Source organism: Typopeltis vanoorti, chromosome 10 (assembly GCF_054136105.1).
Source record: "Typopeltis vanoorti isolate ZY-2024b chromosome 10, IOZ_Tvanoo_1.0, whole genome shotgun sequence".
Classification (NCBI taxonomy): domain Eukaryota; kingdom Metazoa; phylum Arthropoda; class Arachnida; order Uropygi; family Thelyphonidae; genus Typopeltis; species Typopeltis vanoorti.
In genome coordinates this window covers 89497498-89636702 of record NC_143558.1, presented here as the reverse complement: position 1 = coordinate 89636702, position 139205 = coordinate 89497498, and the positions used below count along the sequence as shown (strand labels likewise).

The 139205-nt window shown below is 36.4% G+C and overlaps 2 protein-coding genes across 2 annotated transcripts; both read left to right on the top strand.

Annotated features, from left to right (window-relative positions):
• Window positions 1–37317: 37317 nt before the first annotated feature.
• On the top strand, window positions 37318–112095 carry LOC150102578 (B9 domain-containing protein 2-like). Its single transcript, XM_090398939.1, has 4 exons — window positions 37318–37426; window positions 61335–61425; window positions 73106–73231; window positions 111782–112095. Exons 2-4 carry the CDS (start codon window positions 61338–61340, stop codon window positions 112093–112095), a joined length of 528 nt encoding a protein of 175 aa, XP_090255065.1. The 5' UTR covers window positions 37318–37426; window positions 61335–61337.
• A 69-nt stretch (window positions 112096–112164) lies between these two features.
• LOC150102577 (tectonic-1-like) lies at window positions 112165–136244 on the top strand. Its single transcript, XM_090398938.1, has 2 exons — window positions 112165–112960; window positions 133975–136244. Exons 1-2 carry the CDS (start codon window positions 112165–112167, stop codon window positions 135312–135314), a joined length of 2136 nt encoding a protein of 711 aa, XP_090255064.1. The 3' UTR covers window positions 135315–136244.
• The last annotated feature ends 2961 nt before the right edge of the window (window positions 136245–139205 follow it).

Below are 139205 nucleotides of genomic sequence, written 5' to 3'. Positions count from 1 at the left end.
TAAGTAAGTTTGAGCGCGGTTAGTAGTTAGAAGGGGCCCAATCGTTCAAAGCTGTTGGCACACTCTCCCTCGATGAGTCTTTGGACTCCCTGGAGGTGTTAAATAATAATAATAATAATAATAATAATGTCGCCACTGCGTTTCCCAAAACCTTCAGGGACGAAGGAGAACTTTTCAGGAGCAATGGGTGTTATTTTCAATTGAACTCCTGGATACCATATAAACAATATAAAATATCATTGTGGGTGATATTTTGCGTGAGTGCTGACCATATTACTTACTGAGGAAATTCGACAATCTGATTTTCACTTCTATTACCATTGTCTCATATACTGATTCGATACTGAATTAAAACGTTTATTTACAATTGTTGTGTGTTGATTTCATATCTCATATTATATGGCTTTAAGGAAATAAGTGTAGTTGCCAACCAGCAAAACTTCTTATACACCTTTATCACCATGTTCTCGAGAAATCAGATATTTGACAGAAATAAGTAGTTTTAAAAGATCGACCATAAATCAGCCTCTAGTTAAGATAACAATAGGAGTCAAGCAGTAGCATAGCTAGAGCTTTTGCCGCGCGGGAGGGTTCCTGAGTTTGCCGCCCTTCTCAATACACACCAAAAATACTACGAAAAAAAGTCAAAAAGACGTATAGGGAAATTAATTAATATATATTAATTTTTTATTAATAAATTTATTAATATTAATATATTAATATTAATAATAGGCGTTAGCTGTTTTTTTTAATATTAATATAAATTAAGTTTACAAGCCCACACAATGTCATACATTTCTTTAAAACATATTTGTCAATTAGTCAAAAAGAGATTTATCTCATCCTGCCATTCAACAAATCGTTTCAGAACAAGACCTCGATTAAGCCAACGAACATTGTTGTGCATTATTAGTCCTTTGTACATCGAATCCACCTTATTCAATAGATTCTGAAAGTCTTTCATCCAAAGCACGTGCAGAAATGTAATTAATAGCCTTGGTTACTGTTTGCATCACTTCTTGAAGTTCCTTTAGGCCAGCTTTTGCACATAAATTCTCCTCATATATGATGCAATCAAACCTATCAGTGGATGATCTATTTGCAGATTTACAAATCCTGCTTTCTTACCAATCATGCTGTACGGCGTGAACACTATCTGTTGTGATGGATAACACTTTTGAAATATCAATTTGCCGAATAGATAATTCGTTCATAACTGCTTTACATATTTCAACCCTACTGGTACGCTCAGGTAGTGTTACAAGGTTAATCATCCTTTCGCATACTTCGTCATCCCTACAAAATCGGGCAAAGATTGCCAGCCTAGCTGCTGTAATATCATGCTCTCATTAACACAAATAGAAAAGAACTTACATGAAGCCAAATCTTTTGTTAATTTTTCTGTTGGATTCCTTTCCAATTTAAGTATCCTATCCTTAACTGTTTTTCTAGTCACAGACAAATCTTTAATGCATACAATAATTTTTACCTCTTCTGAAAGATTGTCAAAAAGGAAAGGAGCACATTCTAGCCATGCTTATTTAATATAATCCCCATCACTAAGTAGTTTTCCGTGTCGGGCAATAACATTCGAAATCTCAAAACTAGCAGCAACTAAGTTATGGGACAAGGCCTACCTGAAAAAAAAAGTTCATCCAAGTATCATACGGACTCTTTTTTTTTTTTTTTGTCTTGCTCAGTTCATGAGAAATTAACTCTCTTTGTTCTTGCTCTCTTTATTACTTAATTTCTTATGAACAGTTTCAAAATGTCTCTTTATAGAAGACGTCTTACAAACAACAGATTTGGAACATAAAATGCATAATTCTTTATTATATTTCCTAATATTGCCAAATTTTTCAGTCCAGTATTATTTAAATTGTCTAATATCCTTTTCATTTGAATGTCAATTTTCTTTGCTGGTGGTTGCTCAATTTGTAAAGAGCAAGAAGCAAATAAATAAATATATATATATATAAGAAATCAAATAAATAATTGCTTTCTTCATGAAGCTTTCAACTTTAATGAAAATAGGATTATGGGGTGAAAAAATGTGGACAGAGATATATAGTCACTGATAAAAATTATAATTTGGACTCGGAAAATCTCGCCACAATCACTCGGCATATACCAACCAACCAAGTTTATGCAAGCCAAAAAGTACAACACTTATAAGCCGACCTACACACATGCAAATGAAAAAGAAGGGCATGCATGCAATCTAATCATGCAGATAACACTTCATAATTCTGAATACTGATAAAACATTTCACATAGTTTTAAAAATAACTTACTGTATTTATTCGAATATAACTCTTGCCCCTGATATTACTTTGCAAAAAACGAAATTGAAAAGTTTTGCCTATACCTGGCACAGGAAAAAAAGAAAGAGTTTAAACATGTTTCAGGGCAATAGTAACTCACTTCTCATGGTAAACCACATGCACTCCCCAGTAGCCAATAGTGACTGCAGATGCAAGTAAACACAGGTCGTTTTATTGTATCACTGAATAAGGTACAGAGACATTTGCAGTCTGTGTACGATATTTCTCAACAAATAGTGAATTAGAGACAACTGGGATAAAAATGGCACTAACTAATGAATCACATGAAACTATGCTATTTAAGACTCAAGCAAATTATCTAACTAAAAACTAGATGTGGGAGTCTGTCCCCCTAGCTCAAACACAAAGCAGCAATAAAAATCAACGATAAGTGTTAAAATTCGTAAACGTGTTAAAACTAAGAAACATATATAGTGAATATTGTTATGGCAGTTTCAAGTATTGAATTTGGATGAAGGGAATTAGAATATCAATTCAAAAATTGTCGGCTTGCTTTTAATTTTGACTCGTGCGATCTTTTGTTAATACTGCACCAATCGTATGTACCTCTTCATAGTTGCTCTATTTTTACTGGCCTAGTATCATAGCAGTCTGTTTATTAGTCATTCGTGAAGGATTGTTCATTAAGTATCTCAAGTCTTGTAAATTACTAGTAATTTTTGCTTAAAATAATAGGAAAGAAGATGGCACTATTTGGGTAGGATGCACACAAGGAAACTGCTCTCTAGGCAGGAAATAGCAATAGCGGTGCGAGATATATGCGGGGATTTTACGAAAAAAACTGAAAACTTTAGTTACCGAAAATGCCCACATATATCTCTCACCACGATTTTTAGCATTAATATTTGGGGGTGAAAAAGTGTGAGTTATATTCCAATAAATATGGTATGTTTATGGCAATGTAAAGGAAATTTGCTTTTATATGTAATACGTTAAACATACTAGTTGACAATAAATACTTCCAATACAGATTTTAATGAATTATGATTTAAGAAAATCCAAATCCACATATATACACTTTAGAAAATGGATACGTTCTTTGCGAAACATGAAAGATACATCAAATGATGGTAAAGGAGACATGCCACATCTATCTGCCTAACGAAAATGATGCAACAACTGAACTGATCGAAACTTGTACATCAGTATATCGCAGAGGTAGATGACTTTGAAATAGGATCTTTGTTTTTTATTTTATTTTCACTTATTATTACTAAAACAGTTGGTAGAATTTGATTCTTTATTGCATTTTTATTTGGTGTTGCTGAATTTAATAAAATTGTATTATATTAAGTTAAAATATACAAGCCAGCAAAGATGTTTGAAATGTATTTATTTATTTAATTATTTTTTAAGGTGAGCCCTGGGTTGCATACCAAAAAAAAGTCCTGGCATGCCATGTTTGGCACACATACCAAGGGTTTCCCACCCCCTGCCCTAGACCGACGATACATAAAGAATACAATAAATATTTTTTCAACGGTTTCGATAACGACCAAAATTATATAAATGTGTAACAGACTAAAAAAAAAACTAATCAAGAATCAGGCATTTTAGCATTTTTTTGGATAAAAACGGAATCATGCTTGTTAATTTTTATGCACTACATAAACGCATCAAGCGGATTAAACAAAAACTCTAATATAATATGGAACCACAGAAAGATTATTATTACCGGGGCATTAAAATCCTGTCCATGGCCTTATTTATACGAAAAATTAGAAGAAGGAAAAAAAGTTTTTGCAAATGTTTACTGACTGTGCTGTGCCTGCCTGCTGCTGAGATGCAGCAGCCATTGTTTAAGCAATAACCAATCCAGTAATCGCTGTGTCATGCATTTCATTGTTTTATTTTTAAGAATTTGAATTATAGTATGATAGGGAAATGTAATGGTTTTGTTATATTTATATTTTATTTATTTTACTTGTAACTATAGTTGTTAAAAACTAATTATGAATTAAGTAATAAAATTTACTGATTAACATAGATAAATGAATCGTCGACAAATAAAATTGTCTCAAGTGAATCCCCAAAAAAAGTGCTGCCCGGGGTGAATCTCCCTTTCCATGCCCTCCTGAACTGCCACTGGAGTCAGGGGTTAATATCAAAAAATGTCCGTAATTGTTGCCTGTATCATTTACATGAAATGATACAGGCCTTCCAAATCATCCCTTCCAAATCATCAGAAATAATGCGCCAGCTTTCAGCGATGGATAAGGCTAAATACCAGCTGACACTGCATTAAAATTTTTATGGATAAAAATCTACGAGTCCTATTTGGTAAATAAAAATCCGTTGTAAGATGATATTCGTAAGCCTTAAAAGACTAGCCAGAGCAAGCATTTATTTGTTGGTTTATTTCTCATTTATAAAATTAATTAATTAATAATAATAATAATTAAAGCCTGTGTATCTCAGTGGAAGTAACGTTTGCATCCTCGTGCTTAGCTGCCTAATGATAGAATTATGCTCATGTCTAGTCGCTCACTGGAGTTACCATCTCTAACCCTATATTCAACAGGTTCTCGAATTAGTCAATCTCTGGCACATACAAGTGGGGATTTTTCTTAGAAACTCGGGTTTTTCCTCCCATAAACACCAGAAAATGGAGTAAAAACAAATTTCAGACAATAACATATTCTGTTAGGGTTTCATACCAAGAGATGACAAAACTTTATGCTAGTTTCTGCATTAGTTCCCGCTTATAATTAGTGGTAATCTTTGGCAAATTATCTCTGATTCGCTACCGTTGGAGATTTAACTTAGTTTACAAACGCTAGATTAGGTTAAAATGGGTCGCCTACTCCAGTGCTTCCCAAACTTGTGGATGTCAGGGGATCCCCCCCCCCCTTTGCAAAAATTAAAATATTTCACGGCCCCCTCGAAAAAAAAATCGTAATAGAGAGATATATTATTATAATATTTATTTATATATTGCAATTATTGTATTTATATTCAATACAAAACATACACAGCGAATATTGCAAAAATCAAATGCATATATTACATTTTCTGTCTCTTACCGTTTGGTTCTGAAGACGATGCGGGCTGTTCTGGTAAAATATGAAATACTGTCCTTTTGTTTTTAGTCTGTTTCTGCTTCTTCTGATTGTTCGCGGGAATTTTTTTTAATTTTTTATCAGCCACTTATCCATCTCAAGGTTAAATTTTTTAACGCAGAATAGATCAAATAATATCACCACTTACCGATACTGGCACACCGCAGACTGATAACATGAAATTAATGAATATTACCTGAATAAGGGAATCCCCGGACCAGGAACATTTTTCTCTTTTGTGACTTTTCTCCCTTTAAGGTAATTAAGCCTAACGCGAAACAGGCAGCAAATACAGGTTATTAAAATGTGCATATGATTGGTGCGGTATTAACAAAAGATCGCGCAACCGAAAGATAGAAGCATAGCTGACAATTGAGTTGAAACGCTAACTCTCTTCAACCGAATTCCATATGTGAAACTGTCATAACATTCATTATATATATATATTACTTAGTTTTAACACTTTTACGAATTTTAACACGTTCGGTTGAATGTTATTGCTGCCTTGGAAAATCGAACTCTCACACATCTAATTAATAACAATAGTTTTTAGTTAGATACTGTGTTTGCCCATGCAACATATGGTTTTGTTTCAGTCTATACAGCATAATTTCTGTATGAGGGGACATGTGATTCATTAATTAGTGTGTTTTTATCCCAGTTTTCTCAAATTGCACTATTTGTTGAGAAATATATTACACAGACTCCTCATACCTTATTCACTGGCATAATAAAAGTACTTTTTTTTATTGCCTCTGCAGTATAGTGGCTGTTAGGGTGGGCATGTTGTTTACCAGTGCAAGCGAGTTAATATCTCCCAACATGAACTTGTGTAAGCTTTTTTCATGTGTGAAGTATATGCGAAACTTTTATTGGTAACAGAAAACTAGCTTGGATGACAGTGATAATATAAAACGAGTTATGATATGTATATAAAGTCAATATCAACAGTTCCTGATTACGAACACGTGATGAAAGGGACAGGAAGATTTGGAGCTGCCCTGGAGAGCATTCGAAGTAAATACAATTAACCACTGCTATGAAATGAAACATATGAATAAGCAATATTCACTAATATTCATTAAGCGCCAAAATCGCAGGAAGGAAAGTTTGTGAACCAAGACCAATGTGTGAATTTTTCCACTAAAATATAAAAAATGACAAAAAAGAAATAATAAATAATAAAAGTTAAATACGTTTCTTTTAAAATAAAAAAAATCTACTTAGTCTTAAAACATTTTAAATTTGTTTTCATTATTTCACGGCCCCCCTCAACAAAACCTATGGCCCCAAGGGGGCCGTGGCCCACAGTTTGGGAAGCGCTGGCCTACTCCCTCTAAGGAAATAAAAGGAAATAGCTAATTTTTTAAAATAATCATTAAGTAATTAATTCGTACTTAAATAGTAATAATAACAGTAAACAGTAATTAAATAATAAATACATCATTCCTGGACCGAGTTTTCTCACGGAAATTCGTTTTTTTTCCCTCCTGTAAACTTTAGAAAACAGACCATAGAACTCATACTATTTTAGATATTAAAAATATTGTGTTAGGTTTATGGATCTGGAGATGTCGTTGAGCCGTATTTTCACTGTGGGCTGCTTAATTACGGATAGCCTTGGGCCAGCTATCTCTGGTTGGCTATTAGTGGAGATTGATCTGCCCACTCAGTCTACAAAAGTTAAATAGGACTAAAACGGCCTCAATTACTCCCTCCTATATAGGAATAAAAAAGCGTTAGCAGATTTTTTTTGTTATTACTGTATTGTTTGAGTTCTTAGATTAATTTTTCCAGGTGGCGTAATTTAATAAACCGAGATTTTACAGGATTAAATACTTGACTTAATTAACCAAAGATCGACTCATCCAGGAAATAAAAGCAAGACAGAAGAAAAACCGTCTTGTCTCTGACTAGAAAATTGAATGGGCTTTCAAGATTACAAGAAGAAAGACCTTCTATGTTCAGTTCCAATTATTATGAGATTTTTTGTAAAAACAAGGGCCCACATTAGTCAATCGTTGATGTAACGAAACAGGATTCATGTTCTCCTGAAATAAACTCGGTTTTCACCTTAAAACACTCGATCTACAGAACTCCTAATATATAAAGTTTAATACTAACTAACGTGTTTGAAGACAAAACAGCAGTGGCTACTTCCATGTAAAACGTTGGTCTATGTACGCTTACTGACCAAATAAATCTTTCTGTGATGATAAGTAAGAAACTTGGCTTACAGATTATTTGGGGGAGCGAGAGTTTGATTCTGTTTTTCATCCTGTAAACAAAGGTCACTCTGTCTTTGGTCAATTATAATAAATCAACAATTAACCATGTCGCCGTTAATATGGATAAAATACATCACTCCTCTACAATTCGTATCCATCACATATTTCAATTTAATATCGGCATTACAATTTTAATATGCACTTCGCATCCATGGTAACTTGGAAATCCTGGCCGGTTGGGCGGTTAAATATAGAATGTGTAGCTCAATGGAATTGGCAAATTTGCACTCCACTCCACAACGCTTGACAGCAAGAATGAAGACTTGGATTCAAATCTAGTCACCGACTACAGCAACATTTTTCTAAGCCTTTGTTCAACTTAGTCTAATTGACTAAGTCAAATTGACTAATTTCCCGAATTAGTCAATCTGGCATGGGCAAGGATTTTTCCTCCGGGAAACTCGGGTTTTTCATCCTGTAAACTCAGGAAAATCGACCGTCGAACCCACACTATTTTCAAACATTAAAAATAATATTGTATTAGGCTTACGTACCGGGAGATGTCGGTACTTGTTAGCCGTCTCTTCACTGCATGGAGATTTACTTAGTGATAGCGTTGGACCAGCTATCTCTGTTTGGCTGCCAGTGGAGATTGAACTTCCCACTCAGTCTTCAAAAGTTAGATATGGCTTAAACGGCAATGCCTACTCTCTATATGGGAAATAAATGGCATTAGCTGATTTTTTTATTTTATTTGTTAATTAAGACTAAAATGTGTTTACTTGAACATAATTCACAAAAATAACAGTACATATTTACATATCACCATGGTTCGTGATAACTTGAATTCACTATCATGATGGCTAAAGGAGGATACACTGGCTGCCATCTATCTTGAAATAGTTAGGGATAATGGAGCTCCACCTACTTACTTTCAGGTATAAAAGGCAGTGAAGGATTTCTTTACTCGATTCATATTTATTTTCTGAAATTGGTAGGCCCTACAGAACAGATTATCAGAGCAATAAAAAAACAGATAATACGTTTCATTCTGTTATAGGGAGTAGGCGAGGCCTGTTAATCCTGTATAACTTCCCGTGATTGAGTGGGCAGCTCGATCGCCACTGGTAGCCAATAAGAGATAACTGGTCCATGAAAAACATTAATTATAAGCGGCAACTGATAAAGAGACTGACAAGCAATTGCAGTCATCTCTTGGTCATCATTACCCATGGGCCCAATACCCGACGGAATCCATTGCCACTTCTCGCTGTCCACTGCTAGATGACTCAAATACTGTAAACTCTTCCCACACCACTATTTCGCAGCATCTACCCACTCTCGCCATGGCTGTCTTCTATTTATGCCATCTATTGTACCAAAAATCAAGGATTTGATCTTTCTAAAGTTATCCATTCTGCAGATATGTCCAAAAAACTTTGGTTTCCTTTCAAACTTCAATCTTTGACCATTACCAGTGATTCACAACCATATAGAGCACCTGAGAATATGTACATTTCCAGCATACTTAGCTTTATGATTTACTTTTCGATATGATATCAAATGCTTGCAGTCCAATGCCCTTATCTTATATTAACTGGGATCTTATTTCTTTCTTACAATCTAAATCATGTTTCATCTGGCTCCCTAATCTATATAAAGTTCCTAACCTCTTCCAGCATTGCACTTCGATTGCCTTTCATTTTCTTCTCTCTCCGAATAGCATTCCTTTTTGTTCTTTTTTTCATTATCAGCCCATATCTCTTTCCTTCTTCACTTACCTTCAGGCTGTTCTTTCTAGTTCCTCTTCATCCTATTCAATAATGACTCTGCCATCTGCAAATCGTATGTTGTCTAATCGTATGTTTATATTATCCTTTATGACATCCATTGTTAATTCTAAAAGCAGAAAAAGATGAGTGGTGACATTGTGTCTCCTTGTTTCATGCCTTTCATTGTACAGAACCATCTCATTTCTTCACATTTTCTTACAGCAGCTTCTGAATTGTCATTGATGATCTTCAAGAAACATATGACGTTCCAGTCCATTCCATAAGATTCGAATACAGGCCACGCAATTTCTGATCTAAACTGTCAAATGCTTTCTGAAAGTTAACAAATCAGGTATAATTTTAAGTTTGAGGGGATAATAAATCCCTCATTATTTCAAAGCCGAATAAGAAACTCGAAATCTATCTAAGACAGATCGAAATCTATCTAAGTGTTTCATGCCGAAGAACTTCCGGCGAGACCAAGTGTAAGTCAACATTTGGTAGTACAACAGCAGGGCAACTCAGAGCAAAGGTGGAGCAAGTTTCGATCACTCTCCTTAATATTTTCTAATAATGTAAAACGCAGCTCCTAGGAGATGTATTACTGTTTTATATTGTGAGGGAAGGTCACTATCCAGACCGGTTTCGATCTTTGTATAGGTGAAACAGGCTCTAAATATAATACGATCCCGAAAGATCGCTCAACTCAGCGTTGTTCCATTCAGTGACAGACTCACCCCCCATCACCGAGACGGACTTCTCAGTATTGGCTCTACCCAGTGGCAGGCTCATTCCCACCACAAAGCAGAGCCATAATCTCAGAGACAGGCAAAAAACCTACCCCCAAGCAGAGCCTTTCAGAGCCCAAACCATTCATCACCAGTTTCAAGCCTTTTTTATAGGTGAAGAGGGCTCTAAAAATTAGGCGATCCTGAAAGATCGCCCATCTCAGCGTTGTTCCACTCAGTGACAGGCTCACTCCATCACCAAGAAGAACATCTCAGTATTGGCTCTACCCGGCGTCAGGCTCGCCCCCACCACCAAGCAGGGCCATAATCTCAGTGGTTGCCCCACTCAGAGACAGGCAAAAATCTACCCCCAAGCAGAGCCTCTCGAAGCCAACCCACACCAGTTTCAAACCTCCTTGGAGTCTCATCAGTGAGTAGGTAGACCTGGATAATACCATGGTGTAAGTGAACCGAACTTATATACTTTACTATAGGAATTGCCAGAAAGGTGTACCCATATATTATTACTACAATAAAGAAACAAAGAGGCTATTTTTTTTCGATGACTTAAATTAAGTTTAAGGGGATAATAAATTCCTCATTATTTCAAAGCCGAATAAGAAACTCGAAATCTATCTAAGAGTTTCATGCCAAAGAAGACCTTTATTGAGGTCTCTGAGACCTCAATAAAGGTCGAAACCGGTCTGGGTAGTGATCTTCCCTCATAATGTGAAACAGTAATACAGCTTTTGGAGATGTATTACATTATGAGACAATATTAAGGACAGTGATCGAAACTTGCTCCACGTTTGCTCCGAGTTTCCTTGGTGTTGTACTACCAAGTGTTGATTTACGCTTGGACTCGCTGGAAGTTCTTTGGCATGAAACTCTTAGATAGAGTTCGATCTTCGAGATTCTTATTTGGCTTTGATATAATGAGGGATTTATTATCCCCTTAAACTTAATTTACGTCGCCAAAATAAAATAGCCTCTTTTGGCTTTGTATTGTAGTAACAGGCACACATATGTATATACTGTATATATATATATATATATATTAATGTAGAGATTACCCACAATTAATCTTATCGATAGTATTTTGGTGCACGGTACTTCTATGTTATCTAAAACAAATGAATAAATAATCTAAACCCTCCATGCTCATCTCTCAGATTTTCTTCCATAAGTTTCCTTATTCTTTTCGCATTATAATCATAAGTACTTTTTCCACATAACTCGCTAAGGCTATTGCTCTATAATTTTGCAGTCTTTTTTCCTTCCTTTTTTTGTGAATTGCATTTAAGATTCACCTTGTCCATTATTTTGGTATTTTGTCTTATTCCCAAGCCATATTAGATAACAGCTGGAGTTCGTCATGATGACCTCATCTCAACATATTTCCAGTGATTTCAATATATCCAGTCCTTGAAGAGTTTTACAGATTTTTAGTCGCTTTACAACCTCATCCCTCATTATATGTTCTCTATCTGTGCTTGCTGGTGAAATTTTCATCGATTCATCAATTAACTTCTTTTGGATCTCAACATCTCACCGTGTCTTATTATAACTATGAGCAGTATCTTTTCCATCTTTCCCCTATTTCTTCTGTGTTCATCAAAATTTGACCATGTTAAATATCTTATTTATATGATTTATTGATTTATACTTAGTTCGTTTCTTGATTAAATCCTTTCTCATTTAAAACCTTATTAAATTAAAATCCTACCGGCTGCTCTATTGTTATGTCGTTTATTTCTCTATATATCCTGTTTTATATATATCTATTCTATCTTCCTATCGCTATTTTACTTCTTCAGATATCGGGCCTAATATACTTACATCTAGGATTGTTTCCTCTTCGGATACTGGCATAATTTATTTTATACTGCACCAGCCAGTATCCTATTGTAGAAAAGATCCTTACTCAGAGAGACAATGCTAGATTCTGAGGCGTTCTTACACAATGATCTACTTTAACACTGTCGTATAGATTCAGATTATTGCAGTCTATAATCATCATCATCATCATCATACGTATCAAGGATTTAGGCCTAGCATGGCCTGTTCCAGCCTTAGAAGTCATCGTTGAATCGTTTAAGAGGACGTCCTGGTTTTCGTTTTCCTAATGGCTTGTACTTTAAGGCTTGTTTTGATAATCTTTCTATTTTCATTCTTTGAACGTGTTCCATCCATTTATGTTTATATTTTTTAATTTTTTCTATTACTGGTTCTTGGTTTAATTCTTTCATAATATCTTCGTTTCTTTTGTGATCAAATAGGGTATACTTTGCAGTTTTTCTCATAAACTTCATTTCTGCTGTTGATAATTTTTGTCTTTTTGTTTTATTGTCCAGATTTCACTTCCATACATTAAGACTGGTAAGGCTAATATATTGTATACTTTTAGCCTGGTTTGTTTTTGAACTAGGTTTGGTTTAAATATAGAGTTAATTACACCTGTTATTTTTAAATATTTTGCAATTTTTACGTTCATATCTTTTTCATTTTCATATGTGATCGGATGTGGCGTTTGCATACCACCGCGCTAGGCCGCACGAAGGAAGTCTTGGTTTCGAGTCTAGTCGGCGACTAGAGGAAATTTTTCTAAGCCTTTTTTCGACCGGTTCCCGAGTTAGTCGACCTCTGGCACGGGCAAGCAGGTTTTTCCTCCCGGAAACTCGGGTTGTTCGTCCTGTAAACTCAAGAAAATCGACCGTAGAACCCACATTATTTCAGACATTAAATATATTGTGTTAGGGTTAGAGACCATGAGATGGCGGCACATTTGAGCCGTCTCTCTTCACTGCGTAACGCTTAATTAGTGATAGCCTTGGGCCATCTGTCTCTGATTGGGTACCAGTGGAGATTGAACTGCCCACTCAGTCTCCAAAATTTAGTTAGGGCTAAATGGCCTCGCCTACTCCCGTATATACGGGAATAAAAAGGCGTTAGCTGATTTTTTTTTTCATACATTATAGATAGTTAAATGAATTCACCTGTTCTAAGATCTTGTTATCTATTACTATTTTAGTTCTTGTTGGATCTTGTCCTTTAATGGCCATAGTTTTTGATTTTTCTGTTGATATTATCATACCATAATCTTTGGATATCTCATTTAGATTTAAGATAGCTTTCTGTAAGTTATCTTCAGAATTTGTAATTTATATTTGGTCATCTTCAAAGAGGAGAGTGTTTAAGTTAACTGTAGGTGAAAGTTTAATTCCTTGATGTAAATTTTTACTCCATTTTATTATTATTTCATTTAAGTAGATATTAAAAAGAGTTGCTGAGAGGGGACATCCCTGTCGGACCCCTTGGTTTATCTCTCTTGTATATGATAGCTCGTGATTTAATGTTATTTGTATTTGATTATTTTCATATATACTTGTGATACCTTTTAGGATATTATTTGGTATTTGGCTTTCTTTTAACATGTTAAATAATGTTTCTTTTAACTTTGTCAAACGCTTTTTCAAAGTCAATAAATGCAATATGTGTTTCCAAATTATATTCTCTTCTTTTCTCTACTATTAATTTTAGGCAAAAGGCTAGGTCTATACATGATATTCCTTTTCTAAATCCATTCTGTACCTCTAGAATAAAGTTTTCGGAATATTTCATTAGTTTGCTATTTAAGATTCTGCTATATATTTTGTAACATGAATTTAGTATACTGATACCTCTATAGTTTTTAGGACCATCTCTATTACCTTTCTTAAAGATAGGAACCACAATTGCTTTTTTCCATTCTATTGGGGGGATACCAGTTGAGTATATTTTATTTAAAAATAATAAGAGTCTTCCTTTGAATCTTGTTCCTGCGTATTTATATAGTTCTGAACCTAGCTTATCTTCTCCAGGTGATTTTCCGTTTCTTGTTTCTTTCAGGCTGATTTCTAATTCTTCTTTAGTTATTTCCTTTTCATTTTCGTTAATTGTTTGCCAGTTGTCTTTTTTAAAATATTTCTGTCCACAGTTATGTGTAGTAATTTAGAAATTCTTCTAATTTCAATTCAGTGTTTAATTTTATGTTTTCTTTGGTATCTGCATTTAGGTGTTTGAAAATCTTATATACATTGGGTCTTATTTTATATAAATCATGTTCTAAATTAGAAAAAAATTATTACATGATACTCTATGTCTTTTTCTGACTTCTCTTTTAGCTATGGCTCTTATTCTTTTATATTCTATTTCATCTTCTAATCTTTTACTGCTTAACCATTTGTGATAGGCTTCTTTTTTCTTTTTAATTATTTCTTTGATTGTATCATCCCAGATCTTCAGTTTTTTTCTTTTAATGAATTTTTTGGTCTTTGATAAGCTTTCATTTGCTGCTGCATTTAGTATCGTTTTTATATTAAGCCATTCTATTCTATTTCATCATTTTGTTTTATTTTATCTACATACTGGTTAATTCTTTATTCATATAGCCATTGTTCATTTGTGTCATTCAATAGTCTAGTTTTATAAACAAATGTTTCAATTTTTCTTTCTGTTCTTGTTACTTGTAGCCATTTAGGTGGTAATCTTAATTTTATTTTAACAAGGAAGTAGTCACAGCTTATTTCATATCCTCTGTGAACTCTGACATCTAGTGAAAATGTTGATGTCTTCATTTAATATGAAGTAATCTAATATTGATTTCCATCCTCTTGCTGCCCAAGTATATTTATGTATGTCTTTATGTCTATAGAAGGAATTCATTATTTTTAGATTATTATAAACTACAAAGTCAATAAATTGTTTACCATTTCTGTTTAGAGTGTGTTCTCCATGTATTCCTATATTATTATTAATTTTCGTGTTTCCGATTCTTGCATTTAAGTCTCCTGCTAAAATTACGTATTCATTTTTATTTATTTTATTATATATGTCTTGTAGCTGATTATAAAAATCAATATTATCCTGTTCTCTTCCTTCTTCTGGGGCATATAAATCAATAATTGTTAAATAGCCTCTATCTATTCTTATTCTAGCTTCTATTATTCTTTCATTCCATAATTTATAATGTTTTAACTGTTTTGAAAGGGAGTTATGAATCCAAATCATGACTTCTGCTTGTGCTCTTTCGACTCCACTGTATATTACATTAAAATTTTCAGTTCTCATAGTTCCTTTTAATTTCTTTTTTGTTTCAGTGATTACTGCTATTTTAAAATTTCTTGCATTTAGTAACTGGTTTAATTCTATTTCTTTTTATGCTATTCCTCTTACATTCCAGTTTGGTGTGTGTGTATTATATTTTGTTGTTTCCATTTTCGTTTTCCCTTTTCCATAGATTCAATCCGATTATCTTTTTCTGTCAGCTTACAAGTAGAATTATGTTCTCCATGTCAGAGGACTAGCCTAACGATGGAATAGTTCAGTGGTAAGGCTGCTACCTTAAGGTTTCTGAACTAGGCTTCTTCCGAATTTAAACCCATAGGAGGAATAGGGTATATTGAAGGGGAAAGAGTAGATTATAGAAGAAATATAGTAAGGTTTATAGAGAGGACATAGTTGTAAGGCCAGAAATGAAAAGTTCTATAATTATATACTATAATTATATACACTTTCTAATTCCTTCCCGCCAAAGTAGGTTCTATTTTTATAAGTGGTAGTTTGGAATCGTAATCAGGCATGACTCAGGTTTAAGTAAATATGACATGTTTATTGGAATATCTAAACAGAATACACAAAAAATTCATACACTTAATTTGACTCATTACTAAATGAAAAGACTCGCGTTAAGATTATAACATACTCTAAATTAAATCAAAGGTTAAGAAACATCATAAAATACAGTAATTGAAAATTGGGATAGATAGCAAATGATATGAAGTTAAGTTAAATGTCCTTTCTGCAATGCTATTCATAAGATAATATAAACAAACATTGTTATGTTACTCCCTTAATATAAATCCACTATTCTAAACTTGTTAAGTTAATCCTATCACAAATAACACAAAAGATCTCTTCCAAACAATTCTTCTTACTCTCAAAGGAGGTTAACTTTCTAATTAAAGACTGTCCACACAAAGTTCTTTAGAAAATTTTCTTAATTTACATACACATATAATCTTCTCTCTTCTAAGGAATATTATACACAAAATAGAATAATTTTACTTTACCGAACTTTTTCCCGCATCTTTCAGCACCACAAGTACGTCTGGTTACTTCTTGTCTATTGTCTGTCCTTACACCAGTGTAGGGGTTACGCTATCTTCATGATTTCTGCCGAAAACGGACTCGAATCTCTTTGTTTCAGGATACATTTCGATGGGACTTTTTCAGCGACGGCTTGATTCTGCTAGGACTGGAAATTTTACCTTCAGCTCTGCGTTGAATCCTACTCCATTCTCAAGAAAGCTCGCTGTCCGACATCTTATTTTAACACAGACTTCATCCCCCACCACGCGAAACTACCCGTTAAATTCCGCACTACCAAGCAGGAAAACGATACGACAAGACAGAGAGCTCCGATACGGCGCTCGTTCCCTTATATTCCGTTAGACCGCCCCCTTTTTCGGAGTCCCTTTTGCCCACGACCTATATCTTTTCACCCCTTGGGTTCATTCCTTGCCGGAGAGAGGCCCAAGGCGACTAGATGAGTTAGTGTTTTCTTCAGGCAGCAGTTTTAAGGTGTTTTGAAGTGCTGAGCTTTTGATCAGATATAGTATATAGTATATGTTATAGCTGAATAGGATATAGTATACAGATTGTGTGAACCAAATTCGTGATCAGTGCATCTACAAGTGGATTAGGATCGTCTTCAACGAAACAACTAAAGAAAGTGCATGGAAAAAAATCCGGACATTGTAAGTAAATTTTCTATTTACTATTACCCATCCACTACCAACTAACAGTAGCACACCGGCAGAACAGGATTGCAAACAAAAGCTGCAACATCCTACACAATTTCATCGCTAACAAGAACATTGTAGTGGCAGGACCGATCGAACCCACACACTACGGCACGATCGGGCGACCAGACGTATTAGACATAGTTATCCTGAAAAACGTGAACCATCAATACCAGCTAATAACAATAAACGATCTAAGCTCAGACGATAACCCAGTCCTACTCCAGCTGGGCGCTACACCAGACGAAACAACAACAAACCCTACAACCACAAACTGGACACAACTACCCACAAAAATCAAGGACACTATAGGAGCCATACCTATCATCTCCACGAAACAAGATATCGAAACAGCAGTCTCCTACATAGAAAAACAAATAACGCTAAGCCTAGCAGCAGTAACCTCGATTACATCCAGCACAAAACCAAACCAACTCCCAGAAGACATCAGAAAACTCATTCGGCACAAAAACAAAATACGCAGACAATATCACAAAACACTAGCGCCACAAGACCGACAAGAACTCAACAAAGCTACTCAACTAATCCGCTATGCAATCAAAGCCTTCCACAACCAACACTGGGAAAACACACTCCGATCTATACAACCAAATGACCAAGCACTATGGAAACTCCTCAAAAGCCTTCGCAACACGTCAAGCTACGAACCACCAATTCATGGAGAACACGGTCTACCGCGATGACGAAAAAGCGGAAGCTTTCGCGGACAGCCTAGAACTACAATTCAGCCCCAACTACAAGAACGTAGACCTAACATTTATCACAAAAATACACCGACAGACGCGGCATGCACTAAGGCACCACAACCAGCAACCGAATATCCGCCCAACATCTCCAAAAGAAATACGCGAAATAATTAAACACCTTAAAAATAAAAAAGCGCGGGGTACAGACAAAATCACGAACAAAATAATCAAACATCTACCACACAAAGCACTCATGCACATAGTTGCCATCACAAACGCAATGCTCAGGCTTAGCTATTTCCCAAACCGTTGGAAGACTGCAGACATAATACTGATCCCCAAACCAGGAAAAGACCCGAAATTCCCACAAAATTACCGACCAATCAGTCTCTTCTCCTGCCTCGGAAAAATATCCGAAAAAGTAATCCTGACCAGACTACAAGAAATAGCCACCAAGAAAAACATCATCCCAGACGAACAATTCGGGTTCAGACCACACCACAGCACAGTACAAGTACAAAGAATCACAGAATACATCACACATGGTTTCAATTGGAAACAACAAACCGGTGCCATTTTTCTCGACATAGCCAAAGCTTTCGACAAAGTGTGGTACATCGGCCTCCTACATAAACTACTAACAGCAAAAGTACCAATACATCTAGTCCTCCTGATCAGCTCATACTTAAAAAACAGAAAATTCCGAGTAAAAATACAAGGAATAATATCCATTGAACGCAAAGACACAGCGAGAGTCCCACAAGGCTCATTACTCTCTCCCCTACTATTTGCCATCTACATGGCTAATATCCCACAGAACAAGACAACGTTTTCTGCCTACTACGCAGACGACACAGCCATTTTAACCAGATCACTATGCCTAAAACTAATAACAAATCGACTACAAACCGTAGCAAATGAACTTGAACTCATTTGCAGTTATGTCTGGTTCAAAAACTAGAGGGTCGACGTAAACGGAGACAAAAGCGCAGCAATACTGTTCACAAGAAGGAAAAAATCCCCCACAACTCAGTACACATATTCAGTAAAACAATCCCATGGGTAACAACAACGAAATACCTAGGAATACAACTTGACAAAAAATTACACTTCAATACCCACATTGCACACATATGCGCCAAAGCAAACAGAATCATAGCCCAAACATACCCACTAACAAACAGACGCAGCTGCTTAAGCACAGACAACAAACTACTCATCTACAAATCAATAATAAGACCCATAATAACATACAGATCACCTGCGTGGAGTCACACAGCACCTTACAACATCAAAAAACTCCAAACAATACAAAACAAATGCCTAAGAATGTCATTTGACTCCCCGTGGTTCATACAAAACACACAACTCCATCGAGAAGCAAAAATACTGATCATTCTCAAATTCCTCCAACAAACGGCCACAAATTAATTCACACAAGCAGCCACCCACCCAAGCCAACTAATAAGGACAGCAATAGACTATAATGAACAAGATAAAATGAAACACAAACGCCCCAAAACATTCCTGCTATTCCAAAGCTAACTATAAACCACACAGCCCGAATAGGGCGAGCACGTGCTCAATAATTACCCCCCTCCCTCCCTCAAGAGACAGACACACAAGACAAAGGGAGTAAAAGCCAAGGGCTTGGTTCTCCATCACACCAGTTTAAGTCACAAGTCATCCTTGCCTTCCCGACGCTGTTATGCTTTTGGATTCACGGAATACGCGTCAAGGTACGTTCCGTGTAACTACTGCCACCGGCGTTACGCTGGACATGTGTACTTGTATGCTTTCTAAGAATTATTATTTAGTAACTATCTGGTGACTCAAAGTTAATCTATGCAGCTTAAATGAGGCTTAAAATTAATATTAACAAAATTCTTCCTTTAAGACATTCTCTAATTTAATTCTAGTAGTGATCAAGAGATTAAAGTACATAGAACATAAAATAAAAATTGCAAATTTATACATTAAGTGAAGAAGTTTCACTTTTGATTTCAGCTGATGTGCAGGTATTTCTCTTTGTTCCTTAGTTTAGTATGTTAGACTCTGAATGAGTGATTTCTTTGCAAGATTCCTTCATTCAGGATCTAATGACGACTTTCATTCTTTGTGGTTATCTGATAGTAATACATTTCTTGTTGATGTTTCTGATCATTTTACATATTTCGCTTCTTCTATATTTACCAAAATATTTATTGATACTCGCACTGTTCCTGTAGTCATTTCGATTAGTCTCTCCTAACCCCCTTCTTCACTTCATTGCATTTTGCACGCTACTATTTTTCAATTTCTAGAAATTTCTCTTGTAATCTATAAAGTCTCCTGTAAGATCCACCTCTTCTTTGGATTTTCAGTGTCTGGACTGTTTGTTCCACTACCTTCTAGATTGCAGACACCACTTTGTTTCTATACTCCAATTACTTTTCCATAAAGGATTTCAGTTCTTCATTTAGCATTTTTCTATACACTTTTCCTGTAATTTTCTCACTCAGTGTCTACATCGATTTTGAAATTGTGTCTATACTTGTCACTTGGGTTTCCACTCAATAGTGACATTCATTAAGCTGTGATTGGATTTCATGTTTGCTCCTTGAAACGATTGACACTGGGGAACTGAGTTGGCCCATCTCTTGTTTATAAGTATCATGTCTAGCATATTCTTAATTCTTCCATCTGGTGAGCGTCATGTGTACTTCCTGCAGTCTGTTTGCTGGACATGTATGCCTGCCACAAATTACCTTATTATGCTTCAACGCAAATTCGAGTATTCTTTCTCCTCATTCATTGCTTTCTCCATATCAATATTTGCCCATTATTCTTTCCCAAACTCCATTCTCCTTTCCCATTTTTGCATTCCAATCTCCTCCAATAATTAGTATATACTACTTTGGTACTGATTTCAAATGATATATCTAAGTTGCTATAGAATAACGGTATTTCTTCAATACTTTCTGATGTGAGTGAGCAGACCTGAACTGCTGTGATCTTAAATGGTCTTGCTGAAAATCTTGCCAGTATTATATGCTAATAATGCTTCTTTTCCTCTTTTCCTTAGTAGGAATATAACTCCTGCCTCTGCCAAACCAGATGATTCTTCCATTACTCATTTATTCTGCCTCTGTCCAGAGGAACCACTAATCCAAGGATATCACACTTCGCTTGCAAAGCAAATCTAACTTTCCCGGAACATATAAAGTGTGAACATTCTATGTTTCTACTGATAACTTTTCTCACGTTGATTATAATATTATTATACTTCTTTCGGTAGATAACTTGTTGAAACAACCCCGATCGCTCAATTGGGTATGCAGACCTTGTTTAACTTGGCGACGTTCGAGCCGAAATGTTATAATTTTACTTTGCACTTCCATATTACAGCAGCCTTTCAATCATGTTTTGTTTTTACAGTCAGTACATCGACACTTATCTGACCAACCTTATTATTCATTCAGCTGAAATTAACGTGGGAACAGAGGCTGTTTGCAGCAGCGCACTATGGATTAGACACTGCACTTACCTGTTGTTCCACTGGAGGTATTTTATTTCCCACCTATCATTCATACTTGAGAGGCATACCCCTATCCGTAACCCGCGAACGTGCATTATAGGGATTCCAGACACTCTCCTGGGCATCTCTTGGTACGTAACTGTAACAGGATATGTCATTTATAAGTGGATGTTTCTGTGGTTTAGAGGTTCATTCCGTTAATTTGATGATATTTTATTATTATTTTTTTATTAAGCTAAAAGCGCAATAAAGAAATAAAATGAAACCCGATAAGTTTCGTAAGCCGTTTGAATTACATCTTCAGGGGTAAAAGGTAACTGAAAGTTAAAACAACAAAAAAGAAAAATTAATAGTTCATACTATATAGTTGTAGCCGTCTGACTGTTTATAAAATTAAAAAATCAGAATGCAGTTTCAAAGCAGTGCTAAGTTTATACAATGCTGGATGATGCCACATTCTGTTGTTCACGATCATAATGTCCGAGGTCTGAATGAGGTACCTCAGTCAGACCTGTTTCTCCGTAAAGGGAACACCGACAATCTTGTGGTCTATGAGACATCTGCTGAACCACTGTTCAAATTTCTGAGATAACGGTCTGCAGCTTTTCACTTACCAATCTCGGCCTTAGGGTGTTGTGTGGTAGTCTGGATAAAGAGCTACTGTTGTACTGGACATACAGTTGATGTATGTCCAGTACAACAGTAGCTCTTTATCCAGACAGTAGGGAGCCCCGAGGAACTCCAGCTGTAATCCTACGTTCGGGTGTTCTGCTTTCCTGTAGTTTCACAGGAAACTTCCGATCCTCAAGATAGGAACTTAGAATGCTGGTCAGGCGTAGGAGAAGTTTGACGTCGATTACTATATAGACTAGCTCGCTTTGCCAGACTTTTCACAACACTGATGATTTGTTGTACTGTCAAGTGATTCTCTGCAAAGGCCAACTGCTCATTGCATATGAGGGATTTGTTTTGTGAATTTTTGCAGTTTTGTCAGCAGGAAAGAATCTGCTAATATGATTGCAAAAACTGCAGTATTTCTGAGGGAATTGTTTTTCATTCCCCAGTTAGGTATTAAGATTATGTGAGTTTCTTGCCAGCCTTGTGGAAGATAGTGAAATCTTAGCATTGCATTAATGATTGCTTCAAGATGCATAATGGTTTTGTTGAATAATTGTTTGGTGACTTGTTGTGCATGATACTTTCCTTTAGTTTCGTGACTACTTATCGCATTTCAGTGAGTCTCGTTGGTTGGTGTCATTTGGAATGTTATGCGTTACAAATTGTGGTGTACACTGGCGTGAACTTACATAGGAAATCTAGGTGTGTATGGTTATAGTTTGGTCTTAACCTTTTTCCCTAAACTGTTAGCGAATGCATCTGCTTTCTCGCATCATGACGTATAGGGCTAAACATGTTCCACTATGGATTCGTGGCACACGTTTTCCGCACTCTTTGAGATCCTCTTCCATAGTGAATGCTTTTCGGATTTTACTGACAGCAGTTTCCTTTCCCGCTGTTGATTCCAGTTGTCTCTCGGTTTGCGTCGGACTCAATAGCTGGCTTTGATGACGGTTTGTCTGTCGATAGGGGTCAGCGTCCTCTGATGCTGGCGTCTGTCTCTGTTCTTTTCAAGGATGAGTTTCTCGATTTCTTCTAGGAAGTAGTCCGTTTGAGCGAGGCATTTCGGAACTAGCAGTTTAGTGTGCTGCTTTCTTTTCATGGTTATGTATTGAAGTGTGTTTAGATCAGTCGAAGTGGCGTTTGTACTCCATGGCGCTTGAACGCCCGAAGGAAGGAAGACCTAGATTTTAATCTAGTCGCCGACTAGAGGAACATTTTCTAAACCTTTCTTAGACCGGATCCAGAGTTAGTTGATCTCTGTCACTGGCCAGCGGGGTTCTTTGTCCAGAAACTTCAGAAAATCGACCATAGACCTACACTATCTCAGATAATAAATATATACTGTTAGCATTAGGGACGACGAGATGGCAGCATTTGCCAGCCGTCGCCCTTCACCGAAAGCAGTATACTGATTATCTAGTTGGTAGCTATCTATAATAGGCCACAGGTGGAGATTGAACAGTCCGAAAGTTATAGGGCTAAAACGGCCTCAGCTACTACTTGTAAGGGAATCGAAGGCGTTAGTAGTTTTGTTTAGCAGTATTATTATTATTATTATTATTATTATTATTATTATTATTATTATTATTATTATTATTATTATTATTATTATTATTATTATTATTATTATTGTTTCGTGACATCTCCAAAGAGTTCGAAGATTAATCGAGGGAGGACACGTACACTACAACTATCCGTTACCACCGCTGCATCGAACCTCTACTACCATCATCATCATCTTTTTCAACGCCATCTACTGCCCACCACCACGACTAGTATCTTGTCTGTAAATTGCGTGTATACGGAAGGGCCGATTTGTCTGTATTGAAGTATTAATCAACTCTTTAGAATTGACTGTTTGGGCAGGGAATACGAACTCGAGGAATGTGTTAAGTAGTTTTTCCCCGGTTGATTACTGATGCATGGTTAGGAGTATTTTTCTGGTCTAAGCCTGAATGAAGGAGTCGGAGTTTTCATCGGAACTGAGGTCATCACCGCATCTGAGTATATTGATGAGTGACGTTTCGGAATAATGCGATATATAAAACGAGGAGACGCCCTATTGTGCAATAGTCTATGGCAACAGTCGGAAAACTGCGGCTCCAAAAGTTTTCAAAATTAGTTTCCAAAATGAAAGTAAATTTGGCTGGAGCTATGCAGGCCATCAAATGCCGAAACACTTTTTATCAACCAAATACGATAATAAAATCCACATGAACAACCCTTTTAACTGGTACCATTTAAAAGCTAAAAATGTAAAGTTTCAAAATATCTTTTTTTACTAATCTTTAAAGTATTTATGAAATAAAATATTCTAATATTGGTACATACTATACTACCGGTTGGCCATAAAATAACTTCCCTTCTTTGGAGGCATCTGTAGCTAAAACCAATAAACGGAATGAGACCAAATTTTATATTGAGGCTTTTTAAAGGTATGGGGAGATGATTTCCGCGAGAAAAAGATTTAGTACCATAAGTAGACGATAGAGGAAATTTCCTGCATTACAACAAAGACAATGTTTGTACGCCATAATTTTTATGCATGATGGAGCACAGCCACATATTGAACATTCAGTACAACGCCTTTTACGCCAGCATTTCAGTAATGAGAGAGTTATCAGTCAGTTCTTTCCGACAGGATGGCCGCCTCGATCTCTGGATATCACTCCATGTGACTTTTGGCTGTGGGGGTAATTGACATCCGTTGTGTTTGTTGGTGCCGTTCTCAACTTGCATGTCTTGAAAGATAACATAACACCGGCTGTTATGAACATGCAATCCGACTCCTTACGCTCAGCTGTAGAGCATGTCGCACACCGGATGCAATTTGTTGTACACAAGAATGGTCAGCACATTGAAAATCGTGTGTGTGTGTGTGTGTGTGTGTGTGTGTGTGTGTGTGTGTGTGTGTGTGTGTGTGTGTGTGTGTGTGTGTGTGTGTGTGTGTGTGTGTGTGTGTGTGTGTGTGTGTGTGTGTGTGTGTGGTCCAGGGGACCCTGATTCTGATGAATAAAACATTATTTCCTGTGTGTTCAATCACTACATTAATTTCCGTCTCTCTCGCAAGTTGTTGTTTTAGTTTAACTATTATTATTTTTATTATCATTGTAACGCGCCACATATCCAGCTGGAATGAATGATGTGGCTGTCGTTACACCGTCGAAATGTTATTATTCCATTTTATCTACGTTTAATGTAATTATCCGCTTGTTTTCGGCCCCGACAGCCTAATATATCCGCGGGGACTCAGGGTGGGGCAACTCGTATAGAAGCTTATGACTTCACTTGAACTATTTTCAGGACTGGGGCAATGGTATATAGAAGCTTAAGACCTCACTTCCAGTCCTGGAAATAATTCAAGTGAAGTCATAAGCTTCTATATCTGAGTTGTTCCAGCTCTGAAAGTTCAAGTGAATTCATAAGCTACTGTATACGAGTTGTCCCAGTTCTGAAATTAGTTCAGGCGCAAACGCGTTTTTTACACTTGGATAAAGTATTAAACCAAGTATATAATTTCTTGGTATCGTTAATTTATGTTTAAATACAAGAGTATTGTTTAGTTCATGTTGGAATATATCTTTTTTAACGCAGAGTTTATGTACATCTATGTTTTGCTTTGATCTTCGAAACAACTTTCGTCTTTTTTTTTTTTTTCACTTTATTTGGATTTTATTGCGTATCATACGATGGTCATTTCCAATGTTGAAAGTGTTTATAATAGAGCAATCTTAAAAGTCGTTTTTCTTATTGCTGAGGATAAAGTCAATTTCACTAGTTTTTCCATTTGGACTTTTCCATGCACACTTCAAATGTGTTTTTTTCGTGGAAAAGGAATTCATGATGTACAGATTTTTCTTTTTCTGCAAATTCTGTTGACCTTGCTCCTCTATCGTTTCTCATGTCATATCCAAAATTTCCCATTGAGCTTTCATCTGATTGTTTTATACCAATTCTAGAATTGAAGTGTCCCATTACAATTCTATTATTATTATTATTATTATTATTATTATTATTATTATTATTATTATTATTATTATTATTATTATTATTATTATTATTATTATTTGTCATCACCAGGGAGTACAAAGACTTATCGTGGGAGGGCATCATCTACAACTCTGCTTCCACCACTCACAATCCACCAAATGACCGCAACTACACCACCGCCATCTGCCAACTGTTGTTTTAATAAATCAAGGAATAAAGGAAATAAAGCAAATATAACAATAAATAAAACAGACAAATAAAAAAAGAAATAAAGCAATAAAGGAACACATCGTCTACGATGATGTGTTCCTTTATTGTAGAGTTGGGATAAATCATGATAGAAAGATTAGGTTTCTTCATCAGTGTGACTTATTGTTGGTGCTTAGACTTGTATGATCTTAAGAGTGTATCTTTTTGGGATTTGAACAATAATACTTGATAATCCATCCTCATATCAAGTATTATTGTTACCGTCAAATTGTATTATGCTGTTCTTCAATTTTTTGTTCATCATGAATCGCACTTCACTGATTCTTTCCTTATCTTAGCCTCTATAATATAGTATATCTTCATTTTTCAATTGAAAAGTTTTTTCAATATTACATCTATCTTCACACAGTCCAAGAATGTCTCATTTTAGTCGCTCAGCTCTTCAGTTAGTTCAGTTAGCCGTGGTTCACTGTTCAGAGTCCTACAGTTTAAATTTCCAAGGTTTAGTTTCCAATGGTAGCGTGATCTGGTTACCGAGGGATTCTTAGAACTCCCTGCCTTCATGTTTAACTGCCTGCTGCCGTAGGTGGTAACAATCTGTCCTCCAGGGAATGAAGACAATTTTATTTCTTATATATATATATATATATATATATATTTCTCTCTCTCTCTCTCTCTCTCTCTCTCTCTCTCTCTATATATATATATATATATATATATATTTTTTTTTTTTTAAGAATAAATTTTAAATGACTTTAAACCGAGAAAAAATATAAAATTTTAATGATAATGATACAACTAGTTTCAGCATTTTACAGCCTTCTTCAGGTATCCACTAAAGGTAGAACACAGTAATAAAAAATTAAAGTTACCAAAAACTGAGAATTACAGGCAAAAAATGCAATACATAATTGACACAAAAACATTGCATTTTTCAAGTCGTTCTATCTAACGAGCTATTGTTTGTTGTATGCAAGCTTGCAGGTTCTCGTGAGTGCCAGTATTGAAGTTGTTCACTGCAAGCACGCATACAACAAACAATAGCACGTTAGATAGAACAACATGAAAAATAAAACGTTTTTGTGTCAATTATGTATTGCATTTTTTGCCTGTAATTCTCAGTTTTTTGTAACTTCAATTTTTTATTACTGTGTTCTATCTTTAGTTGATACTTCTTGAAGAATGTTGTAAAAGGCTGAAACTAGTTGTATCATTATCATTAAAAATTAATATTTTATCTCGGTTTAAAGTCATTTAAAATTTATTCTTTAAACCGAGATAAAATATTAATTTTTAATTTTATTTTATTTTAAATATATATATATATATATATATATATATATATATATATATATATATAGTAACCCTAATATACATTACCCAAGGTAAAAAAACGTATGCTTCTTGATATATATATATATATATATTTGGTGGTGCAACACCAGGGCAACTTTACAATGAGTTGCCCTGGTGTTGCACCACCTTTAGACTTGAACTACGTTCAGGCGCAAACTTAACTGATTGCTTACTTGGGATTAGGAGTAAAATAACCACGTTTATAAAATTACTTAGTAACCCTAATATACATTACCCAAGGTAAAAAAACGTATTCTTCTTGATATATATATATGTAGAAAGTATTTTACCTTGGGTATAATAAATGTTAAAAATACCAAGCTATTTTAAACCTGGTTTTACTCCATTTCCCAAGTAAGCAAACAGACAAACAAGTCAAGTTTGCACCTGCAAGTGTCGCAAGTCTAGCTGATCCTGCACGTAGTGCAAGACCAAGGCAACGTATGGTAAAAGTAGAATAAGCTCTGATCACTAAACTTAATATTTACCCTTAATGCAAAGCACATCTGCTTGAGGAGATGTATGATTCTTTGTATTAAAGGCAAGTGGACCAATACCCAGACTGGTTTCGACCTTTATTGAGGCTCATCAGTGGAAGCCAGGCTAGAAATACCAAGATTTTAGTAATACAGAGCTTATAAGTATTTTACCAGAATGTGCTTTGCATTAAGGGTAAATATTAAGATTAGTGATCAAAGCTTATTCTACTTTTACAATGAGCTGCCTTGGTCTTGCACTATGTGCAGGATCAGCTAGACTTGCGACACTTGCAGGTGCAAACTTGACTTGTTTGTCTGTTTGCTTACTTGGGAAATGGAGTAAAACCAGGTTTAAAATAGCTTAGTTTAAAATATATATTAAAGTACCCCTGTTTAAATCTTGTAGAGCGCCAATCAGTGATCTAAATGCTCTAAAACGTGACGAGAATACATTGTGCTTCATTCGGAAGCGATATTTGGGAAAAAAGTTGTTCCAAAATTCACCACCAAGCCGTCGTAAACACTAAATACATGGAATTTAAATTTCACGGACTCGTAGATGGAGACTGGATTTTTTCCTTCATTTTAGTTGTCACTACTCTCCTGAGTGATGGTACTAACCTCGCCCCAACGTGGTTTGCTCATGAAGCTGTACTACGTATACAACTTCAATGCTGTTGCTGCACTTTGAGAACTTCATCGCATTTACAAATGTCAGCGAGGTCCATTATCTTCTTATGCTGCGTGAAGAAAGATTACTCGTTTTGAAGAAGCAGGATTGTTGGAAGTTAGACCTCGTTGAGGTCACAAACCAATCAGATCACCACAAGTGAATTAAATTGCTAATGCCGTTGTGGAGCAGGTTATGAATGTGCACTACAGGCATTAGTTCCTGCAGTGCATATGCTGTAACAAAACACACTTTCAAAGTTCTCCTGATGCAACTTGGGTCTCAGTTATCTTGGATGGGTGGAAATAGTCGGTAGAATTTTCCAGACAGTTACCACCCATCCAAGATAACTGAGACCCAAGTTGCATCAGGAGAACTTTGAAAGTCGACTGACATTTGCTTTACATTCCTTCGGCGAGTGGAATTGGATGATCGGTGGCCGTCAATGATTTTGTGGGGATATGGGGACCATTTTCACCTGAACGGAGCTGTGGACACTCTCAAATGCCGGGTATTGGCTATGCTAAACTGCAAACAAGCTAACAACTTCCTTGTATTTACCGAAAGTTACTCTCTGGTACGGGTGTTCAAATTCGTTTATCATTGGACCATCCAGTGAAGAGATGCAGTTGACAATTGCCGCCTTCTCGTGATCACTAATGCTACCTATATATATAAAAATAAATAAATAAATCAGCTAACGCGGTTTATTCCCGTTTAGGAAGTAGGCGAGGCGTTTTAGCCATATCTAACTTCTGGAGACTGAGTGGGCAGTTCAATCTCCACTGGCAGCCAATCGAAGATAGCTGGCCTAAGGCTATCACTAAGTAAATCGCACGCAGTGAAGAAGGCGGCTAGAGAGTGCAGCCTTAGGGGACCATATGGTCCCTAATCCTAATGCAATATATTTAATGTCGGAAATAGTGTGGGGTTCTAAGGTCGATTTCCTTGAGTTTACGGGACGAAAAACCCGAGTTTCCGGGAAAAAAGACCTGCTTGCCAGTGCCAGATAGTGCGGGTTCAACAGTCGATTCCTTCAGCTTAGCGAACAAAAAACCCAACTTTCCCAGAAATGAAATTCGCTTCCCCTGCCAAAGATAGGTTTCTTCTAGTGTAGGCGACTAGATAAAACAGAATTCTCTTTCTTCGGGCATCCTTATGCTCTGGACGCACATATAACTTCCATTGAGTTACACAATCTCATATAAATGAACTTGTGTCATATATGAAAAATCAAAAACGTTCCTTAAGTGAGAACGGAACCTAGACATATTACCGAGCTTTATAGCATAGCTGTTAGAAAATTTCATTATTCAGTGCGATAATACCTATACAAGATTGTGAAAACTGAGGGACCAAAAAACAGTGTCAGCCCATAATCTTATATGTTTTCAAGCAAGACGAAATCAAGTCTCGACTTCTTTTATGTAATAATTTTCCAATTATTCAAACATTGTCTTCTTTTCAACCCACAAAATGACTACAATATCAAATACAGCAAAAGAAAGTCAACTCAGGCTGTTGGTGTGCAAAGGGTTGATCACCTAAGCGCCATGTATTTATGCCATCTAAGATCATTTCTGAGGTGTTTCGTTTTGAAAGAGGAATGGAGGTGTTGGCTATAAAGATGAGGACATTCTCTGATTACAAGTTGCTGGGGGCCTTATATTTCTTTCTCCTGCTGTTCCTGTAGTACTCTAGTACTAAAGGGTTCTCTGGAACCCTGTTATTTAAATCCCATGCCAAGGTTTAATCTTAAGGCTTAAGCACAAGAGACTCCAGCCTAGGGGAACAATGGCTTTGGCTCGCCAACATCGTTAAAAAGGTAATTGTATTAGTCGAAGTAATAGTACAAATAGTTGCCACTTTTTTGGCAATAAATATAAACTGCTTTTAACAATAAAGAATTTTATGATGCTTGTGTGTCTTACAATGCGTTGATGAAACTGGCTCAGCGGCGCCATATACCCTCGAGCCGGCAGTGCCCAGGCCTATGATGAATATTCCCCTCACACTTTCAGAGCCTCTTCTGTGATGAATTTGGTCTTCACGAAGGTGACAGGTAATGATAATAATAACTTTATTAATATGGTTATGTCACTTCCAAAGAGGCAAAGGACTCATTCACGGAGGATGCGCTACTTCAGCACTTTCCAAACTATGGGCAGTTAATTTTTGTTGAGGGGACCATGACATAATGAAAACAAATTTGAAATGTTTTAAGACTAACTGTCCCATGTCAAATATGTATGTAAGATGTTAAAAATGTAATATTTGCATTTGAGCCTGTGTAGCTCAGTGGATGTGGCGTTTGCCAACCACGGCGCTTGGCCGCACGAAGGAAGACTTCGTTTCGAGTCTAGTCGGCGACTAGAGGAAATTTTTCTAAGCCTTTTTTCGACCGGTTCCCGAGTTAGTCGATCTCTGGCACGGGCAAGCAGGTTTTTCCTCCCGGAAACTCGGGGTTTTCGTCCTGTAAACTCAAGAAAATCGACCGTAGAACCCACATTATTTTAGACATTAAATATATTCTGTTAGGGTTAGAGACCACGAGATGGCGGCACATTTGAGCCGTCTCTCTTCACTGCGTACCGCTTAATTAGTGATAGCCTTGGGCCATCTGTCTCTGATTGGTACCAGTGGAGATTGAACTGCCCACTCATTCTCCAAAATTTAGTTAGGGCTAAATGGCCTCGCCTACTCCCCGTATACGGGAATAAAAAGGCGTTAGCTGGTTTATTTGCATTTGTTTTTTGCGAAATTCGCTGTATATTTGTATTTGTATTGAATATAAATACAATAAATATTATAATAATATATGTGTGTATTACGATTTTTTTTTCGATGGGGGCTGTGAAATATTTTAATTCTTCTAAGGGGGCCCTTTACATCCATACGTTTGGGAAGCACTGCTGTACTCAGGAACTCTTGAGTACCATCATCATCTATACACAACACCACGTACTGCACACCACAAACCCTAGTATTTTTTGTCTCTAAATTGCGTGTGTTCTGAAGACAGATTTGCCTGTATGCAGGATTACAAACCGAAGTTTCTGTGGAAAGAACCTGCTACAACTTTATGAGATCACCTAACTCACCTTTCGTTACAAAGCTCAGATCTTCAACCGGTTCTGATTTTTAACTGATATTATATAATAAAAAATCTGCTAACGCCTTTTATTCTCCTTATAGGAAGTAGACGAGGCCTTTTTAAAGACTACATTGCTTTTGTAAACTGAGTGGACAGTTCAATCTCTACCAGTAACCGGTCGTAGATAACCTTCGGAAGACTATTATTAACCAATGAAGAGACTGCCAGACAAGCAGTATCATCTCTTGGTACCTAGCTCTAACAGGATATGTTCTTGTCTGAAATAGCGCGGGTTTTACGTTCGATTTTCTTGAGTTTATGGAACGAAACCCTGAGCCTCCGTGAGAGAAAAAAACCACTTGCCCATGCCTAACTCCGGAACCCGTGGAACAAAGGTTTAGAAAAAATTCCACCAGCCCGTTGATGAACTTAAGTTTATCATCGAGCGGTTTATCAGACGCAAACGATATACAATATAATATAATAGAGCCTATGTATCGCAGTGGAAGTGGCGTTTGAACACCATGTCGATTCACCGCACGAAGGAAGACTTGGTTTGAAATCTGGTTAGCGACTAGAGAAAAATTTTCTAAGCTTTTCTTTTACCGTTACCGATTTAGTCGATCTCTCGTACGGGCAAGTGGGCTTTTTCTCTGGCAACCAGGGTTTTCGTTCTGTAAATTCAAGGAAATCGACCGCAAAACCCACCTTATTCAGACAATAAATATATTGTGTTAGGGTAAGGACCACTTGATGGCGGCACTTATTGAGCCATCTCTTCACTGAGTGCCACTTAATTAGTGTTAGACTTGGGCCAGCTATCTCTGATTTGGCACTAGTAGAGATTGAACTGCCCACTCAGTCAGCAAACGTTAGATATGGCTAAACGGTCTAGCCTACTCCCTATAGTATAAAGGATTGGGGGAGAGGTGGTTTGTCTTTCTTTCCTAGGTAAAGTAGAATTGGGTTCTGATCTGATGGTAATTCGTTCAGTGCTTGGAGGCTGTATTGGTGATGTTGTGTAGGATAACGATGACTAGGATGTCGGCTGTGCCCATTGGGCTGTGGTGGGTTGGTTCGATAGATCTTGTTATGAGGGCGTTGTTTAGTCCTGTGTAGCTGAAGAGGATACACGCTGTTTTTTATGGTTCTGCTGTTCAAGGAGGGATGTATTGAGTTTAGATCCCTAGCGACGATGATGGATTCATTTACGCCCAGGACAACATCCAAATCGGAAAATGGCAGGGTTTTTATTTTTTTGGGGGGGGGAGGGTTGTAGGCAGTGTAGGTTTTAACATGTTCATTGCCAATCACGCGATATCGTGCGATGCGAGTTCTCACCAAACGGCCGATGACGTGTTTTCGCGTTGACGTCGTAACTAAATAAAAAAAATTTAAAAATTTGGCCACCACACGAAATTCCAATTTTTCAGCTTGGCAATGAAAGTGTTAAATCTTGCAGTTGAGTTTGTGTAGACTTCGATGTCGGTCAGCTCTAGATTGGTGGTTGGAGGGGGTTTGGGTATTCCGTTGTGCCTAATGTAGTTTTTGATGAATGTGGCTGTGATGACACCTGTGTAGTCCAGTCGTCGTTACTCTTCAGTGTGTAGCCTCTCGGTTTTCTTTTATCCAAGGGACTTAGATGAGTTTTTGTTGATTAGAATGATGTCTTGTGTTTGTGAGAGAATTCTTGAAGCTCCAGTGTCTTGTTTTTTTGGCCGTTGGCGTTCCAAGCGACGGTCTGTATTGAATCTTGAAGGAATCTAGTTTTGTTCATTAACAAGCGCTGATAAGATGGTCTGTATTTCTTGTGGGAATCTCTTTGTGGAGTTTGGTGAAGGGTTTGTCTTACTGAAGTCTTGGAGCATGTTTGCCAATGAGGCTGTGATGATTGCCGTCATGTTTAGAAGAGGTTGGTCCTGTTGGACATCTTTTGATGGACGGGCTACTTCGGCATATGTCCTGCTTCGACGGTAGCTTCCCGGCTTTTGGTGTTTTCCGTTTGTTTGCAGAGGTTTGTGTTTTGTTGCCGTTTGTTGGGTGTCATTCAAATGGGGGAGCAGTCGTCTCTGGTGCCTGTGGAAAGGGTTGAGAGGTGATCTGCTTCCTTTTGTTTTCTGTTTTGTTTTTGGGGTAGTGGCTGCAACCTCTGTAGTTTGCCGGGTGGGGCCATCGCAGTTCGCGCGTTTTGGCTGCTGAGGTCCTTGGTTTTGAACAGGTGGCTGTGGGGTTGTTTTGTTTACATTTGAGGCATTTGTAATCCGCGCTGCAGAGCTTCTGCATGTGTCCGTATTTTTGACATCTGTGGCACTGTCCAGACGAGTCCCTTTTCCTCAGTGGTTCGGGTGTAATTTTCAGACCGCAGATCGTTGTTATGTTGTATATATTCTTGTGGGTGCTGTGTATCTCCACGAGAACTAGGGGCATTGGGCTCTTGTCGTCCCGCAACATTCTGCTGACCTTGACTGGTGGGAGATCGTGGAGGCTGTGGTGTTCAGTGATTTCAGGTACGGTGATGTTTTCTGTTAGTCCCCTGAGCAAAATATTTAGGTTTTTCTCTGACATAAGTGAGAAAGTATGATACTTAATGCCTAAGTCGTCCATGGTTTTTGTGAGGTGTCTGTAGTCCCCCACTGTGGTAGGCTGAATTTTGACTCTGTCTTCCATATTCTTTTCCCATGTATAGGCTATTTGATGTTTTTGCATCATGGGACTTAGGGCCGTCCATCTTTCTTTTTCCCGTAGTACAGCTGGTGGGACTTTTTCGTTGTTGGGGTGGGGGATCAGTGTTGAGGTTGTCTTTTTCTATCCCCTCGTTTGCCTATATCTCCGCTGTTTTAGTTTTTTTTTTGCGCTGGGGTTTCTTTTGGTTCTGTTGGTGTAGGAGCAGAGCCAATCAGGTCGAACTTCCCTCTTCCCCTGGTGTTGTGTCGTCCCCTTCTGTGGTGTCTTCTGCCGTTGAATAAAAGTTTAGGAACCCTGGCCACTCAACCTCAAATTTCTTCAACAGTTTTTTGAGGAGGTCGAACGCCATCTTCCTATCTAAAGACTGGATAAAGTCGGTGGGACTTAAGCGGTTCATTCTTAATTAAATTCAAACTTGCTTACCTGAGATATGTATATATGGCGTACTCCGCGTAATCCCACTGGTAGTTTACCTTAGAAGCACCCATGAGTAAAAGATTTTAGTTGAGCATGTTGGAAGGCATTTATAGAATTCTTTGACTCCCTTCTTGATATTGTTCATCGCTATTTTTCAATAAGCACAAAGCTCTGTTCACTGTACACACTGTCACTGTACATCCAGGGTCAATCGATACTACAACACTCACTTTATAGATCAATAAAACACTCACCCTCGTCACACTCACCCACTTCACTATCTCGCTACCAACAGCTCTTTTATTAAAGAAAAGCAGAATTAATCCTGGGAAAAAATTAGGAAAGTGCTACCAGAACATATCGGTCCAGTTCCCTGGATAAAATCCAAGGAAGAAATAGACACGGCAATAAATAACCTCACCAACCAAATCACGAAAGCCATAATGGCAGCTACAGTAACCATGACCACCCATAAACAAAATCGTCTACCAGAAGAAATCATGAAGTTGATAAAAGAAAAAACAGACGAAGGAAAAGATACCACAACACACGTGCTCCTCAAGACAAAACAATCCTCAAGAAACTAAACAAGTCAGTTCTTGAAGCTCTCCAGAAACACAGGAATCAACAATGGGAAAACAAGCTCACATCCATTTCAACAGCTGATCATTCCATCTGGAAATTCCTATATAACCTTAGAAACAAGTACAAATCCCTCCCTCTTCAAGAAGAACAACACCTAGTGTACCCAGACGCTGACAAAGCAGAAGCCATAGCAAGAAACCTAGAAAAACAATGCAGCCGTGCATACGAAACCTAAATGTCAGCCACATATACAAGATTCATCATAAAGTCAGGCTCACAATAAATCGTCCCGACGACAATCCAAGCCCTATACACCTACCTCACCCACCGAAATAATCGGCGTCATCAACCACCTCAAGAACAAAAAAGCCCCAGGACCCGAATGCATCACGAACAAAGTCATCAAGGTACTACCATGCAAAGTCATAGTACATCTGACAAACATCATGAACTCAATCCTCAAATGGCAGCACTTCTCCAAGTCATGGAATAATAGCTGACATCATCCCAATTCACAAGCCAGGCAAAGATCCACACCTACCACAAAATTACCCTCCCATCAGCCTGCTATCTAACTTGGGAAAAATAGCAGAGAAAATCATCATCATCAGACTAATAGAACATGTAAGCAAACTACAAATCATTCCACAAGAACAATTTGGCTTCTGTTCAAACCAGAGCACCACCCAACAGATCTACAGGCTGGTAGAACACATCACCACAGGATTCAATTGGAATCAGCACAACGGAACCGTCTTCCTAGACATCTCAAAAGCCTTCAACAAGATCTGGCACCACGTCCTGCTCTACAAACTTATCATCTCAAACTTTCTACTAAACATTATACATCTGATCAAATCATACCTCACAAACTGGAAGATGCAAGTTAAAATAAACGAAGCATTCTCTATCCAACGACAAATTCTGGCCGGAGTTCCTCAAGGATCACTGTTGGCTCCGATTCTGCTCGATATCTACATGGCAGACATCCCTCAAAATCCTGTCACGTCCACCATCACCCTCTATGCAGACGACACGACAATACTAGCCGGATCCCGCCAACCGCATCTCGTAACGAAAAAACTACAAGATATCATCCAGAATCTAGAAAAATGGTTTGCAGCCTGGCTACTGCAAGTTAATTCCGAGAAAAGGGCAATCATACGCTTCACAAGAAGACGCGCATTCCCTACAGGAGACGTCACCCTTTTCAACTCAAAAATTCCCTGGATAACCGAAACTAAATACCTCGGAATAATCCCCGACAAACGATTATGCTTCAACAGCCACATCAAGAACACATGCACCAAAACATCCAAAGTTATCGCCCAGCTGTACCTTTTGATCAACAGACACAGCAAACTAAACACAAGAAACAAAATTCTACTCTACAAGACAGTGATCTGTCCCACAATTAAATATGCCTCCCCCAAACTGGAGTCATACCTCCAAGACAAATATCCTCAAGTTACAAAGACTACAAAATAAGTGCTTACGGATGATCCTGAAACCCGCCCCCCGTGGTTCGTCAGGAACGTCCAAAATCACCGGGACATAACCCCCACATCTCTACTACGCTGCCTAGCAGAGAAATTCTTCACGAAGACGTCCACGCACCATAACCAAGTAATACACGAAGCCGGAAACTACGACGGTAATGACCACTGGTAACATAAAAGACCAAAAGCCATCCTAACATCCAACCACGACACATAACCACCTCTACTCCCTCAGGGCGAGCTAATATCGCTCACAAACCTCTCCCATCACTTATTCCGAAACAGACAACAGGGAAAATAAAAAGGGTCCACCTTCACCCTTTGCGCCATTAATGTCCTGCGTCCTACTCCCTATACGAGAATAAAATGCGTTAGCTGATTTTGATTTTTTTTTTTTGGTTAATATAATTAGTTGATAATTAGATAATTAGTTGTACATAGTGGATTGTGTTGTGTTGTCTAATATTAGGAATGAAACTTGAGTTATTCTGTTTGCACCTAAAGAAATATATTTTTCCGGTAGGGTGAAAAGCTATTGTATCTGTAACTTTTAGTGATATGGGAAAGAAAGATTTATGGTTTGGAAAATTTATATGAAAGGGAGAATTTCTGCATTAAGTGAGTAAGTTTATATAACGACAAAAAATGAAGAAAAGATGAGTAAGAATGTCTTTATAAATATTGACATTCGAGATTAAAACTTAATAAAATGCGCAGACGCCACTGTTTTTGTTCAAGGTGAATTTCATGTGCGACAAAGGAATGCTGTTATTCTTTGAGGAGTATCAAATGTATCTTTGCATTTTAAAGCACCCTATTCCTATTTTGTTTTTTGAACCTCCGCCGCTTAAACTAATCACGTGATTATTTCTATAAGTGTTTCAGGACTTCTGGTTTCTTGCTTGATGCTTAAATATCATGAGATTTATTTTTTATTTTATTTTATTTATTTTTTTATTTGCTTGGATGCGACAAACTGGCCTACAATTTTCTACTTCTGTCTCGAAGTCTCCTTTATGCAGTGGGATTTTTTGCACTTGAGAGCTTAACCTATACAATCCTTGGATTTTCCGAGTTTGTGCTACTTAGCTCTACCTTTTGGCGCTTTCCTTAATAATTACTTTTATCCACCGACCGAGAGTTCACTTACGAAAAATACATTTCTCCTACATTTTCTACAAACATTCGGTTTTGAAATAATGTTGGGTTTAGTATCCACTTTGCGTATGTAATTTTACATCGCCAAAACTGAAACCTCTTATCTGTCTCTCTTTTTTTTTTTTTGCTCTCTTTCTGCTCCATTGGAACCTTACCAGAACTGAGGCTTAAATTAAACAGCTTGGTCAGAGGAGGTGCTAATTCTCGTAACACATTGGATACCACCTAATACTATTGCCATATTCCCATTAAGGTACTGCAAGTCATCCATCCATAGTCATTTCTCCTTTTTACTTGTCACATAACACAAAATAACTTCTTAGAATTTCTTTTGGACTCGTCAGCTGTTCTTAGCAAAAGAACATCTTAGGATTTCATTTGGACTCATCATTTAGCATCCTCCCATAATCAGCTTTGGCCTTCCTTAACATATAGGTCACCCTTCTTGCCTGTGCCTTGTACTGTTCCTGTGCATGTTGATCTCCTTTTTCTTTTGTATGTTAATTTGGTTATGTAATAATTTTCAGCACTTCATTCTTATTTGTTGCTGTTATATTTTTTCTCATTCAAAGTGAAAATATATCCATTGGAATTGAGTACAATACATTTCTTATCACTTAACAAACATCATTCATTGTGAGCCCACTACTGGACAGCTTTTTGAAAATGACCCATGATGTTTGATCAGTGGCATCCTTCTTCATGTTGTGCCTGCAAATTTCTGATTTCATCAATCCATCGTTTTGTGTTTATTTTTACTTGGATTCCAGTTCAGAGGACTTCATTTGTCCATCATTGACCTTGTTTTCAAGCAGCATGCCCAAGCCACGGCCACTTCGGATGTTTCATTCTTGTTATAAGGTATGACTAAGGAATCAAATCAAACCCTTTTAGGATTTGGTCTTGTGATACCAGACAATAATTTTGTCAATAAATTCTCTTACTGGTATTTGATTTTTCTTTATTATCATTAATCTCCATGTTTAAAAGCTATATGTCAATATAAGGTGAATGTACCATTTAAAAGCTTTCATTTTTCAGACATGGTGGTAATCGTTTTTTTCTCTAGCAATTTGAAAGTCATAGAAATGAGTGTGGTAAATGCAAAGTGTAAATGATAAATATATCCTGTTGATCTTCAGACCTTTTTCTTTCCCAGTCATTAAGTTTGAATATTTCTTCTAAACATACTTTTATGAAAAAAAAGTAATGTCTCTGCTTGATCAGTAGAATAGAAGAAAGGCAGATATTTGGAGGTTATGGATGCTAATTCATCAAGATATCATTGGTAGGTAGTTGAACTGCAGGAAATCAATCTTCAATGAAAAATTAGGCAAAGAGACTAGAATGATTGTGAAAATAGGAGAGTGGTTAAAGATAGTAGATGAATGATATGGAAATTTGGTAAGGAGACCTTAAATCACAGAAGGGCAACAAAGAGGTGATTCACATATTGCTTCCTTTTTTATGGAATATCAGTTCTTGAAATGCACACCGATTATTATATCGCACCTCCAGGGAGTCCAAAGACTCATCGAAGGAGGGCATCAACTCTACAACTCTTCGTCTCCCTACTCCACCAACCTTCATCATCTGACACCAACACCATCTACCGCTGACTACCACCACTAGTGCTTTCACAGACAATCATGAACATCCATGCCCACGGTGGGATTTGAACCCGCAGCCTTTTGGCTGGAGAGCGGATACGCTAACCACTCGGCCAACCAGGCAAACTAAATGTGCCAGTTAAACAGAAAGAATCATACAGAATGTAATTTGGATAAGATGCACTCTTTTGTTATTTTTGGCACTGTTATTTGGTCAAAAGGAGAAAAGGAGATCAGTTCTGGATGGATGCAAGTAGGAGTTGCATACCATTTAAGTGATTATTAGCAAAGTAGATGTTTAAGTAATTATTTTTGGTAAGGTTTTTTGGACTTGATTTTAAGAGAGGTTTTTTTTTTTTGTGACATGTTACAATCATGGAGAGTAGAAAGCACATACCACACTATTCAGTCTCCCTCCAGGCACAGTCTACTTGTGAATTGCATGTCAGCTAATTGGGAATATTCTTACTGCCAATTTGCTGGAACCACTTTACTGCTCTAGCCTCATTTCAAATCTCTACAGTACATTTAGCATATCCTAGCATACTCTTGAAAGGTTTTTGGAGGTAGAAACTAAAATCTGTGCTCTGGAAATCAAACCAGCTATTTCAGGTCTCTAATAAGATTGATGGTAGTGTTATTTCACTGGATGATGATGAAGCCATCTAGTTATTCTAAAACACTACATTTGCATTCATTAATTTGTGCAGTGAATCATTGCTCTGAATTGAAAATAGTAACTTTTAATTGAAAATACTATTCCCAGTGATTTAGTAAAGGTAATAAACACCACATTGATTAACCTAGACATACATCTGCTCACCACCAAAGGAGATATACCATTCTTTCCTCCAATTCTTTTTGTCAAATCATTTATGATAGTTTTTCTCTCCTGTACTCATTGCTCCCAAGCAGCTTATAACTATCCAGTGTTCAGGTTTTCATCATGAAACTTTCATAGAGCCAAAAGAAAGACTCATCTAGAGGTCTCCTGATTATTCCTCAAAACCCACATTTTAAACTGTTCTCTTGCCTGCACTATGTTGTATACTTCCAGAAATAGACTCTTTTTCTCCTCAAACTTGGTGAGGAATCTCTCCATTAATTTGGTATACACCTACACAAACTTATTTATCTTAATTACATCATCTTTCTATCTCTTCCTGTTCATCAGGATCTGTAATGGCATTTCCTCAGTCTGTTTTCATATCCAGTGTTTTGAAAACCTGGCACATTACCTTAGCCACTCTTCTCAGTACCCTTTTCAAGATCTTTTCATCTCCTCAAAAGCCAGGCGATCAAATTTGCATTCAGGTTTTTGTCAGCCATTATCTCCAGGTTTCTAATCTCTTGTTACTTTATTATATTCTACTTACTGAATAAGCTGCTTGACAAGAGCTAATTAATAGGCCCATTCATGTCTATATAAAAGATCTATTCAAATCCTCCTGTAGAAAAACCATCAGTTTTGCTTCTTATAGTTCTGAACTTTACTTCATCAGCAAACAACTGCTTGTTCTTATTTAAATCTCTGTCATATCATTAACATCCATGTTAACAGTAGTGGTCCTTTAACTGACATCACATGTGACTTCTTTTTTTTTTTTTAATATTGCTTCCCATACTCAACTTGCTGACCTATCATAAGACTGCCATTCTCTTATTCATTTTATTAATTATTTATCCATTTCAGTTTAAATACCAACTTATAAGGAAATCTAACTATCTTTTGTTAAGACAAATTTTGTAAATTTGCTGTAGATTAATTTTAGCATTCCTAGTTAGCCATAATTTAGATTTTATTATTATTATTATTATTACGGGCAACTCCAGGGAGTCATTAGACTCATCGAGAGAGGCCCCAAATCATATTCATCACAACTATTCGACATTCATACAGTATCTATCATACCTCGCCTTAAACTCTTTCACTGTCACAGCATCCACCACAGACTCTGGCAGCCCATTCCACTCATTCACCACTCTAAAAGTAAAGAACCCAGCTCTAACACCTTTACTAATAACACTTTTACCCAGTTTCCATGGATGTCCCCTAGTCCTCCCACAACCAGCCCTGTTCTCAAAAAATCTTCTGAATTAATTTTATAGAAACCCTTCAGTAATTTGAATGTCTGAATCATATCTCCCCCTCCTCTGTCTATCAACTGATTTTTGCAACCCACAAATCCTCAACCTTTTCTCATAAGGTTCATTCCACAGACCTGCTATTATCTTGGTCACTCGCCTCTGGATCCTCTCCACCTCCTCCCCATCAAGAAGAAACCTAGGTGACCAAATCTGGGCACATTAGTCAAGATGGGGTCTTATCAAGGCTCGATACAGAGGAACAATAACCTGCTTGTCAACGTATTCTTCAGCAACCAAGTGATTTGATGAGCTGATTTGGCCACTTTTGCAATGTGCCCTCTAAACTTCAACTCCTTATCCACCAGCACGCCTAAATCTCATGCCTCATCAATTTCCTGGAGTACAGTTCCACCAATGTAGTAAACTGCTGCTAATCTTTTCACCCCAAAATGCATAACCTTACATTTTACCACATTAAATTGACATCCATTCTCCTTAGCCCAGACTGCCAATCTATCCAAATCATCTTGCAAAATTTTGACATCATCTGCATTCACTATTGCCCTACCCAACTTCGCATCATCCGCAAACAAATGAACTGTTCCTCTCAGATCCTTTCCTATATCATTAATGAACAAATTAAACAACAGTGGTCCAAGAACAGATCCTTGTTGCACACCACTAGTCACAGGCCGTCCTTGTGGACTCTACTCCTGAATAAACCACTCTCTGATATCTCTCCGTCAACCACCCTCCTATCCATCTCACCAACCCTATATCCATACCCATATGCTGCAATTTACTGATAGAATTCCATGTGGTATCCTATCAAAGGCCTTATCAAGGTCCAGTAGAATCACTGCAAACCCATTACCCTTATCCAGTTCAGCCATCACTGTGTTATAATACGTGAGCAAGTTACTGAGGCATGACCTACCCTTCACAAAACCATGCTGTCCCTGATACAGTATCCCATTTTCATCTATCCAATCTTGTATTTTCCTCTTGACTATTTTCTCCAAGACCTTGATAATGATTCCTGATTGGCCGGTAATTTTCAACAGCAGCCTTGGAACCACCTTTATGCAGCGGAACTATTTTCCCCTCTTTCAACCCCCTTGGGACTGACCCAGACCCGAGGCTCAAATTAAACAAAATGGTCAAGGGCACTAACAATTCTTTAGCTGCTTCACGTACGACACGAGCTGGTATACCATCCAATCCCACAGATGTATTGACATTGAGGTTCTGTAATAGACTGGTTACCTCTACTTCGTTCATCACAATTCCAGTATAAGCTGTTGGTTCTTCCATTCCTGCAATGTCACCACCTGAATGATATACTTTTGCAAAGTGCTCGCTCAGTAATTACACTATATCGACTGATTCGGTTACCTCCCTACCCTCAGCATTTTTTAAGATCATTCTGCCATGAACATTTTTCCTTTTATTTGCAACATATTGAAAAAACTGTTTGGGATTCTCTTTAGCCTGCATGGCCAATTTTCTTTTGTAAACCGCTTTTGCTTTTCTTACCACGCTTGTTAACATCCTGGTCTGAGCTTTATACTGTTCCTGCGCCTGCTAGTCACCTTTCTCCTTAAATTCCCTCCACAATTGTTTCTTATTTTGCAGCTCATGCTTAATAGTGTTATTCATCCATTTAACTCCTACTTGATTTATTATTCGGACTCTTGGTATACAGTCAACCATTGCCACCTGCAAACACTTCTTAACCACCTCCCATGCACTATCAATATCCAGTCCTTGCAGTTTTACATGCCATGGCACTGAGCCAAGCACATGCCTAAACTTGTCATACTTACCACCCCGGTAATTCCACATGTACCCTGTCTTAATTATAAATTCCACTCCTTTAGCCACCACCCAAGTCATGATCTTATGGTCACTCTCACCAATTGGTGGCAACATGGTCATGTTCGTTTCAGCCACATTCTCAGTTGTAATTACTAGGTCAAGCACTCTCTGCCCCCTGCTATTTTCCACTACATGCTGTCGCAGATAGTTGTCCCTTAATAACCGCATAAAATCCAATTCCTTCCTCCCATGTGCCCTCTCCCCTTTCTAGTCAATGTTACCATAATTGAAATCACTCATAATAATTACCCTCCTTCCACTCATTTCTTCTATTTGCCTATGCATACTATCCCCACCATCTATTCCATCACCTGGTCTATAGCAGCACCCAATTGTATATTTTGTTCTGCTAGATTCTATCTCATACCAAACAGCCTCAGATGTGCTCTTTTCTCTGTCCTGCAGTTCAACTTCTATACTCCTTGGCTGCAACTCATCAGCTATCATCAATAACACTCCTCCCCCCCTTTTTATTCTCCCTGTCACTCCTGCTTTACAGTTTTTAATTAATGGTTTAGTTAATGTTGTTGCTTTTGTCTATCATACATAATAGATGATTTATCAAATCTTTATCCTTTCCATAGTTTTTTTTTTTTTGTATTTTATTGAGAATGTGATTATTCACCAAATCGAGTCTAGATTTATTACAGAATTCACTTCTCAGAATAACCTTATACATTCATTGTTAACCATATTTCAAAAGTGTCACTTCTACTAAATACTGGCATCGTTGTGTGAGTGATTAGTGTATCCACTCTCCATCCAGTAGGCTGTAGTTTCTAATTCTGCCAAAGGCATGGCATGAATGTTTGTGATTATCTTTAGGTGGGAGATGAATTTTGTCTTATGTGAGAGCACTGTGCCACATATTAGAGGTCTGAAGTAGCTTGAAAAAGTTGCATGTTTGGTTTCTAGAGCACGATCTTCTGAATTATTAAAGAACATTATATAAAAGTAATAAAAAATGGGGTATTCCTTAAAATATCCTTAGCTATTTATGATACTAATGTACTGTAAGCTTACACTTTTTGCAATAGGAGTCATGTAAGAAAATGTTATGGTTTTAATATTTCTTTATTAACTTATTATATCCTCAAGTACTGTATTCTAGAAATTCCAATCTAGAATGTTTCCTAATTATCACATATTTGATTACTTATTATCACTATGTGATGCCTCCAAGGAGTTCAAGGATTCATCATGGGAGGGCACTATTCTCTACTCCATTACATATATCTCACTATCTTAACTGCTGCTTAACAGCACACAATGCTCTAGCTCTGCTACTTAATTGTCCAACTATACATGATGCTATCTCTGCCCACCATCACCACCAACGACAGTATTTTTTGTCTGTAAATTGCACACTTTCTCATGGCCAATTTGCCTGTATGCAGGATGAAAAATCTAAGTCTCTGGGAGGAAAAAAACACTGCAACCTCTGTATGTAATCAGCTAACTCAACTTCAGCTGAAAAAGTTCATATAAGGATTCGTCTCATCAGGATGAGAAGAGAATCTAGGTTTTTTCCAAACAAAGTGTGCAATATGCCATTGTTCTTCCAGTTGCAATACAGAGGTGCTAAAGGTATAAGATTGGTTTCACATATTGACTATAGGTAATTATTATATTCCATCACTAATTCTGTTGTTATTATTATAATATAGGTATCTCCGTGGAGTCAAAAGACTTGTGGACAATCCATTATTTGCACACTAGCCATTATTCACACATTACCTATCATACCTGTCTTTAGACTCATTCACTGATGAAGTACTCACAACCACCTCTGGCAACCCATTCACCACCCTCCACAAAATAAATCCAGTCCTAACATCCTTGCTAAACACCCTCTTAGACAATTTCCATGAATGACCTCTCATTCTATCCCTTACTGCCATTTCTGAAAGTCTTCAGTGTCAGTCCCATAAAACCACTTTCATAACATATAATGGCAAATTCTTGTTGAATTTCAGCTCAGGACACGGACTGGTTATTACCAACACACTGTTCCAACATAAAAATGTGAACATAATGATTATACAGATATATATGCCCACAAGTGACCATGATGAAAATGAAGTAGAAGAGATGTATAATCAAATAGAAGAGATAATGGAAGAAGACAGAACTAAAAGGTGTACTATCTGGATGGGAGACTGGAATGCGGTGGTAGGTGAAAAGGTAGAGAAGGGAATAACAGGAAGATATGGCCTTGGAAAAAGGAATGAGAGAGGTGAAAGACTTATAGAGTTTCGTAAAAGACAAACTAATCATTGGTAATACTTGGTTTAAACTTCCAAAGAGAAGAAGATATACACGGAAAATGCCAGGTGATATCGACCAGATTGATTATATGTTAATACAAAACAAGTACAGAAACAGTGTAAAAAGGATATCAACACACCCAGGAGCTGATATTGACTCAGACCATAATTTTCTTGTTATGGAATTACGAATACGATATAAGAAAATAAACAAAGGTAAAATCAAGACAAGGTGGAACCTAGAAAAACTCAAAGGAGATGCAGGTAGGAAATTCACAGAAGAACTGGAAAATAAAATAAGGAGCAAAGAGAATATATCTGAAGAAACTATGGATGTTAATGCAAAATGGAATCAACTGAAAAACTTATTTATGAAACAGCTGCTGAAGAGATAGTTTTGTGGAAGGGAAAAGAATTAAAAAGCCATGGATTACAAATGAAATGATAAGAAAAATGGAAGAAAGAAGATGGAAAAATATAAACACTGAAGAGGTAAGAAGAAAATACAAAGTACTAAATAATGAACTGAGAAGAGAAACTGATAAAGCAAGAGAGGAATGGTTAAAAACAGAATGTAAAGAAATTGAAGAAATGGAAAAAAGGGGATGATATGATAAAATGTTTGAAAAAGCAAAAGAAATGACAAATATTAAAAAAAGCATAAGAAATCTGCCATTAGAAGATAAGCAAGGAAAACTGATTTATGATACTGAAATACAGGGTGAAAGATGGAAGGAATACATCAAAGAACTTTACACAAAAAATGAAAGACCAACAGAAATTGAATTGGAAGAGCAAAATGAAATCTCAACAGAAGAAAGAGGTCCTGAAATACTAAAGAGAGAAGTAGAAACAGCAATTAAGGAATTAAAAAGTGGAAAGATGGAAGGAGTGGATGGAATACCTAGTGAAATCCTAAAACAACTGGAGAACAAAGGTATAACAGAAACATGGAAACTCTGCAACTTCATTTGTAAATGTACAAAACAGGAGTATGGCCTAAAGATTTCACAGAGAGTATTCTTATACCAATTGAAAAGAAAAGCAATCCGGCTAAGTGCAGTGACTACAGAACTATAAGCATACTCTCACATGCCTCCAAAGTACTGCTAAGAATATTAAATCAAAGATTGTATAATAGAGTGGAGTATTTTCTGGGGGATGATCAATTTTGATTTAGAAAAGACAGAGGAACCAGAGATGCAATTGGAGTAATGAGGACCATGTGCGAAAGGAATATAGAAGTAAATAAAGAAGTTTATATTTGTTTCATCGACCTTGAAAAAGCATTTGACATGGTGAAATGGGAAAATCTGATGGAAATATTACACAAAATAGGTTTAGATTGGAGTGACCGAAGGTTAATAGCTGAATTATATATGAACCAGACAGCCATAATAAAGACAAAAGTAGGAAAAACTAAAATATGTGTGATTGGGAGAGATGTAAGACAGGGATGCTGCCTGTCACTGATGCTCTTCAATATATTTGTAGAAGATATGATAAAAGAATAATTTTATGAAGAGGAAAGAAGAATCACTATTGAAGGAAGAACAATACAAAATATTAGATTTGCAGATGATCAAGCAATATTAGCTAATACCGAAGATAAACTACAGCACCTAATGCAAAAATTTGAAAATATATGGAAGGAATATGATATGAAAATTAACGCATAGAAAACAAAAGTGATGAGTCTCCAGGAAACCAGGAAGTATCAAGGTGATGATGAATGGAGAAAGTGTAGAGCGAGTGAGACAATACAAATACCTTGGTAGTATAATACAAGAAAATGGAAAATGTGACATGGAAATAAAAGAAAGAATTAACAAAGGAAAATATGCCTTTTATAGCAAGAAAAATTTGTTTATTAATAAAATGAATAAAAATCTAAAGAAAAGGCGTATTAAGTGCCATATTTGGAGTATGACCTTATATGGGTCAGAAACATGGACAATTAGGAAGAAAGAAGCTAAAGTGTTGGAGGCATTTGAAATGTGGTTACGAAGAAGAATGGAGAAAATAAAGTGGACTGAAAAAATCACCAATGAAGAAGTATTACAACGAGTTGAAGGAGAAAGGAATTTACTAAAGACCAGAAGAAGAAGAAAGCATAACTGGATAGGACATGTATTAAGAGGCGACAGCCTACTGAAAAGAATGATAGAAGGGAAAATTGAAGGAAAGCGACCACGAGGGAGAAGATGACAAACGATGCTTGATGATATAATGGGAACAAGAAGATATCAGGAAATGAAGGAGGAAGCAAGAGACAGAGGAAATTGGGGGAAGAGAATCTTCTGAGTTATACCATTGGACCTGTCAAGAGACAGAACACTAATGATGATAATGAGACTAAAATACACAAACATGATTGAATAAAAAATGAAAGAGTTCGAGAACAGGAACCAAACCTTGGAGATTCAGTGGCAAGCCCTGAAGAAAACACTGATTGATTCAGCCAGAGGGGCATTGTGGTGAGGTTGTCTGCAAGAATAGAAACATCAGAACTCCATGGTGGACACAGGAAGTTAAAGAGGCAGTGAAAGGAAAGAAGAAAGCATATCAAAAGTTCCTGGCAAATAAGTCAGCTTGTGTTCTTAGAGAATACAGAGACAAATGTAAGAAAGCAGATCACTGTGTAAAACTAGCTAAACAAAAGGCATGGGAGGACTTTGATAAGAACATAGAAAAGAAATATCAAGAAGGTGGCAAGATATTCTGGAGGTTGTTGAATAAGCACTCTTTCCTCCATTGTTCAAAAATGGAGGAAAGAGTGCTGTAAAAGGAATTAGAGATGATAAAGGTGATATGAAAACAGGAGAAAAAAAGATATCCTTGAAGTATGGAGTAATTACTTTGAAAAATTGCTAACTGAAACAAGCAGTGATGACATGCAGTCAGAAATACATATCCATAAAGTTGGAAAAAGCCATTAAAAAAAAAAGCCTGAAACATGGAAAGGCAGCAGGAGTAGATGATATTCTACCAGAAATGCTCAAGTATGGAGGTATAAGGGTCTTACAGTGGCTGCACTGCGTAGTTCAGAAGGCCTGAACAGAGGACGAATTCCATATGATTGGAGTAGAGCTCTCATAGTACCCATGTATAAAAAGGGAAATAAAACTGAATGTGAGAATTACAGAGGTATTTCTCTACTGAGTGTTCCTGGTAAAATTTACACAAGTATACTTGAGAAATGGTTGAGAAGGATTGTGGAAGAAAAGCTTGGTGTAGAGCACACTGATTCAGGCCAAATAGAGGTTCTCAGGGTCAGATTTTAGCATTTTGACAGATAGTTGAAAAATCATGGGAATATAACAAAGATCTGTATTTATGTTTTGTAAATCATCTGGAAAAGGCATATGACAAGGTGCCAAGAGAGAAGCTACTCGAAATGCTACAGTTATATGGTGTCAATGGAGCATTATATCAAGCAATACTTAATCTGTATTTGAGTTGCAAGTCAGCAGTTAGAATTGAAGGATGTACAAGGTAGGTGGTTTAATGATAAATCTGGTGTCAGACAAGGATGTACATTATCCCCTGTCTTATTCATTATCTATATGGATCACATTATGAAGGAAAGTGGTATTAAACATGATATCAAAATTGGAGATGTTATTGTCAGCTCTTTGCTTTATGCGGATGATGTTATACTTCTAAATAAATCCGCTACAAGTCTGCAAGATTCCCTGACTAAAGTGAATAACTGTGGTAATACATATGGTATGAAGGTCAGCATTAAAACGACAAAGACAATGATAATAGGCAGATGCATTGAAAATATCAACTGCATTGTGAATGGAGAACCTATAGAACAAGTAAAACATTTCAACTACTTAGGCATGATTTTTAGTGAAAATGGTAAATTAAATATGGAAATAGACAACAGAATCAACAAAGCTGGTATGGTAGGAAGGCAATTGAATAAATTCATATGGAATAAGAGAGAAATTAGTCGGAACACTAAATTAGCTGTATACAAGAGTATTCAAGCCAATTTTGACTTATGGGTCTGAGAGCTGGGTCAGGAGTAAAAAACACTTGATCAAAGACTAGAGACTGCAGATATGAGAGTCCTGAGAAAGAATTTAATATGATATTACCATTGATGCATGAACAGATGCATCAATGGTAATATCATTAAAAACGAGGATATTAGTAAAGAACTTGACATTGTCAGCATCCAGGAATGCATTAGCAGAGCTAATCTCAGGTGGTATGGTCACTTAAATAGAATGGGAGAGGAAAGATTAGCAAAACAAGTGTTTTCTGCAGGTTGGCAGGAAAAAGACCCAGAGAAGACCAAGATATAGGTGGATTGATACAGTAAAAAGTGCCTTAGAAGATAGAAATATAAGATCTGATAATGTTGGAGTCTTGACAGATAACAGACTGATGTAGAGAAAAATTGTAGATAGGAAGTTAGTAATGATGTAATTTTTCATGTAGTACTACCATATCCTGTACACCCACTTGAGGGTATATTATTATTACCCAAGACCCCATGGAGTCAAAGACTCATCTAGGAGGTCCTTTTATCAAACACACACACAGCTCATCATACCGTGCTTTAAACACACTCAAATTCTCTGTGGACACCACACTCTCAGGCAAGACATTCCAATCATTCACAACTCTGCATTAAAAAAAACCTGCTTCTCACTCCCCTACTCACACCCTCCTTATACAGCTTCCAGGGATGACCTCTGGTTCTCCCCTGATCTCCAACTATTTTCTGTAGAACCTCTCCAGTTGATCCTATAACAGCACCTTAATAACTTGTAGGTCTCTATCATATCTCCCCTCCTCCTCCTGTCCACCAGACTCTGCAAGTTGCATCTTCTCAATCTTTCCTCATACTTGACATTCCAGAGGTTAGAAACTACCTTAGTCAGTCGACTCTGGACCCTTTCCAACATCTCCTCATCCTTCTGAAGACCAGGTGACCAAATCTGGGCACAGTAGTCCATGTGTGGCCTAATCAAAGACTTATACAGTGGAACAAGAATCTCCCTACTTCTACAAGTCAGTGTCCTCTGCATCATTCCCAGAAGCCTTTGTGTTGTCTTCACAATTTTGGCTATGTGTCCCCTAAATTTCAGATCCTTATCCACTATCACTCCCAGATCTCTTATTTCCTCCACCTTCCACAATATATCCTCACCAAGCATAAATTCTGCATTCCATTTTTGTTTTCCAAATTTTAAAACCTTACATTTTGCAACATTGAACTCCCATTCCCATGTCCAATCATTCAATTTATTCAAGTCTTCTTGTAAGGCCACAACATCTTCTCTACTCTTCATGGTTTGTCCCAACTTTGCATCATCTACAAACAACTGAATATCTCCATCTAAAACTTCATTAATATACAAGTTAAACAGCAGTGACCCTAAAACAGACACCTGAGGCACACTAGTAACTTTCATTTTCCTGGATCTCTACCCCATACACAACTTGTTGATGCCTTTCAGATAGCCAGTCTCCAATTCAAAGCACCAATCTAATATCCAACCCATCCACTCCAGTTTGACTATCAACTTATGATGCGGTAATCTATCAAAAGCCTTTGCAAAAGCTAAGTATGTTATGGTGAATCCTTCTCCTCTGTCCATGGAAGCAGTCACCTTATTGTAATAAGTAAGTAGATAACTAAAACATGACCTCCCTTTAACAAATCCATGCTGTCCATCAAAGATAATACCATTGTTGACAACCCAATTCTGAATCCTAGTTCTCACAAAATTCTCCAACAACTTAACTACAACACCTGACCTGACACACAGATAGGCCTATAGTTTGATGCTTGAGTTCTATCATCTTTATGAAGTGACACAATCTTGCCCTCCTTCCGCTCCTTAGGAACTTAACCGAGTGCAAGACTTGTGTTAAAAAAATATGTCAAGGCCGGCGTCAACTCCCTGGCACATTCCTTCAGAATATGTGGTGATATATTATCAAGTCCCATGGCCTTATTTACGTCTAGTTTGCTCAACTCCCCCTACACCTCTTGCTCACTTTCAGTCAGTCTCACTTCCCTACATCAACTGCTTTCAATCTCTCCATGAAGTCACATTCACAAGATTGAAAGATCTTTATGAACTGCTGATTAAGTATCTCTACCACACCTTCTGCAACAGCTTTCTTTATACCATTTTCTCCAGTCAATGTCATCCTTCCATATTTTTTCTTTTGCTGGCTACATATCGAAAGAATGCCTTAGGATTCTTTTTGGCTTCATTAGCTAACTGCTGTTTATACCTCTCTTTAGCTACCCTCACCAACCCACTCATCCGCCTTGTCTGGTCTTTGTAGTCCTCATGGAATTGGTCATTTCCACTTCTCTTGTGTTGCCTCCATAATACCCTTTTCTCTGTATTGCATGCTTTATCTCTTTATTCATCCATTTCACGCCTACCTTATTTAATCTTCTCACCCTTGGAATACATTTAGACATTGCATCTACTAGATAGTTTTTGAAACCCCCACCCCCAGCTTCATTGATCTCTTTTCCAGCTAACTCCTCATTCCATGCTACACCTGCAAGCTGTCTCCTGAGCTCTTCTTAATCACCCTCCCCTTGTAGTTCCACATATACCCCTTTTCTTACAGAGGTCGTCATACCGCTGGCAACCGCCCAGGTAATCACCACATGGTCACTTTCACCAATTAGTCGGTGATTTGACACTTCATTTATAATTTCATCCTCTGATGAGATGACGAAATCCAAGACCCTCAATCCTCGTGTGCCCTTTGTTACACACTTTTGAGGTAGTTATCCCTCATGGACTCAAGAAACTCAATTTTCTTTACTTCCAGTTGCTATCTTATTATTCTAGTCTATATTGCCAAAATCTCCCATAATGATCACTCTTTTCTTATTTGCTTGGCTAATTTGATTATGTATTTCATAGTCACTACCATCCGCATTTCCTGGTCTATAACAACATCCAACCAAGTATTTGATTCCATTCATGTCTATCTCACACCATACAGCCTCAAAACTGCTGGCACTATTTCCCTCTTGCATCTCTACTTTGTATATAATTCTTTCTCTATCATCAATAGCACTCCCCGCCCCTCCCTTTTTACCCCTTCCATCCTCACGAAACATATCATATCCTTCCATCTCTATTCCTGTTAGGATGTTGTACTCATCTAACCATGTCTCACTTATTCCAACAATTTTTGGGTGAACAGACTCGATTAGTGCAACCATTTCATCTGCCTTGTTTTTTACACTTCTAGCATTTGTATTTAAACACAACAGCTCATTCTTGGATCTACAGCTAGTTCCACTGATAACACTCATTTGATGATCTCTCCATGCTCGACTGGGGCCATTTTCCTTTCTGCTTATTCATTTTAGAACCCTCTTCAATTCCAACTGTGTCCTCTTGATCCCAGGTCATCCCATTCCTTTCCCATCTACACATGCTCTCACATCCTCTTGGGGCATCCACCTTTCCCACACTGTGTATCCCTGTCCACCCTTAGCCTCCCCGTTTCCCTGCTCCTCTTTCACACCCATTCTCTCATTTTCAATACTCATACCACTCACTTCCCCATTCATAACCACCTCTTCAATCTCTCCTGTCGTACTCTCTTGCTCTTCAGCATCATTTCCCACTTGATCTGATTCATTGTCTGTACTCACTTCTCTACCTTCCAGCAACAGTCTCTCCAAATGACTCACACCATAACCACTCCAATGCAGTCCATCGCTCCCATACAGTTCACTTCTTCCTTCAAACTCATTCCACACATTAACAAATTGTACCCCCTTCTCCTCACACATTTCAGCCAACATACCATTCATAATCCTTGCTCTCCGCCTTATCTCACCACAGTCATATCTAGGCAACACATTTACTACCTTTCCTGTCACACTATTCTCTTTTATCCGTCTAAGCAGCGTCCCGATATCCATTCTGACGTGCCCTTTGTCTTCTGTCAAGTCATTTGTACCTATTAAACCATCAACTCCTTCACTCGCTCCCTCCTCATATCCAATGCCTCAATCACTCTACTCATTTTGCTGCCTGGGAAACATACCGTGTGCATTCTCTCATCCAGCACACCTTTAATAATGGAGTCACCATACAAAGTGACTCGCTTGTCGTTCGTTAAAACGATTCGAGTGAAAACGATTAAAACAAATCAAGTAGGTACAAGCTTTTGTACCTACTTGATTTGTTTTAATCGTTTTCACCTGAATTTTCTTAATTTCACTCTGCATCCATTTCATCTCTTGCATCATCCAACCGAATTCAACTTTCGAATCTCACGTCACATTCTCTCTATCATTTAATCTTTCTAATTTTCAAACTCTTGACTCTCTCTTCACACTTTCACTCTCATTCATCCTTTTGAGGAGATAGATACTTCTATCTCCTCTCTTTTTGCCTGTCTGCTAGTTTTTGAAGTCCATAGATGGTCAGTCTATTCTCAGAGGAAGCATTCCATAGACCTGTCAATCTTTGTCACTCACCTCTGGATTTGATTCTCTTCACCACTTCATCCCTACAGAATCCAGCAGTTCAGATCTGTGGACAGTAGTCCAGATGTGGCCTTATTGAAACCTTGCATATAGGAGTAATAACTTCTTTCCCTGCTTATTAGCGTGTTCGACCATGTAATCTTTATTAAAATAACTTTCACAGCTTACGTATGTAACAAAAATTGCCAGCAAAGGTTGATCGATTGGTAGAGCCTCTGCTACTAATGACCAAAAAGTTAAGCAAGTCTGAGTGCTGTTAGTAGTTGGAAGGGATCAATCGTTCGATGCTGTTGGCACATTCTCTTCAATGAGTCTTTGGACTCCCTGGAGGTGTCACATAATAATAATAAATTATAGAATTTATTGAAAAACTTCCAATATATTTCATCCAACATTATGTGGACATCGTAAGAGAGATAGACTGTTAACTATATTCAAAAGATGGATCATAATAATGAGTCATAAATCATGTGTATAATTGCAGTAAGTTGCATAGATAAAAAATTATTTAAAATAATTATTAATAAAAAATGTATGAACAATTAATAGTTATCACTTCTCAAAACTTGGATACTGGCATACAGTCTGATCAATTCAGGTTCAGTCAATTTCTTATCATTTCACGTTTCAAGGAAAAGGCAATCAAATTTGAATTGGCTGGAATGAAGTTTTGTCTGGTTCCAAAGATTTCTGTGCTTAGTGTCAGTATTGTGAGAATCTGTTGACATCTATCTGATATGTGATGATAGAAATTGATAATTATCATCCTTTACTAAACTACAATCCGATGTGAAAAGAATTTAAATAGTCTACCTTAAAAGAACCTTGGAACAAATAGCAAGGATTCTTCGTGAATTCAATCTATATGCTCCCTTCAAACCAGCTAGGAAACTTGTCTTTCTTTCAAATTAATAATTACTTTAAACTTATGAGTGCCCATTTTGCTAAAAGCTATCGACCCAGTGTATGCAACATTGAGTTCACTGCTACCTCTTCACTGGATGAAGAAACTCAGGTGTATAAAGAGGAGGTATTAGAGCTGTTCCACAAACTGAATAAGAATTCAGCAGTAGAGACTGATGGGATATGAGCATAGGTGCTAAAAGATTGTTCAGCTGAATTGGCTATTCCTTTGACCAGGCTATATAATTTGAGTCTCAGAACAGGGAGGATTTCACAGGAGTGGAAAGAATGTATGGTAATCCTATTGCACAAGGGTGGTGCAAAGACTGATGTATCCAACTATTGGCCAATCACTATCTCAGGAGTGGTGGTGAAAATTTTGGTAAAATTGGTTAGGGCTTGCATTCGGAAATGGATTGACAGTGAATCTGTACTTTTCAATGAATAGCATGGTTTACTAAGGGAAAGTAATGTTTTAGCAACTTATATTCTATAACAAGGGTGGCCACAACGTGGCTCGCTAGCTGCATACAGCTCGCGTCCATGCATCATGCATGCTCTTTACGATCTAACAGGAAAAAGTAAACAAAAAAGAGAAGGGGAGATAACAAAAAAGAGGAACAAAATAAAAAAAAAGAGAGAAAAACAGGTTTTTACTTCAATAAAAAAAGTTTAATTCGAAACACATTAAATAATGTTTACTTTTAACAATTAGAATGATTTCAAAGCCGAAATACGATAATTTTAGTTACTTATTTATTAGTAGAGGCCTTCCTTGTATCCATTTTCTTAGTAAGCTCCTTAAAATTAGGTGTGTAATTAGTCAAAGCAGTTCTTACAGTTTTGTTACACCACGCCATGCGTACACTCACTTCCGTACCATTGCATTGATCAAAGGCTGTGGTTCTTCTAAGTCTTACTGGAATTATTTTGGCTCCAAAAGGATGCGTAGTTGGTCACCCCTGTTCTGTAATATTGTTACCATTTAGCTAGACAAGGGGAATGGATGCACCATGATACTTTTGGATTTTGCTGAGGCTTTTGACAGAATACACCATGGAAGACTGTTGCAGAAATTGGAGAATATGGGTTTGGACTACAAAATATTAGCATGGATAAGAGGATGGCTGACTGACAGATATCAAAAAGTAATATGTGGGGGGTGTGTCTGCAAGATTAAAGTAGCCAATGGTGTACTACAAGGATTTGTCTTTGGGCCACTGTTATTCAATCTATATGTTAATGACATTGGGACACCTTTGACAGGTGACATACAGCTATTTGCTGATGATGCAAAGATAGGCAGGATAATCAGGAATGTGGGTGATATGCAGTACACCTCCGAATCAAAAAATGAGAATAATCAAATAAAATGTGTTGCATGATTTGCAATTCTAATACCACTGTTGTCGTGAATACCTCTGAGTATAATCATAAAATTAATATCTTAAGAGATAAATCAACCTACAGTGTTATCAGCAGGGATCCAACAAAAGTCAAATCAGTAAATTAAATATTAGACAACAATGTACAGTTGTTGGATGCCACTACTGTTGAGAAGTTACATTGTGCTGATCTACCTCATCACTTGGTCTTCCTAAAATACATAAGGATGACAACCCAGTAGTGGACTGTATTGGCTCTCCCACTTACTACTTTGTAAAACATCTCTCTCTTGTCACCTACAGACTGGCCTTACTAGCTTTTATATCAAAAACAGTCTTCAAAGAGAAAATAAGAGATCTACATTTGTCTAATGACATGATTATGATTTCTTGTGATATATAGTCTTCCTATTCATCAATATACCATGACAAGAAACTCTTCAGTTTTTACAATCGGATTTCCCAGAAAACATTGTCAGCCTATTTAAATTTACCTTCAGTTCAGGCTATTTTATATGGCGTAATAATTGTTCACACAAATAGAGGAACAGCAGTGGGCAGTCCTATCTCACCAACCTTAGCTGATTTTTTCATGGAACATCTAGAAAAAGAATTCTTTGACACTATATTTCCTTATTCTCGTATATACGTAGGCTGTTCAATAAGTAATAAGACTATATTTATACAGAAAACAGATTACCTTTAATCATCATCATTTACATGGTCTTTTTCGAAGTAACTACTGTGAGACGCGATGCATTTGTCCCAACGTTGCGTCCACTTCTTAAACACATGTGAGAGTCCGTTTTTTGAGAGTTGTTTCAAAACCGCCTCTGCAGCTTTTACACGTGCTTTGTTGCTTTCGAAATGGCGGCCTCTTAGTGGTTTCTTTAGCTGAGGAAACAGCCAGAAATCGCACATTGCGAGATCAGGACTGTATGGAGGGTGTGGTAGGGTGTTGTTCTTCTGCAAAACGTCCACTACACAACCAGCAATATGTGACCTTGCATTATCGTGGTGCAGTAAGAAGCCATTCTTCAGCAATGGATGCTTCCTTTTGACGTGCTTGATGATAATCACTGCTGTGTTGATCATTGTCTCTTTGATGGACGTTGAAGGTCTTCCCTCACGTTCAAGATCTTCCACATTTTGCCTTCCTTCCTTAAAAGTTTTATACCAACGAAAAACACTTGCCCTCGACACTGCTTCATTGTGGAAAGCTTCACGTATCATGTTAAAAGTGTCCGATGCCAATTTTTGCAAACGCACACAAAATTTAATTGCATAATGCTGTTCCAAGGACGCTTCCATTTCAAAGACTGGTCGCACCGCGTAGGTGTGCCGATGAGCACTTGCGTTTAGTCACGTGACACTCTGGCACATCAGCCCGTATACGCCATCTATCAACCTCTTTTGTTAATACATACAGCAACATTTCTTTATTCCACAGAAATTAATATTGTGATGAGTGGTTTCGCCACAGTAAAATTAGTCTTATTACTTATTGAACAGTCCACGTAGTTATGTTTTATTGATGATATATTTGCAGCTTAGGCCCGCACTAAGTCAGAATTGCTTCAGTTCCTAGAGAAAATAAACTCCTAATACTCCCATATAAAGTTTACTATTGAATGTGTATCCAATAACCGGCTGTCCTTTTTCTCTACCGTAATAATTCTTAATCCCACAGGCTGTGTTGAATTTTCAATTTATCGGAAGCTGACCTTTACTGGCAGATACATTCAATCATCCTCTCATCATTATTTATCACACAAAATGGGTATTATCAAGAGTCTTGTACATAGAGTTCATACGATCTGCTTCTCTGATCCCCTTTAGCTAGATGAACTGAATAAAATTGAAAGCAGTTTATGTAATGGATATTAACAAAACTATCATTCAAAAAATTATTGATAATTGTCATCCTTCTACCAGACTACAATCCAATGTGAAAAGAATTTTAATATCCTACCTTAAAGTAACCGCAGAACATAGCAAGGATTCTTCATAAATTCATCTGTATGCTTCCTTCAAACCAGCTCAGAAATTGTCTTCCTACATCAACAAAGGATACATTACCACCTCTTTCCTTATCAGGTGTCTGTCAAGTACCTGGCTGACTGACTGGCTTTCTGCCTCGATTAGAATTTCCTCGATTAGAATTGCAGAACATCAAGAATATATTGCATTTTTGAAATCTGACAGGTTTGGCCTTACTTCTGATGCCATTGGCACCAGGCACAGAGATCTTTGGAACCAGACATACTTTTTCACTCCAGCCAGTGGGTTTTCATCCCGCAAGCAGACAAACCAGCCCCGTGAACACACAGGCTACAGTCATAGGATATATAGTACTTAATCCCTCATTAGGAGGACTCAACCAGTCCTAAGGGGCAGTCGAAGAACAGGGGAACCCCCACATGAATAAAAAAAACTCCAGCCAGTTCAAATTTAATTGCCTTTTCTTTAAAATATGTGAAATGCTAAGAAATTGTCCATACTTGAATTGATCAGACTGTATGCCAGTATCCAAGTTTTGGGAAGTGACAACTGTTAATTGTTCATAATTTTTTTTAAATGAATAATTATTTTAAATATTTTTTTACCTATGCAACTTGTTGTTATTATTATTATTATTACTTGACACCTCTGGGAGTCCAAGGACTCATCGAGGGAGGGCATCTGCTCTACAGCCCTGACTCCACCACTCAATCCACCAACTACATCAACACCATCTACAGCCAACCACTACTATTTTCACAGTGGAATTCGAACCCACAGCCTTTTGGCCAGAACGGATATGCTAATCACTCGGCCAACCAGGCCAGCAACTTATTTCAGTTGTTCCTTTAAACTCTTATCATATACTTCTGCTGTGACTGAGACACAAGCTAATATACACATGATATTTATGACTCGTTATTATGAATCATCTTTTGAATGTAGTTAACAGTCTATCTTCCTGACAATGTCCACGTACTGGAGTTTTTGAATAAATTCTATATAATTTTTGTTACATGTGTAATCCATGAAAGTTGTTTTAATATGTCTAATGTACATGTTCCATTAAAGCTATTAACCATGTAATCTGATGTGCTGTTTTGGCTACCTTGTCACTATAAGTTCTAAACTTAAACTCCCTGTCTACAGTCACCTCCAAATCATCAGTTACATGCCGTTCAGGTCTATCAACATAGCTTGTGATCTCTTCTGTTTCCCAAAGTGCATCATCTTACACTGGCCACATTAAACTGTCATCCGTTTACTTTTGCTCATGCTTTTAGTCTATTTAAGTCTTCCTGCAGGATGTCTGCATTGCCTTAATTTCCCAGAGATGTGAATGTAGTGCTGTTGAACTTAAAAGGCAAGGTAAGCCAGGTACTATTGATGGCTTAGGATGAACACTCACAGTGAGTCTTCTGTCCTCATCTTTAAATAAAAGCGATACTAAAAACAGTGATGGTATCAGTTCCAAAATTGTTTTTGCTTAATATTTTACATTCCTTTCAAAGAGAGAGAGATGAGAAATTTATCATCATCATTGAACATGGATGGATTCAAAAGATGGCTCGTATTGGGGTATGCATCTTATTACGTTTGTCATATTCATACTTAAAATTCACCCATGGTCTCTGTGCACTCACTTCTTCTTACTTTGATATTGCAGTCTGCTTACTGAAATCAGTGACAAGTTTAAGAGGAGGCCACTTGTATTTCTACTTTCCTTCCTCTGAAAGCTCTTCCGTGTTTTGTCTAGTATGTTCTATTCATCAGTTTATATATTATTAATAAAAGTGTCATCAGACTTTCATTGAATCAGCACATTGTTCTCATCAAATATTCAAATATATTCAAATAATTCAAATTAAAAAATATTCAAATATTGTGTTTGGAACACATTGATGGGACGTTGCATCCTCTATGGGAGGAGTTATACTGGAGGAAGTAGGGGAGACGAGATCTCGGGGTTGATGATTGATAGAAACCTGAAATTTAGGGGACATATTGCAAAGGTAGTGAAGGTAACACAGAGGATTGCTGCAATAATGAGAAGGACACTGACCTGCAGAGATAAAATGGTTATCATTCCGTTGTATAAGACTGATCAGATCACACTTAGACTATTGTTCTTAGATCTGGTCCCCAGGATTTGAAGGGGATAAATTAACTGTGGAAAGGGTACAAAGACGGATAACAAAGATGGTGTCAAGACTGTACAATGTTAGTTATGAGGATCAGCTGAGGGAGTGTGACTGCAGAGTTTGGTGGATAGAAGAAGGAGAGGTGATATGATTGAGACTTTTAAACTGTTGAGAGGTGGTTGACACTGGGGAGTTCTTTCACTTGGTTGAACAGTGGGAAGGAGTCATGACATGGGGCCATCACTGGAAGTTACTAAAGGAAACTGTGAGCAAGAGGGTGAGGAGTGGTTTCTTTGCATGGAGGGTGGTTGAACCATGGAATGCATTGCCTGATAGAGTGGTGAGAGCGAGAACGGTCAATGTGTTTAAGGAGTGATATGATAGACTTTGTGTTTCCTAGTAGGGACCTCCCTCGAGTCTTGATAGACTTGTGTTTCTTAGAAAGGACCTCCCACGATGAGTCTTTTGACTCTATGGAGGCCTGAATAATAATATTCAAATTATACCTTCTGTCTGCTTAGTTGGTTTGAATTATCTGTTATTGTCTAGATTTGAATGATATGCATGCATTTATCTCATTAATTTATTTTTAGTGAATGGCTGAACTGCACATTATTGGTCAAATTATTGGAGCAAGTGGATTTGTAGACCATAATCTTTTTTGCAAATGGAATGTACATGCAGGTAATATAGCCATATTGTTTTGAAATTATTACCTGAATAATATGCTCACTATACTAACTGAGCACTACAGTTATTATTATTATTTTTAAAATCAGACTTGAGTTTTCTAAAATTGCACTTTTATTGCTTACCTTGTCACAATGTACATGGTGTTTTGTCTTTATATATGCATAAAAAGAATTCTTCAGATAGTTGCACATAAAAATACATGAAGAAATTCTACTGAATATTAAAAATAGAAAACTGATCTAATACAATTAATCTATTAAACTAAACTAATCTATTAATGCTTGATAGAATGCTAATCATGCTGATAACATAATTTCGTTAGCTCATAATTGGGTTTAATGGAATAATAGAGCACAGAGAAATAAATAAACAGGTTTAATCATTCTGGGAGCGCTGGCGTAGCTCAGTGGAAGCGGAGTTTGTACTCCGTGGCTCTTGACCACACGAAGGAAGACTTGGGTTCAAATCTAGGCTCTGACTAGAGGAACATTTTCTAATTCTTTTTTCAACCAGTTCCCAAGTTAATCAATCTCTAGCACAGGCAAGTGGGTTTTTTCTCCCAGAAACTCAGGATTTTTGTCCTGTAAAGTCAAGAAAATTGACTATCTAACCTACACTATTTTCAGACTTTAAAAATATTGTGTTCAGGCACTTGTTAGCCATCCCTTCACTGCATGCCGATTAAATTAGTTAGAACCTTGGACCTATCTCTGATTGGTTACCAGTGGAAATTGAACTGTCCACTCAGTCTCCAAAAGTTAGGACTAAAATGGCCTTGCCTATACAGGAATAAAAGGCGTTAGCTGATTTTTTCTTTTTAATAATCATTCTGATATTTTGTATCTGTCACAGCGATAGGGGTACAATATAAAAATTGTAATGACATCCAAAAAAACAGGTGCAAGAATATGACTAGGAAGCCTAAAGTTGTATCAAATGCGCACCCTCTATGGACTGTTGGCTAGCTGTAGCTGTTACATGAGAGGTCTAAGAATTAATGTTCTCCACATATAAGTTTAACACAGCCATATTTATTTAGATTAGGTTGCTATCAGCTGTTGATTATAAAAAAATTCTTTCAATTTTGTACTTGCAGGGTAAAGCATAGTAATTATTTTCTTTCATTTGATTCTGTGCAAGGTATCCAGGGCACATGTTCAGCTAGACCTGACTGACCATAGTTGTAGTTGCAGACATATTTCTTGTGTTCTCCAAGGCAGATGTTTGCAGTTCTCCGAGTTTGTCTATTTTGTAATATAATTTCTTGATAATGTTTATATGTTCTGCCATCTTCTACCATAAACAAGCGGAACCAATTATCTTGGAGGTATAACATTATTATTATTATTATTATTATTATTATTATTGTGTAACACCTCCAGGGAGTCTAAAGACTCATCAAAGGAGAGTGTGCCAACAGCATCGAACAATCGATCCCCTTCCAACTACTAACTGCGCTCAAATTTGCTTACATTTTTTTGTGAGCCATTAGCAGCAGAGGCTCTACCAATCGACCAACCTTTGCTGGCAAAGGCTGGTCAATTCATGCATGCATCTTATTTGTTGGAAGTTTTTTTCAGTTAGTTATACTATAAATTAAAGATGGCAGGAATTTATATTGTTTGTTTAATCCTTTATCCAAGTGTAAGCAATCAAAGTTTGTGTGTGAATACAAATAGGCCAGTCATGAAGACACTTCATGCACAAGCTTACTCTTGGATAAAATTAAACCAAGAATATAATTTCTTGGCATCTTTAATTTTTAGGATAACAAAATGAAAAAACCTTCAGCATCTATCCCTGATCCAGAGTATTTTAATAATAAGTTGATACACCTTTTCACTATTATATGGGAAATATATAAGTTCTGCATTACTTCAACCTAGGTATCTCTTCTAGATCTTGCTTCCAATGATGACATTTATTAACGTTTGTCTCTAGGCTTGCTTGCTTGCTTCTTGGGGAGTAGATGCTCTTCTTGGTGACAGGCTTTTCCTGTCACTCACTGGACCCATCACTGAGTTTCCTGTTCTGAAGTGATGAGTTTAGTAGTGATACTTTAGGGTCACTCAGTGAGACTAAGAGTGATTTGTAGATCATTCACAGTTTTTGTAGAGGTATCCCCCACACTCTAGCATACCTCAAAGATTGAAACTGGTTTAGATAGTGACCCTTCCCATAATGCTTAGCATTATACATGTCCAAAAGGGAGTGTGCTTTGTTATCATTATTGTAAGGGCACTTACATGGACTCCAAAGACTCATTGTGGGAGACCCAAACTATCAACACAATATCAGTCATACCCCTCCTTGAAACCATTAACAGACAATCACTCAAAACTTGACTCAGGCAATCCATTCACTACTCTCCAAGCAAAAAATCTAGTCCTGATGCCTTTGCTAACCACACTCTTACCCAACTTCCAGGGATGACATCTTGTCTGCTCTTTGTCTCCAGGTGCCAAAACATTTCTCTTGCTTCAGTACTATGAAATCCTTTAAGTAGTTCTGTCATATCCCCCTCCCTTTTTTTTTTCGCCTACCAACCAACTTTTGCATCCAAAACCATTAGTATAGGGAACATACATAGACTACTCACCATCCTCATTCCTAGAAACCTAGGTGACCAGACCTGAGCATATTAAACCAAATGCAGTCATATTAATGCTTTATAAAGCTCTTATCTTTGCTTGTTAGTGTGGTCTTCAATTACCAAGTAATCCTGTGAGTAATTGTGGCTGCTTTAGCAATAAGTCCTCTAAACTTCACTCTATCTACTGCTACTACCATTCTCAGATCCCTGGCTTCGTCACTTTCCTAGAGTACAGTTCCCTCAATGTGGTATATAGCTTGTAATCTTTATATCCCAAAATGCATAACTTTACACTTTTCCACTTTAAATTGACATCCATTAATCTTTTCACATACTGTCAGCAAAATCTACATTGCCTTGATTAACTAATTACCCTACCCAACTTTGCATTATCAACAAACAACTAATATCTCCCTTCAAATTATTTTCAATATCATTTATGTCCAAATTAAACAGCAGTGGTCCAAGCACACAGTCCTGCAACACACCACTAGTCACCTAACTTCTCCTGTATTCTACTCCTCCATATACTAATTTTTGGTATCTGTCCATAAGCCATCCTTTTATCCATCCCCATTTGTTGCAGTTTGCATAATAGAGTTCCATGTGGTATCCTGTCAAATGCTTTTGCAGAATCCAGCAGTATCATCTTTACCCAACTCGGCTGTTACTCTTATAAAAAGTTAATTACTAAGGCATGACCTACCCTTAGCCAAGTGTAAGCAAACAAAGTTTGCTTACACTTGGCTAAATGGTTAAACAAGAATATACTTTTTAGGATATTTAATTTATAGTGTAACCAAGTGGGAAAACTTTCAACATCTATACATATCTGTTGGCCCAGTTCCAGTCATCTACTCAAAGGAAAATAATCAGTGACTCAATTTCATTCCTAGAAAAGCAGACAACAGCTGCCACCAGGGATGTGCCAAACACAAGCTCCAACCAACTTTCGAATGAGATTAAAACCTGATCCATGAAAAGAACAGAGCCATATAAAGCCAGTACCACAGAATGCTCACCCTAGAACACCGACAAGTATTCAATAGTGGGCTACAAAGAAAGTTTGATTATGCACTTAAAAACTATTGAAATGAACAGTGGGAGACAAAACTTCAGTCCTTAAACAGAGGACCAGATGCTTTGGAAAGTGACCAAAGCTCTAGGCACAGACCATAAACCTCTACCGCCAATCTGTGGTGAATGTGGTCTGGTTTACCATGGTGTAGACAAAGCTGAAGCTGTTGCCAACATCCTAGAGAAGCAATGTAGCCCAAACTACACCTTTTGGGCTACATTGCTTCTCTAGGATGCAGGTCTAGACTTCATCAGTAAAGTACACCCAGATGCATTGTATGCTAAAATGTGCAGAGTACATAAACCCTATTCAACTGACATTACCTGCTGAGGTACATGAAATCATCACCAAACTTAAGAATAGGAAAGCACCATGCCCAGGTGGGATTTCTAACAAAATCATCAAATGCCTGCCATATAAAGCTGTAATGCACATTGTTGCTATTATTATTGGAAGAACCTTGCTATGTGATTAAACTGTGCAGATGTGTTCACCATATTGTCCAACATCCAGACATACTGAAATCAGTGAAGCCTAATGACAAAAAAAAGTTTTTATTTGATCACTAATATACAAAGATATAAACCAACTACTTCCACCACAAACTGTGTGACCTCTTCAGAAAAAAATAATAATAAATGTATGGCCAGCAAATGTAAAATATTGGATAATAATTGAAGCTTGCAGTAACTGCTGTAATATAAATAATGGAAATACGTGGAGACAGTGGAAGGTAGCACACCAGTAATCCACTTTCCAGCATTATTTGGAGATAATTAGCTGTAAAGTCAATCTGTCATGTGAAGAGATCTGATGAAGAATTTCCAAATGTTGCTTAGAATCAATAAGATGAAAGTTTTATCTTTAGCTGAGCCTAGAAAAGTAGATATCTTATTGACAGGATGGAAGGACATGATTTAGCTAAGAGATCTAAATTGTTTGGCTATGCCGTCCGAGATGTCTTTTAACATAGGGAATGGCAAAACAACGGACCACCATCTCTATTACCACTATAAGCAAATAACATGAAACTATAATTATTTATTATCTTGTTGACATATGATTTGGTAAAACTATTAGTAAGGTAGGTGGACTTGATGTGATTTATTTCTTGGGAAAGCAGAAATTCAGTGGAGCAAAGAGTGTCCTTCATGTACTAAAGTCTTAATGGTGCCAGATTTTTGACAATTATGATGGTGTGAAAGAGAATGAATGTAAAGTTCATTATGTGTTTACTTTCTAAAAACTGAGAAATGAAAGCTATCATTTGGTTGATGAAGTAATAGGAAATCTAAAAAAGGTAACATTGTTCTCTTCTAGCTCAAGTGTGAACTGCTTTAATATAGATACAATAGCAGCAATGAAACACGCATACACAAAAAAAGACAAGCCTTTATAAACTGAAAGAGCTATATACGTTTGTCCAGAGAAGAGTTTTACAAACACCAATGTCTGTTGTGGGACTCAAACCCATGACCTTTTGGTTGGAGAGCAGGTGTGCTATCCATTTGGCCAACCAGACTGAGTGAGTAGCATAGACAAACCAAAGGAGCAGGGAATCTGGTAGACACCAGGAAGGTTGAGTGGAGAAAGCTTGTCTTTAAGTGAAGAAAGGAAGGCAGAAATTTTCCCGACAGAACTAAAGGATGCTGCAATATTAAGAAGTTTTGAAACTTTAGCTATACATTCAGAAATCCCTTTAATATATGTGAGTGGAATCCAAGATTTCACTCACATATATTCCAAGATCCAAGTGGAGATCTAGAGATAGGTTGTTTAAAACTATTAAAGGCTTTCTTGATAAAAAATTCATGAAGCATTTTTTCTTAAAAGCGGATTTGATATCAATTCAATTCTTGCTGCTAAAGGTCTTCAGAGGAAAAAAATTTACAGCTAATAAATTTATTTCACATAAAATTAAGTTTTCACCTTTAAGTGATCTTATCGATGAACTCTTATAGAACTGTATATGCCGAATCGCAAAAACATCATCGACATATACCATAAGGATGGTTTAGGAAGGATGCTATTCAATATTCTTGTGTAGAGGCTTAAGTGCTGTGAGGACATTATGTTGGAGGTTTAATGGATTTTTTGGACAGACAGGCAGATCAGCATCCATCCGCCTAGAGGAACACAAGTCGTACATCGTTAAACACAACTATGGCCATTCAGGCTTGGCTGACCATGTTTTGGACACTACCCACAGAGTATCATGGAAGAAAACCACCATGCTCCACCACAGCAAATTCAAGAAAGAGAGACTTTTCTTAGAAGCAGCAGCAGCTCTCAAAAACCAACCAAATCTTAACAAATACGGTTGCATTAAGCTTCCGAAGATTTGGGAAACAGTCATCACCAGAGGTCCCACCTTACATTCCAGGCCACCTACAACTGCCCTTAGAGGGCGCTCCACCTAGATAGGACTTTATTGTCACCCACGTGGTTGGGCTTAGTATTGTAAGTTTTTGTTTGCATGTTACATTAATTGTCTTTGTAATCCCCGTAGATGTCCTAGTGACTAGGACGAAATATAGGAAGTATTAAATTCTATTTTAATTCTTTTTGAGTGTTGTAAAAAATCCATTAAACCTCCAACATAATGTCCTCACAGCACTTAAGCCTCTACACAAGAATTCTAATCATCCATGGAGAAGAGTTAGCACGCAAATCCAAGCAATACAGTAAGTCAAAACTACGACTATCTAGACAACTAAATAGGCTGGCCTTTTTAAAAAGATGTCGGGATACAAGAGTGATATTGAAATGTGTTAAAATGAAGATTAATTTCCATTCCAAAAAAGCACTCCGGATATATAAAGTGCCAGCTTAGCATTACTACGCGAGCAAATCGCCTCTACTCGTGCCGCCCTCGCAGTGACGAACGCCGCCATTGGCTCCTTACAAGCGGAGCTCTCCACCGTTCTTAACCCTGAACTTTGGGCGATTCTCTCTGACATTTCGGAAACTTCCGCACAGAGAGAATTTCAGAAAATAAAAAACAAACACGTCAAGAAATACAACAACCTGGTTAAAGACAAACCACAACCACAAATTCAACCGCTCCAGACAGTAATAAACCTCTCGTCCAAAAGGCTCAACGATGATGCCGTCAGCGCCCTTTGCCTTCGCCGTAATTTTGCCGTCGCCCCGAAAGAAGTGCCAGTGCTCGATGTAATGGTTAACGTCAAACGGGGGATCGGTCGCTTACCGTCGGAGGTAGCCAACAACATCAGACTCGACGTAGCCAACATCCTCGTTCACTCTTCGCCTTCAAAAAGTAACTTATCTTATTCCCAACACATGGCTCTCCAGAAACTACGCAAAGAAAAAAGTATCGTCATCACCAGAGCGGATAAAGGTAATGCCACAGTTGTCCTTAATACTAGCGAATACAATCGTAAAATGAACATTATCCTCCGCGATCGCGCTACCTACATCCCGCTAGAACACGACCCCACAAAAACACAAGTTAAGAAATTAAAAATCTTACTTAAAAAAGTAACCTCCTGGCCCCCCGACGTCACGAGAAAACTTAAACCTTTCTGCTCCCGTCCCCCCCCCCCCCCGAATATACGGTTTACCAAAAATCCACAAACCTAATTCCCCACTCAGGCCTATAGTAGATGCCACCAATGCACCTTGTTACAGACTGTCTAAACAGCTGGCCAACTCTCTGTCCCCCCTCACCGGAAATTCAGCTTCCTATATAAAAAATTCGACCCACTTTAAAGCCCTCACAGAAAATTTAACCTTGAATAATACAGACATATTAATAAGCTTTGATATCTCCTCCTTGTTTACCAATATTCCCTTAACTGACACTTTATCTCTCTTAGAAAACATTTTTCCCTCTGACATCTTAGATCTCTTTTCCTTTGCCATCAACTCTGGGTATTTCGCTTGGAATAACAAAATCTACAAGCAGATAGAGGGAACCGCCATGGGCTCCCCCCTCTCACCCCCCCTTGCCAATTTCTATATGGAAGATTTCGAAAAACGAGCCATAGACTCAGCCCCACTCAAACCTTCTATCTGGCTAAGATATGTAGATGATGTGTTCTCTATTTGGCCTCATGGCCCAGACACATTAGATTCCTTCCTTGGTCATCTCAACAGCCTACATCCAAGAATCCAGTTTACTATGGAAAAGGAAAAGAACAATTGTTTACCCTTCCTAGACACCTTAGTCACGCGCCTGCCTAATGATACACTTGCCTTCACTGTATACAGAAAACCCACACACACAGGCAGATACATTCACAAACTCTCCCACCACCACCCCTCACAACAATATGGCATCATTAAAACTCTTACCAAGAGAACCCACAATCTTTGTTCCAGTGGAACCGCCCTCACTACTGAGCTTAACCACATACACAGAACTTTCCTCTCCAATGGCTACAGCGAACACAGCATCAATAAAATAATCTTTGGACAGACAGGCAGATCAGCATCCATCCGCCTAGAGGAACACAAGTCGTACATCGTTAAACACAACTATGGCCATTCAGGCTTGGCTGACCATGTCTTGGACACTATCCACAGAGTATCATGGAAGAAAACCACCATGCTCCACCACAGCAAATTCAAGAAAGAGAGACTTTTCTTAGAAGCAGCAGCAGCTCTCAAAAACCAACCAAATCTTAACAAATACGGTTGCATTAAGCTTCCGAAGATTTGGGAAACAGTCATCACCAGAGGTCCCACCTTACATTCCAGGCCACCTACAACTGCCCTTAGAGGGCGCTCCACCTAGATAGGACTTTATTGTCACCCACGTGGTTGGGCTTAGTGTTGTAAGTTTTTGTTTGCATGTTACATTAATTGTCTTTGTAATCCCCTTAGATGTCCTAGTGACTAGGACGAAATATAGGAAGTATTAAATTCTATTTTAATTCTTTTTGAGTGTTGTAAAAAATCCATTAAACCTCCAACATAAAGCTATTCAATATGTTGTTCAAATCATTCCTTGAAATAATTTGGTAATGTGGGAGAAAGAAGACTACCCATTGATGTATCCTCAATTTGTTGGTGTAGTTATTTTGGCATGTGAAGTAGCCAGAGTGAATGTCAAAGTCAAATAGGTTGACAATATCTGCTGGAAAATCTTGCTTGTGGAAGTTAAGTGTTTTATCTAATGTTTGTGAATAAGGATGCAATATCTATGCTAAAAAGGATCCAGTAATAAGCTAAACATGTTCTTTCTTCTGTATTATGCGTGACTTTTCTGAGATGTTCTTTCTTTCTTTTTTATCTCTTAAGAAAGGCCACAGGAACAAGGAATTCTGTGAATTCCAGGATGTTTGTAGAAGAGGTTATTGTCTTGAAGAGCATAGGAGGCTATTTGCAGTATGAATAGGTTTATATATATCACTCTGATATGAGATTTGAGGTGATTAGCGATTTTGCTTGAAAGCCTACTAATGGATTGGATCAAAGCTGACTCTCGGTAGTTCATGTCAGGATTTGGTTAGTTGCAGGGATGATTGGAGAATAGTTTTTTTTTTTTTTTTTTGACCATTTTTCTCCAATATCCATTAAGAGTGAGTTGGAGTAGAAGTTGCAGTTCTTCATTTATCTCTATCCTAAAAAATGATGAAAGACAGTAAGATATAATATTAATGCAAAGTTGGAATAAGCCATTTGGGTATTCGAGGCAAAGTATGAAAATCATATGTACTCTTCCATTGAACATATGAAATATTTTATTATTATTATTTTTATTTATTTATTTTGTCTCCCATCCACAAAGATTATAAAACATAGAATACATTAGTACTATGCATTGGTTAAGAGTTTTTCTTTTTCAATTTTCTTTTTTATTTTATTATTTTCTTTTTTACATAATTTGGAAACTACTGTAGAGACTAAACATGGAACTTTTTCAAGCCACTGTAAACCATGGAGGTCTTGGTATTTCCTCATTGTGATGGTTAGTAACTAGATTACTTCTGTCCAGATTACAGAAATTTTCTATCTCCTCTTCAGAGGTATGTTTTGCTGCCTTACAGATGATTACAGATGAAACTTTGGATGGGTGCTTGATGGAAGGACACTGATTATGACTGCCTTGACTGAACAAAGGACCATTCAAAGATGGCACTGCATTACAAGAATCTAAACATGTTTCCTCTCAGCATCAATGGATCATAGATAGCACTCGCTTCCTGCCTGGTTTTGAATATATAGATTTAATTAAGACAGAATCAATGCTCTGCCAACTCAAGCTCGTACAACTCGGGGAAGAAGTGAGGACAAGAACTGTAGAGCAGGCTGTGTCAGACTATAGAAAGAAACTTTGGCTAGTGTGGCTCAATGTTGTTATCGCACACATGGAGTATGGGGTCAGAATAGGTTAAAGAACAAAGGTTGGAAAACAACAGTAGAACCCTGCTATAGGACTAAGATTAGACTGAGAAAGCCTGACCTTATAGTAAAGAAAGGAGATGCGTTAGTCATTATTAATGTACAAATTGTGGTACTGGGAGACCACTCACTATCCTCCATCATGAGAAAGCTTCCTACTATGCTGAAAACAAGACTTTGTACAGCTACTTCAGGAAGAACACATCACACCAAAATTTACCTCTATAACTGTATCTTTTAAAGGTGTATGGTGTCAGCAGTTATATGGACTTACTAAACCTTTGGATTCTGTCAAGCTGATTTCAAGATACTCTCCTTGCATGCCTTGCAGGGCACACTGGCAGCACCAAGAATGACTTCTCAAATTCCCAGGTATTGTTGGGGCCTAAGCCTCTTCTGGTCCTACATGTGGAACCATAGTATTTAGCACTGTTTCAGTGCAAAGTTAGAAAATAAATAAATCTAATCTCACACCAAGTGATTAATTTCATCTTCCACCTGAAAACAGTTGCATTCATCAATACCCTCACAATGTGATTTCAACCTTTGGCCTGTTATTTGGAAAGTGCATATGCTACCCACTCAGCCAACAAGGCCAGCAATTTTATGATGATGACAAATTTCTGATATTAAAATTGTTTATCAAGCAGTGGCGGCCAGTGAAAATTTTAAGTGGGGGGTGCTGCATATGCAAAAAAAAAAAAAAAAAAAAAAAATTCTAATCTGTAATGAATTTATTAATAAATAAATTTACATATTAAAAATTGCTTTATTAAAAATATTTCATCCTCACCACGAACAAACATCAATAATAAAAGTTTCGTATAGCAATGACAAGCACAAACGTATATCGGTGTTAGATTGCAGTACTTTTGTTTTGTGTAACGATAATTGAAAAAATATAATTCTTTTCATATTTTCAACAGTGACACTCATCATAATTCAGCCCTGTATCTATAATAAATAAATAATTATATATGTTATTTTAACAAAATAAAATAAGATTTACAAAAAATAGTTCATGATGCACACGCAATAATAATAAACGTTTCATATCTCACAGAAATAACATGTGTAAGGATACTAAAAATACACTGCCGTTTGGGCAGTGTCTGAATGACGTAATATGCAATGACAAGTGCAAATGAATATTGGCATTAGATTGCAGTGCATCTGTTTCGTAATCTAAAGCATTAATCGAATTAACGCTTTTTAACTATTCAATCAGTGTCAAAACATAAGCTGTAACCTTTAACATGTTGTATTGCATTTATATAATGTTGTAAGCATTGTTATTATTTATAAACACAAACAAAATTTAAAATTTTCATTTTTTCCTTGGGGGTGCTGCAGTGTCGCAGTGCTTATGTACAAGCCGCCACTAGAATGCCACAGGAAAGCAGCCATGACATGGCTGCTTTTCTGTGGCATTTGTCTTGTCTAAAAACTGATAGGATGTTGAATGATATATATTTTGTTATTTACTAACATTCAGAATGCTATGCATGGATTTTAATGTAATGATTAAAATTTAACACTTGTTTTACTATGAAACAATATATTTTACATTTATTCTGCCAAAACAAGTGCAAGAACTTTGATGTTCTCATTATCATTTTTATGATTTCTAGGTGGTGGATGGAAAGTTATAGAAGGATTGAAATCTGGTCAAACTCAAGTAGATAATCCACACAGTGAAAGTATAGCTTATTGGTGTCATCCTGTTGACATTCATTTTACGACCAAGGGAGTGCAAGGTGATGACATTCTTTATATAAAATTGCAGCATATGTATCATCATCATTTGCCTTCAAGGAGTATATGAAATTTTATGATAATGCTACATAATTTTGCATTATTACTAGCCTAATATAAACATTTTTTCCAAATTAATATGCCATTCGATCCATCTACAACATGCTTGTCATATCTTACATTTTGATCCTCTAAGACAGCATGTCTCAATGTTTTCTGTGGTCAACAAGTAGGCTATGAGAGTACAGTATTTATATATATATATATATATACAGTTGACCCTTAAGCAACATCAGTTCGAACTGCATGGATCCACTTATATGCAGATTTTTTTCAATAAATATACTGAAATAATTTTTGGAGACTTGCAACAATTTCAAAAAACTCAGGCGAACTGCATAGCCTAGAAATTTTTTTTTCACATTATCTTTTCATTTTTGATGTCTAGTGTTAGTAATAAGTATAACATGTACAGTATTGTGTATCATATAAGACAATATTGATGTAGGTACTGACAGACAGACAGATGATTCATCTTGTAAACTTATGGTATCGATAAATAGCATATAAATGTATTTTCTCTTCCTTATGATTTTTTTAATAACATTTTCTTTTCTCTATCTTACTTTATTATAAGAATACAGTATATAATACATATAACATAAAAAATATATGTTAATCGACTGTTTATTGGTAAAGCTTCTGGTCAACAGTAGGCTATTAGAAGTTAAGTTTTTGGAGAGTCAAAAGTTATACACGGATTTTCAAAAACATCGCGGAGGGTCTTCATCCCTACACCCTGTATTGTTCAAGGGTTCAGATGCATTTTAATCATCATAATCAAATTCCTGATATGTACCATCAGGGAGTGGACAGGATATTACAATAGTACTACATGAAAAAGTTACACCATTACTAACTTCCAATCAACAATTTTTCTCCAAATTAATCTGTTTTTCTGTCAAGACTCTGACATTATCAGACCTTATATCAGATTTTTTTTTTTTTTTTTTTTTTTTGCCAACCCAGCAAAGAAAACACTTGTTTTTCTAATCTTTCCCCTCCCATTCTATTTAAATGACCATACCATTGAAATCAGCTCTGTTAACACATTCCTGAATGCTAACAATGGCAAGTTCTTTCCTAATATTTTCTAATATGATAGTGCCATTAATGCCATCTGTTCACATCCCTAATCTTTATCAGAATTCTCATATCTGTGGTCTCCAGTCTTTGATTAAGTATTTTATTTCTAACCCAGCTCTCAGATTCATAAGTTAAAACTGCTTTGAACACTGTCTTTTATACAGCTGATTTGGTGTTTTGACTAATTTCTTTCTTATTCCATATAAATTTATTCAGTTGACTTCCTATCATAACCAGCTTTACTAATTCTGTTCTCTATTTCCATATTTATTTTTTTCTATTTCTTAATGACAATTTATCCGCGCGGTTAGCCTAGTGGCTTTGCGCTTCGCAACCATATGCCTGGGGAAGGAGTGTCCTAGGTTCGATTCCCGTCCACGACGTGAGGAGCTTAAGGATCTTCCTCAGCCATAGCCAAGTTAGCCGGTCTTGGGCGTGGGCAGCAGGGTTTTTTCTGCCAGTTTATCTGGGGTTTTTCATCCCGCAAGCAGGCAAACCGGCCCCGTGAACACACAGGTTACAGTCATAAATACTTACGGCAAGGAAGGCAACGGGAAACCACCTTGCTCATAATCATCTCTCCCTAGAATGGTAGCATATAGCTACCCTCCCCAGGCCGTATGGGAACCAGAAGAATGACAATTTGCCCATTGTCACTAAAAATTGTTCCTAAATAGCGAAATGTTAGTTTCTTACATTTTTCTCCATATTCTCTAAGAGCACAGGCTGTCTTACTTGCCAAGAATTTTCTGTACTCTGTTCTTTTCCCTGACTGCTTCTTTAACTTCCTTAGTCCACCAGTTCTGATTTTTCTATCCTAACAGACAACTTCACCACACTTTCTTTCTGGCTGAATCAATCAATGTTTTTCATCAGGGTTTGTCACTGCATTTCCAAGGGTCTTATGTTCATCCTTCTTTGATTTTTTTTTGAATAATGTTGGTGTATTTGAGTTTGCAGTTCACCTATGAAAGCTGCTTAACTTTGATTTGTTTTAAAATTTTCTTACACACTTTTCTTTTCAGTATGAGATTCTGTTAAACTGTTCAAAATTAGATAGTGGTCACTTATTATTTCAAATCTTTAGCATTTTCTTGTGTACTGAACCAGTGGGGAACATCACTGTCAACAATACAATAGTCAATGAGACTTTTCTTATTTCTTGCACCTTCTCTCCATGTGAATTTGTGCACATTTTTTTGTGTTGCAACATGGTGTTAGTAATAACCAGTCCATGTCCTGAACAGAAATCCAACAGGTGTTTACCATTATTATTAGCTTTGCTCTTTCTTCCAAATATTTCCAGAACATTTATATGTCTCGCAATCATTTTTCCTACTCTGCTGTTTAGATCTCCAACAAGGACCAGTTTTTTCTTTTTATTGTATTAACTTATCAACTGCCTTCTCTAATGCCTTGAAAAATTCTTCCATTTCTTTCTTAGTAGAACCTTCCGTCAGATATGTCTCTCCAGTTCCTCATTCTGATATTTGCCCAAATCACTGTACTTGATATTGCTTGCCATTCAAGAAGATTATCCTCATATAGTGTTGAATACTACAGCTACTCTTTCTTTTCTTTGATTGTCATTGCCTGAATATAACATTTTGTATTTATTGCTTACAAAGATCTCACCTGTTTTTGTCTTTGTTTTGGTAATACCTATTATGTTGAGCTGATACTTATCCAATTTTTCTGCTAGTTCCATTTCTTTTCAATTGATGCGTCTTACGTTGATAGTACCAATCTTGAGCTCTTTTGAGTTGGGATGTGTTCCAGGATTTTTTCTGCTGACTTTGCACCATTCATCCTAGTTTCTCTATGAAACCAATGGCAGGTAGAAGGGGGCCATGAAATTCTGCCATGTTATACCATCATTTTGTATTGTGGTTTAAGCCAGTAAGAATACGGTTTGGTCAGCTAAATCCCAAATTGCCAGCCCATCCTTGTTTGTTCAGTATCCAGGTAGCTACTTAACAGGCACCACAAGAAGGTAAGGGTTGGGCTTTAGGTCAGAAGTCCTAGTCAGTTCTTCGCATTCTTTAAAAGGCTATGTAGAGGTCTCTTCTCAGTTATAAAGATTTGACCCTTAAGCATCCCTATGCAGTTTAAAATATGATATATTAAAATCCTATTAAGTTAAAAAGCGTTTTTACATAATTCATTTAATTTCAATATAATAATAATAATAATATTATTATTATTATTATTAAGAGAGAACCTCCAGGGAGTCAGAGACTCATCGAGGGAGGCCATATACTATACACACCAGCTATCGTACTTATTCTTGAATTCATTCACACTACTTGCACTCACAACATCCAAAGGCAATCCATTCCAATTATGCACCACCCTCTGAGAGAAAAAACTTAGCCCTCACACCCTTCTTAGCAGCCTTCATTCTCAGCTTCCATGGATGCTCTTTTGTCCTTTCCCCACCTCCATAAATTGAAATCCTGTATGACCCTTCCAGAAGTTTGTAAGTCAGTCATATCATCCCTCTTTCTCCTGTTTGCTAGTATCTGCAGTCTACAAATTCTCAGTCTGTCTTCATAATGAGTATTCCACAATCCTGATATCATTTTTAATACTCGCCTTTGTACTCTCTCCAATATATCAGAATCACAACGAAAACCAGGAGATCAGACCTGCACACAATAGTCCAAGTGAGGTCTTATCAACGCCTTGTAAAGAAAAAAAATAATATCCTTATCTTTACATGTGATTGTTCGTTTCAGCATTATAATTAACTTTTGAGTTGTATTTGCAATCTTAGCCACATGGCCCCTGTACTTCAACTTCCTATCTATTAATACTCCAAGATCACTAGCCTCATCAGTTTCTTCTAGCCTCATCCCACCAATATAATATGACATTGGATATCTAATCATGCCAAAGTGAATACTTTACATTTACTCACATTGAACTGACACCCATTTTCAAATGCCCACAATTCCAGCCTATTCAAATCATTCTGCAAGTTCTGCATATCAGCGGCATTTCTGATTACCCTACATATCTTTGTCATCAGCAAATAGCTGTATGTGGCTTGTCAAATCCTTCCCAGTATCATTAATATACAGATTGAATAACAGTAGACCAAGCACTGATCCTTGTGGTACACCACTTGTTACCTTAAACCTTGCAGACTCAGATCCCATGTATACCACTTTTTGATATCTGTCAGTCAGCTATCCTCTTATCCATGCTAATGTTGTATAACCCAAATCCATTTTCTCCAATTTATGCAACAGTCTACCATGCTGTATTCTGTCAAAAGCCTTAGCAAAATCCAAAGGTATCATGGTGTATCCATTCCCCTTGTCTAGTTCAATGGTAACATCTATAGAATGTGAGCAAGTTGCTAAAACATGACTTTCCCTTAGTAAACTCATGTTGTTCATTGCAAAGTAGAGATTCTCTGTCAATCCATTTCTGAATCCTAGTCCTAACAAATTTTTCAAAAATCTTCACCAGCACGGTATCCGGAGAGTTAACTGAAAGACAATTCATCAAATGCAATTCATCGAACGACAATTTATCGAAAAAGCAATTCACCAAATAAACAATTCATCGAAAATCAGTTAATCAAACAACAGTTAATCGAAAAAGCAATTCCTCGAAAGGCAATTCACCGATCAGCAGTTAATTGAAAACGCAGTTGTTCGAAAAACAATAATTCATCGAAAAATCACAATTCAATGAAAATACAGTTCACCGAAAAATGAATTATAAGGCATGTGGGGTGAAGATGTGTGTGCAATTTTTTTTTTTGTTTTGTTTTGAATTGTTTTGAGAGGGATATATATTTCAGGTCACTTATATACTGTAAACTACTATTTATCCGACTTCGTTTGGAAAGTGATTTTTTGGGGGGGCATACTGGTTGCAGTGAATGATATCCACTGAGGCAGATATATTAGAGATGTTAAACGAACATTTCATTTCATAAATGTATTTCATCCTCGTGAAAATAACATCCTACAGAACTTGAGGTCAGTGGGGAGGGAGGAGGAGGAACACTGATGGTAAGTGAGTTGGAGGTATACACGAGGAATTTAATAAACTTGATATCAATCAGCATGTAGGACTTGTTGATATATCAACATGTGTCTCTGCGATATCTCAGAAGAGGAAGTCGCTAGTAGTGTGGTGAAAGGACCAGTTGAAAGTAACAAGCTGTACGGGGGGGGACTGAAAAGTTCTGATAAACACCTAGAACAAAAATGATGTTAAAACATCTGATATAAGGAAACACCTATGTTTCCTGAAATCGTAATAATTATTGTTTTTCATTTAGGATATGTAAGAAAACATGTTAGTGGTTTTGAAGAAATTCAAAAACACAGAGGTGCAGGCCATCAGGTTTTTTGTGCTGCAAGAAAAGTCTGTAACTGAGATTCACCAAACGTGTGAGAATTTTCCTCATGGACACTTGAGTTTTTCATCTTGCGTGCAGACAAAAATAAGTACATGGCATTCTTCATAGTTGGTGGATGAAGTGGTGGAGATGGTGAGTTGTAGAGCAACGGCTCTTCCTCAATTACTTGTACTCCTGAGAGGTGTACAGGGCCGTTGCCAGATTAGATCATGCCGTGAGGCAAACAATTACATATCCCTGATGGATTATAAGACAAAAATATAAGAAAGTCTCCAATTACTGTTTTGTTTTCATTACAAGGGAAACATTAATGCAAAATGATTACATAATAATATTAATTAAATGTTTGCTCCACGGGGATATTGCACAATGAAACTGTTTATAAGCTCTTCTAAATTTAAATTATAAGCTATGTCCGCCTCTATCGATATAGTTGCTAGACCAGCTAATTCTTTCTTGGGTCATTGCTGTTTGCAAATAATTTTTAATCAGTTTAAGCTTGGAAGAACTTCTTTCCACACTTGCCACATATTAACAGGAATTGTTAGCGTAGCGATGACACCTACCGTAATATGGCTGAACGAGCGCCCTTATTAAGCCTCACTGTGAGGCAGGCTGCCTCTATGCTACACCCTGTCGATGGTACTGGGTATACATCCTGCCTTCCATCATACAAGGATGGAAGGTTTTTTCTTCCCTGAAACTTTGGTTTTTCTTGCCGAAAAACAAGTGAACCGAATAGGAAAACACACGCAGTGATTTAAGGCCAGTTGCTTCGGCCTTAATTCAAAACAACTCAACCCAATTACAATTTCCTTTAGCACTGTGTTTTCTAACTGTGGTCTGCCAACCACTGGCATCTTTCAGAAGTCGAATAAGACTTCCAGCCGCTGCTCATCTAAATATAACAACAGATGAGTATGCTTCAAAAAGGTTTATAGGTTTCTTTTTTTACAACTTTTTATTCATCGTTTCTATTTTATTATTTTCCTCGAGACTATTTTAACCTTTTTTTTTTTAGCAAGCTGCACCAATAAAATATTTTGGGAAAATTTGGAGAAAAGAGCAAAGCTAATAATAATGGCAAATATCTGTTAGATTTTTGCTCAGGACATGGACTGGTTATTATTAACACTATGTTCCAACATAAAAATGTGCACAAATTCACATGGAGAGAAGAGGCTAGGAATAAGAAAAGTCTCATTGACTATGTTATTGTTGATAGTGATGTTTTCTCTCTGGTGCAGGACACCAGAGTGTACAGAGGATTTGAAATCGGAAGTGATCACTATTTAGTCTTGAGCAGGATAAAATTGAATTTCATATTGAAAAGAATAACATGTAAGAAAGTTTTAAAGCGAATAAAAGTTGAGCAGCTCTCAGATGTGAACTATAGACTAAAATACACAAAGATTATTGAAGAAAAAATGAAAGAGTTTGAGAACAGGAATCAAACCTTGGAGATTCAGTGGCAAACTCTGAAGAAAACATCAATTGATTCTGCCAGAGAGGCATGTGGTGAGGTTGTATGCAAGGATAAAAAAATCAGAATGCCCTGGTGGACACAGGAAGTTAAAGAGGCAGTGAAGGAAAAGAAGAAAGCATATCAAAAGTTCCTGGCAAATAAGTCAGTTTTTGTTTAAGAGAATACAGAGACAAATGTAAGAAAGCGAGACACTGTTTAAAACTAGCTAAACAAAAAGTCATGGGAGGACTTTGGCAAGAACACAGAAAATAAATATCAAGAAGGTGGTAAGATATTCTGGAGGTTGTTGAAGAAGCTTAGAAATGGATGAAAGAGTGCTGCAAAAGGAGTTAGAGATGATAAAGGTGACATGAAAACGGGAGAAAAAGATATCCTGGAAGTATGGAGTAATTACCTTGAAAAACTGCCAAATGAAATAAGCAGTGAAGACAGCACAGTGATAAAAAACACTCACCAGGCATGCAGTCAGGAATGCATATCCATACTTGAAGTAGAAAAAGCCATCAAAGGCTTGAAATGTGGAAAGGCAGCTGGAGTAGATGATATTCGACCAGAAATGCTGAAGTATGGTGGTATAAGAGTCTTACAGTGGCTGCACTGCTTAGTTCAGAAAGACTGGACAGAGGGACGAATTCTCAATGATTGGAGTAGAGCTCTCATAGTACCCATATATAAAAAGGGAAATAAAACTGAATGTGAGAATTACAGAGGTATTTCCCTACTGAGTGTTCCTGGCAAGATCTATGCAAGTATACTTGAGAAACAGCTGAGAAGAATTGTGGAAGAAAAGCTTGGAGAAGAACAAGCTGGATTCAGGCCAAACAGAGGCTGTCAGGATCAGATCTTCAATTTACGACAAATAGCAGAGAAAGCATGGGAATATAACAAAGATCTGTATTTAAGTTTTGTTGATTTGGAAAAGGCATATGATAAGGTGCCAAGTGAGAAACTATTCAATACGCTGCAGTTATATCGTGTCAGTGGGGCATTGTATCACGCAATACTTAGTCTTTATTTGAGTTGTAAGTCAGCAGTTAGAATTGAAGGAAGCACATGAAGATGGTTTAATGTTAAATGTGGTGTGAGTACATTATCCCCTCTGTTATTCATTATCTATATGGATCACATTATGAAGGAAAGTGGTATTAAACATGATATCAAAATTGGAGATTTTAACTTTGCTTTATGCAGATGATGTTATACTTCTAAATTAATCCGCTACAAGTCTGCAAGATTCTCTGACTAAATTGAATAACTGTTGTAATAGATATGGTATGAAGGTCAGCAATAAAAAGACAAAGACAATGAAAATAGGCAGAATCATTGAAAATGTCAACTGTGTTGTGAATGGAGAACCTGTGGAACAAGTAAAACATTTCAGCTACTTAGGCACGATTTTTAGTGAAGACGGTAAATTAAATATAGAAATAGACAACAGAATCATCAAAGCAGGTATGGTGGGAAGTCAATTGAATAAATTCATATGGAATAAGAGAGAAATTAGTCGGAACACTAAATTAGCTGTATACAAGACAGTGTTCAAACCAGTTTTAACTTATGGATCTGAGAACTGGGTCAGAAGTAAAACACTTGACCAAAGACTAGAGACCACAGATATGAGAGTCCTGAGAAAGATTATAGGTGTGAACAGATGGCATCAATGGCAATATCATATTAAAAACGAGAATATTAGGAAAGAACTTGACATTGTCAACATCCAGGAATGCGTTAGCAGAGCTAATCTCAGGTTCTATGGTCACTTAAACAGAATGGGAGAGGAAAGATTAGCAAAACAAGTGTTCTCTGCCAGGTTGGCAGGAAAACGACCCAGAAGAAGACCAAGATATAGGTGGATTGACACGGTACAAAGTGCCTTAGACAATAGAAATATAGGATCTGATAATGTTGGAGTCTTGACAAGTAACAGACTGATTTGGAGGAAAATTGTAGATAAGAAGTTAGTAATGATATAATTTTTTCATGTAGTACTCTCATATCCTGTACACCCCTTGTGGATACATGGCAGGAATTTGATGATGATGATGATACTTGCTTTCGAGGTTATTTGGGATATAAGTGCATGTGTCACTCCTGTTGTTGAGGAATAACAGAAACAGGAGTAAATAAGTGAAACATGATTGAAAAATATTCAGGAAGGTTATTTTTAAACAGGAATTTCTTTAAAATGTTTGTAGGGTAACCATTAAGAGATAGAATATTTGCGATTTGAGCCAGTTCTAACTGTACGTCTTCTTCTTTTGAAATAAACTTTTGGGCTCTGTTGCATAGTATGTGTATTATACTCTGGTTCTGTGACTTATGATGGTTTGAAATAATGTAGATATGTTCCTGTATCTGTGGGTTTCTTGTAGATAGAAAGTTGGAGATTGTTATAGTGTCTCTTAACCAGTATGTCCAGAAAGGGTAGTTCTTTGTTCTTTTCAAGTTCTGTAGTAAATTTGATCTTATTGTGTAGTGAGTTGATTTTATTAAGAAACACCAGGAGATTTTCCATATTATCTTTCCAAAGGATGAAGATGTCATCCACATATCTCCACCACATCGAGAGTTTGGGAGAAATGTTAGTGAAAATATCATTTTCAAATTTTTCTATAAACAGGTCTGCACATGGTAGTGATAAGGGACTGCCCATGGCTAGTCCTTCTAATTGTTGGTATAGTATGTCATTAACTTTGAAGAAATTAGATTTGAGACAATGATGAAACAAATGGGTGATGTCTTGAGGGAAGAGATCTTTTAGAATGTTAACAACCTCATCGACCGGTACATTTGTAAATAAGGACACTACATCTAGACTTGCTATAATGTCTGTTTATGATAATTTGACTGTCTTAAGTTTTTCAACAAATTGGTGAGAGTTTTTAATACAAGTCTCTGTTTTTCTAATTTTACCTTTTAGCAAGTTTGCAAGATGTTTGGCTAGTAAGTAAGTAAGTAGGTGAGGCTCTTCCATCTACAATCGAATGGAGCAGAACGTCTTCTTTATGTATTTTAGGTGCCCCATAAAGGCGAGGTGTAATGGGGTGCAAGGATTTGAGATTTCTTTTTAATTCATCTGGCCAACCAGTCATATTGCGAATTAGGGAGTTTGTCTCTCAAGGTGGTTAGTCATGATAGAATTTTTGTTGATAGTTTTGTATGTGGCACTGTCTGACAGTAAGTAGTTAATATTATTAAAATAATCCTTCGAATCCGATATCCTAAAAAAAGGGTTTTAATTTTTCTATCACCCCGAATTACATTCCAAAAATGGACTTCATATGTGGAATAGAAGAGTCTTTACCCTCTTCCAGAGGCTACAGCCAATATCATTAGATTCAAGAGTACGATTTTTCTTGCCTAGGCAAAACCACCAAAGCCCAATACCACTCCATATGATAGAAAAGCCATTCGTAATTTACATAACAACAAAGATATCATAATTACCAAAGTGGAGAAAGGAAATTCCACAGTCAATCTGAACTCGAAGGATTATTTTAATAAATTTAACTACTTACTGTCAGACAGTGCCACATACAAAATTATCAACAAAAATCTTATCATGACTAACCACCTTGAGATGAACTCCCTAATTCGCAATATGACTGGTTGGCCAGATGAATTAAAAAGAAATCTCAAATCCTTGCACCCCATTACACCTCGCCTTTATGGGGCACCTAAAATACATAAAGAAGACGTTCCATTCCGTCTGATTGTAGATGGAAGATCCTCACCTACTTACCTACTAGCCAAACATCTTGCAAACTTGCTAAAAGGTAAAATTAGACAAACAGAGACTTGTATTAAAAACTCTGAACAATTTGTTGAAAAACTTAAGACAGTCAAATTATCACAAACAGACATTATGGCAAGTCTAGATGTAGTGTCCTTATTTACAAATGTACCAGTCGATGAGGTTGTTAACATTCTAAAAGATCTCTTCCCTCAAGACATCACCCATTTGTTTTATCATTGTCTCAAATCTAATTTCTTCAAAGTTAATGGCATAGTATACCAACAATTAGAGGGACTAGCCATGGGCAGCCCCTTATCACCACCATGTGCGGACCTGTTTATAGAAAAATTTGAAAATGATATTTTCTCTAACATTTCTCCCAAACCTTCGATTTGGTGAAGATACGGGGATGACATCTTCATCCTTTGGAAAGATAATATGGAAAACTTCCTGGTGTTTCTTAATAAAATCAACTCACCACACCAGTGTTTCTCAACCTGTGGCCTGCGGACCACAGGTGGTCTGCAATGATGGGGCAGGTGGTCTGCAGGCAGACTTAAATTAATTAAATAAGTATATATTTTTTAATTATCCAAACAAAACAAATTAAAATTGAATAAGTAAAAATTATTGAAATCAAATGGAGACTTAAAAAAACAAATAGCGTCAGAATGTTCTAAGGTGGAAGCAATAAATCTATATTGTTGTTCACTTCACTACTCTTTTATTATTCATTGTTCTGCCGCTACAAGTTTTAGCCACAGAATGACGAATAATAAAAGAGGGGTGAAGTGAATAACAATATAGTTTTATTGCTTCTGCCTTCCTTTGTTGTTTTGTCAGATTTGAAGTGAACATGAATTATCCATATTTCAACCAATTGCTTGTTGTTTATTGATTTTTATTATTGAAGGTTTCCCTCCTTCAACCAAGGCGCAGTGCATCTTGAGAAGTGCTAAGTGATACTTGGACAAAGTGTGTCCTGAGTTAACCCCAGTATTATATATTTATGTATTTTTTGGAAACGTTTTTTAATAATGGAAAAGTGGCTTAGAACTAGAACTTTGAAAAGAAGAGCAAATGAAACAGGTGATGCTAACCCCTAATTTTGATACACATGTTGTAACGACAAGTAAATCTGATACTATTAAAGTAGAAGAAACAAGCAGTTCAAAGAAAAAATACAATAGAAAATATGACAGTTCATATTTGGAATTCGGGTTTACTTGGTGTAGAGATGAAAGTGAACAGATACCTTTTTGTTATGAAGAGTTGTCGAACGAGTGCATGAATCCTGCGAAACTCCGACATTTAGAAACTAAACATTGTGATGTGAAAAATAAGCCAATTGAATTTTTTCAGCGACGCTTAGGGACATTAAATCATGGGAAAGATATAGTTTCAGCCATGGGTTCCATTAATAGCAAAGCATTGGAAGCATCCTATCTCTTAAGTTTGGGCATAACGAAAACATGGAACAAAAACCTCATTCTATTGGGGAAAATTTACTACTTCCAGCTATAAAAGATGTGGTTAAAACTATGTTTGGCAACAAGTTACTAAAAGATGTTGATTTGATTCCTCTTTCAAATGACACTGTTGGTCGCAGAATTAATGATATGGCAGGTGATGTAGAATCTCAGATTCTACGTCAAATAGACAAGACTACTGATCTTATGTGCAGTTAATATGCTACATAAGATATGCGCATTATAACAACATTCATGACCATATTCTATTTTGTAGAACTTTGCCATCCCGAACAACTGGAGAAGAAATATTTCACATCTCAATAATTACATAATACACAAAGGGATCCAGTTGGAAAAATGTATGGGCTTCTGTTCGGATGGAGCTCGCACCCTTACAGGCAGGCAGGCAGGCAGGCAGGCAGGCATGGTGGGGTTGTTTCTACTGTCAAGGAAGTAACTCTGGAAATGAATTGGGTACATTGTTTCATATGGAAGTGTTAGCCTCCAAAGGAATGCCACCAGAATTTAAAACTGTGCTATACAACGATGTGAAGTTGATTTTATTAAGGCTCGACTGTTAAATAACAGGTAATTTTCAGTACTCTGCGATGAAATGGAGAGTGAATGTATACAACCTTTGCTTCCTTCTGAAATTCTCTAGCTTTTCAGGGAAAAATACTAACAAGGTTATTTCAATTAAGACACGAACTTTTATTATTTGTAAATGAGTGCTATTCTGATTTTGCATCCCTCCTTGTTGACGAAGCATGGTTATCAATATTATCCTATCTTTCAGACATTTTTACGAAATTAAATGAACTAAATCTCTCCCTTCAGGGAAATTCTTTAACTGTTCATGATGTCTACAACAAAATAAAGGCATTCGAAAAAAAAACTGGTTTTATGGATTATTTATGTAAAAGACAGGCAATTTGCACCTTTTCCAACATTGGAATCCTTTTTAGTGGAAAATGATATTTTTGTTGATTCTGAGTTTCTGGAAAGGGTTTGTGACCAACTTAAAAATCTGAAACAGAATTTTGAAACATTTTCCGAATAAATTTTATATGAAATTTCTGTCGGTTCGCGATCCATTTCAGGCTTGCAGTCACGACATTAACTGAGCTTTCAAGTGAGAGTGGACTTAAAATGCAATTCCACAATCTTGGTTTGGCTCGATTTTGGATCTCACCTTCAGTAAGAAGTGAATTTACTGAATTATCCAAAGAAGCATTGAAAATGGTCATGCAGTTTTCTACAACCTATCTTTGTGAGAAATTTCATTGCTCCTTCAAATAAAAACAAAATACAGAAATCATCTTTGTGTGTGTGTGTGCGTGCCGATCTTCAACTGAAGTTGACCAATATTGAGCCAGATATCCAGCAACTCTGCAAGGGCCGAGAAGCTCAACCATCTCATTAAAAGTAAGTGGTGACATAATTATATCATATTGTTTATTTGTTTAATAAAAATTAAAATTTGTTCAATGATGATACACTTTTAATCGTTTACTTCCAATTTAATTAATTATATTTCCATATGTATTCAAAACATGCCTTTAGATTTATTATGTTATAAATGGCACAGTTTTTCTGAAATGTTGGTAATTCCTACATAGGTTTTTAAAAAAAAAATTACAAAAAGTGAAAACAACGTATAGGGAATTAATTATAAACACAATGTTTATTTTTGAAGTAAAACTTTAATTCCAATTTTCTAAAATGTTATTTTTCTTGCTTTTCTGTTGCAAAATCGTCAGTTACATTGCTGAAGTCTGTTTCATCACTCAGTTGCTGTTTTATAGACAGTATGAAAGGATTTCTTAAACGCCTAAAAAAAAAGTGCCACCCAGGGTGGATCGCTTCCCCCCCCCCCTCTGTAACTTAATGGTCTGTAGAATTGTTTTAGGTATTTCACTGGTCCTTGGGCTTAGAAAGGTTGAGAAACACTGCACTACACAATAAGATCAAATTTACTATGGAACTCACAAAGAACTATCCTTTCAGGACATACTGGTTAAGAGACACTATAACAATTTCCAACTTTCCATCTACAAGAAACCCACAGATACAGGAAGATATCTACATTATTTGTCAAACCATCATAAGTCACAGAAACAGAGTATAATACACATGCTACGCAACAGAGCCCAAAAGTTTATTTCAAAAGAAGAAGATGTGCAGTTAGAACTGGCTGAAATCGCAAATACTCTATCTCTTAATGGTTACCCTACAAACATTTTAAAGAAATTCCTGTTTAAAAATAACCTTCAACAACGTGAAACGGTGCCCCAACACGTGTCCACAGCAGTCATACCATATGTGAGTATAGTGTTCAAGAAATTAGCAAGAATGTTAAAGGATCATAACATCAGAGTGGTTTCAAAACCAGCTACCACGATCAGACAAATCTTAAGATCACCTAAAGATAAGGTCCCATTTTTTAAATATCCAGGAGTGTATGAAATTCCATGCATGTGTGGCCTTTCTTATATTGGACAGACTTCTAGAAGTCTTGAAAGAACATGTGGAGGATGTCAATCACAACAGAATCATTACATCTGGTTTAGCTCATCATTTTTCAACTTCCAACCATGTTATAGACTGCAAAAACAGCTCTATGCCTTACATCGAAGATGACTATAGACACTGAACTTTCAAAGAAGCAGCAGTAGTACTACGCACAGGCCATAATTTAAATAGAAATCAGGGTATTATCTTTAAAGATATATGGAAAAACTTCATCTCTTCTCTCAGCTCAACAGAAATACAATTAGTGAATAACCATGTGACGTGTAGTTATGTACTTGATACTGACTGAAGCATCTGAATGCATGCACGCTACACCACATGAAATATCAAATGGAGCTGCTTGACAGTTACTAACATTTCTGTATTCATTTAATTTTTTTGCATTTGTATTAGCACAGTTACTAACGTTTCTGTATTAATTTAATTTTTTGCATTTGTATTAGCACAGTTACAGCCTTGAGAAAGCTATTCAGAAGCTAGAGAAACTAGTTGGCTATTTGTATGATCTTTATTAAAAAACTTATGGTCTCATTAAAATAAAGTTATTAGTTGTAATATATTTAGACCAAATATGAACAATTTAAGGTTTATAAATGTTGTTTATTATTTTAACGGTACAATAGAACACAGAAACTAATACAAATGCAAAAAATTAATAAATAATTAATTTATTAACTTGATGCTGATATTTCGCTGGTATTATAACCAGCATCTTCAGAGCACAAAAACACTGTTTGTCACAATACGCGAGACTAAAACAACATTGTGTACTTAAACAAAATTGTAGCAGCAACACAAAGACTAGAGTCCTGATTTTGGCGCCCTCTATCTGAAAAAAAAAAAAAAAAAAAAAAAACGCTATCATATATTACTAGTCCTAGAAAAGTGCTAGTTTTTTCTTAATATGACTGTCTCCCAGATCTTCGGCAAGTTGATACAGCCATATTTGTTGAGATTTGGAGTGTGTTTTAGGGCTTCTGTCGCCTCTAAGAACAATCTCTCTGATTTATATGGGTTTCTGTGTAGTACTTTTGTGTTTTTCCAGTTGATCCTGTGTGCAGGGGTATCCAGAGCATGGTCTGCTAGGCTCAACTTCCCATAATGATAATTCCGGACGTATCGTTTATGTTCCCCCCCCCCCCCCCCCCAGCCAACTTTTACATAGAACACCTGGAAAAACAAGCAATCAATACAGCCAATCTCAAACCAACACTTTGGCTACGCTATGTTGATGATGTGCTTGCTATTTGGCCACATGGCCCTGAGACATTGAAAACATTCTTAGCACATTTAAATAGCCAACATCCAAAAATTCACTTTACTATGGAACTGGAAGCCAACAACTGTCTGCCCTTCCTGGATACACTCATCACACGTCTCCCAGATGGTTCCTTATCATTTTCAGTTTTCAGAAAACCCACACATACAGGCAGATACTTACACAAACAATCACACCATCATCCTTCTCAACAATATGGCATATTAAAAACGCTAACCCATAGAGCAAGAGCAATCTGTTCAAATGACAAGGCTCTTACTGCTGAACTGACTCACTTACGCCACACCTTCTTGGCACGGCTACAATCCACAAAAAATAAACAAAATACTAAACACTCCTAAGAAACCCCTCCCATCATCCACCACAGAGAACTACAACAAAACAGTCACCATGCCTTACATTAAAGGCACATCCAAAAAGATCTCAAGAATTCTCAATAAACATAAACTACGCACTACATTCAGACCATGTAGCAAATTAGCCACCCTCATCTGCTCACCCAAGGACAGCATTCCTCCTTTATCACATCCAGGAGTCTACCAAGTACCCTGCTCATGCAATCAAGCCTACTACGGTCAAACAGGAAGAACTGTGAATATCTGCATCAGCAAACATAAACGATACCTCCGGAATTATCATTATGGGAAGTCGGGCCTAGCAGACCATGCTCTGGATACCCCTGCACACAGGATCAACTGGAAAAACACAAAAGTACTACACAGAAACCCATATAAATCAGAGAGATTGTTCTTAGAGGCGACAGAAGCCCTAAAACACACTCCAAATCTCAACAAATATGGCTGTATCAACTTTCCAAAGATCTGGGAGACAGTCATATTAAGAAAAAACTAGCACTTTTCTAGGACTCTAGTAATATATGATAGCGGTTTTTTTTTTTTTTTTTTTTTTCAGATAGAGGGCGCCAAAATCAGGACTCTAGTCTTTGTGTTGCTGCTACAATTTTGTTTAAGTACACCTTGTTGTTTTAGTCTCGCGTATTGTGACAAACAGTGTTTTTGTGCTCTGAAGATGCTGGTTATAATACCAGCGAAATATCAGCATCAAGTTAATAAATTAATTATTTACTTAGTTTCTGTGTTCTATTGTACCGTTAAAATAATAAACAACATGTTCGACGAACACATAAGTCTGTCCACACGTTTAAGGTTTATAAATGTTTATGCTCCATCCAATGGAACAGTTAGACGAAAATACTTCCAGGATTTGGAGCCATATTTATTTGGTGCCCACTACCTAATAGCAGTTGGAGACTGGAATTGTATTGAAAATCCCACATTAGTGAAAATAGGAGGACACCCCAGGAGTGGAAAAGTGGGATGTGCACAGTTAAAAACATGTCTTGACCATGCTCAACTAGTAGACATATGGAGGATTCGCAGCCCTAATCTCCAGGCATACACATACACGAATCAAGGTAATGGCACTCATATTGATCGAATTTATATCTCTTCTTCCCTTATGAATAGGATAATTCAGATAAACCACGTTGACATCAACATGTCAGATCATAATCCAGTTATACTTAAGTTCCACTGCACGGAAAAAGTAGTCTCTGCTGGACCATGGAGACTTCCACCAAATTTTCCATTTGTCTTTTCAGCTAAATTTCAGACGGTCTGTTTGAATTGGAATAATATTACCTGGAATTGGGATATGTGGTTAAAATTCAAACAAACAGTAAGGCAGAATATGATGGAATGGGTAAAGGAACAGGCCTTTGTCAAAAGGAAAAAGTTGAAAGACCTGTATGAAGAGAGAAGCTGGTTTGTAACAAACCAATGCAATGGTATAGAATGTAGCAACATCATTAGAAACATTAACACAGAGATAGAACTGGAAACGCTGAAACAAGTAGAAGAAAGAAATTTTAAAATAAAAATACAACAGCACTTAGCAGATAGCCCTTCAGCTGCATTCTTCAATAGACAATTTACAAAATTTTGAACAAAGAAAAGACTATCACTCAAATCTGTGTTGATGGAGAAGACATGTCCACCACTAAAGACATCCTTGACTCCTTTCAAAAACACTATAAAAATCTGTTTGAAGACAATAGTAATGTTGGAAATTATAACTCTTGGAACATTAATGGCTTTCCTGTTCATATTCAAGATGGGCTTGATAGCTCATTACAGCATCTGAAGTTACCACAGTCTATAAAGAATGCCAGACAAGAAAATCCCCAGAACCTGATGGTCTAGGGATGGAACTTTATTGCGAGGCCTGGGATGTTATTCTTCCCATTCTAGTTACACTATTTAATTCCTTTCTTTCATCAGGACACATACCAAGTGAATTTGTAGCAAGCCATGCTGTCCTCATTCCTAAATCTAATAGAGATCACACCTTAATCAGCAGCTGGAGACCTATTTCTCTATCTAATACTGACTACAAGATATTTTTCTGCATTATCAATAACAGGCTCAAAGTGGGAATGAAATATATAATTAAAAGCACACAGGTGTATAGAGTACCAGATCGAGCAGTAGAATTTGATCTATTTCTGCTACGTGATCTAATCCGCTTAGTTAACACGAAAAAGCAATTGATGGCAGTGCTATCAGTAGACCTTATCAAGCATTCGATAATGTCCAGCATTCTTTTCTATCCCACATCCTTCAGCAAATTGGTGTAGATAAAAAAACTGCTATCTGTTATCAAAGGAGCTTATGCCAACTCAACCCCCCCCCCCCTCTTAGTTAATGGGTTCCTGTCAGACCCAGTAAAAATTCAAAAAGGAGTCAAGCAAGGTTGCCCTCTCAGTCCATTGCTCTTTGCATTGGTTCTTGAACCTTTCTTACAACAAGTCAACAATACACATGCTGTGCGAGGAATAACAGTTCCTTCAACTAAAAAGGAAAATAAGATACTAGCATATGCTGATGATGTAGTCAGAACTTTGAAGGATAATGATTCCATATATATATATTTTTGGTATTTTGGAAAAATTCAACAAAAGTAGTGGATAAATTATTAATGCAGACAAGACAAAATTAAAAGTTTATGGAAATTGGGATCTTGGAGGCATTCCTTTTAGACTAACCCGAAAGAGAGAGAGAACCCCCTCATTATACTTGGAATTCCTTTCTCCACTTACCCATGAAAGTGGACAACTTATATACAAGAACTTGGAAATGTTAGAAGACTGGAAAATAGGACCACTCACCTTTTCTTCTAAAGCCATAGTACTCAAAACCATAAATCTTTCCTGCTCTGTTGTACATAATAAATATTACAGACATCACAGAAGCTGAAGAAAAGCAATTATACAGTAAACCTCTGCAATTTTTTTGGTCCAGCCAATACCAAGAAGTTAAAAAGGAATTTCTTCAACTCTCAACGAAGCACAGAGGATTTGGACTTCCAGTCTTAAAATTCTGCTATTTAAGCAATACAGCTTCAAAAATCCAAAAAATATTGCAAATTAATCACAAATGTGCAGACCTTCTTCTGTACTACCTGGTTTTTCATCTTCCCCTATTTGGAGTTAATGATTATAAAGATCCAAAAGCTGAGATTGTTCCTGAATACTACAACACTCTCTGCTTAACTCTAAGACTGCTAAAACACTTCGGAATTGACATTCTTTCCATTAAAAAATAAAGTAAAATTTGGTATAAAGAAATCTTTAATCTTTCTTGCTGCAAAGTTCTACAATTGGGTACTGACAACAATATTTTGTTTCATAACTTGAAGTTCCAAGGGTACGTACCCTAACAGAAAGGATCTTGCTTGGAGAATTGCATACAGCTGCCTTCCAGTCAATGCCATTTTATGCCATTTAATGAGGCACTTTAACATAGGTGATCCAATCTGTGGGCGTGTCTGGACAGCTCATCGCCAACAATTCATAGCGGGAAAATTAATCGCTGACAGTTCATTGCGGGAAAATTGATCGCTGACAATTCATTGCTCAGACTATTCATTGGAGACTATTCATTGCTGGAAATTTAATTATGGGGATAATTCATCACTGGAAATTTAATCGTAGGGAGAATTAATCGCACGAAAATTCATCATTGATATATATGAAAAAAAAATTTTTTTTTTTTAATTTATGTATAAAGTTATTCATATTCTTTCTTACTATGGGCTCTGTAGATGGAATATTAATTGTTACAGAACTGGGAGAAAGAGCACCATGTTTAAGAATATTTAGGGACAATAGTTATATTGAACTAATATCGTGGCAGTCTTAAGACGTAGCTTTTAGCCTAGTGATTACTGTCTAGTAACCAGAAAGGATTATAAAGATCTCAGATTTCTGACAACAATCAGCAGTTGTAATAATCGAGACTTATTTTTAGGGGGGTAAAAGAACACCATAAACGGTATTATACATGAAAAGATAACATGAAATCTATTAGTGAAAATTAAAATTATTTAAACTGTTTGTTATCCACTAAAACACGTTAAAACAAGTGTTGTGCACCTAGAAGACATGAATGTCTTGATGGTTCTCTGTTTTTATTTTATTCCTTCAAAATTGTATTATTAGCCACTTTGAAGGAACAATTATTCTGTTGTTATTAAAACAACTTAAAAATTTCTCTTCAAGAGGAACTGGAATCAGTACAATCAGGCATCTCTATATCAATATTTGTAGTCCTGAAAAGAACTGTTTTGATGATCATGAAAAGGAACACTTTTTTATTTCATACTGTTCAAAATTGAGCAGTTTGGGGAAAAAAATAGTATGGACCAACCTGAAACAAAAAAGGTGAATGCACAGGCACAAAGTTTTCAAAATAAAAAATTATGGGCAAGTCCTCTTAAGTAATCAAGAGTTTCACGATTTTCATAATCACTAACGATGAGCTGGAGTCTTTTTGCAGTATCTCGATAGCGTTTCTTACCAGAAGGAGGTTGGGTGCCAGTTATATATTGTTCTATTTTCCCCTCATTGAAATGTTGCTCATCCTTCAAAGTTTTTAGAAACTTCCATATTGTCGGATGAGAAGCACCAATTAGTTCGCTGAACACAGGATGCTGCTCTTCGCATCAGGTTTGCCAGTCCAGGTCTCTTCTACTTAGTGCAGAACAGTCATTATTTTCACATAAGTCTTCAAAAGCACATACATTTGTATATGGCACAAAAGCAATTGCCGATATCATGAAAATTTAAAACTACTCCTGCTCAAAAAGAGGTGGAGTAGTTTTAAAAGTGCCATCTGCATACCATGTTGTCGATTGTGACAATAACTGTAGATTTCGTTTAGTAGAAAATATCAACAATCTGTTGTGGCCATCATTGCTGTCATGCAAAAGGAATTCTTCATTTCCATAAGTGATTTTCTATATAAGAGGAATAATTAAGTTACTTAATGAATTTGGATTTGATGGTACCTGTCCTACTTGATTTCAGGTTCTTCGAATAGACTTCTGTACATAGGCATTGCTCGGCAATGCCTCTGTAAAGCGACATGTGATTTGGCTGATGACAGCAGGAGACATTTTTGTGTATGCTTTCATGATAATTCGATGAGTCCCATTGTTAGTTGTACGAGCTCAATCTTTAATTTCATTAAGTAGCTTCGCTGCTTCAACCTGTGCCATGTTACCCACATAATTATATTGGTTAATTCGTTTGATAATGTTATTGCCAGCTGTATGAATACGTGCAGGGCAATCTTTTCTTCGTTTTCTTTGTTTTTTATAAATAAATGACCATCATCACTCAATTTATGCTTCATCTTCTCGCCTAAAATAAATTCCAGAGGCATCGTGCAATAATCGTAATTAATTTATAAATTGGTTCTTAAATTTCAAACTTTTAAACGCTTACCAAAAGAATAAAAAATGTCGAATTGGACTTCTGAGAACACGTGACGTAAAACTGTTTAATTTAAAATTTCCAGTGCAGAACTTCACTTTCAAATATCTAAGCAGGAATATATTCACAGTAGCAGCTCCAGCATCATAGTGAAATAGCAGCTTTTATACTCTGAGAACCAGCGGTTATATTCAGCTGGGACTCTCCAGGTTCCAGCCCCAGAAGTTTTTTATGCACCAGGCCCAAACCCAGAACATTTTTCTGTTTTTTGACTTTTCTCCCTTTACAGTAATTAAGCCTAATGCAGACAGCAATGCCAGGTTATTAAGACCTGCATATGATTGGTATGGTCTTGATAAAAGCAAGCTGACAATTGAGTTGAAATGCTAACTCTCTTCAACCGAATTCCATAATATGTGAAACTGCCATAACAACATTCACTATATATATATATATATATATATATTTCTTAGTTTTAACACGTTAGGTTGAATTTTATTGCTGCTTTGGGTACTCACACAAATCTAATTAATAACAATAGTTTTTAGTTAGATACTGTGTTTGCCAGTGCAACATATGGTTTTGCTTGAGTCTACATAACATAGTTTCTGTATGAGGGGACATGTGATTCATTAATTAGTGTCATTTTTGTCCCTGTTGTCTCTAATTGCACTATATGTTGAGAAATATATTACACAGATTGCTCGTACCTTATTCACTGACATATTAAAAGTAATTGTTTTTCTTGCCTCTGCAGTATAGTGGCTATTGGGGAGGGCGTGTTGATTACCACGGGAGCACTTAATATCACTGCAAGGGCACGTGTTTAAGCTTTTTTTCATGTGTGAGGTATGTGCAAAACTTTTTAATTTATTTTTTTCGTAAAGTAAAATCAGGGGTGCGAGTTATATTCGAGTAAGTACGGTATTTCAAAAAAATTCCAAGTATTCTTACTTCTACTGCTATTCCATTACTACAGCCTCTATAATGTAAGATCCGAATGTTTATCATGTTCACATACAGTCTGCTTTCCCCCATAAGGTTTGAAATCCCAAAGTGATCCACTTTTACCGCATACTTTGCTCTCTTTTGGGGAATATACTGCTTACATTTCAATCTGCCTTTGAATGGCATAAGGCTTTCATTGATATTCACATCTCTCTCTTTTGGGAATATAGCGATCAAAATTTCTGACGAATTTTCATCAGATAATCATAAATTTTGTTGAGGACTGGTCAAGGATGTGTTGCCTGATAATATTCCTCGTTATTCTGAAAATGCAAATACTTCACAGTGAGACTGAATTGCTTTTCAGTTATAACATCACGAATCATTGACATGTTCAGAATCCATTCTAAAGACCATACATGTAGAAATACATTTCAATAGTGTTTTTTTTTTTTCAAGATACCTTGCCCAATCAAGAGCATTATAAATGTAAGTGGCATTATGATATCTATCAGGCTCAAAAGCATACTTTGGAGCCCGATGCAGCCTGTATTCAACTTGCTTATGTTGTTGGCAAGCATTAAATAGAGTGAGTCTGTTCCACTATGAAGAATAGAATATCATCGTCTAGAAATAGTGAAAGAAGCCTAAAATTTTGCTGTGTCAAAATCTTCAGTACTTCCTGGTTTACCTATGAATGGAAACTGGACAAGCTGGTATGTGTTTAGTGATTATCATCATCTTCCATACGAAGGCATGTCTAAACTACAGGCAAAATTGCTATCCTCACAGCCAGAAAAATTTCCCTAATCAACATCAGTAGAGTAAGAGCTACTTGAAAGGCAAAGGATCCAACTTTTCTGCATCTCTAGAACTTTTCTATTTTTCACCCCATACTTTGCTTTGTTTTGGGGAATGTACTGCTTATATAATCTGCTTTTGAATGACATAAAGTGCAGCACAGAACTTATACATGAATTTTGTTTGTATGGGGGTGAAAAACTAGAAAAGTTCTGGAGATACAGAAAAGTTGGATCCTTTGCCTTTCAAGTAGCTCTTACTCTATTGATGATGATGATAAGGGAAATTTTTCTAGCTACGAAGATAGTGATTTTGCTTGTAATTTAGACATGTCATCATGCAAATGAAGGGTGATCTTCCCTAAATGGGAAAGTGTCAGTACTTCGAAACTGACGCTACTGCTACTACTACTTGCCATCTCAGAAATGAATTGTGTCTTAGATATACTTGCTAATATTCCTTTCTGCTCGAGTAACAAGCTGTAAACTAATAAAATTATTGAGATTGTGAGGAAAGAACACTTCCAGTAGACGTACTAAAAAAAAAAAAGAAGTCTCTAAGAATAGCCAAATACATCATCATCAAATTCCTGACTTGTACCCTCAAGGGATGTACAAGATATGATAGTACTACATGGAAAAAATTACATCATTACTAACTTTCTATCTACAATTTTCCTTCAAATCAGTTACTTGTCAAGACTCCAACATTATCAGATCTTATATTTCTATCGTCTGAGGCACTTTGTACTGTATCAATCCACCTATATCTTGGTCTTCCTCTGGGTCGTTTTGCTGCCAACCTGGCAGAGAACACTTGTTTTGCTAATCTTTCTTCGCCCATTCTGTTTAAGTGACCATACCACCTGAGATTAGCTCTGCTAACGCATTCCTGGATTCTTACAATGTCATATCTTTCTCACGACTCATATCTGCAGTCTCTAGTCTTTGGTCAAGTGTTTTACTTCTGACCCAACTCTGAGATCAATAAGTTAAAACTGGTTTGAACACTGTCTTGTATACAGCTAATTTAGTGTTCCGACTTATTTCTCTCTTATTCCATATGAATTTATTCAATTGACTTCCTACCATACCAGCTTTGCTGATTCTGTTGTCTATTTCTATATTTAATTTACCATCTTCAGTTAAAATCGTGCCTAAGTAGCTGAAATGTTTTACTTGTTCCACAGGTTCTCCATTCACAACACAGTTGACATTTTCAATGATTCTGCCTATTATCATTGTCTTTGTCTTTTTAATGCTGACCTTCATACCTTATCTCTTACAACAGTTATTCAATTTAGTCAGAGAATCTTGCAGAATTGTAGCGGATTTATTTAGAAGTATAACATCATCCGCATAAAGCAAAGAGCTGACAATAACATCTCCAATTTTGATATCATGTTTAATACCACTTTCCTTCATAATGTGATCCATATAGATAATGAATAACAGAGGGGATAATGTACATCCTTGTCTCACACCACATATAACATTAAACCATCTTCCTATAATTCCTTCATTTCTAACTGCTGACTTACAACTAAAATAAAGACTAAGTATTGCTTGATATAATGCCCCATTGACACCATATAACTGTAGCATATTGAATAGCTTCTCTCTTGGTACCTTGTCATATGCCTTTTCCAAAATTACAAAACTTAAATACAGATCTTTGTTATATTCCCATGCTTTCTCGACTATTTATCGTAAATTGAAGATCTGATCCTGACAGCCTCTATTTGGCCTGAATCCAGCTTGTTCTTCACCAAGCTTTTCTTCCACAATTCTTCTCAACCGTTTCTCAAGTATACTTACATAGATCTTGCCAGGAAACACTCAGTAGGGAAATACCTCTGTAATTCTCACATACATAGTATATGGGTACTATGAGAGCTCTACTCCAATCACCAGGAATTCGTCCCTCAGTCCAGCCTTTCTGAACTGCAGTGCAGCCACTGTAAGACTCTTATACCACCATGCTTCAGCATTTCTGGTTGAATATCATATACTTCTGCTGCCTTTCCACATTTCAAGCCTTTGATGGCTTTTTCTACTTCAGGAATACATATCCAAGTATGGATATGTATTCCTGTCTGCATGCCTGGTCAGTGTTTTTTTACCACTGTGCTGTCATCACTACTTGTTTCATTTAGCAGTTTTTCAAAGTAATTACTCCATACTTCAAGGATATCTTTTTCTCCCGTTTTCATGTCACCTTTATCATCTCTAACTCCTTTTACAGCACTCTTTCCTCCATTTTTAAGCTTCTTCAACAACCTCCAGAATATTTTGCCACCTTCTTGATATTTATTTTCCATATTCTTGCCAAAGTCCTCCCATGACTTTTGTTTAGCTAGTTTTACACAGTGTTTAGCTTTCTTGCATTTGTCTCTGTATTCTCTAAGAGCACAATCTGAATTATTTACCAGGAACTTTTGATATGCTTTCTTCTTTTCCTTCACTGCCTCCTTAACTTCCTGTGTCCACCATGGAATTCTAATTTTTCTATCCTTGCAGACAACTTCACCACATGCCTCTCTAGCTGAATCAATTAGGGCTTTCTTGAAGGCTTGCCACTGAATCTCCAAGGTTTCATTCCTGTTCTCAAACTCTTTCATTTTTTCTTCAATAATCTTTGTGTATTTTAGTCTACAGTTCACATCTGAGAGCTGCTCAACTTTTATTTGCTTTAAAACTTTCTTACATGTTATTTTTTTCAATATGAAATTCAATTTTATCCTGCTCAAGACTAAGTAGTGATCACTTCCAATTTCAAATCCTCTGTACACTCTGGTGTCCTGCACCAGGGAGAAAACATCACTATCAACAATAACATAGTCAATGAGACTTTTCTTATTCCTTGCCTCTTCTCTCTATGTGAATTTGTGCACATTTTTATGTTGGAACATGGTGTTAGTAATAACCAGTCCATGTCCTGAGCAGAAATCCAACAGATATTTGCCATTATTATTAGCTTTGCTCTTTTCTTCAAATTTTCCCAAAATATTTTTGTATGTCTCACAATCATTTCCTACTCTGCTATTTAGATCCCCAACAAGGACCAACTTTTCCTTTTTCGTTGTGTCAGTTGCTTTTACTAAAGCCTCAAAAAATTCCTCCACTTCTACCTTAGTAGAACCTTCTGTGGGACCACCATAGGCACACATAAGTCTCATTGTCCAGTTCCCTATTCTCATATTTGCCCACATTACTCTACTTGAGACTGACTGCCATTCAAGAAGGTTAGCCTCTAATTTTGTGTTGAATACTATGGCTACTCCTTCTTTTCCTTGATTGTCATTTCCTGAATATAACATTTTGTATTTATTGCTCAGAAAGATCTCACCAGTTTTTGTCTTTTTTGTTTCAGTGTCCCCTATTATGTCGATCTGGTACTTATCTAATTCCTCAGCTAGCTCCATTTCTTTGCCATTCAGGCTTCTTATGTTGATAGTACCGATCTTTAACTCTGGTGATGTTGAGTTGGGGTGTGTTTTCAGATTTGTTCCAGTAGCTGACTTTTCGCTGTTCACCCTGGTTCCCTGCCGAAAACAATGGGGGGCTTGTTTAACCAGGCGATGCCCCAGCCAGCATGAAATTTTGTCATGTTGTACCATCATTTTTTTTATTTTGGTTTAACCAATACGAATACAATTTGGTCGGCTAAATCCCAAATTGCCAGCCCATCCTCGTTCATTCAGTATCCAAGTAGACACCCATCAGGGTGTACCACGAGAAGGTGAGGATTGGACATTAGATCAGAAGCCATAGTCGGTTCTCCAGATTCCTTTAAAGGCTATGTGGAGGTCTCCTCTCAATTATACAGCTTTGACTCTTGAGTACCACAGCCAAATACACACAGAATTTATTTTATTTTATTTTTTATACACCTTTCTAATTGATTTATAGATATTCGAAACATTTTATTCTGATATTACTTTTCCATGATGACATGGTTTTTTAAACATTAATTTCTCCAATATCATAATTTAATGATTTATATTTTATCAGGAAATAATGCAAATGAGAAAATATACAAAATTTGCTCATTTGTAATAATCATGATTTAATTTTTCAGTATCGGAATATTAAAAGTTATCTGGTACAATTACTTTGGAAAAATAATGAATTCAAATAAAAAGAAGGTGCACACATGTTACCTAGCAGTATTTGTGTGTGTGATAGTTTGGAAGGGCAGGGGGCATCAAAGATGAAATACAATTTTTATTCTATTGTGAACATTTTGGAAATAAAATTTCATTTTGACACATGCACTTATACATGTTTCGAATAATAAACTGTAGGGAAACTATCGCTACTTCAAAATTGCCGCATAATATCAAAATATGTACATAACAGTTTACTTCATGATAGCTGTTCATTTCAGTATCTAATGAGCGATTCCAGGAAACCAAGAAAGTTGAAGTGCAAAGAACTACAGATTATGTTATAAATATTATACATTATGTGATATGATTCAAGATTTACGTATGATTATCTATAAGGTAATATTGTAAAAGAGCGAACCTTCACACAATCTGTGAACTAATTTTCTAACTAAGATTATGAATAAAAAAAAAAAGAAAACAATTTGTAACAAATGGAGGCTGTATTTATTTTAAGATTCGGATTTTTATTAATTTATAAAATAATTATCTTGAATCCACTTCTGGGTGAATAAAATGTATTGGCATCTAAGATAATTAGCAAAAAAAAAGAATAAAAATGATAGTGGCATTGTTCTCCAGAGTGATACAATCATCTTAAGTGAAGAAATATGAAAGGATCTCTTATTTGCATTAAAAACTATAATTATATGGTAAAACAAGTAGCACAAAAATGTAACGTGTAGGTAATATAATTTAGATTCCAGTTACTGAGCAGATGGCAAGCAATTGCTCTTCTGGCAATAGGTAGCTGAACATAGTTTACTATTTACTATCAGATATCACTTTTGCATTCGACTCTTATCATTCTCATCAGTGGACTCGAGTAGCATTCGCTGAATCTTTTCAACATCTGATGGATTATCCTGTTGATATATTTTTCCAGCCATTTTTGACGGTAAATGAATAAAAAATAAACTCAACCAATACTATACTGACATCGGAGTTCACGGTATCTCTCAGATACAATTTACTATCAAATATCACACACCTCTACATAACACATGTTAAACCACTTACTTCAATTTTCTAGCAAATGATGCTTTCAGCGAATGTTTTCTGCGATGATTTTTCCTGTCTACGAATTTCCCCCCCACGATGATTTTCCCTCTTGATGAGTTTTCCGTGCAATGAATTGTCCGCGCCGCGATTGATTGTCCATGAACCATCTGTGACATCTGTTACCAATTGGAAAGAGTAGACCATGCATTCTACAGCTGCCCTCTTGCTTTGTATATTTGGAACATTATGTAATGTGTTGGGCATTCCACTATTTACAACAGAACAGGTTATTTTTTTACAATACCCACCACCTGTCAGCAATGGGAAAAGAAATTTGATTTTTATAATTAACGAATTAAAATATCATTTATGGAAGGTTCAAAAAAGAAAACGGATTTGAAAACCAGCAATATGACATCCAAATGCTTTATAATATTGTATTGTGGAAATTTTATTGTTCAGTCAGATGTTTTTTGTATTTAGAAAGAAACATTCTAGGAGATATCAAATTTATCACTACATGGTGTGGATCACCCATCTTATGCAATATTCACCAGGGGGAGATAAAATTCTGTCTATTCTTGCTACGAGAGGTTTTTAAATAGTTCCATCCTCTTAATTCAATGTATAGTCAATTGCAGGGATGACTGGAGAGCAATCCCAGGCAGAGAAGGCCAACTCAAGGCAGTTAACCCAGATGGGGCTAACCACCTGGGTATCAGTCATTTTTGTGTTTTAGTTTCAATTGGTCTTTTGGTTGTTCATCTATATGAGATTGGTGAAAAAAGTAAAACTGATAGCCCTTGGCTATATGATGATATAAAAGAGCTGAGGCCTTTCCTCTCATGTTATCTATCTGTCTGTTTTTTCTCCTAATACTATCAAGCTCTCTTTCACCCCTATACTAACTACTCTAGGCCTATGATGAGCAACCCTTTACTTTTTCACCTCAGTAAAGGTTGGAACCAGTCTGGATAGTGACCCTTCCCATAATGCATAGTATTATACATGCCCATAAGGATATGTGCTTTGCATTATGGGATACTAAGGCAAATGATGTGAAGTCATTAGCTTCTGTATACGAGTTGCTCTGTCCTGATTATATTTCAGGTGTAAACTTTGTTTGCTTACGCTTGGATAAAGGATTAAACCAAGTATATAATTTCTTGGTATCTTTAATTTGCAGAGAAACTTAATATTGTTAGAGTTGTGGGGACAGACTTCTGATTTTAATGATTACCTCTCCACTTTCTTAAAGCAACTTTTTATTAATTTTTTGAAAAAGATATGGAGAAGATATGGATTCTGTGGCAAATACGAGTTATACATAAATACAGAATACATGAAACCTCAGAATTCTGTTCTGGCATGACATAGTATTGGCACTAAACTTAGTATCCGGTGGGATGAAGCTCGTCTTCTCCATAGAATCAGTTTTAAATATGAACACCTTTTTTAAGACAGTTGCAAAGTCCTTTTAAATTGCCCAAATCCGAATCGGAATGATTGACCCCCCCCCCACCAAAAGTTTAGGAGATTCTCATTTTATGTAACCATCAAAAATAGTTTTTAATAATATTATTTATTAATATATTAATTTCTGGCTTGCAACAACAGTTTTTAATTGGTAAATTGACTGTTGTATGTACCTTGTATTCTCATTTCTTTGATTTGCTTGTTTTTGTGCCCTGATGTACTGTTATTTTCAGTACGAAATATCTGTACTTCCATTTCATTAAAGTTAATTACTGTGGTTATCGTATAATTTGTTGTTTATTTTCAGGTGTAGAAAATACATGGTCTCTTAGCTTCATAATGCTGGTATGCAGTTCAAAGTCAATATTGCTAGAGGTCTGATCTGGCATGAGCACAGCACATGCCAGATCAGAACTCATTTGACCATATATCAAGTGGCACATTTTTACAAACTTTTGAATACATATAAACCATTCATAGAAAACAGGAACTAATTTATTAGTCATATAAATAAATTACTGCAACTAGTTTCACCACCTAAAAGAGAACTGGTGGCTTCTTCAGAGCTAGATGCATCCAAACAAATATAAATACAAAGATCACAAAGTCAATTAAACACCAAAAATCCATTTACAATACAAATAGATGAGTTCGTGCTAGACAGTAACCGTAAAATGCATGGCATTCATTAACTATCTGCAGTTAGTACTAGAAGGTGATTGTTGGAAAAATTGAAATATGTAATGTTGAAAAATTTAATGGGGGATTTCCATATATCACTTAGTGTCAGTCCTTGGTTTTTACTTAGTGATCCTTGCGAATGGATGACTGTAGCAGATTCCTTCAGAAGTTTAGAATAATAAGTTCTCTTCTAAATAAGGCATGGTTGAAAGGTTCCATCCAATCAATGGTTAGAATTAGAAGTATGGCTGGCCAAACCAGGTCTTTCTTTTCGTTTATGATCAGCATCTGCAACATGTTCCTTTTTTCTTACCTCAAATTCTTGCCTTGTCTGTGTAATGTAGGCCAAACCACATACTAGCATGGAATTTTATACCTCTGGGAATTTGTAGAAAAGTGGGCTATCTTTAGGAGACCTGAGGAGGATATGAACATTGTTTCATCATGCTGTTTCTTTTCCTCCAGTCTTTTGCAAATATCACTTTTTATTTGCTTTGTTTATGAACACATTCCTCTTTGCTACATAGCCATTATATCCCTAGCCTACAGATAGTCTGAAGAGAAATCTTGCTGTATTCAATGAATGCATTTGTTTATTATATTTGTTTTTTATTTTATTTTATTAAATGTTATTTTTTTTTATTATGAGAATTTTTATTTAATTATTCCCCATTTATGCTGAGTGTTAAGAAAAATGGATTAATTTCTGTATGGTGATGTAATTTTTTGTTACTGAGCAAATAACAGAATAATAATGTAATTCTGTTCTCAGTTTCAGAAAAGACACATTCATACAAATACACCTGAGAGGGACAGAGGAGACTGTTTGTCCTTGGTGGAAGGTAACAAGAAAACTAGTTGTTGATAGGAAAAAATGTGAGCATTAAATTATGTCTCTTAAGAATCTTTGAAATTGGTTGAGAGATTCTGACAACACAAGAAATTGGGAAATCCATACAGTCTCATGGTTCATAGGAATGGGCTTTTTGGATCACATCTTGCAATATATTCTGCTGTACTATGCTAGCACATGGCTTGTATCTTTTGAAATCCATTGTCGATATTCTGCCTTGTTGAATTGTGTGTGCACTGATGATGAGCTGTTATTTTTAGATTGAAATATTTGATTTGATAACAGTCTTTAAATCTTTTGTGTTTCTGTGTTTCAGTTTTGTTTTACTATGTTACAAATGCCATTGAAATGTGCTGTGCATTATGTTGAGAGTCAGTATACTGCATTCCACTTTACGATTGCAGCAAATCACTTCCCCAACAGGAAACGACCAGTTTTGCCAACAGAAAATAGTCCCATCTTAGGATGCAATTAAAATATTGTTTGGACATAAAATTATGGGCATGTTTAGTCTTTTTTAATTAAGCAGAACATTTAAAAAATTAGTACTGCTTTTTAAAAAAAAACACGAAATTTAATAAATGCGTTGGCTGATTATTTTGACCAATCACATCGCTTCATGGTCATGCCATGATTTCAAAATCAGAACAAACAACATGTCAGATGATACAGGTGTTTCAATTGCAACTCCAGATTTTTTTTATTCAAAATTATCATGGGAAAACATTGATGAATCAGTCAAGCAAATTTTGATGAACATTTACACATAGCTGCAATAGCAACTATGTGTAACCAAGGAAGAGAGTGTAGCAATGGTGAATGAGCTGACCAGTGTTTCGTAGGGAACCCTCTTCGGTGTGAAAGCTGATAAAAAGAGGTCACACGTGCTGAAGACAATACCCAAAAAGCAGGCATGAGAGGGACTTGAACTTGGCCAAGGCCAAGTTCAAGTGTGAAGCACTTGACACCAAGATTTGATTGCTTTGTTTGGTGTGCCATTCGCCGAAAGATTCATGTATTTTTCTTCAGGAATGAGCAGCTCGCACTGAACAAGCTGATTGTTGAAGTCAGCAATGATCCTGATCTGCAACAAATATCAAAAACGACACTTTACCTGATGATGGAGCATCTTGGCGTCAGGTACATAAAGCAGCAACATGCTTCGGTCTTCATAGAATGAGAGGTTGTAATTGCTGGGCAACATCAATACCGTCGAGCATGGAGGAATATGCACTTTCCTTGCATTGAGTGGGCTGCAATCTTAAAATGGAACAGAGCATACCTGGACTAATTTGGCAAATATTGAAGTCTAATCAGTGAACACCTTTAGAGATGCTGAGTGTATCTTGGTAGAAGTCATTTTTTCTTATATACCAGTGGTGTTCAACCTTTTTTACTACGTGAGCTACTTTTCTATAAAAAGTTATTTGGCGATCTACTCTCTTATATAGATCACGTTCCCTCAACCTGATGTATGATTATACACAACTAAAAACTTTATTTGTGTATTTAAAAATTTATTTATCGCTTTTAATTATTTTTAATACAACAAAAAAAACCCAATATATTGGAATAAAATATTTATTTCTCTATTTTGGAAAACCAAAATTAGAAAAAACAACAGATTGATTACAAACTCACAAGTTACAGGAAATGCTGGTTGAATTAAAAAAAAAAAAAAAAAAAGTCAATGTGAAATTTGGCATTGTTTGGACCTCGCAATATTTTCATAGTCAAGTTGATATGAAGAAGTGGCCAATCGCAGACAATGATTCAAATGATCATTTGTAATTTGGTTTCGTAATTGATTTTTTATGACGGTCATATTTGAAAAAGCAGATTCTGACAAGTATGTCGATCCGAAACACGACAGAATTTTTCGCACAATATCAGTTAATATTGGAAATTTTTCATGTGCACACTTCCAAATGACTTCATTGTTTATTGATTTTAAATGTAAACTATTCTGAATGTTTATTATCTCAAATTCTACTTCAGCTTGGTTTATATCAAACAGCCCACCAATTTTATTTGAAATTTCTGTGACGTTCAAGTTTTCTTGAAATGGATTATTGATAAAAGATACAATCATTTCAGTTTTATTAAAATCTTTAAATCTTGAATTTATTTCTTCCTCAACTAATTCTATTTCACGAATAAATTCTTTTAAATCATAGCGAAGCATTTCTTGATTTTGTTCAAAAAATTTTAATAAATATGGGAGATGTCTAAATTCGCGGTCATTTATATTTTTCTTTAATAAAAGTAAGTATTGTTGGAAAGTTTTTATTGAACTTAACATGTTCAATAAAACGTAATATTGAACTTAACATGTCAATTAAATTTTTATCTCTACCTTGTAACTCTAAATTTAAATTGCTTAATTTCGTACAGAAATCTACTAAAAATGATAAGCGTAACAACCATCTTTTATCACTCTTTTGGATAAATATCTACTTTTTCATCAAGAAAATTTTTTATATCGTTAATTAATACAAGAAATCTTTCTAAAAATTGACTTCTGCTGAGTCAGCGAACATTATTGTACAACAGAAGTTCCCTCTCATCATCTACCTGTAATTTAAATAATCGGCGTTGCAGGGCTTTTCCTTGAACAGAATTTACAATTTTAAATGTAAATCCAAAACATCATTTATGTTTAATCTTTTACTACACAGTACTTGTTGGTGAATAATACAGTGGTACATTAAAAAATCTGGATATTTGTCATAGTTTTTACATAATAAAATGAAGCCTGATTTATTACAGGAGCACCATCAGTAGTAACAGACACAAGTTTAAAAAGCGGAAGTTTGTGTTGTTTCACAAATTCATCAAATGCCGAAAAAATGTCTTCTCCCCTAGTCCTTCCCAATAATGGTATAATTTTCAAAGTTCTTCTTTACTTAAATAATCTTGAAATACCATGCGAATAAATTCCATTAACCGAGCAATATCAGTGAAGTCATTTGATTCATCAAATTGTAACGAAAACTCAACACACTGGTGAATGTCTGACATTAACCTGGCCTGGAAACTTTTCTCTGGCAATTGGAACTCTTCCTTTCGGCAATTTGAAACCTTGTCTGCAACCTAGAAGTAGTCTTTCTAGCGATGTCTCGAACTGAGAAGCTCCTTTCTGGAAGCTGGAAACTCCTCTCTCAAACAACATGGATCCGAGCAGTCTCTCTGACGGCGACTCTGGACCGGGCAGCCTCCTCTCTGACAGCAATTCTGGAACCGGGACCCCTTCTGCTTGCTTGAGTCCTTTTTTATTAGGCCTCCTCTGAGACCTCGCATGAAGTTTGGCAACCCCTAAAGAATCGGTATGAGTCTTTCATCTTAAGTTTCAAGTTCGGCATGCCTTTTGTTCTCCTCCACTTTCTTTTGATTGTAAGTTGCCGGCCATCGGAAAGTCGTTTGAATTCTTCTGACTGACTTCGGAGATGTTTACACTTAGAGCCTGCAAGCCTTTCTCATACGTACAAGTTTCAATAACAATCTTTCTAATGCCGCCATGTACAGCTTCGGCGACAAAAACATTGCCTTTGTGTTTAACACTCTAAGATATTCTTATTAATGCAGTATATACAGTTAGCTTCAAAAGAGTTATTTACAAAAACATCTAATACAAACTATACCGAGACAAACAAAGTTTATTTTTTTACAATATTCACATGGGACTTAGCCTAAGTAAAAAATTAATGTAATGTGCTTTGGAATATTTAATATTTAAGCTACAGTTGAGTTTTTACACTTTGCTTATAATCGTATTCACTTGGCTCGCTGTTTGACTTCCACTGATCCAAATTAATTAATTTACCCGGACTTATAAGAAAATTACTGATTTGACAATTTTAACGAAAAATAAATAAACAATAGCAATACACTTAAAGCGAATTAAAAATAATACAAAATAATGATAAATAAAATATGTTTTCAGTTTTAATTAAATTTGTAAGTAAGGAGGAATACACAAGAGATCGACCAAAAATCGCTCCGCGATCGACGGGTTGAACACCGCTGCTATATACCAAGAGCAGAATGGTTATCACCGTATTATTATAATACTCTGGCAAGATTTTTGGTTGGTTTGAAAGTATATTATACTTCATAAGAAATTATATTCTCGTTATCTTTCTTATTTTTATCCAAATGTATAAAGAGAGGTTTGCATGTGAAATATTTTTGTTGCGAAGTAACCAGATACGGATGACAATGATTAGTTGTTCCTACAAATTATTAAAGCTCTATAATGTTCTTCTGAGAACTTCACAGTAGACCTTATCATCATCCATTTATACTTTCGCATAGGCCCACCAGTGTTATGTAGGCTTTCAAAACCTTATCCAACAGAATAGGATTATCAGCACTTATTCCTGTTGTGCTGCATCTGTTAATTATTACAACAACCACTATGGAGCCAGCAGTGCCTTGGGTGGTCTCATTCAGTGAGCAGTAACATATATTGAACCTTAAACTCCCCCCCCCCTCCCTGCTGCATTCACAACACAGTGTAACAGTGCAGTCCACTCTGTAAAAAGATATATTCCTTAATGCTCTTCACCACACCTTTATTCAACTTCCAAGAATGGCCTGTCATTCTTTTCCCTCTCACCTTCCACTCTCTTTTTATAATCCACTCTATTAAACTAGTGAAATACCCTTTCTAGTATAAACATATGTCACATCACTTCTTTTCTGCCTATTCACTTCTACAAAATCTACAATTTTCATTTCATTCAACTGATAATGTCTTATTCACTCATCTCTGGACCTCTCTCTCCCTCCAGTATTTTGACATCAGAATGGAAATCCAATGACCATACATACTGTCTGACCAATGCCTGTATTGGTGTGCTCCTTATTATAACAGCAGTACATTGTGTTTGCAAAACTTGCAGTGCACCTTCTAATTTTTAGACCATTGTCAGCCATCACTCACAGATCTTGAATCTCATCAACTTCCTGAAGCACACTTCCACAAATAGAGTACACAGCTTTATAACTCAGCCTTATATCTTTAATGTTAATAAGCACAACATGTTTCACTTATTAACATTAAAACTGCAACCCCCCCCCCCCTCATTTGTCCATGTTAAAAATCTATTGAAATTTTTCTGAAAGAAATTAACATCTGTATCAACCTGTTTTTTACAGTTCACTCTACTGGTCACTTTCCTTTTTTGAGACACTACTCCATCATACACAACTTGTTGATATTATTCAGAGAGCCACTCTTCAGTCCATCTAACCAGTCTGTTATCCATCCTCACTTTCCTTGTCTTGCACACTAGTTTGTTATATGGTAATTTATTATATGCCTTTGCAAAATCCTGGAATATTGCTATATACATCGCCTTTATCCAACACATTTGTCACCTCATCATGAAATGCCGGTAAGTCACTAAGACCTACCCTTCAGAATATGTGCTGACCATCATAAAGAATCACATGCTCATCAACCTAATTCTGTACTCTGTTCCTAACCGACCTTTCATGTACCTTAATTGCAGCTTCAGATGTACGTACTGGTCTGTAATTGAAAACTCTGTCCTAGAACCATACTTGTGCAGTGGCACTGTTTTGTCTTCTTTCTACTTAGGAACTATTCCTATTGCAAGGCTTATTAAGCAACTAGGTTAAAGGTATAGGTAACTAAATTGCACATTCCTTAAATTTGTATCTGTTCTCTGGCTGGTTGGTGTGTCTTACAGAAGGAAAACTCTGCCACCTCTGTATGAGACCACCTGACTTTTCCTCAGGAGAAAAGTCCTTTTAAAGGTTCTTTGCATTCTAAATTATTGAAACAGATGCCTTTCCAACCAAAAGATATCATCAATGTGGAAGTTCCATATCAACTTGCAGAATAAAATTTTTTGGGCTTTTACCGTATTCAAGAGTAGTAACAAGAATCAAGCAATACAGTTATTTGCCATTGCCATAATAAAAACAGTTGTATACAAGCAGGATTGTACTTGATGTATGTGTACACCTAACATGACTCTATGCTAATTAAGTTTTTAAATGGGTATTTCAAATATACTGAAAATATATCAAATAAAATTTGGCAATTTTTAAATTCATGATAAGTAGATCACTAAATTTTGTTTCCAAAGTATTGAGTAAATCAGTCTTTACTAAAGCAAAATTAGCATGTAGTAATATTTTTGTTTTGTAAGCACTACATTTCAAATATCCCAAGAAATTTACCTGTTGTCATCATATTCATCAGCAGCTCCTGCTATGTATCCTCAAGGGGGCAGAGTAAAGTATGTTATGATAATACTAGATAATTAATTTTAACATTATTACTAGTTTTGTATTCAATTTTCTTCTAACTTAATCTGCTCTTTGTTCTTATACTGTATTTTAGTGCTTTAAAGCACTATATGGATTGCACTATATAGTCTTTTTTCATAGTGTACAAGGCTGGATCTTTTGAAGGAGAATAAGACACCATTCCCAGAGGTTTTATATAGGAGGGTGTGAGCAGGAAAGTAAGGAGCATATTTTTTTTGCTTGGAGAGTGATGGATGAGTGGAATGCATCTGAGAGTTTATAGTGAGTGTGGATATGGAAACAGTGAAAGAGTTCAAGGCACAGCTTGATGAACTTAATTGGATAGTGAGTACTTTCTGCACTGAATCTTTAACTCCATGGCAGTCTGATGATGAAGATGATATCTTTCCTGTCTGTAAAAATAGTGGGATTCTGTACTCTTAAAACTTATTGAATTTAGTTCAATAATCTTTTTATTCAGTGCAAGATTTTAAAATTGCATTTGTTTATTTCAGGATGGCCCAAATTTCATTTTCAAGTTTGGCATCAGGATCAGTTTGGCCGCACAGAAATTTGGGGATGTGGATTTTGTCATGTACCTACTTCACCTGGTTTCCATAAGTTTAGCTGCCTTATCTGGCGGCCTGTTGGTACTCTACAAGAGCAGTTTTCACAGCATTTTCTTGGTGGTGGCATGCATCTGAGAAACTCAGATGTGATATACTCTGGTTTTGACAGGTATAAGTTACAGACTACTGCTATGGGAAAAATTCATATAGAAATTAATATCATAATGAGGAATTTTCAAAGGTATGGAGTAGTAGTATGAGTAAAATTTTCATGAGTACTTTTTTCAAACATTAGTAATCAAAGTTCGAACTCATTCAGATTGATCAATATGAGAAGCTTATCTTGTGTAACATATTTATTTATCTTTCATCTGTTGATGCACTGCTCTTTGCAAGATGCTGATTTAGGAAGAAAAAATATATTTAAAGAAGAGCTATCTAATTTTACTAATGTTTTTGCAAGTGATACAACTAGCACAATGAATGAAATGAAAGGAGCAGAACTTAATGCTTCATATCTTCCAGAAATTGAGCCAGTTTTGACAGAAATAATACTACTGGAATTGGAAGAAAATATAACAGAATTATTGCAAAACAGTACTGATGAAAATGATGTTTTAAATATAACACACATGCCCACTTTGTTACCAGGAAGTAATGGAACTTTACTACCTGATGATGGCAGTATTAGTCCTACCGATGTATTAGATTTCATTTGCCTTTGTAATTGGTATTCTGAAATTTGTGATGTAAACTGTTGTTGTGATAATGATTGTACAGAAACCGACAGACTTGCTTTTTCAGAATGCATTCAAACAACTGTTCAGCTTTATAGTCCATACTGCTTTCAGAAAAATATCATTTATAAAAATAATACAAACTACGAAATGGTTGTAACAGATGGTTTATTTTGTATTGTTCATGATAATTTCAAAGAAAGGCTACATTTCCATGAGAAGGAAATAATTAAGACTTCAGAAGAATTTACAAAGCTAGATTCAGAGAACCAGTACCTCTGGAACAAAGAGAATGAAACAATTCACCTGCCATTAAAAACATGGTTGCATGCCGGAGATCCTATCTACATAATCAACAGTAGTGATAAGAAGCATATAAGCCACTGGGGTAAGTAATACAGTACTAAATTGCTTTTTATTCTGTCAAAAAAAATTTTTTGGTATATCTGTTAATTTCAGATGGATGGTATAACAAATCAAAATGACGCCAATAAATTATGTCATCTGTTATTTTTAATTTTGTAACTCTGATTTCTTCAATGAATAATTTATGCATGTTTTTCCCCTAGAATGCCGATAGGCATTAAAATTACAGCATGCCACATCATATGACTTAGGTTTTTGGCACTTCTGGTTGAGTCTGTTAATTAAAATGCCTAGAATCAAGTTATTATGTAGAACAGTTATTTTCTAGTGCCTGTGAAGGCACTAGAAAATAACTGTTTTTATTAAAACATTATGGCCACCATATTTACAATTGATTGCTATTACAATAAGTTTCTCATTTTATCTTTTAGTGGTTATTACCACTTGAGACATTTTTGAAATTTGGTATATATATATATATATATATATTATAATTATATACTATATATGTTATAGTAACTCAGCCATTTGAAGGATACACATCCTGATTGCTTTGCTTCTGTGGCTTGGCATTTCAAACAGTCAAAACAGAAAATTTATACTAGTTGTAAAAGCTTGGTGGGAGGTGGAGAGAGTATCAAATGAGCAGTCATAAAGCATCAGCCTACTGTACTGTATTGTATTATATTTGTTTGTTGTTTTTCTTCTTAAAAACTACAGTTTTTCATTCCACAAAACATACATACCAAGAGAGAATATTAGCTTATATTGTTCCATTCAGCTCTTACCTCAGGCACTTTTATTATGATGCACAAATCATAAATTCATTACCAGAGAAAAACTGTTTCTTTGCATTCTTCATTGTGAACACTGTTGCACCCCTTCTTTAAACAAACAACACCATTGCCTAACTTTACTGTCACTCATTATGTTAGGCTTTTCTACCAACAAAATCCGTATCACACCACAAACCTCGCAACTGGCAGGATTTTTTATCACTGCATTCATTATAAAATATTCGTAGAAGACAACAAATGATAAAGGAATGAAAGTAAAATGGTAAATAGCTTGCTAATGAATCACCCTATGCTGCCATGCAAGAGCAACCCTTCTCCCATATCTTATTTGACAGTAAATTGTGAACGGACTTACCTTCTGGATGCACCTCATAGCTAGTTTTATATCCTGCATCTTCCATTTTTTTTTTTTTTAAACTTGCAATTCCAGTTGCAAGTCCCAAAATTCCAGTTGCATTTTACTTTCGTTCCATTATCGTTTATTGTCTTCTATGAATAATTTATAATGAGTGCAGTGATAAAAATCTTGCCAGCTCTGATGTTCATGGTGTGATATGGATTTTGTTGGCGGAAAACAATAGTGCTGCAGAAATTCCACAACGGCTATGTAAGGTCACCCATCAGTCTCCTCAGTGGGTGAACATGTGCACTTCAGTTATATGGTGTCAATGGGGCATTATATCAAGCATTGCTTGATATAATGCCCCATTGACACCATATAACTGCAGTGTATCGAATAGCTTCTCTCTTGGCACCTTGTCATATGCCTTTTCCAAATCGACAAAACTTAAATACAGATCTTTGTTATATTCCCATGCTTTCTCTGCTATTTGTCGTAAAGTGAAGATCTGATCCTGACAGCCTCTATTTGGCCTGAATCCAGCTTGTTCTTCACCAAGCTTTTCTTCCACAATTCTTCTCAACCGTTTCTCAGTATATTGTATAGATCTTGCCAGGAACGCTCAGTAGGGAAATACCTCTGTAATTCTCACATTCAGTTTTATTTCCCTTTTTATATATGGGTACTATGAGAGCTCTACTCCAATCATCGGGAATTCGTCCCTCTGTCCAGGCTTTCTGAACTATGCAGTGCAGCCACTGTAAGACTCTTTTACCACCATACTTCAGCATTTCTGGTCGAATATCATCTACTCCTGCTGCCTTTCCACATTTCAAGCCTTTGATGGCTTTTTCTACTTCACGTATGGATATGTATTCCTGACTGCATGCGTGGTCAGTGTTTTTTTACCACTGTGCTGTCATCACTGCTTGTTTCATTTAGCAGTTTTTCAAAGTAATTACTCCATACTTCAAGGATATCTTATTCTTCCGTTTTCATGTTACCTTTATCATCTCTAATTCCTCTTACAGCACTCTTTCCTCCATTCTTAAGCTTCTTCAACACCCTCCAGAATATTTTGCCACCTTCTTGATATTTATTTTCTATATTCTTGCCAAAGTCCTCCCATGACTTTTGTTTAGCTAGTTTTACACAGTGTTTAGCATTCTTGCATTTCTGAACTATGCAGTGCAGCCACTGTAAGACTCTTTTACCACCATACTTCAGCATTTCTGGTCGAATATCATCTACTCCTGCTGCCTTTCCACATTTCAAGCCTTTGATGGCTTTTTCTACTTCACGTATGGATATGTATTCCTGACTGCATGCGTGGTCAGTGTTTTTTTACCACTGTGCTGTCATCACTGCTTGTTTCATTTAGCAGTTTTTCAAAGTAATTACTCCATACTTCAAGGATATCTTATTCTTCCGTTTTCATGTTACCTTTATCATCTCTAATTCCTCTTACAGCACTCTTTCCTCCATTCTTAAGCTTCTTCAACACCCTCCAGAATATTTTGCCACCTTCTTGATATTTATTTTCTATATTCTTGCCAAAGTCCTCCCATGACTTTTGTTTAGCTAGTTTTACACAGTGTTTAGCATTCTTGCATTTGTCTCTATATTCTCTAAGAGCACAAGCTGACTTATTTGACAGGAACTTTTGATATGCTTTTTTTTTTCCTTCACTGCCTCTTTAAGTTCCTGTGTCCACCAGGGAGTTCTGATTTTTTTATCCTTACAGACAACCTCATCACATGCTTCTCTGGCAGAATCAATCAATGTTTTCTTCAGAGTTTGCCACTGAATCTCCAAGGTTTGATTCCTGTTCTCAAACTTTCATTTTCTTTTCAATACTCTTTCTGTATTTTAGTCTACAGTTCACATCTGAGAGCTGCTCAACTTTTATTCGCTTTAAAACTTTCTTACATGTTATTTTTTTCAATATGAAATTCAATTTTATCCTGCTCAAGACTAAATAGTGATCACTTCCAATTTCAAATCCTCTGTACACTCTGGTGTCCTGCACCAGGGAGAAAACATCACTATCAACAATAATATAGTCAATGAGACTTTTCTTATTCCTAGCCTCTTCTCTCCATGTAAATTTGTGCACATTTTTATCTTGGAACATGGTGTTAGTAATAACTAGTCCATGTCCTGAGCAGAAATCCAACAGATATTTGCCATTATTATTAGCTTTGCTCTTTTCTCCAAATTTTCCCAAAATATTTTTGTATGTCTCACAATCATTTCCTACTCTGCTATTTAGATCCCCAACTTTTCCTTTTTCATTGTGTCAGTTGCTTTTACTAAAGCCTCAAAAAATTCCTGCACTTCTATCTTAGTAGAACCTTCTGTGGGACCATAGGCATAAATAAGTCTCATTGTCCAGTTCCCCATTCTCATATTTGCTCTACTTGAGACTGGCTGCCATTCAAGAAGATTAGCCTCGTATTTTGTGTTGAATACTATGGCTACTCCTTCTTTTCCTTGATTGTCATTGCCTGAATATAACATTTTGTATTTATTGCTCAGAAAGATCTAACCAGTTTGGTCTTTTTTGTTTCAATCACCCCTATTATGTCGATCTGGTACTTATCTAATTCCTCAGCTAGCTCCATTTCTTTGCCATTCAGGCTTCTTACGTTGATAGTACCGATCTTTAACTCTGGTGATGTTGAGTTGGGGTTTGTTTTCAGATTTGTTCCAGTAGCTGACTTTTCGCTGTTTGCCCTGGTTCCCTGGCGAAAATAACGGGGGCCTTGTTTAACTGGGCGACGCCCCAGCCGGCATGAAATTTTATCATGTTGTACCATTATTTTTTATTTTGGCTTAACCAATAAGAATACAATTTGGTTGGCTAAATCCCAAATTGCCAGCCCATCCTCGTCCATTCAGTATCCAAGTAGATACCCAACAGGGCGCACCACGAGAAGGTGAGGATTGGACATTAGGTCAGAAGCCCTGGTCGGTTCTCTGCATTCCTTTAAAGGCTATGTGGAGGTCTCCTCTCAGTTATACAGCTTTGACCCTTAAGCACCCCGTTATGAAAACAAAACTAATAAAATACTAACATAGAGAAACAATTGTAAAAAAGATTCATAATTATAAATTATGACTATTTTTACAGCCTGTAAACCTTACATAGTCATTGTTGAATTTATGCAGTGCAGTACTATTGTTTTCTGCCAACAAAATCCATATCACACCACGATCATCACAGCTGGCAGCGATTTTTATCGCTGCACTCATTAAAAATTATTCATAGAAGACAAATGATAATGGAACGAAAGTAAAATGGTCAACAACTAGCTAATGAGTCACTCTGTGCTGTCACACATGCGTGACCCCTCACCCATATCTTATTTGGCAGCAAGTTTTGAATGGACCTTACTTTCTGGATACACCTTATATCTGAGATGCATGGAAAGGTTTGGGTGTTCACGGTACCTGTTATTTAAATGGGTGGGCAGAAGTTGCAACCTCGGCAAGGGACCAAAAGGAGTGACTCCATTTGTGCCCAAGGCAAGTTTGCGGCATTTGGCCCTTTCAGTCTAACTTGGTGATGATTCTTTTACAATGGGTGCGAGCTTCAGAATGGGCAGCTGGAATTTTGGTTTTGACTTATTCATGGTAAGCAGAGGTTTTTTTTCTTTTACAGCACTGGCACACTTTTTTGAGAACCAAGGATTGGATGGTGGCAGAGAATTTGGAGTTGAATAAGAGATGAAAGCCTTCATTCCTATCAGGATGATTTCTGTTATTCGGTCTGAGCAGGTGTTTGGATCAGAAGAACTGAGGCAGTAGTTGGATCATGGGAAGGAGGAATAGAAGTTGCGGAGGTACTCCGAGCTTTAGAGAGAGATAGCTGAAGAGGTCACAGTGGTTGACGGAGTTTAGAGAGCAATTGAAAAGGGAAGGTTGATTTGGTAGGAAAATTTTGAGCCAAAGCAGATCAAACAGTGAGGATTCAAGGATGTGCAGTCTTTGCCATTGTATATAAGTTCTGATGAATGCACAAGTGCTGTTCTTATGGCAGAAAGAGCTGTGCAATGTGTAGTTTGGGCAGTTCAGGGGTGGACGGTGGCTGTTTGAGGTTGTCATTTGGGGTTCTGATAGGAATAGTATACATCTGGTTTAGATGACTGTAGGTGGTGGTGCACGTCATTTATATTGCTGTTTAGACCACGGATGCTGGTCAAGTGGATGTGGAATTTTTTTTTTGGAAAGAATTAATATTGGTGGGTTGTTTGATTAGATTTTTGATGTTTATTGTGGGTGGGTTTTTTTTTTTTTAAAAAAACTATTTTGTGGGAGAATTTTTGAGATCTGCAGCAAGATTGCATTTCTTTGAGTTGTATTTCATTATATTTTGTGAGGAAGACATAAAGAATGTGGAGCATGCAGTGAGAGGTGGCAGATTCGCAAACATACCACCCACACAGAGGGATTGTGGTTTCCTATCCATATGTAGCCTCGACAGTTCTCCCTGCAGCCACAGTATTTGGTCTCCCTCCAGTCATGAAATGTGAAAATACGTGGCTGCAGGATTTGACACTGGCTGATCGGGAGGCCTCCAGATATGTTACTAATTAGTTTGGTCTCATGTATCATCCAGTAGCTGGCCTGCGTAACTGTTTTACTGCTCTACCCTCAAATGGGGAAGGGTCCTCGTCCCCTACAGTGTGATTGGTATGTCATTGAAGGTGTCACTCTCAATGACATACCAATGTTTGATCTAGCAACCCAACATGGCTGCAGTCACTTGTGGTCTCTAATAAGCAAGGTGGTGGTATTTCACTGATTGATGAAAGACGTCTACCACCTAGAGGTCTAGTTGGCATTTCCTCCAACTAGGGCAGCATTTTTGGCAGCATTGCTCATTGGGCATATATAAAGGCTGATGACTTTCACATCAGTTGCCTTAATATCCCATAATACAAAACATACTTCCTTTTAGACATGCATGTTGCTATGCATTATGGTAAAGATCACTGCGAAGACTCATTTTGACTTTTATTAAGGTCTCATCGGTAAGAGCTAGACCTAGAAAGACTTAACTTCTGCATTGATTAAACATTAGTACCATCTCATAATGTTTTGCATTATGGGACAGTAAGGCAATAAAGTCAACAGCCTCTGTTTACAAGTAGACCATTTGTATACAGAGGCTGTTGACTTTATTTGCCTTAGTGTCCTGTGTTAATGTTTGTATCTTCTGTATCTAAGATACAAAAGATACAAACTTGCAAACTTTGTTTGCTTTTGCTTTGATATAGAATTAAAACAAGAATATAATTTCATTTCTTGTGAAGTTTTAGTATTGATTTTTCTCTGTCATGTCTTGAATCAGAGCAAAAGCAATATTTCTACCACGACTTTGATGTCGTTTATTCAAAGAGAACAAAATTCTGTTCAAAAATCAAAGGCAAAAGCTGTAATGAAGAGATCAGTTTGAAGGGAAGCTATTATTTTTCATGTTATGTGAAGTCAGTTAAATTTGTCATGGTTTGGTGTGTCATGGGTTCATGTTCTAAGCTTCTAAGAGTTCCTCATATGTTTATTTGAAAGAAGGGAGTATAGGGTTAAAAACGAAGAGAATTTATTCTGCAACTTTAAGAACTTCAAGGTTTACTCTGCTTGCTAGTAATTGATATATATCATGTTAGTAATGATGAACAGAAATAAAAGCGGAAAAACTCCTTTTATTCTTTTATTACCCAGATGGAGTGACATTAACTAACTTGTTTTTTCAAAGACAGGTGAGTAGCCAGCATCCATCCTTCAGGCATCCACTGATATTGAGCTGAAGTTATCAGTGAACCATGCTTCTCTAGAGAGAAAGAGAGAGAGTATGGCAGACAACTGCTACCACCTTAAATCCTAATCATCCACCCAGTTCTCATCTGTCCATCATATGGGTTGAGTCTCCTAATTAGAGGCTATAGGCAATTTAATGCTGCTGGCTTGCCATTCCTCTGCTTCTCTCCAAGAGTAAGTATAGATAGGTGTGTTTGTGGGACCAGTTTGCCTGTTTTGAAGGACGAAAACCTGAGTTTCCAGGTGGAGGAACCCTCCACCTCTGTATGAAACAAGCTGGCTCACCTTTATTGAAAAATCATGGTTAAGGTTCCTTGCATTATAGATAGGAGTTGAACTCAGCTGTTTCTAACCAAAGGGCTTTGTTGTTGTTAATGTTAAACTTTAACACTAACCAGAATTAAATTCTATGCTCCTTCTATACCATTGTGTTTCAGAAACCTTCAGTTATACTGCACTTTGGCCAAACATATATGGAATTCTTTTTAAATTCATTATAATAAGGTAATATGGATGGTTGCAGGGCTGGATTAACCATTAAGCAAAAAAAGCATATGCTTAGGGCATCATGGAAAGGGGGACACCACAGAACTTCTGCTTTAGTTAGATGACGAATTTAATTTAAATTAACTTTTAATTAGTTTTTCATTGTTTTTATCTTTTCTTACTGTTACCTACTTTGTTTCAATAAATAATGACGTGTGGAAGGCCTAATAAAACTCTAACCACGTGCATGACTGTTCGTTTACACCGTATTATCACTCACGACACTTTCTGGCACTACCATCAAACGAGGTAATTTTTTATAATTAACATGACCATTTTATTTTTTATTTTCCTCTGTTTTAGGTCTTGTTTTAATAAATTATGTCTTATAAACTTCTCTAGAAGCAGATATAAAACAAATGACGTGGTTGTCTCAGAAACGCGCCTCTGGTAAAAGGCCTAGCTGTTGCAGAAGTGCAACTCCGGTAAAATAAGAGTTAATTAAAGCACGAAAGCACAAGATTCAGCTGTAAGCCGAAAATTAAATTGTTCGTATGATTTTGCCTGTGATATGTGTAACTGTGTTGATTGCCACCTAATATTCAACAAAATAATCTTTTTATTTCTGTATTTAACAGATCCCAAGAACCAAGATGAAACGTGTTCAGTTAAGTGGTGCACAAAAGCGAAAACTGTCAAAAAAGAAACAGGAGGAGATTTTGGAATTAGATTCCAAGACTGCAAAGCTGACTAATTTCTTCACACAAGTTTCACAACGTTATATACCAATTCCTGATCAGAGCCAATCTCCGTCATCAGAAGTGGACACAAATACCACTTTGATCACTTCAAAATCAAAATATGATGATGTTGGAATCATCAAGGTGTCACAAGCATGTTCATCTAGCACATGTCTCACTACTGACCTCACTTTGTCTGTAAATTCTCTTGATATCTCTACTGCAAATGTTGATGCAAGTTGCTTTATAAAACATTCTGAGGTTGAAATAATTGCTGAAAATGAAAGTTTAGTGGGCCATGGTGATGGTGGTGAAATGATTCAGTCTGCAAAAGATGAAGTAAATATAGCAAAAGATCCAGGGTTGTTGCTTGATTTCTCTGCTAATGACGTAATTGTGACTGTCAACACCACAACGGGCCATTTGACAAGTCTTACCGACATTTCAATAGTGGCAAACCAGTAAGATACTGTTCGCAGAAACTTTTTGTTGGGACCAAAGCCAATGTGAGGAATACAAGAGAGAGTGGTTATTGTATTCACCATCAATGGGATCAGTTTCTTGTTTTGTTTGTAAACTGTTTGCTCCTAGAAATTTCTCACATTTTGTTATAAGAGAAACGTTCAGTGATTGGCGAAATACTATTGTAATTGATCAACATGAAAAAAGCACTATTCACCAAGACTCTATGCTAACATACTTGCAGACAAGGTGTAGAGTTGGGACAACAGTTGGAAAAACAAATTCAGGAAGAGTGTGATTACTGGGTACATGTCCTGAGGCGGGTCATAGTTGTTATTCATACGTTAGCTAAACATGGCTTGGCTTTTCGAGGAACAGAAAAAAGATTTGGATCATTGCAAAATGGGAACTTTTTAGGGCTGCTTGAGCTCATAAGTCAGTTTGATGCATTTTTAGCAGGTCACATTGCGAAATATGGAAATTGTGACAAAGGAAATCCTTCTTATCTGTCCAAAGCTACTTGTGAGGAACTCATTCAACTGATGGCTCAAAAGGTCCACATGCTTATTGTTGTTGAAGTAAAATATCTGGTTATTTTAGTTTGTCAGTTGATTCAACACCAGATCTGTCACATATCGACCAGTTAAGTCTTGTACTTAGGTACTTAAAAGATGGACAGCCTATTGAATGCTTTTTAACCTTTCTGGAAATGAAAAGCCATACTGGTGAGGAAATGGCAAATCTGGTGTTGCAGTGCTTACGTAAAGTTTGTCGGCTAAACTTTTCAAAATGTAGGGGTCAGTCTTATGACAACGCTGCTAACATGTCTGAGAGTTATAAGGGGATGCAGCAAAAAATTTTAGAAACAAACAAGATTGCTATATATGTGCCCAGTGCAGCTCATTCACTAAATTCGATAGGCTGAAGTGCTGTTGACTGCTGTCAAGAGGCGGTTAATTTCTTCTCTACAGTGCGGTTGCTCTATACCTTTTTTTTCAGTCTCAACCAGCCGGTGGACAATTCTTAAAGGTTGTATTGGAAATGAAAATGTCTTAAAATCCCTTTCTGATACCAGATGGGAGGCACATGCTATGGCAACAGCAGCAATTTTGAAATCTTTCCTTCAAATTTTAGACGCATTAGACTGTATAGTCGAAGACCAGTCACAAAAGGGAGACACTAGAAGAGAAGCAGATAATATTTCAAATAAGATGCAAGAGCTAGAATTCATTTTTATGTTGAATTTTTGGGATGAGATTTTGCAAAATTTTCATAGAGTAAGCCAAGTTCTACAGAATGAGGATGTCAACTTAAAAACATGTGCAGATCTGTATGGTTCATTAGCTGACCAATTGTGCACTTCACGAAATGAATTTGAAAGATACGAAGCAGCTACAAAGGAGGTGCTACCAGATGTTGATTACAAGGCAGCTCAAACTCGCAAACATATCAGAAAGAAGGTATCCAGTGACAGAGATGCTCCAGAAGTATATCTGAATGCCAGAGATAAATTTCCTATCACCACCTTTTACACAATTGTTGACAAACTTGAAACTGAGATGAGAAGAAGAGGAGAGATACACAAAGAAATATCAGAGAGATTTTCTTTTCTAAGTGATGTGCGACATAATGCTACTTCAGTGACTTCATCATCTATTGAAATTGAAAGGTATTCTTAGTGTTGTCAAAAGCTGATTGATGCTTACCCAGAGGACTTGAACACGAATTTCTCAGCTGAGCTTCAGCAGTTTTACTCATATGTGCACCATAAGTTCAGTGCAACAAAAAATGTAAAAACAAGATTCAGTCATGCTAAACTTTATAAAATAATTGTAGAAGATAATATTGAGTGTGCCTTTCCAAATGTAGACATTGCCTTTCGTATACTTTTAACATTAATTGTCACAAATTGCTCAGCTGAGCGTTCATTTTCTCAGTTGAAGTATATTAAAAATCCCATCAGCACAACTATGCAACAAGGCAGGTTGAATGCCTTATCTCTACTAAGTATAGAAGCAGATGTGTTACGTAAGATTAATTTGATTAATTTTGAGGATCTGATCAAAGACTTTGCAATTAAAAAAAGTAGGAGAAAACTTTTCAAATCTAAATAAAGTTGAAGTATACAAAAATAAACATGTGCTTAAGGGTCAAAGCTGTATAACTGAGAGGAGACCTCCACATAGCCTTTAAAGGAATGCAGAGAACTGACCAGGGCTTCTGACCTAATGTCCTCACCTTCTCTTGGTGTACCCTGATGGGTATCTATTTGGATATTGAATGGACGAGGATGGGCTGGCAATTTGGAATTTAGCCGGCCAAATTGTATTCTTATTGGTTAAACCAAAATAAAAAAATGATGGTACGAATTGACAAAATTTCATGCAAGCTGGGGCGTCGCCTGGTTAAACAAGGCCCCTGTTGTTTTTGCCAGGGAACTAGGGTGAACAGCAAAAAGTCAGCTACTGGAACAAATCTGAAAAGAAACCCCAACTCAACATCACCAGAGTTAAAGATCGGTACTATCAACATAAGAAGCCTGAATGGCAAAGAAATGGAGCTAGCTGAGGAATTAGATAAGTACCAGATCGACATAATAGGGGTGACTGAAACAAAAAAGACAAAAACTGGTGATATCTTTCTGAGCAATAAATACAAAATGTTATATTCAGGCAATGACAATCAAGGAAAAGAAGGAGTAGCCATAGTATTCAACACAAAATACGAGGCTAATCTTCTTGAATGGCAGTCAGTCTCGAGTAGAGTAATGTGGGCAAATATGAGAATGGGGAACTGGACAATGAGACTTATTTGTGCCTATGGTCCCACAGAAGGTTCTACTAAGGTAGAAGTGGAGGAATTTTTTGAGGCTTTAGTAAAAGCAACTGACACAATGAAAAAGGAAAAGTTGGTCCTTGTTGGGTATCTAAATAGCAGAGCAGGAAATGATTGTGAGACATACAAAAATATTTTGGGAAAACTTGGAGAAAAGAGCAAAGCTAATAATAATGGCAAATGTCTGTTGGATTTATGCTCAGGACATGGACTGGTTATTACTAACACCATGTTCCAACATAAAAATGTGCACAAATTCACATGGAGAGAAGAGGCTAGGAATAAGAAAAGTCTCATTGACTATGTTATTGTTGATAGTGATGTTTTCTCACTGGTGCAAGACACCAGAGTGTACAGAGGATTTGAAATTGGAAGTGATCACTATTTAGTCTTGAGCAGGATAAAATTGAATTTCATATTGAAAAGAATTACATGTAAGAAAGTTTTAACGCGAATAATAGTTGAGCAACTCTCAGATGTGAACTGTAGACTAAAATACACAAAGATTATTAAAGAAAAAATGAAAGAGTTTCAGAACAGGAATCAAACCTTGGAGATTCAGTGGCAAACTCTGAAGAAAATGTTGATTGATTCTGCCAGAGAGGCATGTGGTGAGGTTGTCTGCAAGGGTAAAAAAATCAGAACTCCATGGTGGACACAGGAAGTTAAAGAGGCAGTGAAGGAAAAGAAGAAAGCACATCAAAAGTTCCTGCCAAATAAGTCAGCTTGTGCTCTTAGAGAATATAGAGACAAATGCAAGAATGCTAAACACTGTGTAAAACTAGCTAAACAAAAGTCATGGGAGGACTTTGGCAAGAATATAGAAAATAAATATCAAGAAGGTGGCAAAATAATTTGTAGGTTGTTGAAGAAGCTTAGGAATTGAGGAAAGAGTGCTGTAAAAGGAGTTAGAGATGATAAAGGTGACATGAAAATGGGAGAAAAAGAAATCCTTGAAGTATGGAGTAATTACGTTGAAAAACTGCTAAATGAAATGAGCAATGATGACAGCACAGTGGTAAAAAACACTGATCAAGCATGCAGTCAGGAACACATATCCATACTTGAAGTAGAAAAAGGCATCAAAATCTTGAAATGTGGAAAGGCAGCAGGAGTAGATGATATTCGACCAGAAATGCTGAAGTATGGTGGTATAAGAGTCTTACAGTGGCTGCACTGCATAGTTCAGAAAGCCTGGATGGTTGAGAAGAATTGTGGAAGGAAAACTTGGTGAAGAACAAGCTGGATTCAGGCGAAATAGAGGCTGTCAGGATCAGATCTTCACTTTACGACAAATAGTCGAGAAAGCATGGGAATATAACAAGATCTCTATTTAAGTTTTGTCGATTTGGAAAAGGCATATGACAAAGTGCCAAGCGAGAAGCTATTCGATACACTGCAGTTATATGGTGTCAATGGGGCATTATATCAAGCAATACTTAGTCTTTATTTGAGTTGTAAATCAGCAGTTAGAATTGAAGGAAGTACAGGAAGATGGTTTAATGTTAAATGTGGTGTGAGACAAGGATGTACATTATCCTCTCTGTTATTCATTATCTATATGGATCACATTATGAAGGAAAGTGGTGTTAAACATGATATAAAATGTAAGATATAATATATAAAATATAAAATATAAAACATGATATATGGATCACATTATGAAGGAAAGTGGTGTTAAACATGATATCAAAATTGGAGATGTTAATGTCAACTCTTTGCTTTATGCGGATAATGTTATACTTCTAAATAAATCTGCTACAAGTCTGCAAGATTCTCTGACTAAATTGAATAACTGTTGTAATAGATATGGTATGAAGGTCAGCAATAAAAAGACAAAGACAATTGTCTTTGTCTTTTTATTTTTTTTTTGTTTGCAGAATCATTGAAAATGTCAACTGTGTTGTGAATGGAGAACCTGTGGAACAAGTGAAACATTTCAGCTACTTTGGCACGATTTTTAGTGAAGATGGTAAATTAAATATAGAAATAGACAACAGAATCAGCAAAGCTGGTATGGTAGTAAGTCAATTGAATAAATTCATATGGAATAAGAGAGAAATAAGTCGGAACACTAAATTAGTTGTACACAAGACAGTGTTCAAACCAGTTTTAACTTATGGAACTGAGAGCTGGGTCAGAAGTAAAACACTTGACCAAAGACTAGAGACCGCAGATATGAGCATCCTGAGAAAGATTATAGGCGTGAACAGATGGCATCAATGGCAACATCATATTAAAAACGAGGATATTAGGAAAGAACTTGACATTGTCAACATCCAGGAATACGTTAGCAGAGCTAATCTCAGGTGGTATGGTCACTTAAACAGAATGGGCAAAGAATGATTAGCAAAACAAGTGTTCTCTGCCAGATTGGCAGCAAAATGACCCAGAGGAAGACCAAGATATAAGTGGATTGATACGGTACAAAGTGCCATAGACAATAGAACTATAAGATCTGATAATGTTGGAGTCTTGACAAGTAAAAGACTGATTTGGAGGAAAATTGTAGATAGGAAGTTAGTAATGATGTAATTTTTTTCATGTAGTGCTATCCATATCCGGTACACCCCTTGAGGGTACATGGCAAGAATTTGATGATGATGATGATGACATTATTTTCCATCTTACTATAAGTTTTGTTTAATTTTGAAAAATAAAAATTTATTTTATGGTTTATTATTGTTTATATTTTGAATTACATATATATTGGGCACCAAAATCTTTTTAAGTGCTTATGGTCTCTATGGGTCTTAATCCAGCCCTGGATGGTTGCATAATGTTCTGCTGATTAGACACATTCAAAAGTTAAGTGTATGCTCCAGTGAAATACATCCCAGTCTGGGTAGCTAAGTGTTCCTGAAAAGAAAGAAGAAAAAAAAAAAAGACTTAAAATAATAATGAACTTATTATTATTATTACCATCCCAAGACCTCATGGAGTCAAAGACTCATCTGGGATGAACTTATCTACATGGAAATCAAAAAATTGTTCTGTAATAAGAAACATTTTGTTAGTAAATAAGTAATTATTTAGATATTCATGCAGCTTGGAAAATACACAACAAAAAAAAAAAGAAAAGTGATAGAGCTACAGATGATCCAGTTAAAACAAGAAGGCTCTTACTTAAATAAGTAGCATAGCTTCACTAATGGGGTGCTTAAGGTTCAAAGCTGTATAACTGAGAGGAGACCTCCGTATTGCCTTTAAAGGAATGCGGAGAACCGACCAGGGCTTCTGACCTAATGTCCCATCCTCACCTTCTCATGGTGCACCCTGTTGGGTATCTACTTGGATACTGAACGAACGAGGATGGGCTGGCAATTTGGGATTTAGCTGACCAAATTGTATTCGTATTGGTTAAACCAAAATAAAAAAAATGATGGTACAACATGACAAAATTTCATGCTGGCTGGGGCATCGCCTGGTTAAACAAGCCCCCCATTGTTTTCGGCAGGGAACCAGGGTGAACAGCGAAAAGTCAGCTACTGGAACAAATCTGAAAACACACCCCAACTCAACATCACCAGAGTTAAAGATCGGTACTATCAACATAAGAAGCCTGAATGGCAAAGAAATGGAGCTAGCTGAGGAATTAGATAAGTACCAGATCGACATAATAGGGGACACTGAAACAAAAAAGACAAAAACTGGTGAGATCTTTCTGAGCAATAAATACAAAATGTTATATTCAGGAAATGACAATCAAGGAAAAGAAGGAGTAGCCATAGTATTCAACACAAAATTAGAGGCTAACCTTCTTGAATGGCAGTCAGTCTCAAGTAGAGTAATGTGGGCAAATATGAGAATAGGGAACTGGACAATGAGACTTATGTGTGCCTATGGTGGTCCCACAGAAGGTTCTACTAAGGTAGAAGTGGAGGAATTTTTTGAGGCTTTAGTAAAAGCAACTGACACAACGAAAAAGGAAAAGTTGGTCCTTGTTGGGGATCTAAATAGCAGAGTAGGAAATGATTGTGAGACATACAAAAATATTTTGGGAAAATTTGAAGAAAAGAGCAAAGCTAATAATAATGGCAAATATCTGTTGGATTTCTGCTCAGGACATGGACTGGTTATTACTAACACCATGTTCCAACATAAAAATGTGCACAAATTCACATAGAGAGAAGAGGCAAGGAATAAGAAAAGTCTCATTGACTATGTTATTGTTGATAGTGATGTTTTCTCCCTGGTGCAGGACACCAGAGTGTACAGAGGATTTGAAATTGGAAGTGATCACTACTTAGTCTTGAGCAGGATAAAATTGAATTTCATATTGAAAAAAATAACATGTAAGAAAGTTTTAAAGCAAATAAAAGTTGAGCAGCTCTCAGATGTGAACTGTAGACTAAAATACACAAAGATTATTGAAGAAAAAATGAAAGAGTTTGAGAACAGGAATGAAACCTTGGAGATTCAGTGGCTAGCCTTCAAGAAAGCCCTAATTGATTCAGCTAGAGAGGCATGTGGTGAAGTTGTCTGCAAAGATAAAAAAATCAGAACTCCCTGGTGGACATAGGAACTTAAAGAGGCAGTGAAAGAAAAGAAAAAAGCATATCAAAAGTTCCTGGCAAATAAGTGAGCTTGTGCTCTTAGAGAATACTGAGACAGATGCAAGAACGCTAAACACTGTATAAAACAAGCTAAACAAAAGTCATGGGAGGACTTTGGCAAGAACATAGAAAATAAATATCAAGAAGGTGGCAAAATATTCTGGAGGTTGTTGAAGAAACTTAGGAATGGAGGAAAGAGTGTTGTAAAAGGAGTTAGAGATGATAAAAGTGACATGAAAATGGGAGAAAAAGATATCCTTGAAGTATGGAGTAATTACTTTGAAAAACTGCTAAATGAAACGAGCAGTGATGACAACACAGTGGTAAAAAACACTGACCAGGCATGCAGTCAGGAATACATATCCTTACTTGAAGTAGAAAAAGCCATCAAAGGCTTGAAATGTGGAAAGGCAGCAGGACTAGATGATATTCGACCAGAAATGCTGAAGTATGGTGGTATAAGAGTCTTACAGTGGCTGCACTGCATAGTTCAGAAAGCCTGGACAGAGGGACGAATTCCCGATGATTGGAGTAGAGCTCTCATAGTACCCATATATAAAAAGGGAAATAAAACTGAATCTGAGAATTACAGTGGTATTTCCCTACTGAGAGTTCCTGGCAAGATCTATACAAGTATACTGATAAACGGTTGAGAAGAATTGTGGAAGAAAAGCTTGGTGAAGAACAAGCTGGATTCAGGCCAAATAGTGGCTGTCAGGATCAGATTTTCACTCTACGACAAATAGTCGAGAAAGCATGGGAATATAACAGAGATCTGTATTTAAGTTATGTCGATTTGGAAAAGGCATATGACAAGGTGCCAAGAGAGAAGCTATTCATTACGCTACAGTTATATGGTGTCAATGGGGCATTATATCAAGCAATACTTTGTCTTTATTTGAATTGTAAGTCAGCAGTTAGAATTGAAGGAAGTACGGGAAGACGATTTAATGTTAAATCTGGTGTGAGACAAGGATGTACATTATCCCCTCTGTTATTCATTATCTATATGGATCACATTATGAAGGAAAGTGGTATTAAAATGATATCAAAATTGGAGATGTTAATGTCAGCTCTTTGCTTTATGCGGATGATGTTATACTTCTAAATAAATCCGGTACAAGTCTTCAAGGTTCTCTGACTAAATTGAATAGCTGTTGTAATAGATATGGTATGAAGGTAAACAATAAAAACACAAAGACAATGAAAGTAGGCAGAATCATTAAAAATGTCAACTGTGTTGTGAATGGAGAATCTGTGGAACAAGTGAAACATTTCAGCTACTTAGGCACGATTTTTACTGAAGATGGTAAATTAAATATAGAAATAGATAACAGAATAAGCAAAGCTGGCATGGTAGGAAGTCAATTGAATAAATTCATATGGAATAAGAGAGAAATTAGTCGGAACACTAAATTAGCTGTATACAAGACAGTGTTCAAACCAGTTTTAACTTATGGATCTGAGAGCTGGGTCAGAAGTAAAACACTTGACCAAAGACTAGAGACCGCAGATATGAGAGTCCTGAGAAAAATTAAAATAGGTGTGAACAGATGGCATCAATGGCAATATCATATTAAAAACGAGGATATTAGGAAAGAACTTGACATTGTCAACATCCAGGAATGCGTTAGCAGAGCTAATCTCAGGTTCTATGGTCACTTAAACAGAATGGGCGAAGAAAGATTAGCAAAACAAGTATTCTCTGCCAGGTTGGCAGCTAAACGACTCAGAGGAAGACCAAGATATAGGTGGATTGATATGGTACAAAGTGCCTTAGACGATAGAAATATATGAGATGTGATAATGTTGGAGTCTTGACAAGTAACAGACTGATTTGGAGGAAAATTGTAGATAGGAAGTTAGTAATGAGTTAATTTTTTTCATGTAGTACTATCATTATCCTGTTCACTCCTTGAAGGTACATGGCAGGAATTTGATGATGATGATGATGATGAGCTTCACTTATGTAGTTTCATGAGTCCCTAAATGAAATCCCTAGCTACATAATACGTAACCTGCCATCCTGGTTAGCTGAGTGCTTAACTTGCCCAGTAGCGTATTTTGGTATTTCGAATGAGAGACTGTGCAAAATTATGTCATAAGTATCAGTTTTGAAACTGACTGACTGGATTGTACTCGTCTTCATTTTCTTTACTTTCATCTGCATGCACTGTCCTCAAAAAACCTGGTGGGCTTTTTCTTCCACTTTTTCTCTTTCTCATACAAGTCATCTCCACTATATTTCTTGCCCTGTTCTTCATAGGATTCATAGAGTAACTCTAGTTCTTTGAAATATTCTTCGAGGGACTCATACAGTTCACACACAGTTCCTATATCAATGTTTACACTTTGTAATTTCTTGCTTGCGGCATTCATTCTCGCGAAGTTTATCACCCCATAGGCAGGTCATGATACCAACCTCCAGTGACTGAAGTTGCCGTAGAATCCCACTTGCTTCACATTGCGTAACTTTCTTTTGGGTGGTTCATTTTCAATTTCAGACAAAGTAGAAATTATTTCCTTCCATCCCTCATGAAGACTCTGACAGGCATCATCACGAGCTGACCAACAAGTAGGCGAAGGACATTTGATTACTTTTGCAAAAGTTTCCAGGTGCTTTCTTAGAACACTCCACCGATGTGTTGAAGATGTAAAAAATATGTACAGTTTCTGAAGGACATCAAAAAATGCAGAAGAGTACCGACAGGATTCGGCAGTTCAAGTACTGATTACAGACAGAGAATGTCCACTGGATGGTGTGAATTCTGCCAATGAATTTATTTTAAGAATTCTTGCTTGCAGTCCTGTGTACTTGCCTGACATGTTACTAGCATTATCATATGCCTGCCTTCTGCAATTTGCTACATCAATTCCAAGCTCGCTTAGTGAAGTCCAAACCGCCTCTTTCCAGATTTGTGACTTATGTTAGGAATGAAACTCAAGAAACGCTCCACAGGAGTTCCATGTTCTTTCACATATCGTACAATGAAGGACAGCTGATCAACATGAGACAAATCTGATGTTGAGTCAACACTTATGGTATAGTACTTAGCTATTTTAAGTTCTTCCACAATTAATTTGATTACTTTCTTGCTCATTATTTTAATAAATTCCTCATATGTGGCAAAGGAAAGGTAGGAAATGAAACCTTTTCCTTTTTTCCCACTTTTGGCAATGTGCTCAGCAAGAAAGGGATCAAATTCACTAATTAACCCTAGACACATCATTACATTTCCATTATGCACAGAACCAAAAATGTAATTCTTTCCCCTCAAAACAAGTCCTCTACTAGCCAGTGTTTTTACAACTGCATCTACTCATTTTAACACTGCCTTCCAGTACTTAATTTCTTCTTCCAGTTGCTGAGTTATTTGTAAGTGAATTCTCCCTGCAAGATTTGCTCCTTGTTTCAGAGCTATCAGACAGTTCATATGACTAGTTGCTTTTTCGTGATGACTCACTTGTGCTTCTGCATTTTTCCAGTCATTAAATCCACTGACAAAGTGACTATCATCAGCTTCCCCTCCACCAAAAAAGGTGACAAGGCACATAGAAGAACTAGGAGAGTAAACAAGAAAATCTCATTATTTTTTTGCCATTAATCAGATTCCTCTCGATGAGTTTCTTAGAAACATGTCTTACTTTGTCAGGATAAGCTCCAAATTTTGTGGAAACCTGTTAACTGCGATATACACTCGTGTTACGTCATTTAGAATCCACTCAGCTGAGTTATTACTCACTATCACCTATGCTGCCAAATTGTTGGGATTTGTTGTAGGCATGTCATTTGAAACAGATTTAATTCCTGTCTCCTCAACCACTTCTTGTTCTTTTTCCAAATCGCAATTACTATTAGCAGATACTGAACCAAAAAAACTGTCCAGTTTTCTTGTCTTGGATACTTCGTTAATTTTTGCTTCCTTTTTTTTTCCTCCTCTTCTTATATTCACTAACACTAAGCCGCTTTCTACCGTCACTCATGTTTTAAAATTTAAATAGTAATTTAAAACACGCAGGAAGTATCAGAATGATTTACACAATTTATAACTTTTTAAAAGCAAAACAATAAAACAGTATTACCTCCACTTTGATGACAACATACGACAAGGGCGCTGAAAACTCTAAAAATAATTTCAGATTTAGCACGTCTTAACTGCCACAAAGATATCAGGATACTTAACTAAAGAGTTGAAGGAAGGGCAGCAATTAACAATCTTAATTTGAATTCGAAATAATAAAGAAGGAAAAGTTGTTACAGTTAGTAAGAATAATACCGACACAATAAGTAAGAATAATACTCTATTTTTAAAATATTTTTTAAAATAATAAAATATTTTTAAAATATTTTAAAAATATTTTAGTTATCTTACACCAGCTACTTAGGTGGCGCTTTTTGAAATTGTCAGTTAGTGTTTAATTTTGAGCTTAATGTACTGAAGATGCCAGTGACACACAGGCGAAAATTATACTAATAAATAATCTTTCTACGTGAGTTTTTTCCGTTATTTATTGTGTACCGATATGTCTACTCACGGTTTACCTCTTTCAAAACTCATAGGCATGGATGTTTGATTGTCTTTGGGTGGGAGATGAACTTCATCTCCTGGTGTGAGATGCTAATCTGCTTATTGGTGGCTAAAGTGACTTAAAAAAGTTCCATGTTCCTGTCTCTAGAGCAGGTTTCTAGACTATGTAAAAAATAAAATTTAAAAAAACAAAAAAATTAAATTAATAAACAAAATCTTAGACCACCCATGATTCATATATACTTATAAGGTTTACAAAAACATTTTGTGTGTGAAAGCTTCAAAAAAATAAATAAAATAAATAAATAAAACGCCATAAGAGAAATCCATTTTCTTATTGCAATTGTTGTTGCCTTATGTGTGAATAAAAATTTATAACTTAATATTAAAATTTATAATTTAATATTAAATGTGTTAAAATTATATTTCTATATGCTGCATTTAATCATGGCTACTCTTTCTCCTCAGGACTACCATACCAAATGTTTACTGCTTTGTGTGAAACTACAAAAGGTATTCCATATATGATAGATCAGAAGTTTTCTTGTCAGCAACCATTAAAGAATTTAAAAATGGATTGTGAAAACAAACCAGTCTTGAATGCACAAGCATATTATAAAGATATTTATTTTCTTAAGCTTCCTTATTATAATATTACAGACCTAAGTGAATGTGAAAATACATCATGTTATTTCCATGATAAAGACCTTCATGAACTTTGTACTCATACAAATGTGTGCATTTCTGTGACTCTTCCTAGTAGTTATATATGCAAAATTAATCATATATCACAAAACTGTACAGTTGAGAGTCATATTCCACATCCACGGTACAATATGATAGCTAACGTTTGTAACAATGTTTTAACTAAAATTCATTATAATGTCATTCATAATGGAACTTTGGGAATAATTGCTGTGAATGCAGAGTTTGAGCTTGAAGATATAAATGACACTATATCAATCACCCAGTCATTTTCTGTACAGTTTCATTGGATCACCAATACTGCTGTTATTTACAAAAAAGCTGGGAATCCAGGTTATCGCATGGGACAACCTTTACTAGCAGGAAAAGTAGATAAAAGTAACTACAGATCTCAGATATTAATTAATCAGAAAAGTGATAAGCAGCTTTCTATTTTGGGAAGATCAAGTAATGGTTTATGTACAAGTAATGATAATGATAGGTTGGGTGTGAATTTCAGGGAAAATATAAGATCTGGATGTTTGCTCAAAATTGCTATAAGAAAAGGAGAAAAGCTGTGCCATTACATTCAAGATTACATTCTTCAAATATTACTTGGGAGTAATGTCCCAGAATATATGGGAGCTTTTGGTAACTCAGATATCTATAACATAGGTGATTGGGTGGAGATTTTCCATATTGGGAAGCCCTCAAAGTTTTTTCCAGAAACAGTTACACCAACATCTGTATGCTCCAATTTAATATCTAGTTTGCATATTGAAATATTCTATACAAACATCGGAGTTCTTTCTCATCCTCAGTCAAAAATAATTGGAGTTCTTTTTAAATATATTCCATCCATGGGGATGAAACCCTACTGTTCTAGCTATCACTGTGAAGAATCTTTTAACTATGCTGTAACCCTTGAACTTGCTAGCTCTGTATCTTTTGTTGATGTTTCTGAACCATTCGTTTCATTATATGCTGAAGTTCCAATAATAGAAGCTAAACTACCTAATGATTTTTTTTATCCATTTTTATCAAGTACAGCCCATCCACATATGTTATTGAAGTATAAAATTCTAATAATTTTAGAATTTTTAATTTTTTTATATAATTTTTAGGCCAGATGATATATTTTACAGTGCAAAGTTTTTTTTTTTTCTATCAAGCATATACATTAATGATAAGCAGTATGTTTCTGTAAAATCTGATATTTTACAGAAATTGGAATTGTTCAAGATGCACAAATGCAGTATTTGCATTCCTTATACTGCATATGAAACAAATTCTAAGAATCATAATACAGTGAACTCTGCATTTTCTGAACCTCAATTAACTGAGTACTTTGTATACCTGAATTATAAATTTCAGTCACTTAATTTTGTCTTTTGCCACCAGTGGCACAACGTCCCACAATATCATTATTATTATGACACCTCCAAGGAGTCCAAAGACTACAGCAAAACTATCCTCATGATCATCTACACCAATGCCATCTAATGCCCACCACCACCACTAGTATTTTCACAATCACAAACATCCACTCCCACAGTGGGATTCGAACCTGGAGCCCTTTGACTGGAGAGTGGATACACTAACCACTCAGCCAACCAGGCTGGCATATCAGTTGTGATTTGTTTGTTTTGTGTACATAAAATGTTTAAGTGCAAATTGATAATTACACTTTTCACTTTTTTTAACATGATTTCTTTTTAATTTGAAATTCTTAAACTATATTGCAATAAGTTTAAATGTACCAAGACTGACGTGAAATATTTTCTGTTTCCTTTATGTGTTTGATGTTAAATGTAATACTGTTTCTGTTTTTGGTAAAGTATTGGTTTGAAAAATGAAATTTACTGATGTTCCATTTTCAAAGACCACTCTTTATAATTATGCTTTCCTAAAAGTCTTTGAAATGCAACTTGTGATACAACTTATTGTCTGCTGAAAATGTATTCATGTTCCTTATTTTGCCAAGTGCATAATAAGATTCTAAATAAACATATCAACGTTTATTTAGAATGCAGAAAAACCTGCATTCTAAATCAGATGTTTTCTGTTGTTTATGATTTTTTTAAGATGTTCATATGAATTTAAACCTTTCATGACATTAAAAAATGACCATGAAAGTGTGTTTGTGTACTTATAGAAAGTATACAAAAGGAATGATGTTATTATCTGTGTAATATTTTTATTATGCAGATAATAATCTGTGTAATAAAGATTAATGATGTGTTTTATTACACATCATTAATCTTTTCACTACTGAAAAAATAAAGGCAACAAAAATCTATGCTGACTAATTTTCAAAATTTCTTTATAAGCTAAATTAAAAAATAAACATGTAAAATTTTATGCTATTTGTTTCAAATCAAGGTTAACCAAAATTGTAAAACTTATAAATTATGTTTTGTTGAAAATCTTGCTCAGTATTTTTATATACTACTGAAATACACACACAGAGGTATTTGGCTTCATGCAATTTGTCACACCTATATACTATTTGAAAAGAAGTCAATGGAGACCCCACGGGCAAGGTGCATTGTGCCAATGTAACAAGTCACATGTTTGTAGCCAGTATAAATTGGAGGAAAATTATGCTCCCAGATCAGTGCAACTGTCTGGATTAAATGGCTGAGAGAAGGGAACTGATGGAGTTGGAAAGACGCTTTGTGATAGAATGCCATGTTGCAGACTTGTCTGTTCAGTAAATTACTAATAAATTGCCATCCTAGATCAACAATCAGTGATAATATACGGAGATGGAAATGTGGGTAGTCAACTGCAAGTGCTACCCTCAGTAGACAACCCACCACACTCACCAAACATGACTGTAGGGTGCTACGAAAGATATGTAAAACCCATCATCACATTCATCAGCTAATAACACACTGAATGGGAAATTCAGTGTGTGTATATGTGTGAAGCTGACACAGTTCTGGGCAATGACTGAATATATCCAGTCATTGCCCAGAACATGCAAATAGCATGTACCCCTACCAAGCAGATGGACGAGCATGAACCTGAACTATGAAATTGGTGGTGGAATGGTTCTGTTTTTCCTAGTTTGGCCTCGGACCTCTGTTTCCTTTGCCATGTACATCAAACTCTGAGAGGTATCCGAACATTCTGGACAATGCAGTGCTTTCTACTTTGTGCCTATGGAACTGACGTCTCTTTCAGCATGACAATATATCATGTCATAGAGATTTGAACAGTAAGTTGAGAAGAAAGGCCAAGATTGCAAACGATTTTATGCAAACTGCATATTTAAGCAGGAGTGATGCAGAAATTGTAAATGTGAGTGGAATGAGTTCAGTGAAGTCTTGGAAAAGTTTTTGAATGGAGTGAGAATGGAAGTATGAAACAGAAAATCAGAACTATCTGAGGGGAGAGGAGGCGAGAGTTGAGTCAGTGTGCAGATACCATTGAGGCAGTAAGTGTGACGAACAAAATATGACAAGGATATTACTGGTATCAAACCAGAATGGTTTTTTACTGCTTAGTTAATATAAAGCATAAAGATAATTTGTGGCCTAGTAGACTATTGAACTTGATGTGCATTAATGCCAGGAGAATTGATGGAATAAGGAGGTAGAATTTTTGGCATTGGTTGGTTCTTAGGCAAAAGTTTTTGGATTAGTTATGACTGACAAAAGATGATATAGTGGAAGAAAATGTGAGGGATATAATATTTTCTAATTGTAAAAATGAACATTGATATATGCAAATTTCGCAACTAATTGGTGAAAACACCATATATATGTTATCACATATATTTGCACCTAATAGTCAAGAAATGAGAAAAAAAAGAAATGGATCGTACTAAATATAAATTATCAGCTTTATTGTTCACAAAAACAAAAAAAAAAATCAGATAATGCCTTTTTATTCCCGTATAGGGAGTAGGCAAGGCCATTTAGCCCTATATCTAATTTTTGGGGATGGGCAGTTCAATTTCCACTGGTACCCAATCAGAGATAGATGGCATAATGCTATCACTAATTCAGCAGCACACAGTGAAGAAAGACGGCTCAACGTGCCGCCAACTTGTGGTCGCTAACAATATATTTAATGTCTGAAATAAGGTGGGTTCTATGTTCGATTTTCTTGAGTTTCCAGGAGAAAAAATCCACTTGCCCGTGCCAGAGATTGACTAACTCTGGAACCGGTCAAAAAAATGGCTTAAAAAAAATTATCTCTAGTCGCCGACTAGATTCAAAAGCAAGTCTTCCTTTGTGGTCAAGTGCTGTGGTGTGCAAACATAAAGAGAATAAAAAATTTGACTTGGCAGCAAAATAAATGAAATATACCCTCGAACGTTTAGGGAAAAATCTCTGGTATTAGGCCACATATATATCTGATATTTTCACCAGTCAGTTTTTGCAAAATGATGTAAAGCATGAATCACTATAATATTCATTTCTATTCGGAACCCGTTTTTTATTTTATAGTACAAACTGTCATGCATTCATATTTTGTTAAGAAAGTTGTTTACTCTTTTATAAACTCATGAACTGGATTTAATTACTGCAAATGAATTAAATTGCACAAACACAGCCAGATAACTCAATTTGTGCACTAGTCGTATCTTCATCGGATGGTGCTTATAATTAGTGATAGTCATTGGGCCTGTGTCGTTGCTTTCGTAGCCTTAATTAGGATCAGGAGATTACTCTTCTGCTTATCAAATGTCTTCTGTCTGTAAATGGTGTTCTTGTGACCACTTTGCCTGTTTGTGAGGCGAAAAGCTAGAGTTCCGGGGTGGAAACCTTCCACTTGTGCATGTGACCACCTTCAGCTAAAATGCCTTTATTCTTTGTCCCGTGGACGAGATTTGAAGTCCTTATTAAATCCGACATTCTAGCAGTTCAAATTCCATGACTAATCTCTCATCAACTTTTTTCCAAATTAATTTGCTAGAACTCCATTATTGCCTGATTTTACATTTCAATATTCTAAGGCACTTTTTAATCACATTAATCCACCTCAATCTTGGTAATCTAGAT

What these genes read in the sequence shown, in the direction of transcription:
- LOC150102578 (XM_090398939.1), top strand. Translation starts at nt 61,338, where the DNA reads ATGGCTGAACTGCACATTATTGGTCAAATTATTGGAGCAAGTGGATTT. An exon ending in CAAATGGAATGTACATGCAG is followed by an intron (nt 61,426 to 73,105) that starts GTAATATAGCCA and finishes TATGATTTCTAG; the next exon opens with GTGGTGGATGGAAAGTTATA. An exon ending in TACGACCAAGGGAGTGCAAG is followed by an intron (nt 73,232 to 111,781) that starts GTGATGACATTC and finishes TGTTTATTTCAG; the next exon opens with GATGGCCCAAATTTCATTTT.
- LOC150102577 (XM_090398938.1), top strand. Translation starts at nt 112,165, where the DNA reads ATGAGAAGCTTATCTTGTGTAACATATTTATTTATCTTTCATCTGTTG. An exon ending in GAAGCATATAAGCCACTGGG is followed by an intron (nt 112,961 to 133,974) that starts GTAAGTAATACA and finishes CTTTCTCCTCAG; the next exon opens with GACTACCATACCAAATGTTT.